The 142,190-nt window shown below is 47.0% G+C and overlaps 4 protein-coding genes across 4 annotated transcripts in view; 1 reads left to right on the plus strand and 3 right to left on the minus strand.

The window, feature by feature from the left end:
• The first annotated feature begins 5,645 nt into the window (after positions 1-5,645).
• On the plus strand, positions 5,646-88,149 carry Sppl3 (signal peptide peptidase like 3). Its single transcript, XM_021163589.3, has 11 exons — positions 5,646-5,928; positions 56,473-56,550; positions 65,938-66,026; positions 74,539-74,658; positions 75,547-75,625; positions 76,585-76,697; positions 79,834-79,940; positions 80,368-80,531; positions 84,971-85,170; positions 85,765-85,874; positions 87,029-88,149. Exons 1-11 carry the CDS (start codon positions 5,906-5,908, stop codon positions 87,098-87,100), a joined length of 1,155 nt encoding a protein of 384 aa, XP_021019248.1. The 5' UTR covers positions 5,646-5,905; the 3' UTR covers positions 87,101-88,149.
• Positions 88,150-95,817: 7,668 nt separating this feature from the next.
• Acads (acyl-CoA dehydrogenase short chain) lies at positions 95,818-103,918 on the minus strand. The gene is made up of 10 exons (XM_021162541.3): positions 103,795-103,918; positions 101,895-102,058; positions 98,552-98,701; positions 98,253-98,364; positions 97,726-97,877; positions 97,373-97,543; positions 97,152-97,289; positions 96,823-96,918; positions 96,605-96,661; positions 95,818-96,516 (listed from the first exon to the last, which is right to left on the minus strand). Exons 1-10 carry the CDS (start codon positions 103,838-103,840, stop codon positions 96,364-96,366), a joined length of 1,239 nt encoding a protein of 412 aa, XP_021018200.1. The 5' UTR covers positions 103,841-103,918; the 3' UTR covers positions 95,818-96,363.
• Positions 103,919-107,265: 3,347 nt separating this feature from the next.
• On the minus strand, positions 107,266-120,023 carry Unc119b (unc-119 lipid binding chaperone B). Its single transcript, XM_021163600.2, has 5 exons — positions 119,750-120,023; positions 115,312-115,425; positions 111,977-112,088; positions 111,686-111,858; positions 107,266-110,219 (listed from the first exon to the last, which is right to left on the minus strand). Exons 1-5 carry the CDS (start codon positions 119,991-119,993, stop codon positions 110,107-110,109), a joined length of 756 nt encoding a protein of 251 aa, XP_021019259.1. The 5' UTR covers positions 119,994-120,023; the 3' UTR covers positions 107,266-110,106.
• Positions 120,024-127,493: 7,470 nt separating this feature from the next.
• The window catches only part of Mlec (malectin), a 15,002-nt gene continuing 305 nt past the window's right edge, over positions 127,494-142,190 (minus strand). The window contains exons 1-5 of the mRNA XM_021162262.2: positions 142,100-142,190; positions 135,290-135,468; positions 134,683-134,859; positions 134,544-134,601; positions 127,494-132,664 (exon numbers count right to left, since the gene is read on the minus strand). The exon at positions 142,100-142,190 is cut by the window's right edge and continues 305 nt beyond it. Of these exons, the coding sequence (XP_021017921.1) occupies positions 132,435-132,664; positions 134,544-134,601; positions 134,683-134,859; positions 135,290-135,468; positions 142,100-142,190 (735 nt within the window). The 3' untranslated portion in view covers positions 127,494-132,434. The remainder of the gene's footprint in view (positions 132,665-134,543; positions 134,602-134,682; positions 134,860-135,289; positions 135,469-142,099) is intronic.

A 142,190-nucleotide genomic window follows, 5' to 3' on the forward strand; every position in this document is an offset into this window, starting at 1 on the left:
AATTAGAAAGATCCAGCAATCAGATATCTGGGAAAGCCATAAGTGTTTGGGAAATTAAACAATATGTTTGCAAAAAAAACCACAAATAAATGGCACATATGCCCAAACAAAGTCTGTATGCGAATGTTTACTGTCATCTTATTCGTAATTCCCAGTGCTAGGAAGCAGCCAAGATCTCCTTTGGCAAAACTGCATAAGGAAGCCTGGGATTCACAGATAGTAGACTTCCACTTGGTGGCCGAAGAGGCTCTGTTGCTGTCCTGTTGACATCATCAGAATGCTTGTGACTTAGGACCCTGACCCAAATTGTGGAGTGCACAGGTTTGGGTTTCCTTTTGAACACTAGTAGGTGCACATGTGGAAGGCAGAGGATGTCTCTCTGGAGGCGGGTCTCTTCCTCTATCTCGTGAGTCCCAGGGACTTGAACACAGGGCAAGTGCCTTTACCTGCTGAGCCGTCCCACAGGCCTTGCTTTGTTTGACCGGGACTCATGTAGCTCAGGCTGGGCTCCAGCTTTCTATGTGTGTGAGGGCAACGTTAAACTACTGATCTTCCTGTCTCCACCTCTCAAACTCGAGGATCATATTGCGGCATTTTAAGGGATAATGGGAATCAAATCCTGGGCTTTGTTCATTCTAGGCAAACACACTTTACCACCAGAGCTAGTCCTACTCTGGATCAGATTAAGACAGATCTGAGACGGGGAGTTGGCTTGGCAGTGACGGGCCCTTGCTGCTTGGTTCAGGCTCAGTTCTCAGCACTGCTGTGGTATTTAACACATGGAAGATGTTGCCATCTTCCATGACACTGGCTCTCAAGCTTCCTAATGCCATACACAGCTTCTGATGTTGTGGTGACCTCCAACCATAACATTATTTTGTTGCTGCTTTATAACTATAACTTTGCTACTGGTTTGAGTTGTAATGTAAATATCTGATATGCAGGATATCTAATGTGACCCTCTTGGGGGTCATGACCCCACAGGTTGCAAACTGCCGCACCGTGGGCTTAGTTACATTCAAGCAAAAACTCTCATACACATAATAGATGTAATTTTTTTTTTAATCTATGAAGAAACCATAACAAGACTTGGAGAGGGCTGGCCCTGTACTGAAGTAGGTTAGCATTTTTGTTTTTGTTTTTTGTTTTTTGATTTTTTTGAGACAGGGTTTCTCTGTGCAGTCCTGGCTGTCCTAGAACTAATTCTGTAGACCAGGCTGGTCTTGAACTCAGAAATCCACCTGCCTCTGCCTCCCAAGTGCTGGGATTACAGGTGTGCTCCACCACTGCCCGGCCTTGGTTAGCATTTTTACGGACCACTTATACAGCTCTGGGTTAGGTCTCCAATACCAAAGGCCCTGGATGTGTTGGCAGGAAGACCCCACTGGGAGGATCAGAAATTTCGTCCTGCCTAGGAGACATGAGACGCAGAGAAAGGCTGCACAGGAGGGCCTAACTGAGGGAGCTATATCATGTGCTGTTCTAATCACGTGACATTCTGGAAAAAATTAAAACTATGGAAACAGTGAAGAGATCACTGCTCCTCAGGGGACTGAGCAGACAGATGAATAGGCACAACTTGGGAATTTTAAAGACAATGCTAGTCCACATGACACCATAATGGTGCGTACGTAGTACATACCACGACATGCTTGCTCAAGTCCAGGGAACTTACAATAGAGAGGGAAATTGTATAGTGTTGCTAGTGGATCTGTTAGGGGAAGCTGTATGTCAGAGAGTGCTTGGTACTTTTCTGTCATTTTTTTTTTCGGTAGCTTGAAGTTATTCTTCCTCTTTCTGTATGTATGTATGCATGTTTGCTTGTTTTTCTTTTGGTACTGGGGATTGGACTCAGGGCCTTGTGTGTGCAAAGCATGTTCTACTGCAGAACTATATGCTGTGGACCTTGACCTGTGTTGGTACCTGAGTCCTGTACCCGGGACCCACGTGTGAGGAAGGAGAGAACTAACTTTAGAAAGTTACAAGAAGGTCGGGTAAGGAAGCTGTCTGGACCTCATCACAGAAAATGGCAGCAAAAGAGAAGACATGGGCACCAGGTGTCTGGGGAAGACCGACTACCCCTGCCTATTGGTGCGGTGTCAGGGAGAAGACACAAGTGAGATACTGGCTCTGAGGATGAGTAGGGCTCAGGCCAGACCTGGGCCTTCGACCCTCGCAGGAGCATGCTTAACCCGGGCCTGGCGATGCCTGCTCCCCGGAGCCTGTGCCTGAGGCAGATGATGGGTCCTGGGAGGCTCTCCAAGGCTCCTTTGAATGTGTTCAGTGGGTAGAACCATCCTATAATTACCATGGGGATAATTAGAGGCGCTTTCATGGTCTCTTTCAACAAATATTACACAAGCTATGGCCCTCTCATCTTGGGGGGTGGGGTGGGGTTGGTGGAGAGCAGAGTGCCCCTCCTGGGGGGGCAGGCAGCCAACACCTGAAGCTTGCCAAACACACCTGACTCCTGGCCAAAGCTCAGAGTGTCGGAGATACACCTGGGGCTGCTCCAGCTTAGAGCTGAGTGTCTCTGGCACGGGCAATTGAAAGTCACTCTTTGACTTCCAACCAACACTAGGGCTCCAGTTCATTCCGGTCTGGCCTTCCCAGAAGACCGAAAGTTTGTGGTGCTCTTGATGGTGACCTGGAGATGCCTCCTGCATCCTGACAGTCTTAGCCTTCGATGCCGGAGCCACCAGGCTCTGGGCTTTGTCTTCATCTCTAGGGACCGTGCACACGGGGTTTCTGGGGCCTGGGAGACCTTCCCAGCCCCACCTAGGGCAATTTGGTTCTTGTCATAGACTCTGTGTGTTTTCCAGAGAATCATTTTGGGAGCTTCTGGTTAGCGTAGAGTCTTCTGTTCTAGGGAGGCTTTGGGTTTGTTATCTCGGTCACTTCAGCTCCACTCTTCTCAGACTAACTTCTCACTTGGCCTAAACTTTGGTGACTCATGGCGACTCAAGCCTAAGAGAATTGCCCAGAGGCGCCTGCTTGTCATTTCTGTTTTGTTAGCTACTTGTCTGGTCTGTTTTGTTCCCAACTCCCTTGAGAAAGTTCTGGCACCTCCCATAGCCACACCTGGTTATGGCTTCAGGCCTTTCCCATGGGATCTGAAACCCCAGTCACTCCGCTTGGAGACTCAGAGTGACTGTGTCACGCTTAAGGTCACAACTGGTTTTTTGCAGAAGAACCTAGAATTGTTAAGGCTTCTGCAAATGTCAAGAATTTGGGCTTCGCCCTGGGCGTGGTGGCGCACACCTTTGATCCCAGCACTCGGGAGGCAGAGGCAGGTGGATTTCTGAGTTCGAGGCCAGCCTGGTCTGCAAAGTGAGTTCCAGGACAGCCAAGGCTACACAAAGAAACCCTGTCTTGAAAAACCAAAAAAAAAAAAAAAAAAGAAAAAAGAAAAAAGAAAAACAGAATTTGGGCTTCGCTGTTTCATCTCCCCAGGATACTAGGGGTTTGGGCTGGGCAGAGGTTTGAAGGCTGATACCTTTCTAGCTAAAAAAAGGTGGTTTTATTGAGACCTTGGGTTAAACCCTCTCTGACACCCTTTCTTGGCCTCTCTGGTGATACTCAGGAAGCAGACACCTAGAACCTGGCTAGTCCCAGCACCTGGCATGGGGGCGGGGAAGGAAGGCGGAAGGTATTCTGGGACAGTGAACTTGGCCTTTTCACGAAAGGCTTCCCCTTGGAGAACAAGCAAATAGCACCTGTATATAGGGCAGTGGCCAACTGACCTCTCTGGAGACAGAGTCAGGGTGTGGCATTCCCTGTAAGCCTGGGTAGGCCTTGGGAAACTAAAACAGAGTCAGAGCCTGGCTTAATGATGGGCGAGCCGGAGAGGATCCTGAATGGGCAGGTACTGGAGACTTGCTCTGCAAAGGGAGAAAGAGATAGGGTTTCTGGGAAGTGTACTGTGTTTGTTAGCCAAGCATGGCCCCCAAACCTCATCTTTCCGTTCACAAGCATAGTGACTGAGCGGGAGGCCTAGGGAGGCCTTCAGAGCCTGGTCTCCGCCCATCATTTTAGTGTCTTTGTCCAACAACCTGTGGCATAAACCGTCCATCCCTGCCTGGTTCCAAGCTCAGCCCAGAAATTCCCATTACTGGGTCTTGCTCTGTGCTGCTCTGTTGGCAAAATGGTAAGCCTCTTGTGGTCTGAGGATGTCTCACTCCTGCTTGAGAAAATGTTCTCCAATGCCTTTGTGGAGGGGGTTCAGTTTATTGTACCATCCTGTCTTTACCTCAGGCCTACGTTCCTGAGGTTGGTCTCTAGTCCACCACAGCTTTCTTTCTTCTTCTTTCTTTCCTCTTTCAAGATTTCATTAGCTCAGGCTGGCTTTAAACTTTGTGTCAAAATCTGTAAGTCAAATTCCCTGCATATCTGAGGATGACCTTGATCTATTGCTCAGTGTACACCCCTCCCCCCACGGCCCACCCGCTACAGTTCTGGGAGTACAGTGTCTTGTGGTCTAGTTTTGTTGCTTTAAAAATCCTCCACGTGTCCCTTCAGCCTGATAACTAGTGAACTTTTTGCTGTTTCCATATTCATTTTTCCAGAATGTCACGTGGTCAGAAACATACACTGTGTAGCTTAGATATGTTTCCTCATCTCTCGCTATATGCTTCTTCACGTTTCTCCCTGTCTTTCATTAACTCGTTATAGAGTCTCTCTCTCTATTCTTGGCTGGCCTGGAACTCACTATGTATACCAGGCTGGCCTCAAACTCATAGAGATCTGCCTGCCTTTGCTGGGATTAAAGGCAAGCACCACTAGGCCTGGATTTTTAAATTTTTTTTCCTAACACATGGTCACACATAACAACTGAGTTATGCCCATTCACCCTATCAAAGTAGCCTGCATCCTTCCTTTAGTCTCTATTAATTGCTCTCCATTATTAATAGCCCCATGATTCTGAAATAATCTTCGTGCTTTAGCCGGCTCGAACCACCTATGTCTCTTCCCTGAGAATATGCATGCAAGGACAAGGGCCTAGGTGAAGGCGATGACGCCTAGCTGGCACCCAACAAGGACCCCACTGATCGCTTCTATGAAGACGAGCATGGTAGCATTTGACTTGGCACCAGGCGCTTGCAGAAACCAAGGAGGGGGACCGCGCAGCGCGGGAACCCGAATGCAGCGCTCTGTCCGCATTTTGACAGTTGACTGGCAGCTGAGGACCCAGGGACAGCCGACGGTAGATGATGGAAGGTTGACAGCTGAGTGGCAGTCAACCGCCACGCACCGGGGAGGACCGCTGCGCGCCCAAGGGGCCTAGTGCGCGGCGGCCACTGCTGCTAACCGTAGCCCCGAGCCGAGCTGGGCTGAGCGCTCTGCGCATGGGCAGCGCGCGTGAGGGGCGGGGCGCCGGGGTCACGTGAGCATGTTTTGGGCACGTGACCAGCGGCCGGGGCTCGCCCCCGCCCGCTCGCTCGCTCCCTCCTCCCTCGGCGGGCGGGTGTGCTTCGAGCGGCCTCGCCTCACCGCCTAGCGCCCCCCTCAGCCGTTGCTGCCGCCGCTGCCGCCGCCGCCGCCGCCGCCGGCCATGTCCCCCGGCCGCCGCCGCCGCCGCCCGAGCGCGGCGCTCCCGCGGCCCGGCGCGCACTGAGCGCGGGCCCGAGCCACCGTTTCGGGGCCCTTGTTCTCCGCGCCGCCGCCGCCGCCATGTTGGGTTTGGAGCCGCAGCGGAGCCGCCGCCGCCGCCGCGGCTGACGAGGCCGAGCGCGGAGCCCGGGGCCCGCGCCCGCTCCCGGGCCCAGGGAGCGGGACCCGTCGGAGTCCGTCGGAGCCCGACTGCCTGTCCTCTGTGCGAGCGAGTGAGCGAGCGAGCCGCCGGGGCCCCCGGCCGCGCCCTCTGCCGCCGGCCGAGCGAGCCGCGGAGCCCCCGAGAGGCAGCACCATGGCGGAACAGACCTATTCGTGGTGAGTGCGGGCTTTTGGGGACGAAGAGGCCGGGCCGGGCCGCAGGTGCTCGCGGGGCCCGGGGTGCGGGCGGCTGGGCGTCCTCCGAGCCCGGGGGAGGGGCGGTCATCCGAGCGGCGCGGCGGAACCGACTGGCGCGGGTGCTGGCGGGCCAGAGGGGATGCTGGAGAAGGGTGGGCAGAGAACAGGCCCGGGCGAAGGTGTACCCCACTCTCGGCGAGAACAGGTGGGAAGAGGCACAACTTGCAAGTAGTGAGGGCGGGAGCGACCGCTTCCGCGGTGGACAGAGGCCCTGCGGTCCCGGGATCGAGCCCTTGGCACGGCGGAGAGGGGGAGTCTTGTTCCAGGATGGCCACATTCTGGAAAGGAAGTCGTCGATAGCAGCGGGGGCATGGGCAGTCTTTGTAAAGGGGTTGGTACGCTGCTCTGGGGATTCGAAGAGTGCTGGCCGGTGTTCTGGGGGTGGGGGGCTCGATCACGGGAGTGTGTGTGTGTGTGTGTGTGTGTGTGCAGGTTGAGTCCCCCTTGCCTGTGGGACTTTTTCAGGAGCGTGTTTAGGGCTGAGGCACACACTTGTGGTTTACGGGGGGGGGTGACATGCGTCCAAGTTTGGGGGGAAAGAGAGGTGAGAAGGGCAGAGGCGTAGAGTTTTTGCCGGGGAAGGAGGTTGGTTGTACCGGGGGCGAGTGGGAATGGTGTAGTTGAGCTGTGGCTTGAGGGTGAGAAAACAGGAGACGGTGGGTTGGTGGTAAGTACCGGGCGGGTGGGGAACCTGGTCGCTGCAGCCTAAGAGATCGGAGATGGTTTCAAGCACTTGTGGCTTGGTACCAGAACTGTCGACTTTTCCGAAGAGTAGGGTTGAAGGTCGGTTTCGTTTTGTAATTGGAAAAATGAGTTAGTTCTTCATTCCTTGACCCTAAACCTTTAAGTACCAGAATCGCCTTTTCCCTAGCCTGTACAGATTGTGTGGCTACTTTCCCAAAGCACGGGGCAAACTGTCAAGTGTTGGGAGCATAAGTGAGCTGTAACTACCATAGGGAGACAGTAAAAGAGCCGGGTTATACGCGAAAACAAGGGATGGTTATGCTAAGTCGGGAGCTCACTGTGTCCTGATGGAGGGTTAGTGATCGAACATGATTTAATAATGCAAACGGCAGCGATGTCTGCACAATCTGAAAAAGAAGGTATCTGGGAAGTTGAGAGGAAATGACTAAAAGAAAAGTTGGGTTTTGGTGGCCCCAGTTGTGGTTTAAAAGGACAGACTAATAGTTGTGAGCAGCAGTGAGGGAGGGGCATCTCAGTGGCAGGTGGGATTCAGTTTCTTACCTGCAGATGAACTAGGAAGGAAAGGTAATGTTGGTGCTGCCATGGGCACTGGCAACACCCAGAGCTTGCTTGTCCTGCCCCACAAGGACTCCGAGGTGAATCCTCATGGCTGCCTTGTTGGTTTGGTTTAGTTTTGAACTGTACTGTAAAAAGAATATGGATTGGTTGAAAAAAAATACCAGTGATGAGGAACTGGGGAAAGTGCTGTGTTCAACACACATTCAAAGCTCAGGTTGGGGCCACAGAGTGATGTCCTGTGTGTAACGTTGAAGGTGAAAGTGCCTCCTGGGTAGGTAGGCCACCTACAGCTTGTGAGGCGCTGTGGACTAGGTAAAGAGACTACTTTGTGGAGGCTGATCCTTTACATGATCAACTCTCGAAACACTCCCTTGGGTCTTGACTTTATTTGATGGAATAAAGGAAGCAATCGAGTGAGTGCCTTGCCACCAGGACCCTCAGCCCCTCCTTTCCAGCTTGTTTTCAGGAGCAGAGTCCATAGTGTCCTGAGGGAGGATGGTGCACAGGGGAGAGGGCTGGGAAGCTTGGCCCCTACCCTGTTTCCTGGTTCTTCCAAGTCAACCAGGGCACAAGAACTAAACACACAGTATTTGGCAGATAGTTCTCACATGTTTCTAAGGAGGGGAAATCATCCGTATTTCAGAGGAGGACACAGGCTCAGGAGGCCAAGTGATGTGTCCTGAGTATGTGGCCCATGATGCTTTGTGAACTCTCTCTCTCTGCTTCACCCATTCTCATAGAAATATCAGAATGCAGGAGCTATTCTGGACATATATGGAAGCTGAAGTTTGGATTTTTTTGGTCGTTCTTCACTTGGGTTTTATAGATATATATAAAAAATGATACTTTAAAAACAGAATCAAGTGTGATTATTTGTATTCTGCATTTAGGAAGAATGTAGTTTTATCTGAGAACAAATCCCAGAAGGGATGTAATATTTAAAAATAGGCTTATGTTATAGCCTCTGACATGTAAGTTACATATAAAACAAGGTTGCTGGTATTGGGCAATACTGTGATGAGCTCACAAGTTTGTTATTTTATTCTGTTGACTTGTACATATTTAACTTTTTTGTAATATTACAAAAATTGAACCCTACCTATAAGATCATATGGTTCTGATTTCTTGTACATGTTCATTTCCTAGAAAATTTAGTCACTCAAGGGTCTAGCGCAAGCTCCATCTATCTGAAGTGTGTTCTGCCCATTCCTGAAGGCAGTCTTGTTATTTTTAGTACTTGTGGTCCTGTCTGCATCACCCCTTCCACTTGTTGTGTAAATACTGAGCCTGCTCACTGTCCTTTGAGAGAGAGGACTGTGGTACACTACCCTTTGGCCTCTTCTAGTGCCTAACACAGTGTCTGGCACACAGCTTTTGCCCAGGAAACCCTGTGTGGTGAGTATGACAGAGGGGCTACTGCAGGATTCTTGTCTACTAGGTTTCTTGATGTCCCATCATATTTACAATATGGTGTCATACTTTGTTTAGTCTTCTGAGACAAGGCCCACTATGGCATCCAAGCTGACCTGGAACACATGATTTCAAGCTGACCTTGTTGTACTCACTAGTATTTACCTGCTTATCTTCTGGATGCTGGGACAAGCCAGCAACACTGCTCCAGCTCTTGAAGTTTGTAAGGATGCCAGGATCTTCTTTTTTCTACTTGTTTTGGTTAGCCTTTGGTTTTTATTTGTTTGTTTTTTTTTTTTGTTTTCGGCTTTTTCTTTTCTTTCTCTCTTTCCATCTTTCTTTCTTTCTCTTTCTCTTTTTTTGGACACAGGTTGCTCCAAGTTTAAGGCTGGCCTGAGAATGGCTTTATACTCCTGATCTTTCTGCCCCTCTTTTTCCGTGCTGGGATTATGGGCAATGCTGCCACATGGGTTCCCCTAGTGCTGGGAGGTCAGACCCAGGGCTTTACTCACTCACTTTATGCAAGTAGTCATCTACTGAATGCATCCCAGCCTCCCGAGAGCCTCATGAATTAACTGTCCTTTTTACTCTGAGGAAGTAAAAGAATGCATGCAAACACACAAACTGAAAGTTGAAGGGAAACACTTGCCCAGTGTGTACTTATGAGTAGTTGTTTCAGTGTAAGTACTGTGAGAAGCCTGAACTTGGCACTTGAAATCAATGCAATCTTTGTGTAGGATTGCACTTGAACCTGCTAATGGTTGTGCTTGGCTTACTGTTTCTGTAGGGAGAAGGCCATCTTCCTGCAACATTCAAGTGAGTCTCATTACCCGAGAACTGGCATAGTAATTTATTTTGTATTTTCCTTGTGTTCATGTTTTGAGAATTGGAAAGTTAAAAAACTAGGGCTCAAAAGACTATTTATTATAAGGTGGGCTGATGAGACTGCTCAGAGGTGAACGAACTGTTTCCCCAGCCTGCTCACCCGAGCTCCACAGAACTGTCCTGTGTTATACTCAGTCATACATGTGTCACACACATGTGCTTGTGTTCCACATACAAACAAAATGGAAAAAATAAAAGACTGTAACTAACTCACCCATGGATACAAACCATATAAGTACTCAGAGTCAAGACTGTGTGACTGTGATATTAACAATTTCAGTAACTCAGGCAAAGGCAGGTGAGCTCTAAGTTGGAGGCTACCCTGGTCTACACAGCCAGGTCCAGGACAGCCAGGGCCACATAGAGACCCTGACTGGAAAAAGAGAAAAAGAAAAGCACGCCTAGCTGTAAACATGGAGCTTAGGGGCTCAGGGAGAAGGCACAGGAGTTTGTGTTTATGTGAGGGATGAAAGGGTTTTGTCAGGCTGTTGTGTTTCTGTCTCTGAGAGATGACAGACAGACAGAATGCCTTACCCAAGGCTGTGTGGAGCTCCTGTCCTGTAGTAGGCAGTTGGTAGAGTCTTATGGAGCAGGTGAGTAAGAATGACTGTTGCCTGTCCTGCTGCTGGTTCTCTGTGGTCATGGACGTTATGTGCAGAGAATGAAGAAGAATACAGGTCTCAGCTAGTGGACGTCAATCCTGATTTAGGTTATTGTTATGTATGTTGTATTTGGTCAGATCAATATGATTTTAACAGCTGCCACTATTTCAGAATGTAGTTTAAAACATGATTAAGGTTATATATAGACTTGACAAGACTTACTCAAACATGCTTGCCTATAGGATAAAAAGTGCTATGATGATATGATTTGAGTCATGTGATATTTAAGCTAAAATTAGCCAATATTAACTCCATAAATTTGTTTTTAAATCATTACTCAGTATTATTATGAGTTTTTGTTTGTTTTTTGTTTTTTTGATACAGGGTTTCTCTGTGTAGCCCTGGCTGTCTTGGAACTCACTCTGTAGACCAGACTGGCCTGGAACTCAGAGATCCGCCTGCCTCTGCCTCCCAAGTCCTGGGACCAAAGGCATGTGCCACATGAAGTTTTTAAAGGCAAAGAAATTGGAGATATTTTTATGTGATCATTCCCTCTACAGATATCAAATGCAGATACAGTGTGAGATGTCACACAGCTATGATTGCAATGTCAGTCTTATCAGTAAATCACCAAGTTTCATTGTTCATCAAACCATGCAAAATGAAAGGATAGTTTTGTGTACCATGCCGGTCTGGAACTCACAAGTTTACCTGCCTCTGCTTCCAGAGTGTGGGCTAGAAGCTTGCATCACTGCTCCTACCCAGGATGGACCGAGTTTTAGTTGGGCATTGGCATCTAGACACTTGAGTAACTTACTTCCCTTACGTGCCTGAGTGCATCTGACCTTTAGAGAGCACTGTAGTTTGTTTTCAAAATGGTTTTTAAGGGGTTTGTTTTGTTTGTTTGTTGTTTCTAGACAGTGTTTCTCTTTGTTCCTTAGCTGTCCTTGTTCTCTGAATCATGCTTGCTTTGAACTCAGATTCGCCTGTCTCTCAAGTGCTAGGGCTTTTCAAGGTGTGTGCCACCACTGCCTGCCTATGTTTTTAGAGTTTAATGGTTCTTTCTTGGAAGTTAAAATGTTATTTTTATGTGATTCTATAAACTGAGAATCTGTAAGCTTTCTAATCTTAAGGAGTTAGTAGTAGAATGCTTAGACTTTTAACCTGTTAGGTGTGTCCCAAGGAACTTCTGAGTGGCCAGGTCAGTTTTATAGGAATATCTACGGGTTGTTCCTGTGACCTTTGGGAAGAACTGTCACCTTTGATATTTTAACAGTCACTGTCACTAGGGCTGTATTTTAAATAAGAAAGTCTCACTGATGGAGCCCTACAAAAAGGTAGCACTAGCTTGCTGGAGACCTGTAGAAAAGTTTTGATTTTTGTTTGCTTTGCTTACAGGATTTCTTCTAACTTGTAGAAAAGTTGTAGATAAACTATTTTTGGAATTTGATTATTAATGGTTGGCCTCCTCCTCCAATCTAGACTACAATTGTGGTTTTCACTTTGTGACTTACACTGAATGTAAGTGACCACATAGATCTCTTACTACATTGAAACTTAAAAACCCAAGACTGAATTCTGTGTTTGCACTGGGAACTTCCTGGTTTAAGAGTGATGTTTTTTCCATCTCTGATTGACTGTAACCTTGCTGTATATATCAGGCCTAGTGTTTAGTCAGACACTGTACCACTGAACAACCCCCAAACCCACCACCACACCACCACCAGTGTTTAACTGCTTCTGCCCTTCCTCTGCAGGCTTCAGAGGTTCTGTGAGATGCTGTGTATAAATGCTTCTGGAATTTCTCAGTGCTCTCTAAAGAGCGGTTGCCTATTTTCTAGTTACTTATTAGATTCTGGTAGGTTCCAGACAGAGTTCTTCAGTATAGGAATGCCTTTTCTTCCTGACAGTCTAACCAACATTGAAACTTTTTGATGTCTTCTTTATCAGGAATGCTAAGTGATACTGTATAAAAAAAGTAGAATAACTTGCAATTTGCTGTTGACTTACAGGTCTGGGTAGGCAGTTCAGGACCTTCCACAGGTTTCATAATTCAGTGAACACTGCAGCTCACATGGAAAAGAAAATGATAAGGTTACATTTTTTTCATACAATAATTATATGGGTCCTTTGAGGGGCAAGTGGACTTTCCCTGGACTTCCCTGTAATGTACAGGAAAGTTTTGCACTCTTTTAAAGGCCAGGGGCAAGGGTTTAGCAATTTCTTATCTATTTCCTTACCCACAGTGAGTCTGACAGGCACACCCACTTCCCTCCATCTAGCAGCCCAGACTGCACTCTTGACCTAAATAGGACATATGGGGAGAAATTGTGTACATTGTTTCTTCAGCCTGCAACACTGACCTTCCAAGAGCCTAATTCTGCCTTCAGAATTTGATTAAATCTTTCCTTTGTTTAAAAGAAAATATTGTGCTGGCATCCACAGCTCCTTTTTTTGATTTAAATACATGTTTAAATCCATTTCTCAGAAATGCTTATAAGAATCTTAGAAGTCTTAGAAGTAAGAATTTATTGTAAAGAATGAATTATCTTGCCCGGCGTGGTGGCGCACGCCTTTAATCCCAGCACTCGGGAGGCAGAGGCAGGCGGATTTCTGAGTTCGAGGCCAGCCTGGTCTACAAAGTGAGTTCCAGGACAGCCAGGGCTACACAGAGAAACCCTGTCTCGAAAAACCAAAAAAAAAAAAAAAAAAAAAAAAAAAAAAGAAGAAGAATGAATTATCTTTATCTTTGCCTTGGCTAGTGCAAACATATTTAGAAATGTTGTCTGGAACCACAAGCCCAGCCAGCTGAAGACTAGGGAGAGAAGACGTCATTAACCGAGTGAGGGCAAAAGTAGGAGAACAGACACTCAGGACACTTGAGAAGTTCACAGTGAGCAAGGGACTGGAGTCAGAGGAGCAGAGACTCACTGTGGCTCCAGTGATTAGGACAGAGTGAGAGGAGGCACATCAGGAGCTCCGGGGCAGTAGTGAAAAAAGAGCAACCAGAAAACAGAAGCCAGGCCATCGGATTTGCCAAGGAAGTCCTTAGTGCAGTAGAGTTTCAAGCAGGTGGAGCCCTGAGGGTCGGGCAGTGAGGGTGGAAAGGCCTCTTGAGCCCACAGAGGAAAGAGGGGAAGGGTGTTTGCCGGCCAGGGGCCAGAGCAGTGGTTTGTTTTCACTTCAGAGGGACGGTGTTTGAAGGCAGATGGAGAAATTGATCTTGGAAAGAGAAAAGGCTTTGTTTTTGTTTTTCTGTAGTATAAGCTTAGAGTTTATTTTTCTGTAAATCATTGTAGCTATTATCCAAGAGTTGTGCTGAAAAATTAATGGGAGATGTTTAGTGTGCATGTCTAACCTTGTCACGTGTCTTAGGTATGTTGCCACTAGAGTTAGTTGTATTGTATTTAGGTAGTAGTCTTTTTTGTTTTTTTTCTTTTTTTTTTGGTTTTTCAAGACAGGGTTTCTCTGTGTAGCCCTGGCTGTCCTGGAACTCACTCTGTAGACCAGGCTGGCCTCGAACTCAGAAATCCGCCTGCCTCTGCCTCCCCAGTGCTGGGATTAAAGGCGAGCTCCACCACGCCCCGCGGCTTGTTTTTTTTCAGTTGATGGAATATAAAATTCAACCTTTTCACATCTGACTTTTGGGCAAATATGACTTTACGATCACATTTTCTTTCTTTCTTTTTTTTTTTTAAAGATTTATTTATTTATTTATTATATGTAAGTACACTGTAGCTGCCTTCAGACACCCCAGAAGAGGGTGCCAGATCTTATTACGGATGGTTGTGAGCCACCATGTGGTTGCTGGGAATTGAACTCAGGACCTTCGTAAGAGCAGTCCATACTCTTAACCACTGAGCCATATCTCCAGTCCTATAATCCCATTTTCTTTGAAGTGTTTGTTGTCAAGTTACAGGGACTTAGTAGGTGGTCCCTGTCCTATCTCTAGATATGTAGGTAGATATGTACACCTGCCCTTTGAGGGTCCATTTGAAATGTTGTCATCTTTAAAATGATCTCAAAATCTCAGCCGGGCTTGGTGTCGCACGCCTTTAATCCCAGCACTTGGGAGGCAGAGGCAGGTGGATTTCTGAGTTCGAGGCCAGCCTGGTCTACAGAGTGAGTTCCAGGACAGCCAGGGCTATACAGAGAAACCCTGTCTCGAAAAACCATTAAAAAAAAAAATCTCAAATCTCACTTTATTTTGCTTACCAGCAAGTGTGCGTGATCTGTGTGGGCAGGTCTACTGTGGGTTTTGTGTGGAGGTCAGAGAACAACTTTTGGGAGCTGGTTCCTGTTGGTCACCTCTGCCTTTACATGGGTCAGAGGTCAGCCAGTATTACCTGATGAGCTACCTCGCTGACCCAAATGTTGGTCTGTTGCTCCAGTTTTTTGTGAAAACTATAGCTGTTTGTTGTGACATTGAATGTATTTACTGTGGTTGTTTCCCACCCTGTGACAGTAAAACTGCAGCAGAGTATAGAGTCAGCTGTTTATTTTGTGGATCTGAATACAGTGGGTGCTCAGAAGTTTATTCTAATTTTTAGTTTTAATTTTTATTTTGTTGTTCGAGACGAGACAGGGTTTCTCCGTGTAACCTTGTTTCTCCAGGAATTCACTCTGTAGACCAGGCTGGCCTCTAACTCAGCAATCTGCCTGCCTGGTCTCCTAAGTGCAGGGATTGAAGATGTGTGGCTGATGCTCAGATTTTTTTTGGTTTTTCGAGACAGGGTTTCTCTGTATAGCCCTGGCTGTCCTGGAACTCACTTTGTAGACCAGGCTGTCCTGGAACTCAGAAATCCGCCTGCCTCTGCCTCCAGAGTGCTGGGATTAAAGGCGTGTGCCACCATGCCCGGCTGATGCTCAGATTTTTAAAAAGTATTTTAGAGATATATAATTTTCTAGACAGTGGATTTTAGAGTATGTTCCTCAGAATCTGATGTCAGAGCACATAGGCATGAGGAATGAATAGTTACAGGACGCTGTTGTCTGAAGCAAACGCAGAAGAAAAGGTAGTGCTGTTGGCCTGACCATGCTCATCACAGGTCTTTTCTTCCTTCTGTCCAGGTAGCACAGAGGACCACAGTGCTTTTCTTTCTCCTCTGCAACTCGACCTGCATTGTCCACTCCCCCCTCCCCCGCTTGGGTTCCTCTTGAACCTCTGATCCATACACCTCCAGTGAGCTAGGCAAACACCAACTGAGGTACATCCCCAGCCCATATACTTAGGTATTCCTTAGGTTTTTTATTTTTTAATTTTTTAATGTGAATGAGTGTTTTGACTATGTGCATGTAAATGTACTACATGAATTTCTGGTGCCTGTGGAGACCAGAAGAGGTTGCTGGATTCCCCTGGATGCAAGAGCAGCAAGTCTTTTTTTTTTTTCCTTCCTTTTTACCCATTATTTAGCTCTGGCTGCCCTGGAACTCCCTATGTAGACCACATAGAGATCCAAGACATCTAGAGGTTTATAGAGGGACCCTGTCACAAGACTGAAGTTGTTTGTTTGTTTGTTTGTTTGTTGTGGAGTGTGTGTGTATGTGTACAGAAACATGCCACAGTGCATGTGTGGAGGTTAAAGGAGAACTCTGTAGAGTGGTTTTCTCTCCATCACATGGGTCCCAAGGACTGAACCCAGATCACTGTATCTGCAGAGCCACCTCAAAGAGTCTGAAGTTTTCTCTCTTAACTCACGCTTCTTTCATGTTTAAGCATCATTTATTCAGAAGGGCAGCTTAAAGCAATACCTTGGCGTGTGTACTTAAACCTTATGTCCTTTGCATTGTCTCAGACTTAGGTCAGAATTACGGCCTGTGGACTTCTCTCTTACCCAGTTCCCCTTTTGTTTTTGTTTTTGTTTTGTTTTTTTGAGACAGGATTTCTCTGTGTAGCACTGGCTGGCTGTCCTGGAACTCACTCTGTAGACCAGGCTGGCCTTAAACTCAGAAATCCTTCTGTCTCTGCCTTTCAAGTGCTTGGATTAAAGGCGTGCACCACCACCACCCAGCATATGCAGTCACTTTAGGTTAAGGTTTAGCCTGCTCTCCCTACCCTCTTCCTCCTCTTGCCTCTTGCAAAAACTGTTTTTGTTTTTGCTCTCCCATAGGATCCTCCTGTCTCAGCCTTCTGTGTGCAGAGGTTACAGGTTTGTATGACCACACCTTGCTCTTGTATTCTCTTTCCGAGGACACAAAATTAAATCCTAAATTGGTGAGGTAGAATGAGTTATGTGCTTCGCTCGATTCAGACTGGAGGTACAGCTATTGGAGGTGGACAAGGAGGGGACAGAAAGAATGGTACTCCCTTCCCCCTAAAGTCTACTGTAGGGGTGACTACAAAGAAATGTGTTTTTCTCCAAAGGTAAACATGTGACTATAATTTTACCTGTCAAATACTAATCTGTAGCATGTAGAGCATGTGACGTGTGAAAGCTCTGCTGCAGCAGGCAGGAATCATTGAGAGTGGAAGGTGATGTGGGCAGGAGCATGAGCACAGGCGCTGTCTTGGTCATGACTGAGCCATCGTGGTTGTTTACTTTAGCTGTACGACAGTGACAGCCGATTAGGAAATGAAAGATTGTCTCTGTAGGGTTATATTGCGTAAATATCGGACAGAAGAGAGAGCAGTCCTAGGAGATGGTGAACAAATGAATGACTAGTAGCCAATTGTATTTCCAGGTCAGGTATCGGTTATGTTAAGACTCGGTCTATGGCTTGGGTGCCTAGCTTTGTTAGGGGAGTTGGGGGCATTGCTTTTTTTGGGGGGGGGTTTTGAGACAGGGCTTCTCTGTGTAGACCAGGCTGGCCTCGAACTCAGAAATCCGCCTGCCTCTGCCTCCCCAGTGCTGGGATTAAAGGCGTGCGCCACCACGCCCGGCGGGGGCATTGCTTTTGGAGTCAGTGTCTTACTGTAGTCTAAGCTGGCCTTAAGTGTGCTATGTAGTTGAGGTGACTTTGAGCACATGATTCTTTTTGTACTTGTTGAGTGTTGGGATTACAGGTGAGCTCTGTGTGGGCAGGCTTTGCTTTTGGTGTTTCATAGGACTAAGTGCTTTAATCCAAGCACTTGAAAGGCAGAGACAGAAGGATTTCTGAGTTTAAGGCCAGCCTGGGTTTTTTTTTTAAAGATTTATTTATTATATGTAAGTACACTGTAGCTGTCTTCAGACACTCCAGAAGAGGGCATCCAATCTCATTACGGATGTAAGCCACCATGTGGTTGCTGGGATTTGAACTCAGGACCTTTTGAAGAGCAGTCATTGTTCTTACCTGCTGAGCTATCTCTCCAGCCCGGGTGATTGGTTTTGAAACAGGATCTTATACTGTAGCTCACAATGGCTGATTTAGAACTCTTGCGTGTCCCAGGGTACCCTTGAAGGAACTCTGTGTGATGTGTGATCTTCTGTCTCATTTATTTATTTATTATATGTAAGTACACTGTAGCTGTCTTCAGACACTCCAGAAGAGGGAGTCAGATCTCATTATGGATGGTTGTGAGCCACCATGTGGTTGCTGGGATTTGAACTTCAGACCTTCGGAAGAGCAGTCGGGTGCTCTTACCCACTGAGCCATCTCACCAGCCCTGTCTCATCCTCTTAAGTGTTGGGATTACAGGTGTGAGCCTTCATGCTCAGCTCCTAGTTTTTATAGAATATTCTTTGGTACTTTGCCCATTTATTTTTCCAACTTTCCAAGCTCTGTAAAGTATTTAATGTTTTATTTGGAAGTTTGTTATACTTGTTATTCCAGATAGTCTTCATGATGAAATACACTCTTTCTCTACAACTATCAAGGTTTTTCTATGTTAGATGGTTGTTGTTTTTGTTTTTCAAGTCAGGGCTTCTCTGTGTAGCCCTGGCTGTCCTGGAACTCTCCTTGTAGACCAGGCTGGCCTCGAACTCAGAAATCCGCCGGCCTCTGCCTACCAAGTGCTGGGATTAAAGGCGTGCGCCACCAAGCCCGGCCTATGTTAGACTTTTAAACAGTTGTATTAAATACATTAATTACCTAGTGCCTCTATACTTTTTGTCTCAATGGAGATATTTCTTCATTCTTTTTTGTAGTGGCTTTTGAATGACTCAATTCTTGTAGCCTATGCTCGTCTTGAACTCAAGACCTTCTTTTGCCTACCCATTGCTGAGATTATAGACTTGTGCCAACATGCGCAGCAGTTCATTTATTGCTTCTCCGTGTCTTTATATTTAAATATTTCTTGTTGTCCGGGTCTTGCTTGTCTGATATGGCAGTCTTTATTCCCTCCTCCCTCAATTTGGTCTTACTAAAACCAAGCGTCTTCTGTCATTGAGCGCAACCTTTATCATCTTTTAGCTGAAGAAGTTAGTCAGCTTATATTTCATGTACTTATATAATATGCTTAGATTTTATATTTTTTTCTTGAAAATTTTGTTATTTTCCCTTTCTTTTTCTATTTTCCCTTTTTCCCTTAGCATGAGTTGAGTATCTTTCTTTTTAGACCTATATTTAACTTTCTCTGTGTGTTTGTGTGTGAGCACGTGTGTGCGTTTGTGTGTGTGTTCATGTGTGCACACCGGTGCCGGGAACCTAACTTGGATCCTTTGGAAGAGTAATATTTGGCTTTAACTTCTGAGTATATCTAGCCTAGAGTTAGTTGTTAGGACTTATATTTGTTACATTCTTCTCTCTGTCTGTCTGTCTGTCTGTCTGTCTGTCTGGAGACAGGGTTTCTCTGTGTAGTCCTGACTGCCCTGGAACTCACTCTGTAGAAAAGGCTGACCTCGAACTCAGAAATCTGCTTGCCTCTGCCTCCCAAGTGCTGGGATTAAAGGTGTGCGTGCGCCACCACTGCATGGCTTGTCTCTCCTTCTCTTCTTTGTTTGTTTCTGTTTTCAAGACAGAAACTGTGTAATATTGGCTGTCTTGGAACCCTGTAGACCAGACTGGTCTTGAACTCAGAGATCTGCCTGCCTCTGCCACTCAAGTGGTGGGATTAATGGTGTGAGCCACTGCTTGCCCAACTATCTTGGTGATTGGTACAGGCTGTACAGAATTCTGTCTGTGGTACTAGAGTTACACCACCTATAATTTAGACTAACTGACCTAACGAGTTGGTGTATTTCACTTTAAAAAAAAATAGCTTGGTCTATATGTTGAACATCAGTTGGTGTAGTGCAGAAAAGTCTCTCTCCAGGATGCCTGTAGCCCCTACTGAAGGGAGCTCAAAGCTAAGGACTGACACTACCTGAAGGTGGTTTTGGATGGTCCTTCATACTTAAAATGCTGTCATTTTGTCGGCCTAGGCTCCTGCCACAGCTCCTTGAAGGTCTATTTATTTGCATAACATGCTTTTTTTTTTTAAGATTTATTTTTAATTCTTACAGTGCATATGCATGTGTGTGTCTAGGAATGTATCCTGTGTATGTGGAGACCAGAAGAGGGTTCTGTGTCCCTGGAGCTGGAGTTAAACAGGGTTATGAGCCCCCAACATGGGTGGCAGAACAGAACTCGGTCCTTTAGTGGGCATCACGTGCTCACTCCCAATCACTGAGCCATCTCTCTGGTCCCCCTCCTTCCACTACTCGTTCATCTTTTCCTGCGCCTTTCAGGCCTAGACACCGGGAGCTTTGTGTTTTCCTGGGTGCTGACTTTTGCTGTCAGATGGCATTATGCTGTGCTTAACTTCTGGATTAGTGTGCTGCTTTGTGTGTATGGTATCCACGGAAATGACTGTGCATGGACTGACGACTGATTTAGCGCCCACTATAAAGGGATCCTTGCAGACATTCTTACAGAGACTTCGGGGCTGGGCTCTATGGTGGTTTCTTCATTCTGACCACAGACTGTTTCTAGCCCTTTGTGAATTCTCTGCCAGGTACTTAGAATTAACTTGAGTCTACTGGGGATCGTGCAGACTGCAGGCTTTCTTCCTCTCCGGTCTCCTCTTTCTCCCACACTCTTGTCTTCCCAGTTCACTGAGAGAGACTTTGGGATTCTGTAGCCTCTTCTTTCTTTTAATTCTTTCTGTTTATTTTTGTATTTATATTTGCTTTTTAAAAAATCAGTACGTTAAAAATGTTTTTTATGGTCTAGTTTAGTCTGTAAAAACTGACTTTTTCTTGTTGTTGTTGTTTTGTTTTTTTTTAGTATGGAATAGTTTATGTAGGGCATGGGGAGGGGAGTTGAGGGAGTAGAGACAGAGAAAGGCAGAGAGAGAGAGAGAGAGAGAGTGAGTGTGTGTGTGTGTCAGAGTCTCAGGTCTTCACGTATTTATTTCTTTAATTAGAAGACCATGCTTTCTCTGTGACAGCTACCAAATGGGAATTTCTTTTTCTCTCACTCTCACGTGCTCTCTCTCCTTCTTTCCTTCCTTCTCTCCATCCTGTACTTTTATTTAGAGTTTGGCTAATATTAGCATTTGGAAGAGCATGTCACATACATGAGTGTCACATGTACAAGTGTCACATGCACAAGTATTCCTCTGGGTATTGTAGTCACAGGTTAACTCAGTTAGGACTTTATAGTTGGTTTTATTTAGTTTTCTGTTTTGAGATGGCTTTTGCTTATAGTTCAGGCTGCTCTGGAGTTGTTTATGGCAGTCTCCTTCAGCCTCCCATCTAACCTGAAGACAGTTTTATACGAGACTTTAAGCAATGTGTTTTTATAAAACAGAAGTTTGTGTTCATTGACACATTAGAAAGTGTCACCCTGTTACCACAGGGGTTCTGTCTGTGGCAGTTTACCAGCCCTGTCGTCCCCCACCCTGAATCTGAATTTATTGGCTACTAATAAGAAATGTTTTTGTGTTTATTTGCACATGAATGCATTAAAATCATGACAGTTGACTGTAAAAATCATGACACATGACTGGAGTGAGTCAGTGATGTGTTTAAGGATGCACTGAGAGAGAGAGAGAGAGAGCAGTGTTGAGTGCATCATCCCAGCTGCCACAGCGCGGCACAGCACAGCACCTGCTCACTGCCACTCTGCAGGGCTGGGAACACTCCCTGTCAGCCTTAGCGCTCCTGTTGGTTTTATTTTGGGTGAGGACAAACACCAGAGGCAGTTTGATGACCATGAAGTGTGTTATATAAGATTTTAGAAGACATTGTGCTGAATTCAATGTGTAATTAACAGCATCTATATTAGAAGACTGGCTTTATGAGTTGTGATGGTTTGTGCCATGTTCTGTTCTGAGTGCGTGTGCTTGATAAGCCCATTACACTTCTCACACTTTTACATTATTAAAAATACCGCCGTCAATCAGGTGTGTGGTATACGCCTTTAATTCCAGCACTTGGGAGGTTAGCAGCAGATGGATTTTTGTGAGTTCAAGGCTGGCCTGATCTACATAGTGAAGTCAAAGACAGCCAGGACTACATAGAGAAACCCTGGCTCAAAAAATAAATAAGCAAATAAATGACTACAAATTTTTAAAATTTTATCATCACTACTGAAGCTCCTTTGTATTTTCTTTTCTTTCTTTCTTTCTTTTTTTTTTTTTTTTTTGGTTTTTGGTTTTTGGTTTTTCGAGACAGGGTTTCTCTATAGCCCTGGCTGTCCTGGAACTCACTTTGTAGACCAGGCTGGCCTCGAACCCTTTTGTATTTTTCTATGACATTAAAAATTATTTAATTTTTTTTGTTACATTGCAAAGTTGCTGCACAGAATGGGGTTTTATTGCACCCCATGTCATGTTCCTGAGAAAGGAGTTAAAAGAAAAAATTCCCCAAACAGAAAAACCCACAGTTCTAGAATTTTAGTGCTAAACTATCAGTAAGTTTGCTTCCTGGATAAGCCACTGCCTTCAAGGACAGCAAAAAGAAAGATCAGAATTTGCAAATTCTTGAGTGTTGACCTGTTCCAAGTTGCCTACCTAGTGCAGCAGTGCCAACACAGTTATAGTCTGAGCTCAGATGGGGATGGGTGCTGAGGTGGGCAAAGGTAGGAAGGTCAGCCTTAAAGCCGCCCCTTCCCCCTCTGAGACTGGCCTCAAATTCTGTGTGTTGTTGAATATGACCTTGTACTTCGGATTCTCACCCTTCCAGCTGGGATTGAGCCACTGTGTTCTGTTTCCTCAGTGTGGAGGTCTGGCCTGGACTTGATGCATGCCAGGCAAACATTGTACCTGTTAAGTCTCATTCTCAGCCAAAGGACATTGTCTTATCATTGGAATTATCTCTTCCTGCCTTTGTAAGTGTTCTTCAAGGAGAGCAGATGGCGTGAACAGTTATGGCTTACCTTGTTCTTCGGTGCAAATACTACTCAAGTCTGCTCAGTATATCTGCAGTATACCCCAAATTTAAGGAAATGATAAAAATTTGATGAGTACTCCATTCAGTCCCAGACCTTCACCATTCCTACACCACTTACCAGGACTTGCACATGACAAAGCAGCCTGCTACCAAAATTTACATTTAAGGTGACAAGACACAAGTATTCTACTATACTGTAAAAATGTTGGATGCTGGCTAAACTTTACCCTTTGTTAGAATTGAAGTAGACCCCACACATCAGCCTAGTCCAGTGGTTACCAGTTGCAGGGGTAGTGTTTTACTCTTTTAAGGGGGAACTGAAACACCTGTGTTGACTTGTGTGTTTGCATTGTAGGGAATGTACAACCAAAGGGAATGTAGAAAGAGAAAATTCAAGGAGTGATGCAGAATTTGGCTACATGTATCGCACACGCGCACGTGCACATGCACATACACATACCCATGCACAGCTCTTTGATTTAAGGCTTGGCTAATTTTGTTTCATTTGACCAGAAGAACTGAGAGTTGTTAAGGAGAATGAGGAAAGATCACTGAGTGGCTGTAACCATCAGATTCAGCACTGGCTGTCACTGTTTCAGTCACTAAGAATACAGCTCCTGCAGGGGCCACTTTGTCCTTCCTTTTGTCAAAGCTGTCTCCTCACTTAGATGTAGCTTTAGCTGTGCTCCTGCCCCTCCGTCCTCAGTCACTCCACAGCACTCTGATTGCCTGCACTGCATTCTGTCTATCCTTCTTTCATGTGTTAACTTGCTTCCTTAGTGTATCTGCTCCAGCATTAAATCCTAAAGTTAGTTACCAGGTCTTGTGTCCTTCCTCTACAGATTAGAAAATTAATTTTCTTAAGGATATTTTTATATGTCTTTTTCTTTTTTTTAAATATAAGCAAGGGCTTGCTAGTTTCTGTTGCCGTGCTGGTGATCAAACCCAGGACCTGTTTCCTGCTGAATAATCACTTTTATTTCCAAAGACTTGTTAGAGGGGAGTACTATTCCAGTCTCTGCTCTACTGCTGTGAGGAGACGCCATGACCAAGGCTGCTTATGAAAGACAGTGTAATTGGGATTGGCTTATAGTTTCAGAAGGTTCATGGCAGGAAGCGTGGTATAGGCAGTGCTGTAGAGAGAGAGCCCACGTCTGATCCACAAGTTTCAGGAAGTGAGGGATTGGAACTCACAGCTCTTCCAACAAGGCCACACCTCTAATCCTTCCTAAATAGTTCAGCAGCTAGGAACTAGCTTCAAATATAGGACTATTTGTATTCAAACCACCACAGAAACCCAAAACCTCTGGCCATTTTCATTCCTTTTTAACTCATTTTATAGACTCTTTGGTTAGCTATCTAGTGATAATATTGAGAACTTCCCCAGAAGCAACAAATATGCATCAGATTAAGAGTCCTCTTCTTCCTGCTTCCTGCAGGCTGCAAATGTCCCTGCTAGCAGAAAAATGCTGTGTGGTGTTTAGAAACTTGAAGTATGTGTGGGTCCTCTTACAATCCAACCCTCATGGAGCGTCTAGATAATCATAAAGTACCTGCTTGGGGCTTGAAGAGAGCAAATGAGTGTGAGCTAAGTGGCACAGTGCAGAATTGGCGGGGCAGCTAAGTCAGAAAGCCTCTAGAGAGAGCCAGGCTAATGCTGCCGGTTAGAACTGCTGACCCATAGCATTGCTGCTGTTTCTGATGTGTAAGAAAAGGCCAGGTTGTTTTCATAGGCCTAGCCTCATTTTGAGATGTAATTCACTTATTTACATAGTTTATAGAATAAATACAGTCTAGGTGTCCTGCCTGCAACCTCTTACTTAGTTTGACCTCAAGTCCAAGGCTTTGTCTATGGCATCAGACAGGCTGGCTTACTCTCGGGTGCCAGGGTAGTCACACTTCTCCAGGAGCAAATGGATTATATTACCCGGCACACAGTGTTTGCTGAATGGATCCTGAGTAAATGGATGGCTGTAGCATCGATATGCACATGGAGCTGGATAAGACAGTCTGGTACAGTTTTGGCTGGCATTCATGAAGATTCCCTTTCACTGTGGAGAGAGTCAGGGCTCAAATGTCTTCTGTTCTAGGTTAATTACAGCACCGTGTTGGACAGACAGACCAAGCATAGGTTGTTTCTGGATCCTTTGGAACTGTGGCTAGTGCCACAGTAAAGCCCCCCCCACCCCCCGAGAGCCCACCAGGCAGAGTCACGCAGACAGTGCTGAAGAAGTAACTCAGCAGTTAAGATAACTGAGTCCCAGCACTCACATCAAGTGACCCACAGCCACCTGTAGCTCCAGCTCCATTGGAGTTCAGAAAGGTGACCTCACCTTCCTAGATCACAGGACTGATCTTTCTGGGGAGCAGGAACGCTGAAGACTCAGCACTCTTGGTCCCTTGGTAAGGGCCTTCTAAATATATCTAGCTATAGGAATGGAAGATATGTTGGGTGTTCTCGTCCATCCTTTTTTTATTTTTTATTTTGTGTCTATGGATGTTTTGCCTGCAGGCATGTCTATGCACCACATGTGTACAGTGCCTGTGGAAGCCAGAAGAGGGTGTCAGGTCCCCTGGGGCAGGGTTCACACACAGCTGTTACAGGCATGTTATTGCACACTATGTAAAATTTACCTCTTATTATTAAAATGCTGATTTATCTATCCCACTATCTAATTTCAATGCTGACCAGGCACTGTAATGCTTTTATGCTAAGAATCTCCAGTTGAGGTTTTTGTCTTTTACTATCTATTGTAAATGCCAATTTAATGTCTATTGGTGTAGCCCCTAAGACCTGGAGTCTGCAGTGACCCTGCCCCCAAATTAATTCTGATTGGTCGATAAAGATGCCAACAGCTGGGCAGAAGAGACATAGGTTGGGGTTTAAGTTTCATGGGCTGAGGGGAGAGGAGGACCAGGAAGAAGAGGAATGTGTTGGAGAAGGTGAAGCAGCTTCAGCTCTTAAGAGTCAAGAGAGCCTGGCCCTGAGGGCTGCCCAGGTGGAGCCAAGAGCATTCAGTAAGTAATAACTCAGGGTTATTGATAGGAAAATAGATTCTAACAACATGGAGGGTAGGCAGCTGCCCAGCTCTTGTGTTGTTAAGGTTTATTAGAAATATAAAGTTTGAATGTGTTTCTTATCCAAGAACTCAATGACCAAGATGGGGTAGAGACCCTGGACCGGTGGGTAAAATACTTTTTACAACACTCTCCTGTCTCAAGTATGTATAAACAATGCTTACCGTTTATTCTGATTTTCTGGATCCTTTGGAACTGTCAATAAAAGCTGGAAAAGCCAATAACTAGGCCATAGAGAATATATAGGGCAGGACTTCTGTCAGCCATGGGAGGAACGGGGGAGGGAAGGACGGTGAGGGAGAGAGGAAGAGAGGGTTTGCCACAAGGAAAGGGTTCAGGGAGATACCATGGGAGAACACACCTGAAGTCGTCTAGAGAGCCAGATCTGAGGGGTCTTGGCTGGAAGGTAGCAGATTAGATTAGAGGATTAGAATGGAATTATAATGCCTAGTTATTGTGCTTTTAAATATAAATCCTAGTCTCTCTGTGTTGTTATTGGGGAGCTAGCTAGGATAAAGAAAAACAGCCGGTGTTTTTAATTTACTTCATACATTTTTAATATTAATTGTTACAGACTATTAATTGCCATGTGGGTTCTGGGATCTGAACCTGGGTCCTCTGAAAGAGCAGTCAGGGCTTCTGACTGCCAAGCCAGCTCTCCAGCCTCCAGTGCTGAGTAATTCTGACCAGTGAAGCATTGCTTCCTCAGCAGCAAATGCTCAAAAATTGGCGCCTTTTCAGCCCTCAGCTGTGCTCATCTTCTTAGGACAGAAAATCCTTTCCACTTTGGCCTTCAGACTTTTCCAGGGCTCCTGGAAAGCCCTTAGAATTGTTCTTTAAAAAGGTAAACAGATTCCTTGTAGAGTCTGTAGCGATCTCTGGCTAAAAAGAACAGTGGTCTGCCCTCCCCACTGACCTATGATCACTGTTCCTTTGAGCTGTGTGAGCCCTGAGTTTCATGGCTATACTAGCAACAGCGTCAGTCCTTCTAATCTGAAAAGAAGTTTAAGGTGACCTTGGGATTCCAGAGTTGACTTAAGATTTAAGGCCCCTGCCAAGGAGAAATTGTAAGGTCTAGATCTTGAACCCCTGTCTTCTACCTCATAAAGCTGGGACTCAAGGGGGAGGGCTGAGCTTTGGAGCCAAGGATGGTACTACAGTATGGGCAAAGTGAAGCCAGAAGGGTTGGGCAACTCAAGGCCCCTGTGGCCAGTAGAAACCAAGCTTTTCCTGAGTAAATGACACCCTGCTGTGTCAGACACTTGCAGAGTGTAGAATAAGATTCTCAGCTCCCAGTCAGTGAGCATGGCAGGTGAGAGCAGAGGTAAAGAACTAGGTGGAAGCGGGGCGGTGGGGGCTCACCTCTAATCCCAGCGATCAGGAAGTAGAACTTTCTCAGCCTTGGTATTGTTAATATCTGGACTAGAAAGTTTTGTTGTTGTTGTAGTTAGTTGTGAACTGACCTGTGCCTCAAAAGGTATTGTCAAATGTACAGTTTGAAGATCTGAATGGTATTATTTGCAGTTATATGGTCACATATACTTCACACAAAATGAGTGTTCCCATGTGCTAAGCAGAGATGTTTGTTAATAGGTCGGAGAGGCTGAAGGAAATAAAATCACAGGGAAAAAAAACAAAACAAATCCATCCTTTCTTTGGAGGGGGTAGTGGGTGACAGGGGACAGCAGCAGAGAGGAGTGGCTGAGGAGCCCTGGACTAGCTTTTTTGTAAAGGCTGAAGCAGAGAGAACTTTGTTTTCATGCCCTTCGAAACTGGCCTGTCGCCTAGGAAAGTCACGTACTTCATTTTCATTTGGTAAGGAGGAACTTATATATGAATGACCCCCATCTTCATTTTCATTCTGGGCTTTTAAGGTCTAATGTAGGAGCTTCATGTGTGTGTATATATGCTCTCTGTGTGTATATATGCTCTGTGGATAGATGCAGCCCAGAGATAGAATGCGGGGAGTCCTACCCTTACATGGTATTTCAGGTAATGGACCCAGTAAGATCATGACTGAAGGAAGGCTATGTGGAGGTGGAGAGAGGTGATGCTTATTCAGTTTGTACTTTCCTCAGTGTATTTACTAAGGCCAGGCTTTGAACAAGTACACGTACAGATGGGCTTGGCAGCTTCCCAAGAGAATTCCCATTCCACATTAGAATGGTTAATCCTGACCGTGGGTCAGCTTGGGTGCCTAGGAGCCTTGGAGGTTGGTAAAGCACACATCTGGGTGTGTCTGGTTGATCTAGAGATCATGGACTCTGACCTGATCCATGGAGCACTCCCTTGGAAGCACTGAGGTGATAAGAGGAACATAAGCTCCTAAGGCAGGATGTTACCTGGGATGTGTCTTACTCCTTCCTGTACTCCTAGGCTCTGCTTCCTGTCTGCCATGAAGTGAGCAGCCTGTCTTGGGAACCCGTACCATCATCACATTGTGCCGAGCACACAGAACCTCGGAACTCTGGACTGAGGTCCCTGAGCCTGTGGGCCAGAGCAGCTTCCTCCTCTCAGTTGTTCTCCTCCGGTGTTTAGCCACATCTTCTGAGCATTTGCTTGGTACAAGGTGTCCGTCTAGGCACTCAAAACATAAAGGAGGGCTGGTGAGATGGCTCAGCAGGTAAGAGCACCCGACTGCTCTTCCAAAGGTCCAGAGTTCAAATCCCAGCAACCACATGGTGGCTCACAACCATCTGTAACAAGATCTGACTCCCTCTTCTGGTGTGTCTGAAGACAGCTACAGTGTACTTACATATAATAAATAAATAAATCTTTAAAAAAAAAACCATAAAGGAGCAAACAACATGGCTCTTCATGGAGGAGTCATTTTTTGGTGGAGGAAGCAGCCATTGAACAAAGGTACACACAGGAAGTGATAAAGCCAGTGGGTGGCAGAGCCCTTTGGAGTCTTATGTGAGTCTGGTTAAGTCATATAGACCTCATTCTGAGATACTGTGGCCTTCAGAGGTTTTATGTGGATGTCCACATGACCAAATAGCCACTGAGCAGGCAAGGGTTCACAGGGCACCACAATGCCAGTGAAGAGGTCCTTAAGGCTTATGCCTCTTAGCTCCTCTATTTTAAACGTGTTTGTTTACAAGCTGCACATGGTAGTACATGCCTGTAATACTAACACTAGGGATATGGGAGGATCAACTTCAGCCACATAGAGTTCAAAGTCAGTGTGGGCAATGGTTCGAGGCCTTGGCTAGAAACCTTAAAACAAATAGATAAACAAGAACACATGTGTTTATAGAGCCTCAGTTGCGAAGAAGGGAGGCAGGGAGGGAGGGATGCATGGAGTTGTTGTTCTCAGTAAGTGTAGGACTCCTGGTACTCCACAGACTTATCATTGTGAATCATAAAGCCAGTGTAAGCCCAGATAGAATTCATGTTTCTTCTGCAGTTTTTGGTACAGTTTCATTTTATTAGCTGGTGCTAAAGCCCCTGTGACCATATTCTGTTTGAGTTTATGTAAATCATCATCCTTCCTGGACGTAGGGTCTTTACCACCAGGTCATAACGTAGAAAGCATTAGCACAGCTAGCGGACCTATTCTCAGACTTGGTGTCTTCCATTGTACCTGGGAACTATTTGTGGGTGCATTACCAGTTTTCTTTCTTGACATCCATGTGTTGTTTTTGTTTTGTTCTTTTTTTTGTTTGTTCTTTTAAAGTTAGTGTCTCCTTATGTAGCCCTATGGGGCCTGAAACTTGATGTGTAAATCAGGCTAGCTTTGAACTTACAGACACCTGCCTCTGCCTTCTCAGTCCTGAGATTAAAGGTGTATGCCACTATGCTCAGCAACAATTATAAAAATAATAAATGTACATGGGAAATAAGAACAATACATAATAAATGTTGACTATACAGAGATGGCTGTTACCATGCCTTAGATCTAGTCGTTTTCTGTGTGTCTGTGTATCTGTAGTCATGAAATCTGTAACTTCATAGATTGCCTATTATTTCTATTATTTTTAAGCTTTCTGCAATGTGAGCTTATAATAGTTTTTAATAGTGCATAAAAGTTTTCCACCCGTTCATTTGTGAAATAATCTCTTGTGTTAAATGTTTACATTTTCCCAGCTTTTCAGTATTATAAGTATTACTTATGGGTATATAATATTCCCTCAAGGATTCAAAGAATCCTTATTTTACTATCCATAATTGCTCATTATATAAAAGCCAAACATTGAGGGAATTTAGAGCCTGAAGGTAGAGATCCTGGTAATCTCACAACTCACAGATAATTGTGAAAATTACTTAATACTTAGTAGAGAGACTCTTACATGTATGCACCCGTGGAGGCCAGAGGTCAATGTTGGGTGTCTTTCTGATCTTACTGTTTGAGACAGTCTCTCACTGAGCCCCGGCATTACTGATCTGCTAGAGTGGCCCACCTCTGATTCCCTAGGGATTCGCCTGTCCCCACCACTGCCCTCCCTACCTTTGATGTGGCTTCTGCTGAGGATCTGAACTCAGGCATGTATGCTTGCATATCGTGCTTTAATAGACTGAGCCATCTTCCAATATACAAAAATGGCTGATGCTAGGTTGTTCTCTCTCCATAATGTGATAAATTACTCCATTCTTTTAGTAATCTTCTGTAAGCACCCCACCCCCACTTTACCTGATCTTTTGCATCAGTTTGCAGCGTCTGCTCCCTTCTAATACAAAAGGTTCGTGCTCTGTCTAGGTCATCACTCTGGTACTGAGTCTGTCTTCTCTTCTGTGATCATCTTTTCTTCCTCTGCTATATTGCCTCAACCACAATGGTTTTGGGATTGAGCTGGCTGAGTCAACAGCAAGACACATATTATAGAAAAGCTGGAATCCAGTGGGCCATGTGCTCTCATGGAGATGCACCAGCAGCTGTGTGTGTGTGTGTGTGTGTATGTGTGTGTGTGTAATCTGAAGGAGAGCACAGGTTAGCTAATCTCGATACAGAGCGGTCCATCGCCTTGTTGAGCATGTGGGAAGAAGAAGCTGTGGTTGATACTTTATGCACCCAGGGGAGGACCTTGACATTGCATGGGTCTGAGGCTATGCTCATGTCATGAATGCTCATCCAAATCTGGGTTTACTTGCTTCCCACACTTTTAGCAATGATTTCTCCTTAATAGCAGATTATTCCCCTACAAAGATGTTAAATACTCTTTCAGATGCTTCTCTTACCTACACATTCTTGGTCCCACACCATCTGAGCTCTGTCAAGAGTTGTCTGTACTCACTGTCATCTTCCGTTCTGTTTCAACCCACTGTACCAAAACAGTGACCACTGTGCTCTAAGCAGAATTGGTCTGTGTATTGCTCTATTTATTCATAGTTGGCTGTTTTTCTTTAAGAAGCTTGTTGGGGGGGCTACAGCTATGGCTTAGTGGTTAAGAACACAGATTGCTCTTCCAGAGGATCCAGGCTCAATTCTAGTACCCATGTGGAAGTTCAGAATTGTCTGTAACTCCAGTTCCAGGGAATCCAATACCCTCATACGGGCACACATGCTGGCCAAAGCAGAAATGAGCATTTAAAGAGAGGTGGGGCGGGGGGAGCAGCAGCAGCAGCTTGTTGGGGGGGGGTCTCTGCTTGGCTTCCAAGATCCCACATTCTTTCCTGTGTCACTGGCTGCATCTCCTCTCTTCCATCTACTGCCTCCTCCAACTCTTCTCTCTAAGCCTGCTGGGCACATCTCTCCTAAATGTCTCCCTGCTGTCTGTTCCCATGGCCATAGTGTCCTTATGCTCACAGCTGCCGTATTTGTGATCTACCCCAGACTTAGCCCTAGGTGCTCATCCTGTACTTCCATCCTAAGTAAAACACTCTGGGCTGATAACCATCTCAGACTTAATCCCCGCCAACCCTACCTCTAGGGAGGCAGAGGCAGGTCAGTCTCTGAGCTGGAGGCTGACTTACTGTACATATCAGGTTTCAGGCCAGCCAGGGCTGCATAGTGAGAGTCTGTTTCAAAAGTTAAAGCTGAATATCTAACATCTAGTGGTGTTTTTGAGCCCCAAGCCTCTGCTGTGTTGGGAGGCGAAGAGAAAGAAGTTCTTTTTACTTGTTTAGCTGATTTGTAAAGAGTCTTTGAAATAAACGGGATCATTTTTGTTTGTTTTTAATTCCACTTCTTAATGTTCCTTGAAGGCACATTATAAAAAGCTTTCCTATAGAGAGATTTTAAAGTATACTCTATAAGAAACAGGTATGGTAAGTGAAATCTGGAAAGGGCAGGCTTTCCCTGCATCTGATTGAGAAGGGAAAGTCTTACTGATACTGCTCCGATTGATACTGCTCTCCTGTCCTGGGCACAGATGGTCGCCATCAGGTGGCCGGCCCTGTGTGCTTTCTCCCCTCTCTGCTGTCCCCTTCCCTTGATGGCTTTTTCCCTTCTCTGCTGTCCCCTCCCCTCAATGAGAAGCAGTGACAGGAGCACACCAGGAAACCTGGCATGCTGTGATTCCTTTTTTTTTTTTTTTTGGTTTTTCGAGACAGGGTTTCTCTGTGTAGCCCAGCTGTCCTGGAACTCACTCTGTAGACCAGGCTGGCCTCGAACTCAGAGATCCGCCTGCCTCTGCCTCCCAAGTGCTGGGATTAAAGGCGTGCGCCACCACGCCCGGCCCATGCTGTGATTCCTATCATCACATTTCTTAAATATATAACTGTAAGATTGTTTTATTGTAGTGATTGCCATTTGAGCTAGCAAAAATCTATTATGCCCAAAAGAAAGTTTTCCTGTCTTAGACACACTGGACGAACACTGTTTTCTAAGAGGACTGACAAAAAGCTCGTTTCCATTCAGTCCTACGGGATGATTGCTGAACTCTGTGGCATCTGTACTTTAGGTAGGTTTAATTTAAAACCATTTTGAATCTTAGAAATAGTTTTAGTATTATTAGACCCTTTTTCTTTTGTCTTATTAAAACATAGGGTTTATCATTTGTTTGACTGTTACAGCTTCATTAACCTCTAAGGCCCTTCCCATTCCTTACTGTTTCATTGGTGGATAAGAGTGTGTTAAAAAGGATAAGCAGCCTGTTAGCATATCCATATGTAATCACACCACATGTACATGATGTATGCAGTATCAGTGTCAGAGGACAGCTTTGTGAACTCTGTTCACTCCTCTTTTACTTGGGTTGAACTTACCAGGCTTGCCCAGTAAGCGCTGTAACCACTGAGCCATCTCGTCAGCTCTTCTCCACATTTTACATCAGTGTATAAATAAGACTGGATTTAATTGCATCCAACTACTGGAATATATAATTTACAAATATTAGCCAACTTTACTGGCTTCTTCAGCATTCTAAAAGAGTTTGGGGGTGGGGAATATACTTAACTCATACCCCATCACTGACTTTTTTCTGCTTTATTTAGATATATTTTATTAGTATGTTTTGAGGATTTCATACCTATACACTGTATTTCTTTCTTTTTTTTTTTTTAAAGATTTATTTATTTATTATGTGAGTACACTGTAGCTGTCTTCAGACACTCCAGAAGAGGGCATCAGGTTTCGTTACGGATGGTTGTGAGCCACCATGTGGTTGCTGGGATTTGAACTCGGGACCTTCGGAAGAGCAGTTTGTGCTCTTAACCACTGAGCCATCTCGCCAGCCCTACACTGTATTTCATATTCACTCCTTATCCCTCCCCCAGCTCCTTGTGGCTCCTTCATCTCCTTACCCTGCCAACTTGTTATCCTCATCCCCCATTTTTACAATACTGCTCATTTACCCATGGTATACTACTGCGTGGTTGACTTATCAGTGGTCACACTTGTAAAGAAAAGTGACTGTCCTTCCCTAGAAACTGTCTATAACCCGTTAGGGGCAGGGACTATGAGCCCCTTCCACCTCCATGCTGGAGTGTTGATTGGCACAGGTCTTTCTTATGCCCTCAGCCATAACGGCTGTGAGTTTGAATGCTGTGGTCCTTTTTTGTTAGAAAGCATTGTTTTATTGTCCTCCCTGACCTTTGACTCTTTCAGTCTTTCTGCTCCTTTTTCTGCGATGGTCCCTGATGCTTCAGGAGAAGAGAGAATATAGATATCCCATTTGGATCCCAGAGCCTCATTGATACTTATTCTCTATACTGGGCTCAGTTAGGAGTGTCTGTGTTAACCAGTGCACTGCACAGAGAAACTTCTGATGGGGTTTGAGAGCCGCACTACTATGAAGACGACACAAGAATATAGAGCACTTTGATGATGTGTGCATTTAGCAGAGTAATGGGGATTTCACCCCAGCCAGGAGGTATGGTACATGTCTTCACTCCCAGCACTTGGGAAGCCAGCCTGGTCTACACAGAGAAACCCTGTCTCAAAGAACAAAACTAAACTAAACTAAACCCCCTCTGTCCTGAGGACTCCCTGATCATGGATTTTTGGCCAGATTTATACTATCAGGCATGCATTTCCTCCTCTGGAGTAGACCTTAATATCCAGTCAGGAAGCAGCTGGCTATCCCACCACACTCATTCTGCTATACACTCTAGTTCTAGACCCAAATCTACCCCTCAGGTTGCCTTAGGGCTGTTTACTGTGATGAGGCTCTTCTGTGAGGTGTCTTGACCGTTATTCTGCTCCTGGTAAACTAGCTGATGGGGCTGGAGACATGGCTCAGTGGTTAAGAGCACTGACTGCTTTTCCAGAGGACCTGAGTTAATTCCCATCAACCACATTGTAGCTCACAACCATCTGTTATGGGATCTGATGCCCTCTTCTGGTGTGTCTGAAGACAGCTACAGTGTATTCATGTACATAAAATAAAAAAATTAAAAAAGTTAAATAAAAAAAGAAACTAGTTGGTGAAAAAAAATGAAATTAGACATTTTAAGTCTTCCTTTGCTTCTTTGACAGGAAACAGGAAGATAGGACTCTCATCAGTCAGAGGTAGAGATTTCTTCTCTCCCTGTAGTATAGAACCTGGCTGTTCTCTCCCCAGGAGGTGAGAATGGTGCTCACACAGCACTCTCATCCCAGGGGTGCTGATGCAAGCAAGATGCGGTTGTTGGGTTTTCCCCATACTTCTTTCTTTCACTGACTTGCTGCTAATAAAAGTTATTCTTTAGCTAGAGGGACAGGATAGCTCAAGGTTTATAGTACCTGCTCTTACAGAGGACCCGAGTTCCGTTTCCAGCACCTGTTATCACTTGACTGATGACTGCTTGTTCTCCAGTTTCAGAGGATCTGATGCCCTCTTTTGATCTCTACAGGCAGCTACACTGCACGTATCCCCTCATATGCATAATTGAAAGTAACAGACATTAAATCTGAAAAAAAAAGTACTACTCTCAAGCCAGTGATTATGCCCATAATTATTATGAACAGAGGCATTTGAGAAGATACCCGAGGGGATTTGTGGTACCCACATACAGGAGGACAGCACTTTGTAGGAGATGTGAAATTCAACATTAGCAGTCATCAGAAGCCAGTGTAGTGGTTCCCTTAAAAGTGAACCTGATATATTTTCCAAAACCCCAGCAAGGTCTTCAAGTGAAGAATTAAGTTAGCCTTTTTCTTCTTTGTTCCCCTCTTCCTTGCTGATAATTTCCTTATGTTTTGTTCTGTGCATAGGGAAGCTTGTGGCTGTTGATGAAAGAATTCAATAACATAAAACTTCATTTAATTGTATTTATTAAGCCAAAATGCTGTTGTACTTCTTGAGCCTGTGGAGGAACCTTGAAAATCCGTTGGACTTTAGGCTTACTGTGCGTACCACTTACTTACTGCCCTGAGCCTAGCTAGAGTTCACTGTCACGGATAGAGGCCGGAAAGAGACTTGTGCACTTCTTCTCAGCCGCTGGCTTTTCTATTCCTGTCCGTGGCCTGGCAATCAAACCACAGATCTGTTCCAAAAGCTTCAGTGAAAGCAGTTGAGAAATTTGGAACATGTGAGTGCTCCAGTAAAGTTCCGAAGTCTGGGGTTTCCATTCCATTTTACCAACTGTATCCACACTGCTAAAAAAGGGTTTTTGTTTTCTTGAAAGCTTTGTCCTTGCCTTTAAAAAAAAAAAACAAAACCTTTTCTGGTTTTTAAAATTCAGATTTTGGGGCTCAGCAGTTAAGAGCACTTGCTGCTCTTGCAGAGGATCTGGGTTTGTTTCTCAGCTCCCAGATTCTGTAATTACAGCTCTAGATGGTCTACTGCCCTCTTTTGGCCCCCTCTGGCTCCTGTATACACATGAAGCAACATGCATTGCTCACTGTCTAGAGCCTCTGACAAGTCTGTAGTATAGACTGTGGCTATACTGTAGATTTGTATACTATATACTATATACCAGTTAGTATAGGATTCTGGGGTAACTGTTTTAAACTGAAATAGTTGCTGTGTAAGCCAGGTACTATGTTTGTTTCATTGTTATAAAGCAGCAGAATTCCATTGCATTTAATACATTTAAAATCTGTGTGAAGGCTGGAGAGGTGCTTCAGAGGTTCTTAACCTGTTGCTTTCAGGATCTGGGTTTAGTTCCCAGCATCAACCTGGTGGTTCACAGTGACCTATATATAACTCCAGTTCCAAGGGATTCGACACTCTCTTCTGATCTCCAGCATCACCAAGCACACACATAGTGTGTATACATACCTAGAGGTAAAACACTGATACACATGTTATAAATCCTTAAAAAACATTTGAGGAGTTTGGCATGCATATTTGACAGCTTGACACTTTTAAACAGGCATCCCTTGTACATGTTCATAATGAATTTGAGAAATTAGAAATGTATAGATTCTCTGGTGTCTCCACAATTCAGTTATCTAATAATTTAGAGTATCAGATTGATGCTGTGCTTCTGGACACTGCCTTAAGTACTCTTCGTACAGCGACATACCAGTCATCGTAACCTTTGCTCTCCTGAAACTTAGCCCATGCTGCAGGGGAGAGACATAGAGGCGTAGGCAGACACAAACAGAATAACTAATGACTCCTCAGAAGATGATGAACAGTGTGATAAAGTGGCTTTGTGGGAAATGATGTCTAGGTAAAAAGAAGGATTGAGAGGAATCGATACTTTACGCAGGAGGAATAGTTCTAATGTAGAATTATGTGATAGTGATAGGAAACATTCTATCAGATTCATTTGGGGTGTCCATAATTGCATTTGAAATGTGCTCTATGTGTATGTCTGTGTATAGAAGGAGTTAATGAAGTTGTTGAGTGACTTGAGTTTTTTTTAAAAAAAAAAGACTCAAAGAAAAGTATAAAGCTGCCAAGCCATGTTTGTTAGGATTGAGGCGAGAAGAAATGAGTCTAGGAATATGGACAAAATTGAGAATAGAGAGATACAGACAAGAGCTTACCTTAGTGGGGTGTTTTTGACATGTAGAAAGATACTTCTGGGCTGGGGAGATGGCTCAGCGGTTAAGAACACTGACTGTTCTTCTGAAGGTCCTGAGTTAAAATCCCACATGGTGGCTCACAACCACCCACAATGAGATCTGACGCCCTCTTCTGGTGTGTCTGAAGTCAGCTACAGTGTACTTACATACAATAATAAACAAATATGGGCCTGAGAGAGTGGGGCTGACCAGAGCGAGCAGAGGTCCTAAGATTCAATGTACTCACATACATAAAATAAATAAATCTTAAAACAAAAAATATTTGTTTTATGTGTGTGAGTGATTTTTATTTGCTTTTTTTTCCCCTTTGAGACAGGGTTTCTCTGTGTAGCCCTGGCTGTCCTGGAACTCACTCTGTAGACCAGGCTGGACTCAAACTCAGAAATCCACCTGCCTCTGCCTTCCAAGTGCTGGGATTAAAGGCGTGAGCCACCACTGCCCGGCTTTTATTTGCTTTTATTTTTTTATTTTTTATGTTTTGAGATCATACCAGTATCCACAGGTGGCTTGCAACCATCTCTGTAACTCTTAAGAGATTTGATGCCTTCGGGCTTCCATGAGCACCAGGCACACACATGATGCACAGACAGACAGGCAAGGCACTCATATACATAGAAAAATAGATCCTCAAAAAACAAAAGTGCTAGTTATATTAATAAAAGTTTTGTCCATAATAGTTTCTGTCAGATTTCTCCTTAAGTGTATGATACATATACAATCAAGTCCGAAACCCAGTAATTGTGATTCAGGCTATTGATTAGTGTTTAAAGTACAAAGCCACATTAAATTGACACAATGTCATTTTGAAGAAAAAGTTAGCTAACTAGTCAGTAATTGAGCCTCTTTGACAAGAGAAAGGCTAATCCATAGCAGAATTTGGATTTATAGGTTGTTTGTTTTTGTTTGTGTGCTTTGTTTTGTTTCCAAGACAGGGTGTCTCTATATATCCTGGGCTGTCCTGGAACTCAGGCATCCACCTACCTTTGCCTTCTGAGTGCTGGAATTAAAGGTGTGTACCACCACTGCCTGGCTTGGATTTTTACTTTCTAACAGAGGGAGGGAGGGAGGGAGGGAGAGAGAGAGAGAGATAGAGAAATGGAGAGAGGGAGGGAGGGAGGGAGGGAGGCAGGCAGGCAGGCAGGCAGGCAGGCAGGCAGGCAGGGATGCAGGCAAGGATGCAGGCAGGCAGGGATGCAGGGATGCAGGCAGGCAGGCCGGCCCTGACCATTCTACCTTAGGATATGAGCTTTCTTAGTTACAGTTTAGGATAAGCTAAAGCAGGTGTATAAAATCCAACTTAACGAGTTGTGAAAGAGGAAGAACTTGTTGGAGAGACTTGAGCAAGTCCCCACCTGAGTTGTGTGGCATGAGAGGGAGTCTATACATGACAACCTACTAGCTTCCTCTAGAGGTGCCCTTTTCTTCTAATCTAAGGTTTTTGAGGAGCCTTTATATGTCGATCCTTTTTATTTAGATATTTATTATATTTGATATTTTATGTAAATTGTGGATATAGCACATGTTATGGTTCATGTGTAAAGGTCAGGAGACAGTTTGTAGGAGTCGGTCCTCTCCTTCCACCTAGAGATCAGATTGCTAGTCATCAGACTTGGCAGCAGGTACTTCACCTGCTGTGTCATGGTGCCTGCCATGTGTGTTGCTCTCTTGCTGGGACAGAAATCACCCCAAGGGAGGAAGGATTTACTTTGGCTCATAGCTTCAGAGGTCTTGATTCGTGACTGAACAGCCTCATTTCTGTTTGGTCTGCAGCACAGCGGAGATACGGTATATAGAGATAACGAGGACACTGCTCAGCACAGGCAGTTGGGAAGCAGAGGGACAGAAGGGATCCAGGATCAGCATATCCCCTAAAGGGCCCCTTGCCAGGTTGCTTTCTGAGCCCCCAACTTAGTGTCCACCTCCTCCCAACAGCGCTGTCAAGTTAGCTGTCAAGTTATGATTCCATTAGTTGTGGTGAGTCTGATCTGCTGTCAGTCTTCATTGTCCGATCACTCCTTAGTCAGTTCACCAGGTGAGGACCAAGCCATTAACACATGGGCCTTGTAGTGGGCTACTTCTTACCAGGCCATTGGGAGCCAACTGGCTGGCTGACCTTATTTTTATGGTCCATGTAGTAGGGAAGAAGGTCATATTTTCTTTTAAGAAGATTTCTCATATGTTCCACCCAGAATTTTTACTGTGCCTTCTTGGTATTGTCAAATTTTAATTGCCTTGCTACTTGTGACTACAGGCAAAATTGGAAAATAAGTTATTTTAAATATCACTTGGACTCAGTGATAGAATCCTTGGCCTGCACAAAGCCCTAGGTTCAATATCCAGGATTCCCTACTCCCCAGTCAAGATTCTGTACCAAGATTCTGGAGAACTGGCAGCCTTGCCAACTCAGCTCCCACCTAGGCAGAGATCCAGGGCTTTGAGTTGGCCCACCCCAGCATCTGCCCCACTGATGAACTGCTGGAGCACACAAAGAGGCCAGCCCTGCAGATCCAAAGCTGCAGGACCTCCATGACACGGGCAACAACAGGGAATTGAGGAGTCCCGATGAGGATCCAGTATTGACAGTGTAGCAGAAGTCAGAGGCCACAAACTAGACCAATGACTCACTGCAGTGAACATTGGCAAGTAAAGATGTGTGGACAAAGGGTGTACTGTGGACACACTGTGACACACTATCACACTGTGACACAGTATGACTCACAGTATACAGTTTCTACTACAGTTTCTACGTTGGAAACAGTGACTACAGTTTTCAGCACCATGAAATTCAAAAATGAGTCAATAAAAAGTTAAGAAAGCAGGGAGAGAATGCAGGTGGGAAGGAGACTTGCTCCCCTGCCAGGTTGGAGCTCTGCTTTCTTTTGTTTTTGCCTTCCCTTTGTTGAGAGAGAGAGAGAGAGAGAGAGGGAGAGAGGGGGGGGAGAGAGAGAGAGGGAGAGAGAGAGGAGAGAGGAGAGAGAGAGTGAGTGAGTGTATTTGTCACAGTGGGCATTCTGGGAATGCTGTGTGGCTGGCTGGTTGCCTGCTAAGTTGCCTTGGCAGAAGTTGCTCTGTTGCCTTGTAGGGATCTCACCTCCTTTTCATAACGGATATACAGTGTTAGGACAGATGTGCTCATTCTCAAGGACTACACAACATACACTGCAAACAATTGTTTAACTTGAAATGCAGCTAATTTGAACTCAGAGTGGTATGAACATCATTTGTTTCAACTAACTGAAAATTGATTTTAAATGAACCATTCTTTGTATGCCACTAAAGAAAAAATATGCCGCCAACTTTAAAATGTACTTCAATGTCAAGGTTGCTAAAATGCAGCGAAAGTATATCTTTGTGTACTGGCTAGTTTTGTGTCAACTTGACACAGGCTGGATTTATCACAGAGAAAGGAGGTTCAGTTGGGGAAGTGCCTCCATGAGATCCAACTGTAAGGCATTTTCTCAATTAGTGATCGAGGGGGAAAGGCCCCTTGTGGGTGGGACCATCTCTGGGCTCGCAGTCTTGAGTTCTGTAAGAGAGCAGGCTGAGCAAGCCAGTAAAGAACATCCCTCCATGGCCTCTGCATCAGCTCCTGCTTTCTGACCTGTTTGAGTTCCAGTCCTGACTTCCTTGGTGATGAACAGCAATGTGGAAGTGTAAGCCAAATAAACCCTTTCCTCCCCAACTTGCTTCTTGGTCATGATGTTTGTGCAGGAATAGAAACCCTGACCAAGACACTTTGTTAATGCTATTTCTTCTGTGTTTGGCGTTTGTCTCCCATTTCTTCTAGCCGGTTGAAGGGAAAATTGTTAATGTGTTATTGAGAACTATATGGTTAAATGCAAACAAACTAAGCAAAAATAATGTACTAAACTAATACTACCACTCTCATTAGCATCAGATGTTCCCAATTAGTCTTTTCTTATAAAGCTAAAGTAACAGATTTCATGAAACTATTACAGCCTGTACCAGTCATCTGTTGCTACTGCCTCAAACTCTGGTCTAACTAACCCCCACCCTGATGCCTAAGCCATGTCAAAGTTAGAGGTTCTCTATCTCTTATTGAAATTTTTACTGGGTTAACTGTATGTAGACTGACTTGCAATTTTAAAAATACATGAATCTCATACTCCCTTTACCTAGAGTCACCCAATGATAACACTTTATAAAACTTTACTGTAAGGTGTTCCGTAACTTAAATGGAGGTAGTGATTATGTTATTATGTGTCAGTCTCAGAAAAGTAGAAAACTTGAAGCAATCCCACTAAAATCAGGGACTAGACAAGGCTGCCCACTTTCTCCCTACCTATTTAATATAGTATATATAAGTGACCCTAAATATTCCACCAGAGAACTCCTAAACCTGATAAACAACTTCAGTGAAGTAGCTGGATATAAAATTAACTCAGACAAATCAGTGGTCTTTCTCTACACACAGGATAAACAGGCTGAGAAAGAAATTAGGGAAACAACCTCCTTCACAATAGTCACAAATAATATAAAATACCTTGGTGTGGGCTGGTGAGATGGCTCAGTGGGTAAGAGCACCCGACTGCTCTTCCGAAGGTCTGGAGTTCAAATCCCAGCAACCACATGGTGGCTCACAACCATCTGTAGCGAGATCTGACTCCCTCTTCTGGAGTGTCTGAAGACAGCTACAGTGTACTTACATATAATAAATAAATAAATCTTTAAAAAAAAAATACCTTGGTGTGACTCTAAGGAAGTGAAAGATCTGTATGATAACAACTTCAAGTCTCTGAAGAAAGAAATCGAAGAAGATCTCAGAAGATGGAAAGATCTCCCATGCTCATGGATTGGCAGGATTAATATAGTCAAAATGACTATCTTGCCAAAAGCAATCTACAGGTTCAATGCAATCCCCATCAAAATTCCAACTCAGTTCTTCATTGAGTTAGAAAGGTCAATTGCAAATTCATCTGGAATAACAAAAAACCTAGGTTAGCAAAAACTATTCTCAACAATAAAAGAACCTCTGGTGGAATCACCATGCCTGACCTCAAGCTATACTACAGAGCAATTGTGATAAAAACTGCATGGTAGCAGGGCGGCTCACACCTTTAATCCCAGCACTTGGGAGGCAGAGGCAGGTGGATTTCTGAGTTTGAGGCCATCCTGGTCTGCAGAGTGAGTTCCAGGACAGCCAGGGCTATACAGAGAAATCCTGTCTCCAAAAACCAAAAACCAAAACAAAACAAAACTTCATGTTACTGGTACAGCAACAGACATAGATCAGTGGAATAGAATAGAAGACCCAGAAATGAACCCACATACCTATGGTCACTTGATCTTTGACAAAGGAGCTAAAACCATCCAGTGGAAAAAAGACAGCATTTTCAACAAATGGTGCTGGCTCAACTGGCGGTTATCATGTAGAAGAATGTGAATTGATCCATTCTTATTTCCTTGTACAAAGCTCAAGTCTAAGTGGATCAAGGAATTCCACATAAATCCAGAGACACTGAAACTTATAGAGGAAGTAGGGAAAAGCCTCGAAGATACAGGCACAGGTGTTGATACAGTGCAGTGGTTTTACTCGGGTTCCTGCAAGTCCCTTAGCACCTGTGTGTGTGTGTGTGTGTGTGTGTGTGTGTGTGTGTGTGTGTGTGTAAGAGGGTGGTGTGCACATTCCCTGTGTGAGAGAGCAGTGTGCACAACTTCCTCCCTGGCCTGCACTGTACACACCCCTGTGTCCCCTTTCCAGCACTCCCCAAAACATTCCGACTCCCAGTGCTGACCTAGGCCTCTCCTCTCACTCTGGTCCCCAACTCCTGGTGACCAGCAATGCTCCTGCCATTTCTAAAGTTTTGTCCTTTTTAAGCCATGTGCACAGTAGTGGTTTTGTGAAGGGCTCACTGGGGGTGACTTGTCTTCGTTCTCCATGATATATATTGAACTCTTCTGGCCTTAGAGATCATATCGGGAGCCTTGAAGTTGGCTTTTTGCCAGGATGGCCTCTCATGTGTCTTCTTCAGTAGGTCTCTTATGTTAACTCTTCCTCTGTCAGTAGAGCCTGAACGTCCTTACCTGTCAGCTCAGGGTTCCAAGTAAACAAAAATGGTAGCTGCCTAGGCTCTGAATGAATATAACCACAAGGAGCACAAAGCGAAGAAGCCCAGGTTCCAAGGGGAAGGAAGACTGTCTGCCTGTTGATGGGAACATTGGGAGCCCAGGTGTGTGGAAGAGCAGACTGTGTCCTTAGTGGCCAACCTTGGAGACAATCTAGGATACATACTGTGTATATGATGGTACAGATGTCTGTCTATATCTGTGATGAGTGTTTGCTTCGTTTTTGAAATGTGAATTAGTTTGAAATCCTATAAAAAGTAAGAAGTAGAACATGATGATTAGCTGCTTTCTGCAATGGCAGCTGCACATAAAGCACTTGTGTTGCAAGGCAGGTTGCCAGAGTTAGAGCATCAGCTATGGTGAGGATTCCCAAGGTATCTGTAGTATTTGTGGAACAAGTGGAAGCCGCCTTCGGGTGACAGGCTGATAGCCCGTGAGGATCATTCACCTCTCTCATTGTCCCAGGCCAGCTGTCTCTGTGCTCTTCAAATAGAGGGGGCTTGTGGACATAGTTTTGGAGTCTCTGGTGCTAATATTGGGCAACCACACAAATTGTGTTGTTTCAAGTAAGACATGTAAGGATACTGTATTCTAGGATATTTTTAGCTTTTCAGAACATATCTTTTAAGAGGTAAAGGAAGGAAAGAGACTTTTAGGCAAGAAATTGAAACTAGAAAAGCATTTTTAAAAAAGACTTATTTATTATATGTAAGTACACTGTAGCTGTCTTCAGACACTCCGGAAGAGGGCACCAGATCTCATTATGTGGTTGCTGGGATTTGAACTCAGGACCTTCGGAAGAGCAGTCACTGCTCTTAACCACTGAGTCATCTCACCAGCCCTCGGAAAGCATTTTCTTAGGATTTTTTTTTTAATGAAGTGTTAAACTTTGCTATGAAAGTGACAGTAGAGTGGGATCAGAGGTTTAGATCTCAGACTTCTTCAATGTGTGTCTGTCTCTGTGTATGTGACTCTGTCTCTCCTGTCTGTCTCTTTGTGTGCCTCTGTTTCTGTGAGTGTGTCTGTCTCTGTGTGGGGTGGGGCCTGAAACAGGTTCTCATGTGTTACATACAGACTGGGCTCAGAAGTGGCTTTGAACTTGAGATCTTTCTGCCCATGTCTCCCACGTGCTGCTGGAATTATAGGTGTTTCCTACCTTGCCTGATTTAGGTAGTACAGGCTAGAGAATCAGAGCTTTGTGTGTGCTAGACACATACTCTACCAATGCCTGGCAGATTCCCATTTGTTTACTTACTTACTTGTTATTGTGTGTATGTGTATGATGTATGTGTGTAAGTGCAGACATACTCCCATCACTGTACACGTGGGGAGGTCAGAGGACAGCTTGGAGCAGTTGGTTCTCTCCTTCTGCCCTGTGAGTAAAGGAGCTCAAACTTAGGTCAGTCTGGATCGGCAGCAGCAGGAGCTTCATCCACTGAGCCATCTTCGTGGCCATGGCACTGCCTTTGTCTCCTTTAACCTGAGTTTAAAGTCATATCTTAGCTGACTGTGATTCTCTTTCCTGCCCCACCCCACCCCACCCCATCCCCCAAGCTCAGGGCTCTGCCATGAGCTAAATCTGCAGCCCTCCCTTTTTTTAAAGACAGGGTTTCTCTGTGTAGCCCTGGCTCTCCTGGGACTCACTGTGTAGACCAGGGTGGCCTCGAACTCAGAAATCCACCTGATTATTAAAGGTGTGTTTTACTGTTCATTTTATTAGATACAAGTGATGCTCCAGCATTTCCATGTACTGTCTTGCTGTTGCAGTCTCTTCTCCAGGAAGAGCATGTTCACAACTTTCACTTATTCTTAAAGTGACATTGTTGGTTTTATATAGAAATGGAAGAGTCACACACTCTGCTCACCAGTGTTTATCTGGTGGAGACATTATAGTATTTTATTCCAGGCTGGCTTTCCATTTGGTCGTTCTTGTGATCTTGAGGACTAACTAGGGACTTCACCTGTGCTAGCCTAGAGCCCTACAACCAAGCTCACTCCCCGACCCTAGAAGGCATAGTTTGATCATGATACTTACTGGTCCCAGCTAAGGTTGAGTTAGTTGGGAGTTGTGGCTGGTTAGAGCATGGCCTCTGGAGCTGGAGCTGGTGGAGCCTCTACCTAACAGAATGTCAAGGAGATGAGGTGAGCCAACTCCAGCACACAGGAGGAGAGGAGCCCCACATTGCTCCCAGCTCCTCAGTTCCCACCCAAGGGGCTGCTACCGCGCCAAACTCATGCTTCAAATCTCACATGGCCTTTATGGTGCACCTCAGGCAAACCCACACTTTGCCGCCATACCTTTTTCTCTTGAACCCAGACGAGTGGCTGCATGAAGGAAAACCGCAACACAGACTTAGTTCAGAAACAATGGTAATTTAATCTCTGGGCACAACAACTAAAATCTAACCTTGTAGCCTTGTTAAAATCTGATTCCTCCAGTGGCGAATCCTTGCGCCATGATACTGGGAAACTCTAGCAGTTACATCTTACCCTCACGCTGTCCCCGTTCCAAAAGGCCATAACTCTCTCCTGCTTCTCTCTTCCTCCTTCTAACCCTGAAGTACAGCCTACTCACCCAGTGATTGGCTCCTTTATTCATTAGGGGATTGGTTCCCAAGAACAGCACCAGGCCCATCCACACCAAGGAAGCTTCAGTGGCTCTTCCTCTGTCTTCCCTGCTCTCCCCTCTCCCTCAGTTGTCCTACTTGATAGCTTGAACAAGCGTGCAGGGTACATAAGGAAAGATGGGATGCTGGCCAGAAGCAATTTTACTAATTGGAGTTTATAGCAGATATTAGTTCCTTTAAGAAGACAGGAGATCTTCTTGGTTTTAGATCTGGTGAGTGAGGAGCTAGAGAAAGTACCCAAGGAGCTAAAGGGATCTGCAGCCCTATAGGTGGAACAACAATATGAACTAACCAGTACCCCGGAGCTCGTGTCTTTAGCTGCATATGTATCAGAAGATGGCCTAGTCGGCGGCCATCAGTGGAAAGAGGCCCATTGGTCGTGCAAACTTTATATGCCTCAGTTATAGGGGAATGCCAGGGCCAAGAAGTGGGAGTGGGTGGGTAGGGGAGAGGGGTGGGGTGGGGTGGGAGGGTATGGGGGACTTTTGGGATAGCACTGGAAATGTAAATGAAGAAAATACCTAATTTAAAAAAAAAAGACATTTGAAGTGGGAGGATCCACCTTTAATGTAGGCAACAACATTTGGCAGCCTCTTGAAATGACATGGAAAAAGGACACTGTAGTTCTGCCTGCCTGCCCTCCTCACTTGGGTGAGTCCATTCCTTCATTGGCACTGGCACCTACTTCTTCAGGATACTGGTGTACACTGAAGGCCAGCTGAGATATCCAGCCTCATAGATTGAACAATTTACTGGTTGCTTGGACTTTTCATTGGTGGACAACCATTGGTGGACTAGCTGGATCACAGCCTGCAAGCCACTCTAATAAATTAACTTTTATATGTGTTACAAATTCATTCTAATAGTTCTATTCCTCTAGAGAACCCTGAATAATACAGATATCTACAAGTTTATAAGATTTTGGTCAAGTTCTAAACTAGTCTTGGATAACGGTAAAAGGCTTCTGTTTTCCCTGTCAGTAAGTCACTGGAGGCGGAGTGTACTATGTAAGCCATGCTCTTCAGTTCGCACTGACTTATCTGAGCTATTCCTTGCCGCACATCTGTTGTAGTCAGTAGAAGACAGTCTTCAGCACAGGTATCACAGCTGTGATCCTGGATATATTCTCAGACCACAATTAAGATGCACATGTTTTTCCAGCTGTAAGACCCAGAGGACCCCAAGGATCACCACAGGAAAGAGTGAGAACATATTGTAACAAGAACCTTTGCGTAGTTTCTGCTCTGCTCTGCACTCATCCTTACCTTCCAAAGCTGTTGATAAAGTAAGTGCTTATGTCAGCCAGTCTAGCTCAGTGCTATTGCCTGGGAGACTGTGCTCTTTTTTATCTGAGTGCTCATCAGTCATTGGTATCTTTCTCCCTGTTAGTCTTGGTACATGTATGTTCTTTCTGTCAGTCATGAAAGAATAATAAAATGCTTGGTACTTAGGAAGGGATGATGATATTTTGATACTTGCCAATCTACCCCCTTGTTGTGGCCTGCCTCTGGGTTGTTGAGGACTTCTGCTAGTGCCCACACACATACTATCTCTGTGAAAGGAAAATCTACCCATCTCTCAGTCGACTACCCTACCCACTAGGACCTGATTCCATTTACCAGATTACACTCCCTGTAAAAAGTCAGTCCATGGGGAGGAAGGGATAGGTTGTCTTTTATCTTACTGGCTGTCTTAGCCTGGTGTTCTTGTTTAGAAAACAAGAAGACACAGGCAATGCCTGCTATTTTTTCTGTAAATGTTCAAATAGTAAATATTCGTGGCTTTGTGAGCCATATGGTGTCTGTCACAAATACTCAGCTGTCAAAGTGCGGAAGAGGCTGCCTAGACAGTACATAAGGAATGGATTTTGCGTGTCTGTTGGAATGTAATGATTGGCTGTAGTTTGCTGACTTCCTGAGCTGTGTAACCCTTCCCATAGCTCCGTATTTCTCCACCACACTGCACTGTGCTGCTTTGTACCCTGTGCCTCACACAGTTGTTCCTCCTGAGGACTCTAACTCAACTTTGTCCCCTTCAATAAGTGATTAATTTGTTCAATTTTTATTTGTCACGATATCGGTTCTTTCAAGCTCAAAATACAATCACACATTGTGCATTCATTTTGAGAAGTGTGTCGCTGAAAGTGTTGTGTGCATACAGTGAACATCTATCCTAAAATTGCCAAATGTCAGTGGCCTGTATTGTTTGGAGTAACCTATCCATTTATTTCTATGTGAGTTGGTATTTTCCCTGCATGTATGTGTATGTGTGTGTGAGGGGGCCAGCTTATTTGGAACTGGAGCTATAGACAGTTGTGGACTTCCATGTGGGTGCTGGGAATTGAACCATTGTCCTTTGGACAGAATAGCCAGTGCTCTTAACCACTGAGCCAACTCTTCAGACCCCCTTCCCCATCAATTCTTAAAGGAAGAAACCAAACCAACCAACCAGCCAAACAAAAAAACAAACATACTGTGGTCCTAGGAACTCTTTAGCACCTGAAAACCCCTCTGTGGTCACGTGAACCCAGTAGCTCCTCACTGCACTACTAACCATGGTGTTTTTCAGTGGGCGTGCAACTTTTGTTTTTGTTTTTAAGGCCAGTTTCACCCTAGAATGTTGTTGATGAAGCAGTAGAGACTCCTTGTCTCAATCCTTGCACACATAGTTTAATGTTCCCACAAGCATCTGTGCACACGTCAGAGTGTCACTGCTTGTCTTAGCCAAGCCCCTGTGCAGCTGTGTGCTACACCAGCTGGAGTTGACATGACCTGTTCTTTTGGGGAAGGTGCCATTTTTACTTGTAAGAATGTGGTGGACAGAGCACAGTTAGTAAAACATAAGTATTGTCAGTTCTTCAAAGCAAAATCAACCTTGTTAATTGTAACATTTGATCAGCCTTCAAATAGAAATTGGAGATTTGGGGATTCTTACTTGCCGTGAGCTTTAGGAATGGCAGTTAATATATGGCAATCTTCAAATGTTGTAAAAGAAAAACTGGAAACTTTTTTGAAGAGCTGTATGAACGTAGTGCACCGGCAGCTTACGTGTTACTTGCATCCTGTTACAGAGCCTTCCATGGATAAAAAGATCACCCAGAGTACAAAATAGGCCATTCGGCTGACATGTAATATAGTCCTGCCAATATTGTTACTCTGTAGACAGGTTTTCAAAATCCCACCTTTTAGAAAGTTACTCTGGTTAAGTATGGTGGCTCATGCCTACAGTCCCAGAGGCTGAGGCAGGAGGATCATTATTTTCAAGGCTAGCCTGGAGTGGATAGAGGGACCCTGTCTCAAAAAATGGAAAAACAAACAAACAAAAAAAAAAACCCAACACCAAAATAACATTACCCCATGAACATTAGAGAAAGCCACTCCTCAGTTATTTGAAAAGGCTTTAAACACCTTCTCTCCTGCAGCTGCATGTCTGGGTTACGGCCGGGTTTCCCCACAGTGCAAGCCTGGCCGCGTGTGGCAGCAGGCAAGGTGTAGATGTGTGCAGAGATGTATGAGAAGGCTCTTCTCCATCGTGTGCTGTTCAGAAAATACCGTTGTCCCTTTAAAGTCTTACGGTAACATACAGTCATTTCACTGTAAGAAAATTAATGGATATTTTAAACTTCTCAATTTCTTGTTTGTTTGCTGTTTTGTTTTGATGATATTATGGAGTCTGTGCTGGTCCTGAGCTTGTCTCCACCTTCTAGGTGCTCTGATTACAGGGTTAGATAATCAAGTTACTAAATCTCTAATACAGTAAATACCATAGCTACAGCTCACACAAATAAAAGCCTAACTTTTAGGAGTCCTCAGTTTTAGGAGTATAAATGGTTGTTCAACTAAAAAGTATGAGACAGGCTGGCCTAAGGCAGCATATCTGCAGAGCTGGACTAGGAGTGCTGGGTTTGTGATGGACATTTTCACTGCCCTGCCACAGATGTGACTGGGGTGTAGGACACATTACTCCATAGTCTGTCTCAGCCTGGTGGGATGCTTTAGTGTCACACACACTTGCTGGTGATGCAGCTCAGAGTGCATCTTAATCGCCTTTCTTCCCGGCTGGCTCTCACAGTCTCAGGACACATGTCTATGTCTGGATATTAGAGGGCTCCTGGAGCTTCCTGGCGTTGACTGTTAAAGATAAGGCCTGGTGAGGCTTAGAGAACCCATGCTTTTCATACTGACTCTCAGATGTTCCAGCTCAGCACCGGACATGCATCAGCATATCACTGGCCAAGTTTCCCTGTCTCTGTAAAGTGTAGTTGGCAGACCTGATTTTGACATGTTTCAATTCATGTATTTAGTTTCTTGTTGCATTTCATAAGAATATGTATATTTCATAAGACAGTATTGTTTTATGTTTATTGTGTATTTAAAGTCATTGGAAACAGACCTGCTGAAGGACTGAGGTACAACACATTTCTGGGGATGCTTTGAAAGTCTGAAGCAGAGGACAGGAAGAAGCTGTAGAGTAAGGTTGCTGAGCAGAATTTCCTACAGTTCCCCAAATATACACCCATTTTATTGACACAGCTATCTACCTTTCCCCCTTCCTGCCTGCCTGCCTAAGTCATTAACCTTTTAAGTAATAACTGTGCCTCCAAAAAGCAAGAATACTGTCTTGTCTTAGGGTTTTATTGCTGTGAAGAGACACCATGACCAAGGCAACTCTTATAAGGGACAACGCTTTTTTTTTTTTTAATTTTATTTTTTATTATTTTTTAAAAGACAGGGTTTCTCTGTGTAGCCCTGGCTGTCCTGGAACTCACTCTGTAGACCAGGCTGGCCTTGAACTCAGATATCTGCCTGCCTCTGCCTCCCAAGCGCTGGGATTAAAGGCGTGCACCACCACTGCCTGGCTGAGGGGCAGCATTTAATTGGGGCTGACTTACTGGTTTAGAGGTTCAGTCCATTATCATCATGGCAGGAAAGCATGGCAGTGTGCAGGCAGACATGGTGCTGGAGAAGGAGCCGAGAGTTCTGCATCTTGATTTGAAGGCAGTCAAGAGGGGACTCTCTTCCAGACAGCTAGGAGAGGATCCCAAAGCCTGTCCCCACAGTGACATACTTCCTTTAGAAAGGCCACACCTAACTCCGTCAAGGCCACACCTCTGGGTGTGGCCACCACAAATATAAAAGCCAAGACATCTCCATTAAGCCACCATCAGGAGGGAAGCCCGGAGGAGAGCTCTTCGTTCTCTCTCTAGTTGGGAAAGAAAACAATTGAAATTGCTTTTCAAAATACCTCCTATGAACGCCATGCAAGCAGCTGCCTAATCTCATTTCTAACAAAATCTAAATTGTAACTACATTAAAAATTCAAGGCTAATGGAAATCATGCTAACATGGTTTTCAAACACAGTGTCCATGGCATAGCTTGAGGATGTAGGAATTTGAATCTATTCCTGATATGAGTGAAAATGCTGTGCTGTCTCTGGAGGCATTTTGGTAGACCTGTCACACTGCATGGGTGGTTCAGTTTCCTGCTTCACCCACCAGAGCTTGACACACACACAGACTCTCAACCTAAAGTCCCGAGTTCAAGAATCCTTAATGCAGAATAGTTTGCTCTAGCAGAATTTTCATAGCATTTGTTTTTATTGTATGTGTGTTTTGTCTGCATGTATGTTTGTATGTGTGCCACCTGTGTGCCTGGCCCCCACAGAGGTCAGAAGAGGGTATCGGATCCCCTGGAACTGCTGCTGCCCTCTGGGTGCTGGGAACCCAACACAGATCCTCCGAAAGAGCTCTTAGCTGCTGAGCCATTTCTCCCATCAGCTAGAATAGATTTTTTTTTGGGGGGGGAAGCAATTCTGGGTTTTGTTGATAAGGGATGGGGTAGGGAGAACAACCAGGCATGAGGGGTGTCCTGGGCTCAGTCCCAACAAGAAAGAAGCGAGAACTAGCAAGAGTAGGACTAGGCTTTTTTGTTCTTAAATGTTACTGTGTGTGTCAGGTCATGTGTGTGGGTGTGTAGGTCAGAGGACAGCTTGCAGGAGTGGGTTCTTTCCTTCAACTTTGGGGGACATAGTGATTGAACTCACACCCTCAGGCTTGGCTGCAAACACTGCTACACACCAATGTCGTCTTCTCAGAACAAAACAAAAGATCTTTAGTATTGAAAATTCAAGACTATAATACAATTCTCTATTCTGTATTTTAGCTTTTTCCCCAGGGTTTGTTGTTGTTGTTGTTGTTGTTGTTTTGTTCTTACTTTGTGTTGTTGTTGTTTTCTTGGAGCACTTTATATTTCAAAGAGTTACTTATCAAAGCCTAGATTTCGGGATGTTAAACACTGTATAATCTGGCAGCCCCATGGAGCACAGTTCAGGAGGCAGGCAGGCAGGCAGGGAGACAGCCAGGTGGACACACTTGGAAATCAGACGCAGGCAGAGCTCTGGAGTCTACTGAGTTCCAGAGCATCCAGGGATACACAGACTTTCTCCCAAAGACAAAGGCATTGTCTTTGAGACATTTTTAAGCCCAAGCTGTCAGTGCTCTAGGTAGCTAAGGATGGCCTTAGCCTTCTGATCTTCCTGCCTCCACTTCAAGTGCTGGATTACAGGCATGAATCACCTCACTTAGTTTAAATATGGTATTTCCAAAAGCAAGACAAAAGAAGGGTTTTCTTTTTGATTGGTTGAAGTTGAAAGTTCCAGTTAGACATTAGTTGGCAGTTTCTGATTGGGTAGTATGCTACCTGGTTTTGATTACTTAAGGTTAGAGCCATCTCAGCCTTGCGAACTTTCAACTAAGTTTTGTTTTACATGTACCCATGAATACTAGATATATTTGTGATAGCTACTGCTCAGAAACTGACTGCAGAGTTGGCTAGATGGCTCAGCAGATAAAAGCACTGACTCCTGATAAATGGTGACTGGTGTACCCTGAGGGTGTCACACACCTGTATGTGCACATACACACAAAGGTAACTAAATAAACGGAATCCTAAAGATAAGCTATGGACCTCAATGAGATTTTATTGTTATGTCTTTAAAATAAGAGTTGGGACATGGCAGTGAGTGGTCTCATGTGGGTCAGACTTCACTCTGTAGCCAAGGATGGTCTTGATCCCCTGGTCTTCCCTCTGCATCTACCCTGTCCTCTTCACTAGGTGACTGCAGTCAGCATACAGCTGCCATTCTGCTCTCCTTTCGTTTTTTTTAAAGATTTATTTATTATATCTAAGTACACTGTAGCTCTCTTCAGACGTACCAGAAGAGGGCATCAGATCTCATTACAGATGATTGTGAGCCACCATGTGGTTGCTGGGATTTGAACTCAGGACCTTCAGAAGAGCAGAAGAGCAGTCAGTGCTCTTAACCGAAGAGCCATCTCTCCAGCCCCCTGCTCTCCTTTCTTTTTTTTTTTTTTTTTTTGGTTTTTCGAGACAGGGTTTCTCTGTGTAGCCCTGGCTGTCCTGGCACTCACTTTGTAGACCAGGCTGGCCTCGAACTCAGAAATCCACCTGCCTCTGCCTCCCAAGTGCTGGGATTAAAGGCGTGCGCCACCACGCCCGGCTCCTGCTCTCCTTTCTTAACAGCAGCCAACTATCACCGTTTTTCTTAACTTGAATTTCTTACCAGTTCCCATTTGATACCCAACAGTCCATTAAGATACTCTCTGCCAGCTAGACCATAGCCACACCTTTAAACCCAGCACTTGGGAGGCTGAGGCAGGCAGATCTCTGAGTTCAAGACCAGCCTGAAGTACAAAGCAAATTCCAGGACAGCCAGGGCTGCACAGGGAAGACCCTGTCTTGAGAAGGGGTTCTGAGGGGGTGTGCAGGGAGGGGTCTTTGCAGAGTTCTCCATTCCATGTGAAGCAAACAACAGTGAGTAAAATGTGCTGATCTCTTTATATTATGTACTCGTTTACCCAGTAACAGCTCTCACAGAGTGTGGCTGTCATCCCCAGGTCACAGATGGAAAGGATGACAGATAAAGAGGTTAGGGGGTCAGCCGAGAGAGATCTCAGATTAAAAGTCAGTACAGCTGACCCTGCGGCTTCATGACATACCTGCCATCCTGGGTCCTTTTCTTTCTCCATTTAGATTTTCTTTCCGGTGTTGCCTCCTACCTGATGTTTAACTCTGGAGGGTTCCCAGCCCCCATCCTTGGCCACTTCCCACTGCTGTGAAGATGCTAACTCACACAGGCCTGTGCTCACACTTACCACAAGGCAGCTGATAAGCTTACAGCACAGAGCAGTTGATGGGCTCTGACCCTCCATACCTCGCTGCTATGTGTTCACAACTGACTCTTCTCCTTTGTTGCTCTCTGTTTTTTTTTTTTTCTCTCATGTAGTTCCTCTTTCTGTGTCTTAATGTATGTCACTCACCAGCTTCTCTAGAAACTGTTTTTAACCCATTCTTAGATGGGGTCTGCCTCCCCCACCCCCACACAGGTCTGTTCTTGTCTTTCTCCTCTGTGCAGCACTTCACAACTACATTCAGTTAGATTGGGGAGTGGGAGAGCAGAGCGGGAGAACGATAGCTTCTTTTAGAAAACTCAATCCCAGCACTCGGGAGGCAGAGGCAGGTGGATTTTTGAGTTCGAGGCCAGCCTGGTTTACAAAGTGAGTTCCAGGACAGTCAGGGCTATACAGAGAAAGCCTGTCTAGAAAAAAACACAAAACAAGCAAACAAAAAAAGAAAAGAAAAAACTTGACAAGGCAGGGACTAAGAAAGCAATTATTTCCATATTCCCAAGTGGCTTTCAGAATACCTGGCACATAAGCCCCACTACTACATATTGTAGAATCAGCGGGCTGGGGAATATATGTAGTTCAGTGATAGCGCATTTTTTTCAAAAGTCCAATCCCCATCTGGTGGTGCATGTTTTTAATCTCAGCACTGGGAAATAGAGGCAGGAGAATCTCTTGAGTCTGAAGCCAGCCTCATCTACAGTAACAAGTTCCCAAACAGCCAGAGCCACATAGAGAGAGACTCTTGTCTCAAACACCAACATTTTCTAAATTAAAAAAAAAAAAAAATTCCTCTCTGCAGAGAGGAGATTGATTCATCCCTTCTTTAGCCCTCCTTGTTCTTAGCTTCTCCAGGCCCATGGAAGGTGGCATGGTTCTCCTTCACTTTATAGCTGATACCGTTTATAAGTCAGTAGGTTCATAGGTCAGGACATAGGATAGCTGTTCCCTCAGCGGACCAGGGGAGGATGAAAGGAGAAATACTAAGAGAGACGACTGGAATTGGGGGTTCATTTCTGGGATGAGCTAGACATCTATAGTGCGATGGCAACCCCCAGAATGCACAAGTGTCACTCTAGGTAAGGCTCCTTGTGGGGGATATGGAGCCTGAACCGGCCAGCTTCTGTAACCAGGCAAGACGACTTCTAGTGGAGAAATTGGGACACCAGCTGAGCCACAAAACCTTTGACCTACAATGTATCCTGCCTACAAGATGTGCTGGGGTTAAAGGGGCACAGAACTTGTGGGAGTGGCCAAGAACTGTATGGTCTAAGTAGAGACTCATGCCACAAGTGGAAGCCCATACCCAAGACTACCTTGAAGGCCAGGAACCAGCTGCTAGATAGCCCCGAGTCCTAGGACAGGACCAAACATACTAGCAGTTAAACAATGATGTCAATGAAGTGATTCCTCATAAACAGAAGCCTAATAAACTTGTCATCAAATGGGCTTTATCCAGCAGTTGTTGGAAACAGACGCGAGATCCACAGCCAAGCATCAGGTGGATCTAGAGAATCCTGTGGAAGGAGAAGGGTGAGGGTCATAGGAGTCAGGGGTCGAGGATTCCACAAGAAAACCCACAGAACCAACTAACCTAGACTCATAGGAGCTCACAGAGACTGAACTGACAACCAAGTAGCCTACATGGGTCTGACTTGGGCCCTCTGCATATGTTATAGTTGTGTAGCTCATTCTTCTTCTGAGAATTCTAACAGTGGGAGCACGGCTATCTCTGACTCTTGCCTGCTTTTGATATCCACGGAGGCCTATTCTCTCTTCTGAAAAGAAACAGGAGGAGTGGATTGGGAGGGAAAACTGCATTCAGGATGTAATGTATGTGAGAAGAATAAACAAAATATTAAATAAAAATAAAATAAGGATACTTGTTTTGCCCGGAACTGGTGATTTGTGCGTTCCTGGAAATGCTTGAGAACAAGATTTTGAGAGTGGGAGCCCAGGCGTTGGTGGGACTGGAGTTGAGGGTGTGGTATTGTAGGACAGCCATTCCTCCAGGTCCAGGCCATAAGAGAGGCAGCTAGCAGGAAGAAGACAGTTTCTTTAGACAATCATGTATAAAAACTAGCTACAAAATAGAAACTAGTTTTAGACTCTCCCTACCACGTACAGTTGGAGATAGTTGATAGACATTAAGAAACAAGAAAAGGAGTGGGTGAGAGAGATGTGGTCTTTACCTCACCATTAAATCAGGCCAACAAAGTACTTTTGATTATTCTTTGTCAGCTCAGAAAAGTTTAAGCACTGAAGTGTGTTTTCACTGGGGTAGGTTCAAGTTGGTAGTGGATGTTACAGGCGTGTGTAGAATGTGATTTTTGTGTGAGTGTATGTAACGGGGGTGACTTTTTTTTTTTTTTTTTTTTTTTTTGGTTTTTCGAGACAGGGTTTCTCTTTATAGCTCTGGCTGTCCTGGAACTCACTTTGTAGACCAGGCTGGCCTCGAACTCAGAAATCCGCCTGCCTCTGCCTCCCGAGTGCTGGGATTAAAGGCGTGCGCCACCACGCCCGGCTACGGGGGTGACTTTTTGCACCATATTTCCATCCTAGGAAGTTAGCTCTCCGTGGAGCTGTCCAAGTATCTTTGATTAATCTAGAATGCCTCATTTTAGGAATGTTATTTTTGCTAATACTGATGTACATCTCAGTTCTTAAAGGCAGGGGCTGTGAATGCCTTGAGAATCTGCTGCCTGTGATTTAATGTCTGTCCTTTTATTTCTCTAGGGCCTATTCCCTGGTGGACTCCAGTCAAGTGTCGACATTTCTGATATCCATTCTTCTTATAGTCTATGGTAGTTTCAGGTAAGACGTTTTTCATGAGATGTGTTCGGTTGCAGATAGAGGAAGCATTGCTCTGTGGAGAGCAATGGGTTTATCAAGAATTGAGTTTGAGAGGGTAATTCTAATATGTGTTCTTTGGTTGACTGCTGCTAAACATGTCTTAATTTTGCTTATGACTTTAGCATATTAATGTAAACAATGTATACAATGTATACAATGGCTGCCTAGATGCAAGAGCAGGGTGTGCTCTTGGCTGCTGAGCTTTCTTTCCAGCCTGCAGCCCTCACTTTTACTGTGTCAGCCACACAATGACCTGAGTCACACAACCTGTCACACACCACAGCTCCTTCACAGACTTAAAGCCTTTTATCCCAATCATTGGAGAAAAAAAGTGTATTGGTATAATATGTACACTGATTAAAATTTTAATCACAAAGATGTCTACAGCAAGCCCAAGGTTGTTTTTCTGGGTTGGCTGTTTGGTTTGGTTTGGTTGTTGTGTCAACACAAGCTAGAGTCCTCTGGGAAAGAAGGAAGCTCTCTTAGGAGGTTCTTCCATCAGATGGTCTATAGGCAAGGCTGTAAGGGCATACTCCTGGTAGATGATTGGTGGGCTAGGGTCCAGCCTTCTAGACCAGTGCCAGCCTGGGCGGGCAGGTGGTCCAGTGGTCCTGGGCTATATAAGAAAAGAGCATAAGCAAGCCAGTAAGCAGTGCTTCCCTGTGTCTGTGCTTCAGAGCCCCGCCCGGCTGTCCCTCAGTGATGGACTGTGATCAGGAGGACAAACCCCACAAACCCTTCCCTTCTCTAGTCACTTTTGGTTGTGGGTTTTTTTCCAACAAAGTAAAATAGGACACAATTGTTATTTATCTTGAGACAGCGTCTCCCTAACATAGCCCTGGGGACTGTCCTGGAACTCACTATGTAGATCAAGCTGGCTTCAAAATTAGTGGAGCTCCTCCTGCCTCTGTTTCCTAAATACTTATATCACCATGCCTAGTTTAGGATACATTTCAAAACCACTTCTAAGAAACTAGGACAGTTAGAGCCTTACCAAAGTGATCAATATTTTGTATTTCTACCCCTAATAGTTTATCTTTTTTCCCACTGATACATTTTTAAAAAGATTTGTAGTTTTTTAAAAAAAAAAAAGCCATTTTTAGAGTTACAACTCATACCACTTTCGTTAGTGGAAACTGCCTTTTGTTACACACACACACACACACACACACACACACACACACACACACACGTTATATACATTTAGAAAGATAGTATCCTTTTTATATACTGATTTTTTTTTCCCCCACCACACAACACCCAATTATTTTCCATAGTCATCCTATTAGGGTTTAGTAATTTTGGGCTTCTTATGCTCTGATTTTGTCAGAGATGTGAGTTGTTAACCTTTTATTTCCTCTCGGATTGAGCTCTCTTAGGGCCAGGAGATAAAAGCCTCTGTTGTACCAGCCTGGAAATGCAGTCAGATCCCTGAAACACGTGTAAAAGTGGAAAGAGAATCATCTATGCAGAATTGTCCTCTGATCTCACACATACAATGACGTTCCCAAATACACATAAACATTCCCTGCCCCCCAATGCCTAGCTATCATCTATCATCCATCCATCAATCCATCTGTCTGTCCGTCCATCTATCTCCCCTGAAATAAATTTGTTTTAAAGATAAACATTACAAGTTGAAATACTTAACTAGTTTCTTTCTACCACATGCTGCCATATTATTTCCAGACAATTGCACCAGTTTAGGTTTGCACAGATTTTAACAGTAACATAGTTACCATATAGTTGGACCCCCTGGTTAACAGTGAGGAGACTGGGGCCCAGCCTCACACACCCACCACACAGCTTGCTGCAGCAGAGTTTGATTGGAGTGGCTAAGCTGCTGCTCCTGCATATGATGTCTTTATACTTGAATGCATTTTTTTTGTTTGTTTTGTTTTGTTTTGTTTTTGTTTTTTTCTTCGAGACAGGCTTTCTCTGTGTAGCCCTGGCTGTCCTGGAACTCACTCTGTAGACCAGGCTGGCCTCGAACTCAGAAATCCACCTGCCTCTGCCTCCCAAATGCTGGGATTAAAGGCGTGCGCCACCACGCCCGGCCTTTGAATGCATTTTCTGTAGGAGGTAAATCATGGTGCCTCTGGTTACACTTTAAGTTGGACGGAGTGGGTAATCTCTTCTCTCTTCTAGGTAAAATGTGTTACTTCTTTATTTACTAAAACTCAGCTTTGAAACTATCTAATACATCTAAGCTTTTCTCTGTGCTGAGAGCTTCTTGTTCTGGCTTAGTTGAAAGTCCTTTTTTTAAAAACTGGAAGGGGCTGGAGAAATGGCTCAGCAGTTATGATCTCTTGCAGAGGTCCTGATTTCAATTCCTAGCAGTCACATGGTGGCTCACAACCATCTCTAATGGTTCTGACTGCATTTCTCTGACTCTAGATGTGCCTGCTCTGACATGGCACATCCCACAGCCATGGGATCTTAGGATGTGACTGTGGCTCACAGCACCCTTGAGTGTAAACTGCTGCAGCACATGCATGGTCGGAGGCCACCTCCCCGTCTGGCTGTTGACCCCTCTTATTCCTGACCTAGGTCTTAGACACAGCATGGTTGTCGACTGAATACAGACTCTGTGTCCTAACTGTTCAGCACATTCTGTCAGACCTAAGGCAGCCTTGGGCAAGCCCGAGCTCTCCTTGTCTACTGCACACAGTGCAGGGTTTGCAAAGCAGCCCTAGGTCTCTGCTCAGGAAATCCTTTGAATCTAAAGAGTAAGTTGAGTTCTGTTCATAGAGTGAGGATGTTTTGAGGCCAGCCTGATCTACGAAGTGGGTTCCAGGACAGCCAGGACTATATAGAGAAACCCTGTCTCAAAAAACCAAAAATAAATAAATAATTAAATAAAATAAAATAGAGTGAGGATGTAGCTGAATTTAGAACCCTTGACTTGCCAACCATGTATAATACCCTGATTTTGAGGGTTTATTAAATTATTAATTTTGGCTTATGTATGTGATGCCTGTGCATGTATGCATAACGGTGACGTCCTCCTCAACAGCCCTCCAAACCTTACTTTGTGAAATGACGTCCCTCACTGAGCCTGGAATTCACTGGGTCAAGTAGGCTGACTGATGTCAGCACTAAGGATCCTCCTGTGTGCAACCAGCACTGGGTTCTACACTGTGCATCTGGCTGTGCTCTGAGCCTCCTGCTTGTGTGCTGTGCTGACTGAGGCATCTTCCCAACCTTAGCTGAATACCATTCTATTCCTTTCTTAGGAATTCTTACCTTACAAGAAGCATAAACCCTAAATAAAGCCTTACTAAGACATTGAGAGTGTGTTGAACTACTTCCTGCTATCGTGTCATGATAGACTCTTGTACATGTACATGGCATGAAGTGTGGTATTTGACACTAATTAGTTGACTTGGACTCCGTCCAGCTCAGCATACCGCCATGGTGTCATGTAAAAGGCTGCTGACTTGATAACCTGTCTGGAGTATGGTAGCATGTGTGCAGCTCATCTATAGCTCATCTAAAGCAGGCATCAGATAAGAGGAGAGGCTGTAGTAGCTGAGCTTATGTGGTGCTCTGAAGGCTATCCTTAGCACACTAGTGCATGAAAAACTGTGTGCGCTGTGTTAGTCCTTCTTTAAAGATGGCTCAGTGGAGCTTGGCGTGGTGGTGCAGGCCTTTAATCCCAGCAGAGGAAGGCAGATTTCTGAGTTCAAGGTCACCTGGGCTACAGAGTGAGTCCCAGGACAGCCAAGGCTACACAAAGAAACCCTGTCTCAAAAAAAAAACAAAAAGAAAAAGATGACTCAGTGGGAAAGACCCCTTGCTATGAAAACAGAAGAGTTCACATCTCCCGCACACATGTAGAACTGCATGTGGCTACAGTAACTCTAGGGTTAGGCGGTGGAAAAAGACAGATTCGGCCAGCTAGCCCAGACAGTCTGGTCCAGTAATAGATCCTGTCTCAAAAACTGCCTCCACAGATGCTCACATGGGTGTATATTCCTGCATACAGTGTACACCCCGCCACACACACACACACACACACACACACACACACACACACGGAGGTAGGTGGGGGGAGGCAGGGAGAGCAGGAACACAGACACATAGTAAATGTATTTATTCATAGAGGATAAAGGTTCTAGGGCCTCTTGCTTTGTATCATCGTCGTCGCCATCATCATCATTTTGCATAATTTGTATTGTGATTACCCCTCAGTTACTTTTCCTTGTTTAGGAGGTAGGTAAAGGTCAGGCATCTGCCGTGAGATGGTGACTCAGCAGCTCTGAGCTGCTTAGACAGCAGAGAACTTTACTTTAAGATGTCAGTAGGATGGGCTTTATCCAGACTCCTCTCCTTGGGCTGTGGGTTTGGTCTTCACATGTAGATGGTGCCTTCACTGGTCCTTCTCTCCTGACCGCACAGATGGAAGGTCCATCTGTCTCTCCCTTTCCCTTGCCCACATCTGCTTATTTATCTCCCTCGATAGCATTTTAGGCTTAGGTGTGGTGGTGCACACCTTCAGTCCTAGCACTTTCGGGGCAGAGGCAGGTGTATCTGGGAGTTCAACACCAGCTTGCTAGAACAGGCTAAAGCCTGCACAGTGATACCCTAAGAAGAGTAGAAGAAAGAACTATCTTACCTATAATACCTCTTTAAAAACTGTTTGCAAATACACTCACATGTTCAGGTCCTGTGGTTAAAACTGCAGATAGGAATTTTGTGAGTATACCATTCAGCCCCACATAGGTAGAGAGTGATATTACTGTCCAGAGCACAATACACTCAATAATTTTGAAGGAATAGGATAAAATAACGAATAAACACATAGAGCGTTGTCCCCCTGTCTATAGGGTTACTCGAAAATCCAAGGAAATCCTGGGCTGGAGAGTTGCACTTTAGTGGTAGAGCATCTGCATAGCACATCTGAAGGCTCGTGTTCCATTCCCACCCAGAAGAAAGCAAAGAAAGTCATGGTGATTATAGCACATGCCAGCCCCATGCCTGACCAGGGTAGAGCAGTTAAGGCTAGCTGCTGTAAACTGAGCACAAGGAGCTGGAGGCAGGAGGCCAGGAGTGGAGGAACAACCAACCAACCCAGTTCTCTACTGTCCTTATTTTTTGGCACTCAGAATATTTCCAGCCACTTAATCAGAAGACCACACTTGCATGCACTGTGATGGGTCTGTTGGTCAAGGACAGGGTTTCTTTGCTATCTAGCCCAGGCTGTCCTCAGACTGGCCATTTCCTGTGTCTTCATCATGAATGCTGACTGTGTGTATCACTGGTTGGATATTCATTCCCCCCCTCCCCCCGGAAGCTTAACCTACTGCTGCTTCTCTTGAGTTATAGTTGGTATCAGTAGAAATGAAAACATTGGTCTAGGTCTTTTTTTAAAGACAGGATCTCACCATATAACCCTGGCTGGTTCACACTTTTGATGCATACTTGGGGAATTCTCTTGCCTCGGCCTCCAGCTGCTGGGATTTTGGATATGTGCTTCTGCCATGTCCAATTCCTTCTTTTTGTTGATCAATTTTTACTTCCGTCTTATTTATGCATTTGTATGTGAGTAATTCTGTTTGTGGCAAATGTGGAAGACCTCTTGGTAGAGTTGATTCTCTCCGTTCATATTTGTGTGGATAAGACTCATAAGCTTTTGACCTGCTAAGCGTTCTCATAGCCCACGTTGCTCATTTAAACATTCATTTCAGTAACCCAAATGTGCTCTTTGTTAAGCAAATATCCAGGGTACGGTTTGAATGGAGTGTGTAGTAATAACATCTTGGTGTAAAGGCATTATATCATGTTGTTGTAGAGCAGAAACAAGATTATGGTGGTGAGACAGGACTGGGGTGATGGTGGGGGTCATCTCTGCAGACAGAATAGATTGTTCAAGGGCTAGCCAAGCACTGGGCTGTCTGCAGGGTTAATAAGTTACCAGGTAAGTTAGGATAAAAGCCCACAATTCACAGCCATCCTGGTACCTAAGACAGAAGTCTTCCCACAAAGGCAGTATTTAAACAGCTAAAGTCTGCTGTCAGCTGTGCAAGTGTACAGGCTGTGACTAGATTCCAACGCAGGCCCAGTGATGGAACAATGTAAAGTTGGAAGATAAGACCTCCCAGCATCAGGAGGCAGAGGCAGGCAGATCTCTGTGAATTTAAGGCCAGGCCTGGTCTATACAGAGGAACCCTGTCTTGGGGCGGGGCATGGGAAGGTGACTGCCTCCATAGCACCTCAGCTAAGATGAAATGTGCTTGCCTTGCTTGGTCACTTTATTTGAAAATATTCTTTAGAGAGAGAGAGAGAGAGAGAGTGAGTGCACACACCCACATGTCTCCAGCAGAGTGGAGAAAAACAGGTCAAATCTCAAGAAGTTGTAGTTACAGGTTGTTACCAGCTACCACACACACACACACACACCACCACCACCACCCCACAATAGACACTAGAAACTGAACACAAGAGCTTCAACTGCTGAGTCATCTCTTTGGCTTTTTGGGGGTTTCTTCCAGAGTTTCTCTGCATAGCCCTGGTTGTCTTGGAACCCAATCTTGAACTCAGAGATCCAACCATCTCCTGAGTGCTGGAATTAAAGGCGTGTGCTAAAAGTAGAGTTTTAATAGCCCTCAGCTAATAATGAATTGGAACAGTTAAATGCTGGCTAGCACTGACCTCAGCACCAGGCTTTTTTCCTCTACCTTCTGAGATACGTCGGCTGTGTGTAACATCCATGCCTCAAGTAAGACCAAAAGACAGCTGGCAGCTTTCCCGCCCAGAGGAAGGGTAGAAGCTAGCCCGGGCAGAGATGTGAGTAAGGGTTCTTCTAAAGTTCCCCAGCTGCCACAAGGTCAGAGAGGCAGCACGGTTGCACAGCTGTACTTACCAACATTATGTTCATTAAGTGGGTCAGAAAACTCAGGTTAGTGCATGTTTTCCCAATGCGTACCCACAGGGAAGAACCAGTCTTTGTGTTCCATTGGCTGCAACACATTCCTAAACACAGCAACCAGTCTAGACCTGTGCCATCAAATGATGAGCTCTGTCATGAGACTAATGAACACTGAGGGGACAGAGGAATGGATAACACACTGAAAATTACCACCACCCCTGTCATGGTAGAGGTGTTAGTTTGAAACCTGGATGCAGGCCTTTTGGTCTCTAGGTGTTTCGTTGTTGTAGACCTAATTGGAAGTGAGAAATGACAATTTGTCCTCTAGGACCAACTACCAAGAGGCAGTTAAGGCAAATCCTGCCGAGCATCCTCCTCTGCAAGATCTAAATAAATATGTGACCCCAAGTGTATGCAAGCAGAGCTGGTGAGAGTTCATTAGAATCAGACAGCTGAAGAGCCTAGGTTTGTTGATGATTATTATTGCGCACATTCGCTCTCTCGCTCGCACACTCTCCCTCTCCCCATCTCTCCCCCTCCCCCTGCTTCTCTCTCTCTCTCTCTCTCTCTCTCTCTCTCTCTGTGTGTGTGTGTGTGTGTGTGTGTGTGTGTGTGTGTGTGTGTGTGTATACAAGTTGGAGGAACCAGTTCTCTTACTCCACCTCATAGGATCCAGGAACTAGGACTTGGCAGCGGTCTCAGCTGCTGAGTCATCTCTCTGGGCCTCTAAGATGCCTGTCATATAATCAAAGATCTTCACATTCCATGAAGCAAAAACTGTAGACAGAGAGGGAAGCAGAGCCCACAAATACAATTTTAAGAGGCAGTGTCCTTCATTCCATAATGGAGCAAAGCAAGCAGAAAGAAAATGAGCGTTATTACAATGGACGTGACTGATGTCCTTGTGGGCTTATGTTGTATGTGCTCCTGCGTGGATAAGCCAGAGGACTGCTGTCTTCCTAGGTCTGTCTCCACTGAACTTTGATTGAGATCCTCAGTTGGGCTAGATTGGCTGACCTAAATGCTGTCCTTTCCCCAAGTACTGAAGTACAGACGTGTGCCATCATACCCTGCTCTTGACATGGTCGCTAGGGATCCACACTCAGGGTTGCACAGCACTATTGACTGAGCGGCCCCCAACAAGCCCCACTTAACCAATCCTCTATCAGTTCAGCCTGTCATTTGTGAAGTGCCTCAACAACAAAACAGGTTCTTTATTTAACATATGTTAAGATATTTGCCAATATTGGACATATCAGAGATATGAAACAAGTTGGAATATATAACACATGATCTGTACTCGGTTAGCTCAGACTACCATATGTTGTAGTATAGTGGGCTTAGACAACAGAAATTTCCTTCTCAGAGTTCTGGAGGCTAAACTCAAAAAGGAAGTGTGTAGTTGAACTGTTTGTTGGACTGAATGACCAACTAGTGTCACCCCCTCAGTGTGTGAGGCTCCCATCCTTGTCCATCCCAACCCTGGATTGTTAGCCGACTTGATTTTCACTGTTCTGTACAATTCTCTCTCACCAGTCACATGATTTGCAGGTATTTTCTTGCATCTCATGAGTGGCCTTTGTTTGTTAGTTTGTAATAACTTTTTTGAAGCACGAGTGTTTTCACCTGCTTTTTGCTGTGTTTTGAGAGAAGCCGTCCCATGCACGTAAAAGATGCAAAGAGGGCTGGCGAGATGGCTCAGCAGGTAAGAGCATGGACTGCTCTTCCAAAAACGCTGAGTTCAAATCCAGCAACCACACGGTGGCTCACAACCATCCATAATGAGATCTGATGCCCTCTTCTGGAGTGTCTGAAGACAGCTACAGTATACTTATATATAATAATAAATAAATCTTTGGGCCAGAGCGAGTGGGGTTGAACGGAGTGAGTAGTCCCAACCGGAGCAAGCAGAGGTCGTAAATATAATTCCCAACAACCACATGAAGGCGCACAACCATCTGTACAGCTACTGTGTACTCACATATAAAGAAAGAAAGAAAACTTTTTTTTTTCCTTTTCTTTTCTTTCTTTCTTTTTTTTTTTTTTCCGAGACAGGGTTTCTCTGTAAAGCCCTGGCTGTCCTGGAACTCACTCTGTAGACCAGGCTGGCCTCGAACTCAGAAATCCCTCTGCCTCTGCCTCCCCAGTGCTAGGGTTAAAGGCGTGCGCCACCCGCCCGGCTAAGAAATAAATCTTTAAAAAAAGAAGTTGCAAAGGTTACTTGTTCTTTACCCAGCATTTCTCTTTGCAGATTTTCAGTCCTAAGAAAGTAATTGAGAATGTGGCAGGTTGAGCTGCACTGGAATGCTTTATTACAGTTGGAAAGCTCTGCAACTACTGGAGGGTCCTAGGCTGTGTCACAGTTGGGAAGAGGCCGTCCTTCCCCTCCCAGGAGCAGCACCTGCAGCCCTGTCTCAGGACTGGCTTTGATAATTCTCTCTCAAGCAGAACTGATTGACTGTTGATTCTTTCCACAGGTCTCTTAATATGGACTTTGAAAACCAAGATAAGGAGAAAGACAGCAACAGTTCTTCTGGCTCTTTCAATGGCAACAGCACCAATAACAGTAAGGCGTGTTACACAGGTCATTTCTTCCTGTGTGCTTCTGATAGCCACACCACACTCCAGGCTCAGGGCTTAGATTTGATAGAACAATGCAGTCCGATCTGTATGCTTCCATCCCTAAGCTTTTATGTTCTAAGTCTAAAGTCACTGATTGCTTAAGTCCAAGAAGCTTGAGCCTGGTGCTTCCTGCTGAGGTCATTCCTTACCTGTGAAGTACAGGTAGTGTCCATCCGCTTGTGACTTGGTAGCTGTTCTGTGAGGTTGCTGATTCTGTACTGATGATGGTTTAATTCTGAGTGCTTGGAGAGTTAAGTGTTAAGAGCATCTCCTGATTGCAAAAATCAGGAGACACTGAGGATTGAACTCAGCAACAAATTGTCATTTATTCATATTTCATAATGAAGTACTTGGGGCCAGGGAGATGGCAGAGTCAGAAAAGTGTCCTGCAAGCGTGGAGTGCTGCACTTGCTCAGGTCGCCAGCACCCATGCAGTATCTTGGGCGTAGTGGCAGTTGCCTGTGACCCCACTGCTGGGGACAGGAATGAAAGCCCCCACCCCCACCTGTTTTGCTGGTAAGTTGGAAAGAGACCGTGGAATGCAGTCTCCTTGTTCTTCATTCCTATATCCTTTATAACCACATTTCACTTGCCTAGTATTTACGTAGGAAGTGGACACAACAAAGACAGTAAAGTGGGACTCGCTTAAATAGGAAGAATCTGAGGCAGGCGGGTCTCTGTGAGGTTGAGACCAGCCTGGTCTAAAAGGGAGTTTCAGGCCAGTCAGCACTACATAGAAAGACTGTCTTTAAAAAATGTCTTTCCATAAATGATATGTTCTTTGTGTGAAATAAAGTCTGCACCAGTAATTTGCTAGGAGCCACATTAAAGCCAGTGTGAACCTGATTTTCAGATTGGTGTGCTACAGAAGTTATCTTCTGTTAGTGTTTCAAGCCAGGCCACACACATGGGAACTTTCTTTCTTTCTTTTTTTTTTTTTGGTTTTTCGAGACAGGGTTTCTCTGTATAGCCCTGGCTGTCCTGGAACTCACTTTATAGACCAGGCTGGCCTCGAACTCAGAAATCCACCTGCCTCTGCCTCCCGAGTGCTGGGATTAAAGGCGTGCGCCACCACGCCCGGCTGCGTGAACTTTATTTCTAAAGCCCTGTATTGTGCAGCATGTTTGCAGATGACATAAGTGAAGTCTGTGGCACACTGCATCACAAAATCAAAGAGAAACATGTAGTGTGTCTAACTGAAATTTCATGGAAGGAAGTACCTACTAATATCAGTTTTATTTCTTGTAATTTATCAGGGTCATACAGGGTCATACACCTCTTATGTCATTTTCTTAAGTCTGCGTCCTGTGTCAGACTATGCATCCTTCCCATAATGCACTGAGACACAGATACCAAGAGGAATGAGAGGTTACTCACCCTACAGTACAGTTAGTTCTCTTTGATGTAGTCTGGAAAATACTAAGAATAATATGCTGAGATAAGAGTCAGCACTAACCCATAGAGCGAGCACCTCATCACTTTAGGTTGAAGGGTAGCCTGGGGAGCAGGCCACACGGTCTTTCTTTTGTGTTTTTTGTTTGTTTTTGTTTTTGTCTTTTGAAATAGGGTTTCTCTGTGTAACCCTGGCTGTCCTGAAACTCACTCTGTAGACCAGGGTGGCCTCGAACTCAGAGATCTGCCTGTCTCTGCCTCCCAAGTGCTTAGTCGAAAGCCATGGGCTGCCACCACACTTTCAAAAATCATAGAATCAATGTCCAGAAAGCCTGAGGGAGGGAGCACGGGCAACTGTGTGAGCACTTAAGAGACTGGGGAAGGCTCTCAGAAGATCTATGCCATGTTAGTGCCAAGATGTTGGCAAGAGGATTTTTGGACCAATTAAAGAAGAAAGTGACCAGATGGAGGTTTGTAAAAGATTACAGTTGCCTTCTTCCAAGATATCCGAGAGTCGAGGAGTAGACTGAAGGAGTGGTGAAGGCCATGTGACCCACAACAGATATCAATGCTTACAATGTGAGCTGTGCTGTGCTCTGCCCAATAGTGAAGGTGCAAGAGTCTCCTGGAGAGTAGAGCACTCAGCTTGTTAGCAATCCGGAAAGCACTGCACAGCCCCCAGAGTGGCTCAAGATGGAACCCTGGTCACACCTAGTGTGATAAAGACAAACGCTTTGGGACCCTCTAGTGTGGCTCTGGGGTGCATGCTTACCTGCACATGTTGCTGTAGGGCTGTAGATGAGAACAAGCCAGTATTAGGGTTAAAGGGTGAGTCAGGAACAATAACAGTTCTGGGAGAAGCAGCAAAGCAGATCTGCCCCTACTGAGGACCCTGTTTCCCCTTCCCTTAGTCCACTGCCTGGGAGCTCTGGGCAGCTAGGCCTTTCCATGCACTCCTGTGTCTGGTGCATCTGTCAGACTGTAGTGAGGATGGCGGGTTAAGAAGACCTCTGCTGCCTGGAGGAAAGGGAGCACAGCTGTGACGGCCAGGGCTGTCCAGAGGCAGCCTCCTGACGGCTGAGCTCACGGCTCTCACTCGGGGGCGCTTCTGCTTTCCCTTTATTGTCTGCACCTAGGGCTAGTATCTGATCAGACATAAATTCTCCGTGAAGAGCACAAGAGCTGCCACTGTTGCCATGGTTGGGACTGGATGAAATTTGGAAGGAATGTCACCCTGTAACACAAAGCTATCATCTCAGTATGTGGAAAACTAAAGAAGGAAAATTACAACTTTGAGGCTGGCTATAGAGCAGCTTCCTGGGTAGGCTTGGCTACAAAGTGATACTCATCTCAAAATAGTAATAATGGTATTAGTGGGCTGGAGAGATAGTTCAGTGAGTAAGAGAGCACTGTCTGCTTTATCAGAGGCCCAAGTTCAGTTCTGAGCATCCACAAGATGGCCAACAGCCGCCTGTCTGTAGATCTAGAACAGACCCTCTCATTGTGGATGATCTGATGCCCTCTTCTGGCCTCGGAGAGCACTGCATGAATGTGTTGGATAGTGACAAACACTGAAATATCCAACAAAGAAGTACAACAAAGCATTATTTGTAATAGGGAAACATTTAGAAAAAACATAAATGTCAGTTATAGGATGGAAACATTTTTCATACAGTGAAGTTGTAGAACAGAGAATAGTTCTTATAAAGTAGTGTCGAGTGAAGGAATCCAGACATACATTATTTAATGTATGTAAAGTTCCAAAACCAGGCACTGCAAAAGCACCTTACGTGTGGGTGAGAGATGTGCAGAGGAAAGCCTATAATCACAGCAACAGCACCTGTCTGGCTGAGCAAGGAGAGTGTCCAGCTCAAAGCCAACCTGCACGTACATAGACTCCGTCTATAAAGAAAAGTCAGAATTCATTCATAAAGAAAATGGTGGGAAAGAAAGTTGTAATAGGCGGCATTTCATCCAGATCATCTCTGACTGCCCAAGTATATTTCTCATTCCTGTGTCTGCCCAAGAGGCAGGTAGATATCCCTCCCTCCCTCCCTCCCTCCCTCCCTCTCTCTCTTTCCTTCCTTCTGACAGGGTTGCACTGTGTAGCCTTGATTGAAGCTCTAGAACTCACTATGTAGACCAGTCTGGCCTAAACTCATTGAAAGCCACCTGCCTTTGTTCTTCTCTGGACTAGGACTAATGTATGTTCCACCAGGTCCCGCCCAGTTCTTCATTTAAATAGATAAAGAAAACAAAATCCGTAAGAATCTCATTGCCTGATTTTAGTCCTTACACTGCTTCCAGGAGCAGACCTGATGGCCACTAAGCAAACAAAGACAGACAGACACACACACATGGAAACAGAATCTGTGTAGCATAGACTGAGGTCTCTGCTGGGGATGGGGGGTGGGGTCGACCTTAGCCCCACCCCAGAGCTTGCCCATTTATTATATAGATGTTGAGCAGAGGTGGGGTTGTTGTATACAGATGAACAAATGAACAAGTAGGTGGGATTTATGGCACACAGCCAGATCAGGGAGGCAGGTTTAGCTAGTGTCAGTGTAGTTAGTAGTGGTCAGTTGGGGAGCAGGCTTCACACCCTAACTATTCCTTCCAGGTGAGTACTGCCTGCTCATGCACGCCCAGGGAAGGAAGGCTTTGCCATTTCATAGCCTCAGCGGGGATCTCATGGGCTTGAAGCACTGGGATCCTTGACATGGCCAGCAAAACCAGTTCTCAGTTTTCTTTCTTTTTTTTTTTATTTTTTAATATTTATTTATTTTATATATGTTAGTATACTGTCACTCTCTTGAGACACACCAGAAGAGGGCATCAGATCCCATTACAGATGGTTGTGAGCCTCTCTGTGGTTGTTGGGAATTGAACTCAGGACCTCTGGAAGAGCAGTCAGTGTTCTTAACCACTGAGCCTTCTCTCCAGCCCCACTCCCCCCCTTTTTTGGCTTTGTTGGGTTTTTTTGGTTTGTTTTTGGTTTTTCAAGACAGGGTTTCTCTGTGTAGCCCTGGCTGTTGGAACTCACTCTGTAGACCAGGCTGACCTCAAACTCAGAAATCTGCCTGCCTCTGCCTCCCAAAGGCTGGGATTAATGATGTGCGCCACCACTGCCTGGCCAAAAAACATTTCTGTTCGGGGTTTTTTCCACTCCCCCAAACTGGACATCTTGAAGCCTTGAACTATGGTCATTGGTGGATCTACACATCTTTAATTGCCCCATTTAGACTGCAGAGACCATAAAAACTAGATATCCCTCCTGTTTTCAGTCTGTGATAATTTGGTGGATATTTAATCAAAAGATACAAAGTAGTGTAACATGTCAGTTTATTCTGACAACATCAGTGTGATTTGCCTATGGCTGCATTAACTGATAATGATGTGAGCTGGACTGAGAGGAAGGGGTATAGGGTAAGGAGTTAGGTCCTGCTTGTAAGTTAGAGGCCAGCCTGGACTATAACAGGCTGAGTTCCAAAGCAAGCAAAAAAAAAAAATTAAAATGATGCTATCGTATATAGGTTTAGATTCCAGGGTGCCTTTTTCTTAGGTTAACTGTGTAAGACTGTGTAAGCCTTTGTGATTATGATTGTTATGTTGAAATGTCTTGTTTTACTTAAGTTTGCTTTTAAATCATTGAAGTTTGTTCAGAATATCTAATTGGCTAGCCCCCTCCCTTGTAGAACCATTGTCTCTGGCACCCAAAAGTGCATCGGCAGCAACTCAAGAGCTCCACTTGCCCACTGATGTCTTCTCTTGCTTTAAAATTACTGATTTCAGAAGAGAAACTGTATTTTAATATTCTCATTGTTCTTGTATTCATTTGTGTTGTAGTTAACATGCTAAGGTAAAGCAAGTTTATTATAAATATATCTTACAGACTTGCTAACGTAATCTTTGTTCTAACAGGTATCTTAATTTTTGTGTTCATATTTTGGTTTGAGTAGACAGGGTTTTGTGTAGGTCAGGATGACCTCAAAGTCACCATATATCAAGTGTTCCCTTGTTCTAATACACGTGCCTCGACTCACTTGGATCACAGATAGGCAGGACATGTAGATCTCTCACACACGCCACACGCCAGTAAGAATGCTTATGGCCTATGAGCTGAGTCAGAAAATAGGAGGTGGGACATCCGGCAGGAATAGAGAGAATTCTGGGAAATAGTCTGAAACTATGGTGAGATTTTCCCAGAAGGCTGGACATACAAAGACAAGGAGATGGACATAAGGAGACAAGGCGAGAGAACCAGCCTTGTCGCTGAACCCAGGTTAGGACAGAAGGGATAATAGATTAAGAGTGAGTTGAAGAACAAACCGAAGCTCATCAATGGCCTAAGCATTTATTAATAAATAGTCTCAGAGTGGTGATTGCTGGGAATTAACCACACCCACAGACAAGCTGACTTTATCTGTAGACTATAGCATGCTTTGTTTTACAGGAGAGGAAAGAATGTGGACATGGTTTAGGTTTTTTTGTTTTGTTTTGTTTTTTGTTTTTTTCTTTTTTTTTTTTTTTTTGGTTTTTCGAGACAGGGTTTCTCTGTGTAGCCCTGGCTGTCCTGGAACTCACTTTGTAGTCCAGGCTGTCCTCGAACTCAGAAATCCACCTGCCTCTGCCTCCCAAGTGCTGGGATTAAAGGCTTGCACCACCACCACCTGGTGGTTTAGGTTTTTAAAAGGGGTTTTGTTCTTACTTTAAAATCATTTATTTTCAAAACTATTGTTTTCTTTTGTGAAATCTGTGAGCTACAGAAGAGTTGAGAACTCTTTAGGGGAAGGGATTTCATACAGCTTTATCCTCTAGGTGCTCACACTAGGGCTCCTCTGTTCCTGTAGCGCAGAGCAGACTGTTTCCTGAGTCAGGCCTTTTTGTTACCTTACTTCAGTCAGTTTTCCCAAGCATGGCTCTAACAGTCCTAAGTAAATTAATTACTACACCCTTCCACCTCACTGCTAAGAAGCAATTTTGGATTAAAAAAATATTTAATGTTGTATTACCCCTAAAGTTCTAAATACCTCTTGGGATAGGCAAATTTAAATTCCTATGAGAAGAGCTTTTTGTTTTCATTTTTTATTTTAAAACAGTCTCATTATATAGCTTAATATAGCTTAGAATGTTCTTGAGCCATAATCTTTATAGGCTTTTGCCTCTGTCCCTGTTTCTGTGTGTTTGTTCTTTTAAAATGTATATTACTTTCTTCTTGCTCAGTGTGCATGTGTGTGGATATGGGAGTCCCCTTTCTTCCACCACACAGGTCCAGGACATCAGGCTTGGCACAAGTGCCTTTGCCAAACAATAAGCTCTGCTGACAGTCCCCAAGCCTAGTGTAAGGTCAGCAGAGGGGTGTGTGTGTGTGTGTGTGTGTGTGTGTGTGTGTGTGTGTGTAAGATTTATTAATTTTAAAGATTATGTGCATGTGTATATGGGAGGGTATGGGCACAAGAGTGTGGGTGCTCACAGAGGCCACAAGAGTGCATCAGATCCCCTGGAGCTTCAGATACACGGGTAGTTGTGACCTGCCTGATGTGGTTACTGTGAACTGAACTCAGGTCCTTTGCAAGAACAGTGTGTGAAATCCTAACCACTGTCAGCTCTCCCCAGTGTTAACAATAGCTTTAAATGTCCCCTTGTCATTTTCTACCCTTGATGCTTAAGTTCCATCTTGAAAGGGTCATTTACTTGCAGCCTTAACACAGATTTCTACTTTAAATATTTATTATAATCGCTTGTGAGACAGTTTTCATATGACATCTCAGGAGGATTAATTAGGTCTATGGCATACAGAACGTGCGGGGTCCCTCATTCAGCCACCATCAGATTCTGATACTCCCTTCTCTGCAGTTACTCTGCTCACAGGTCTCAGCTCCTGATGCAAAATTAACATTTCTGTGTAGAATTTTAGCTAGACCTAACTCCTAGAGATTTAATTATCTAATTAGTATAATGTTTAAAGACGATCTCTTCAGAACTGGCAGGGTGGCTCAGCTGGTAAAGGCGTGGGCTCCTGAGCCTGGGAACCCACATGGGAGAAGGCTACAACCCCACACACTGTCCTCTGACCACCACCCACATACAGACACAGAGAATAAATAATAAGTAAGTAAATAAGTAACTGTAATTCCAAATAATGAAAATCTCTCTCCGTGATTCCAGTGGGCAGCCAAGAATTAAGAAAGAACACTGAGCTGTATCCTGCTCTGTCCCAGGACTTTTCTCTTTGATCTCCTCTTCTGATACCTTAAAATTTCACAGTCAAACCACTACCACCACCACCACCACCACCACCACCACCACCACCACCACCACCCCCTCCCAAGAAGCTGGGCAGTGGCAGTAGGATCCATGCCTTTAATCTCTGCCCTCAGGAGGCAGGGGTGGAGAGGGCAGACAGGTGGGTGGCTGTGTGTTTGGTCACTGTCAGACTGAAGGCACCAAGGACAGCAAGAGCTTATCCTCTCTCGTTGAAAGCCTTAGGGCCCGGAAGCCACACATTAATCCCAGGAACCCTCTATGTTTCATGAGTTACTGTAAAATGCACAGGCATGTTCCTTGAAGGACAAGGATGGCCACTGTAGAACATGGAGTTTGGATAAAGACTGAGGTCATGGCAGGCCTAGAAACTGAGGTCCAATTCCAGTTCACCAAGCAGCTGGGAGGATGGCTCGGCAGTTAAGAGCACTGGCTGTTCTTGCAACGTTTGATTCTCAGCACCCGTGTGCACAGCAGCTAACAGCTGTTTGTAAGTCTAGGTCTAGGGGATCTGGGGCCGTCTTTTGATTTTCTGTGGGTACTGTGTGTACACAGACCTGCATGCGGGCAGTACTCCATACACAGCAAATAAAAGGACAATTTAAAAATGCACTTCAGTGCTTAAACCCTCTGGGGTAGAGTGAATTCCCTTCTGGCCACATATTGAGGCATTTCTCTGATAACCTGTTACCTCAGGCTTAGCCTGTGCAGTAGTCTATGAAGGCGGGGGGTGGGGTGGGGTGGGGGGGTTATGTTGCCATTACGAAGTAAGGGTTAATGTGTCCTGTTTTTCTCTTCAGGCATCCAGACCATTGATTCCACCCAAGCACTGTTCCTCCCGATTGGAGCGTCTGTCTCTCTCCTCGTCATGTTCTTCTTCTTTGATTCAGTTCAAGTCGTTTTCACAATATGTACAGCAGGTAATTTAGCTGCAAGTTTACTAAAAGGAATCAAAATTGTAATGTATGTGCCATGCCATGTGAGTTCATTATCTGTTACCAGAGTCTTCAAGAAAGCCAGGGATTGGAAAACTCAGGAACTTTAGTGATGCCAAGTAGTTGTGACTTGTTTCTGGCAGACAACTCACAGGTCTTGTTAATCACAGTGGCTGTTAGCATCCTCTACTAATGCGTCTGCAGATAGAAATATTGAAAGCCAGGCAGTGGTGGCGCACGCCTTTAATCCTAGCACTTGGAAGGCAGAGGCAGGCGGATTTCTGAGTTCGAGGCCAGCCTGGTCTACAGAGTGAGTTCCAGGACAGCCAGGCTACACAGAGAAACCTTGTCTCAAAACCAAAACAAAACAAAACAAAACAAAAAGGGAGAAATATTGACAGCTAATCACAGCTGCCAGCTTTGCAGTGTTTCCAGGCTAGGCAAGGATGGACATACAGGAACAATATTATCCAAAGATAGGTGACTTTAAGAGTGTGTCTTCTGACTGCTGGGAGTTCCTTCTTCCTGAGTTACAAGAGAATAAGAACAGCATTCCCTGTCCCCATCTATGGCACACTAGGTGCTAGGTTTTTGTTTTTAATGTAGCTAGCTGTTCATGCAATAGTGAAAGACCTCTCCTGGGCACACAGTTCAGTGCCATGTACATATGTAACATACATACATACATACGTTTATACATACGGTCCCTGGGTCCCAGCTTCAGCACAAGCAGACAAATAGGGGAAAGATCATTTAGGTAACTTTTCTACTTGCTAAGAAAAATATATTAGAAAACCATCTTCCATGAGTTATGCCATTTTTCCCTGTAATGAGTAAAGAAAAAAATTAATGAAACATATTTTCTTTTCCTAGTTCTTGCAACAATAGCTTTTGCTTTTCTTCTTCTCCCGATGTGCCAGTATTTAACAAGGCCCTGCTCACCTCAGAACAAGTGAGTACTCAGGACTTTCCCTTTAGGGTAAGAGTAAAGGGTGTTGGCTAGAGACTGGGGAGTGACGTGCATATGTCCTTTTTAAACTTGGAGATAGAATCTCCCTTCCCTTCCTGTGGCATAGGAAATGCAGACACCCTCACACGTGGGATCACTGTCATCTGCTGTCGTCTGCTCCCTGTCAGCTAGAGTAGGAAGGAAGCGGGGAGAGCAGAACAGTGCTTGCATTCAAGACTCTGTGGGTCTCTGGTGGCCTGCAGGTACTGCTGCCTTGGCCCACTGCACTGTTGACATCTTCCCCCAGGAGCCATTGCTCCACAGACATGGATGGAGGTGGCCTTGGATAATAATCATCTGTGGCATCTGGATTTTCAAAAATGAGTGACGGCCAAGTACATTTCCCCATCTTACACGTATTATCTCATCGTTGCTAAATGAATGGAATCTGTTCCTTTCTTGATTTTATTTTTCTCTTAAGAATAAGATTTGCCTTATATTTAACTCCCAGAGACTGATTCTTTTACATTATACGTTTAGACAGCAATGTTGATAACTTAGTATTAAAAAAAATAGTCTTAGTGCAGTGGTTCAGTGGGTAAAAGTGCTTGTCTACTTAATCCTCATGGCCTGAGCTCAATTCTTGGACTACACAGTGGAAGGACAGACTGACTTCACAATGCTCTCTCACCTGACCTCCACTCATACCCCCCACACACACATACACACAGTGATAGTAATGATAAAATATAAACTAAGAAAATGAACTGCATTCCCATGTGGGAGCTGATGGATAATCCCTGAGTATTTCATAGATGACGCCAGCGAGGCTTGGGTCTTCTATGATCCTGGGTTTTAGGTATCGCCCTGCTCTGATCCAGTCAATGTGAACACTGGTCACGGGGTCAGTCAGCCACTGAGTGCCGCTCAGTGCCCCTCAGTCCAGCCAATGTCTTTTCCAGGATTTCCTTCGGTTGCTGTGGTCGTTTCACTGCTGCCGAGCTGCTGTCGTTCTCCCTGTCTGTCATGCTCGTCCTCATCTGGGTTCTCACTGGCCACTGGCTTCTCATGGATGGTGAGTGATGACGTACATAGGCTGTGACTGAACCTCGTGTGGTTTATAGGTCACGGCCTCAACTGTGGGACCAGTGTGGATGTGTAAATTTCAAAAACAATTGTGAACAGCAAAAGTTAATTCAGAATCAAACACACAGTGAAACCACGGCTTTGGCGTGGTGCATGGGTACTGCAGCATCATGTGCCTTCACTGAAAGCCTCTTTCTGACACAGCATGCCCTGACTCAAAGACCTCAGCTCATACTGGTGCATATGTATGCTATAGTTGCACTGTTTGTACTTCAACTCCACATCTTCTCTCTCAGAGAAACACAGTGGTGTAATAGAGCTCAGAGGCTTTTCATATTCTGCTGCCATTTTTGAGCATGTAAATATTGAATTAGCATAGCTCTGGTTGGGTGGGATGGGGTGGGGTGGGGTTACAGTTGCTATTTGAAGCAGACATAGTGGCACATGTGTGTGTTTGTTCCAAAACAAAGTTTCTCTAGGCTGGCTATCCTGGAACGAATTCTGTAGACCATGCTGGCACAAGCTTTTTAGGTCCAGCATTGCAATAGCAGGAGGACCTCTGTGAGTTCAAGGTCAACCTGATCTATAAAGCAAATTACAGGCACCAGGGCACCAGGGCCACACAGTGAAACCCTCTCAAAGAAAAAAAAATGATAATAAAAAAAATTGCTGTTTTGAGTTGCTGGCCTAGATTTTAATTAAAAAAAAAAAATACAAAAAACAATGGAATAAATTTTGGCTTCAAATTAGGATAGAATACTTAAGTTTCCAAAATAGTCATAAGCATACTTCTGACATTTGGTATTGTATACATATGCAAAGCCACATTCTTGGCAGTGACAGCTATCATCTCTATGGAGTAGTGAAAGTATTTCCTAGACAGTATCACTCAGCCAAGACTAGTTCATGTAAAAATGTCTAGCATGGTATTAGTATGCAGTGTTTTTTGTCTCCAGTAGTAAAATTATGTCTTTTAAGTTTATAATCATCAGTGAATGTTTGCTTCGCATACCAATTCTATATGCCTATAATGATTGAGCAGAAGGAAGCTGAGCTGCCAGCAAAGGAGATGCGAGCCTGCTATGGACAGTCCTCACAGACTCAGTCCTGGGCCTTCCCGCCCCTGTGCCTTATGCTACACCAGTGCAGTTTCTCCGTGGCCCTGGCATGTGCCCATGGGCTTTCCTAAGGCAGGCAGCCATAACCACTCACTAGTTCTTCCTTTAGAAGACTGCTCTGTAACCAGTTTTATCGCTCATTCATAGTTATTTCCCCCATTTTGGCTTATAAGACAAGTTTTCAGGTAGATATTTCTTCATATAAGTGGAAATAAATATTACAAATATAATAGATAAAAACAGATACTTGGGTAGAATCTGCTCAGTGGGTAGGAACACTTCCTGCTCTTGGCAGAGGATCTGAGTTCAGTTCTCCGGCACTCCTGTCAGGAAGCTCTCAACAGCCTGTAACTGCAGCTCTGAAGGCTCCCACCCCTTCTGGTTCTGCAGGCATCCGCAGAACCCGTGGTTTTTTGTTTTGTTTTTTCGAGACAGGGTTTCTCTGTGTAGCCCTGGCTGTCCTGGCACTCACTTTGTAGACCAGGCTGGCCTCGAACTCAGAAATCCACCTGCCTCTGCCTCCCAAGTGCTGGGATTAAAGGCGTGCGCCACCACCGCCCGGCAGAACCCATGTATTGAGTGATTCGTTGTGGTGTTCTTCTTCTTTATAGCCATAGTATATGCCAGTATCGTCATAGAAAGAAACATCCGAAATAGCTCTAGAGCATTCTGAAGTACGTGTGTCATTTAACTGTTTCTGTGTCCTTACATTGTCTTTTTAAACACCTAAGATAAACGTGCTAGGTCTACTCCTTGGGATAGATGTGGCATCACTCTGATCCACCTAGGCAAGTGCACTTTTGAGCTGTGTCACAGCATACATGATTTTCTAAAGATAAATTTCCAGGCATGACGTCCCCCCAGTAAAGGTTTTCTATATTTACTGTGTGTGTTCCAAACAGGGTTTCTCTGTGTAGCCCTGGCTGTCCTGGAACTTGCTCTGTAGGCCAGGCTGGCCTTCAGTTCAGAGATCTGCCTCCTTCTGCCTCTGAGCACTGGGATTAAAGGTGTGAACCTCACCACTTGTCTAATTATATTTTATATCTATAGTTCTCTCTCCTTTCAGAATGAGTACCAACACGAACTAAGATTCACTGAATGTGGTAATGTGGCTCAAAGAGTAAAGAAGGTTAACCCAAGTTCAGTCCTGGGGACCACATTAGCCAAAGAGAACTGACTCCCACGAGTTGTCTTTTGACCTAAACATATGCCCTAAGAAATAAATGTAATAAAAGAATTGTAAAATCACTATACATGCTTAAAACCCTGAAACATCATACACACTTAAAACTCTGCACAGTTAAAATGAAAGAATGTATATCCCAGGGCTGGAGAGATGGCTCAGAGGTTAAGAGCACTGACTGCTCTTCTGAAGGTCCTGAGTTCAATTCCCAGCAACCACATGGTGGCTCACAACTATCTGTAATGGGATCCGATGCCCTCTTCTGGTGTGTCTGAAGACAACCACATTGGCAAATATGTCGAGATTAAAATGTTGTAGATATTACATTGATGGACTGATAGGGAAAATATAAATAGAGAAAACAGTGAATTATTGGAATGGTGCCTGATTGAAGGGAGAGGACTCAGGAATAAGTTAGCTTTTTTTTTTTTAAGACAAGGCCTCACTCTGTAGACCATGCTGGCCTTGAACTCAGAGATCTGCCTGCCTCTCCCCTCATGAGTGCTAGGCTTAATGTATGCATCACTCTGGCCAGCTAAATTGGCTTTTTAATAGGGTAATATGCTCTGACCAGAGGAATAGAGTGTCAAGACAGGAGTGCGGACATCTCATATAGCTCAGGATGACACAGACCCCAGTGCAGACCTGCAGGCTGCCCAGCCTTGTATGGCAGAATGCTGTGACCTACCTCACACCCTAGCAGGTCCTGGTGGATGGTCTGCCCAGTAGAAACAATTATCAGAGCACTTGGGGCTGGCCAGTCAAGAGCTTATGGAAAGAGACCTCCATCCACACGCTGATCCCATTCTTCCTCTACACTCTAGCTCTGGCCATGGGTCTCTGTGTTGCCATGATCGCCTTTGTCCGCCTGCCAAGCCTCAAGGTTTCCTGCCTGCTTCTCTCAGGGCTTCTCATCTACGATGTCTTCTGGGTGAGTGTGTACTTCCTGTTCTTTTCTGAATTTAGTTGAAGTGGTTGCTGCTCAAAGCTGTCTGAATCCCCAAAGCCTGGCATGCCGACAGTCTGAGGTGATTGATTCCCTCTGGTGTGGAGCGCAGGTCTTAGTCATGTATGGGCATCCTGGCACTGTTTGTTGGTGGCCACGTGATACAGCAGGCAGTGTCCTGTGACGGGTGAACAGGCAGCGTGCTGGCGAGGGCTCTTGCATAGGAGTGAGCTCTCCTGGATTCCACTGGTCAGGGAGTGGCTGTGAGTGTGGAAAAAGACTGCAGCCTGCAGGCTCCACAAACATAAAGTCAGAGTCTGATGCGTTAGGGTCGAGCCATTAGGGCAGAGATGGCTACTGGCTACTGTGGGTGGCTGGCAGCTCCTGGTACAGCATCTCTTTATCCTGGCAGGTGTTCTTCTCAGCCTACATCTTCAACAGTAATGTCATGGTGAAAGTGGCCACACAGCCAGCTGACAATCCCCTTGACGTTCTGTCCCGGAAGCTCCACCTGGGACCCAATGTGGGGCGTGATGTTCCTCGCCTGTCTTTGCCTGGAAAATTGGTCTTCCCAAGGTAGGACTGGCCTGGGGTCCCCTTTCCACATCACGGAATACACTGCCTTCACCAATATCCTTGCCCCACACTGGGAAGGGCCATCATCTGCGTACCTGTGCTACTGTACCTGGGTGGAGAATTTAAGGTTAGCATGTAGTGTTGTGAATTCGTCACATGCGCTTGCCCTGGCATGTCTGGTTTTTGGGGTTTTGTTGTTGTTTTTACTTTTCCCCTTCATAGGATCTCAAGGTATTAACTCTGGTGAGCCAGTAACTCAGGGATCTGGCAGCTGAGTGCTGAGGGTTAAGCCGAGGTCCACCACACCGGGCCTCTGTTGTCTCCACAGGGACTACTCTGGTGGCATAGAATCACACTGTGCTTTTTTTTTTTAATTATATTTCCTAAAGATGATGACTCTCTTCAAGTGTTTATTAGTCATTTATACCTCTGAGAACTCTGTTCAATTCAGTTCCTATTGGTTACTTTGTTTCAAGTTTTGAGTTCTTTATATATTGTAGTTATTAGTCCCTGGTAACATAAATACAAGCTCTTTCTTCACTTTTGTTTGCTTCATTTGGTTGGAGCCCTAATGCAATCCTGTTTGTCAGTTTTTGGTATTACGTATGCTGTTGAAGCCATTACCAAAAATCTTGTCTGTCTATGGCTAGACATGCAAGGAGCACATAGCTTGAGTTGAGCCTTCTCAGAGTGAGTGAGCCTGACTGTGGGCGTGGTCTTTAGTGTGCTGTTGACTTCAGTTGCAAGAATTTTTATTGACAAGTCTTCTGCCTGCAGCACCAGGGAAGATGGGAGTCCTTACCTGGACTTTGCCTGGTAGGAAAGTTAACCCTGGCTCAGTGTAGTGAGTTTGCCAGTGTCCTTTCTGGTCTGTGTGAAGTAGTTTGACCATGCAGATTGTCTCAGGTCTGCAGGAATGTGTCTGTGCCGTTGTGGGTTTTCCCTTAGTGCTGACTTCATTGCTCACTCTAGATCTGTTGGAGTTATCACAACCTTGATTTAATTTCAGCTGATCGTATATATCTAGGGATTTATCCATTTCACCTTGATCTTCCAATTTGGGGAACATAAAATTTCAAAGAATCCATTGATTGTAAAACCCCCTGCTGCTTCAGTCTGACTCACATTCCCCCACCCCACCTCACCCCTGTCCACTGATTTCCTTTACTTGTGCTGAGAGGCTTTGATGTCTTAAAAGTTTAGTGATAGTTTTAAATGGAAATACTAAAAGCTGTAAAGGTAACATTAGAGCTGTGTCTGTTGTGTCCAGAGAGCTCTGAAATGTTGTAGTTTTTATTTCTTCATTGACCACTGTTACTCAAGACTGTATTGTTCAGTGTTTGTGTAGTGTGTTACCTTCTTGTCCAAGTAACAAAATCCCCACAGAAGCACCTATAAGAGGCTTATCCTGTTCATGATTTAAGGGGATACGGTCCATCCCAGCAAGGGAGGTATGTGTGATGGCTGGGCTTTCGACTCTAGTGGTGGAAACTTGAGACACGGCTTGCTCTGAGCATCAGGTAACAGAGTCCCTCTGTACACTACCACCATCGCCCCAGGGGGACCCCTCCCTCCCTGTAGGCCTCACCTCCTAATGGCTTCAAAATTTTGGAAAACAGAGCCACCAGCTGGGGGCCAAATATTTATACACACAAGCCTATGGGGCATTTCTTACTCAAACCAAGACACAGACAGGCTCTGTAGTCTTCTCACTTACTCAACTCTGCTTCTGATCTCACAACCTGATAAAGTGCAGGACGTTATCTCAGGGATCTTTAAGACTTGCTTTATCACCTGAAATGTGATGTGGTTGTATTTTCTTAAAATTTCACAGACTGCTGAGATGAATGTGTATTCTGTAGCTGTTGGGATATTCTGTAGACATGTACTTTTTTAGTCTAAATAACCTAAATTTAGCTGGGTTGTGCACATCTTTAATCCCAGTACTGGGGAGGCAGAGACAGGCAGATTTCTTGAGTATAGCCAGGGCTACACAGAGAAACCCTGTCTCAAAAAATGTTGTCTACGTTTACTTAGATCTGTGGTTCTCAGCCCCTTGTGGGCATGACACTTTCACGGGGGTCATAAGACCATCAGAAAACATCAATTATGTTATGGTTTATAACAGTAGCAAAATTACTGTTATGAAGTAGCAATAAAAATAGTCTTATAAGGTTGAGGGTCACCACAACATGAACGGTATTAAAGTGTCACAGCATTGAGAAGGCTGAGAACACCTGCTTTAGAGTCTCCCAGTTTGTTCCAGTAGAGAGAGGTCTCTAGTGTTCTGGAAAATGAGGAAACAAAGAGAGTCCTGGGCTAGGTGGTGAGAACCAAGCACAACACTTTGATGTCCCACTCGCCCTGGGATGTGGGGCTGCAGAAATCCAGTGCTCTGTTGGAATATGGGTTATCCTCACCTGAGCAGCAGGACTGCCACCCACTGTGTCCCTACTGTCTGAGCCACCTCAACTCAGCCTAACCAGACTCCAGACCTACCTCATACAGCAGTCCTCAGACTGGGGTGTGGCCATTCCTAGTTAAGCCTTCAGAGCAACTACTTCCCACCTAGAACCACCTCTAGTTCTGAGCCCTCAGAGACACAAGAGGGGCAGGGACGTCTGTTCCTGCTGCTGCCCTGTCATACTCGAGCAGGCACTGGGATGCCAGGCCCAGCACTTAAGGCTTGAGAGCACCTTGTTCTCACCAGACCACTTACTGCCTGGGAGGTGGGACGAGGTTCCCACTGTCACTGCTCGTGCCTTCCAGCTGTGCTGGCATCTGTCTGATGTCAGTTGTGATGCTGCTCCTTATCGCCCTGACTCTTCCTTCACAGTGTGGCTGCAGCTTCTGATTTGTACACTTGACTGAAATGAACAGAATCTGGTTTGGTTTTTTGTTTGTTTGTTTTTCCTTTGAGACATTTGTAAAAGTATTTTCATGGTAACAATCTCAGTGAAGTAATTTTAGCAAAGCTAGTGTGCTCTTCAGTCTGATGTAGAAGAAACACAGAGCGGCAGAGTTGACACTGTAAAGGATTTCCTAGAAGAGTTGCTAAGGAGACATTAAGTCACAAGTGGGGCTTAGCCAAAGCAATGTTACCTCCCAAATACTAGAAGGTAAGTAGTGCGAACGAGGCCTGCTAGGGAGAATTTAGGATGCTAGGGATTCATCCTATTAGACTCCACTCCCATAACCAAGGAGACATCCTGACTTAGAACCAGCAGCTAGGGCCAGTCCTAGAACACAAGACATACATACCTTTAAGGAGCAACATCCGTCCAGTCCCCGAGAGCAGGGTGACTCTCTCTGGGTGACAACTGTTGAGAAAATACCTGTGGACTTGAAATGAAAGTGTGTGGGACCTCCTCTGTGTGACCCCCATTTGCCTAAGTGGCCAGACTGGCCGCCTCCTGTCTGTATAATTTGTTCAGAGTGTACCTTACCTTAGGCCCAGGCTCCAAGAGAGACTGAAGAGTGAGAGCGTATGTGGACTGAACAAGTCTTCCCTGTGTGTAGTTAGTGACATCCTGGCCACAGTCTGCCTCGTGCTATTTTAGTCTTTCAGTAAAGAACTTTCTTCTTATTTTCCCCAGGTGTGGGGAGCGATTTTGCACTGAGGAAGTTTATTTCTTCAACATGGTGATAGGTCTGATTTATACTTCAGGGGTGAAGGTGTCACAGAGGTGACACTCGCATAAGGTGCCTGTGTGTGAATTGCCCAGCAAACACTGAGTGCTCCCACCTTGGAGATTCTGGGATCTTTGCGCATTGAAAAGCTCATGTTGAGCCTGCCATAGTGGCTCATGCCAATAATGCCAGGATTCAGGAGGCTAAGGAAGAGTCTTAACTTTGAGACCAGCCTTGGCCCCATAGCAAGATCCTATCTCAAAACAACAAACAAAAAGCAAATGGGGGCGGGGCGGGGATGGTATCATGGTGGCACACGCCTTCATTCCTGGGATTTGGGAGACAGAAGCAAGTAGCTTTTTATAGTTTCAAGTGGCCTTGTCTGTATAGTTAGTTTCAGGCCGGGCTACAGTGAGACCCTGTCTTAAACCAAAAGAAACAAAGGAATCCTTTTATTGTAAAATGATTTTTATGTAAGCGGAATCAGTGGATTAATACAGCAGCTATATTTCTTTACCTTTGCTAGTCCATAATGTGTTTATCAGCATTTATTGACAAGGCAGAGAATAAATGGTAAGAATTGTTTACACAAAGTTGAGACAGGAGATCCTTGTCCTAAGCACTACAATGCTGTGTCCAGATTGAAACCAGATACGAGAGCAGAGAAATCAGCATTTAACAAACACAAAAATAACCTTTGCCTAGTGCACAAAGACACTGTGCCTGCAATTTATGTCTTTAAACACCTTTAGACAGAAGGCAGAGATGGTAGACTGCAAGTACCCTTAACATGTGCCCTTGTGTTTCAGCTCTACTGGCAGTCACTTCTCTATGCTGGGCATCGGGGACATTGTGATGCCCGGCCTCCTGTTATGCTTTGTTCTTCGCTATGACAACTACAAGAAACAAGCCAGTGGCGACTCGTGTGGGGCCCCTGGCCCAGCCAATATCTCTGGGCGCATGCAGAAGGTCTCCTACTTCCACTGCACCCTCATCGGGTACTTTGTAGGTAAGAAAGGCCAGCAGGAAAGCAGCTGGGCCCTCACTTTCCTCCAGCGCTCACCATCAGTTCATGTCTTCCAGCTGCCAACCAGAAAAGCAGTGACTGCCTGCTGTTTAGATAGCCAGAAGAAATCCTGAGGGGCTGAGTGCCTATATCTGGAATGTGCAGAGCATAGCCAGCACACGTGGGAGGCTGAGGGTTTAGCCACTGGATAAGCTATCCTTTGTTTGCTGCCTCCATGGCTCTGATGCATACATCACCTGTGTCCTCAGATTTTTCCATACTAATGATTCTCCAGCCAATCCACAAACAGGACGTCACAGTTGGACTAGGACAGACATACAGTGCACGCGCGCACACACACAGGAAGTATGAGATAGCAGCTTGCCTTCACTAACTAACCTGCATACACGACACTCGAGTTCCTGCCAGTCTACCACCCAGTGAGGGTCAGCAAGTGCTGTCATCCCAACATGCAGAGAAGGAGGGAGGCTAAGAGGCAGGATGCGGGCTTTCAGAGTCCCCTCACTGGTCTCTTGATTCCTTGATAGTGCTACCTGTTATCTGTGTCAGAGCCACTCATGGATTCCTCTCTCCTAGGTCTGCTCACTGCTACTGTGGCGTCTCGCATCCACCGAGCTGCCCAGCCAGCTCTCCTCTACTTGGTGCCATTTACCCTATTGCCGCTCCTCACCATGGCCTACCTAAAGGTGAGAGCGCAGATGCTAGGGGAAGCACTGACTTGTGACAGGAAGGGCTCCTAGTTACACTGTTGTGGTCATCGTCCTCAGACCACTGAAGGATTAGGGGGTGCCAAGAGGGGTGTGTGCTGTCTGTTAGGCTTCTTGCTTGGATCACAGCAGTGCCCTAGGGCCAAGCCCATTTAGGGCTTGGGCAGGAGAATTTTGAGTTTAGGGCCTGTGTGGGCAACTTAGGAAGCTCCTGTGTGGAAGCAGAAACCTAAAGAACTGGAGCTGAAGCTTGTGAGGCCCTGGGTTCAGTCTCCACCTCCCAGATGCCAGACAAGACAGCCAGGCCCTGGTGCTGCCTGATGGTTCTTTAATACCATTTGTTTGGAATGAACTAAGAAGTGCTTAATATCGGGCCTGCAAATACAGCTCAGTGGTTCAAGTCCTTGCTATTGTTGGTTCACAGTACCCAGTTCCTGGGGACCCAGCACTGCCTTGAGACTTCCATGGGCACCGAGCACACCCATGGTATACACCACATGTGCTATACATACATGCTTGTAGGCAGGCAAAATACTCATACATTGAAATCTAAATAAATATACACTATTAAGGCAGTATATGTCTGCTGTCCCTCAACTCAATATTTTTCTTAAGGAATTTTGTTCTTTTTGAAACATGGTTTCACAGTGTGATTAATGTAGCCCTGGTTAGCTGGAAGCGGCTCTGTGGACCAGATTGGTGCTCTCAGAGACACCCACTGCCTCTGCCTCCCCAGTGTGTATCCACTGTACACATCCTTGAAGTTTGTGTGTACCTTTGTCAGCCCACAGAGGGACTTCTTGTTTGCCAGGGTTTTTTTTTTTTTTTCCAGACAGGGTTTCTCTGTGTAGCCTGGCTGTCCTGGAACTCAGAAATCCGCCTGCCTCCCGAGTGCTGGGATTACAGGCGTGCAACACCACGCCCGGTGCCAGGTTTTTTACAAACAGAGCAGGCCAGAGAGAACTTCCCTCAGGCCTCAGGGCAGGCGTAGAGGGGCCCCACAGACAGGTCAGGGCATCTGCAGTGAGCAAGGCTGATGCGCTGGCATCCTGATAGGAAGGAAGGAAAGGAGGATGGACAGACTGCTGCCTCTTGTTTGACCCTGGACCTCTACTGTGTCCCTCCTGTCCCAGGGTGACTTACGGAGGATGTGGTCTGAGCCCTTCCACTCCAAGTCCAGCAGCTCCCGGTTCCTGGAAGTATGATGACGCGGGAGAGGTGACCAGAGCGCCATCCTCACCTTCCTCTCTCACCGCACAGTTTTGTTCCCTCTACAAGCTGGCCTGACTCAGGCATGCCTGCTCATGGAACTGCAGTGTGACTGGAGTGTATGTCTGAGGGGAGCGTTCGCAGAGGGCACTGGAGCCCTGCACAGCCCTTCTCTTCTCCGCTCTGGGAGAGTGGACCCTTCCAGAAGGGGCAGACCGGCCCTTCGCCTGGTGCTCCTTCTTCCTCGTGTTTTTATGGATCTGCACCAGACTGTTAACTTGTGGGGAGATGGAGAAGTTGACTTATTTAAAAACTACAAACAACAAGTTGTTGTTCTAGAACTTTGAACACTAAACGGACGAAAATGAATTAGCAGACCGAAGTCTCTTCAGTGAACCCTCCAAAACTTTGGGACCAGTTTCCTCTGGGGGACTCCATTTCAGAGACCTAGGGCAGAACTTCTGTCCTCCTATTTTTTTTCTTTTTTCTTTTGGATTTATTAAATATTTTCTGTGGTGTGAAGTGACTTATTAAATCCACAGACATTGAATGACTTCTTACAACATACACATAAGAATTTGTTGTAATGACTGTGTCCAGCCGTGTTGGCAGTGAGCAGGACACGGTTGGTTTATACATACGTACATATATATATACGTGCACATAGATATCTATGAGTAAACAGCGACTAAGCCTGCTAAGGTCACGCCATACAGCCGCCGGGGGCTTGCTGTCATGTGAGCATGTAGATCAGTTTACCGTGGCTTCCTCGCACACGCTGCTGTCTCCCGTGAGAGTTGCGTGCGGTTGTAAGCTGTGGATGCGCTGAACTGATAAGACTCGTGGGCCATGGGGACTCCTTTTGATCAGTGTAGCAAATTAGGGATGAAAAGTTTGAACTTTTTGACCCTTTTCTTTTTACAGGCTTTTCCCTCGCAGTTTTTAGTAACCGCCTCTTGAACCAGTGCATGTATTATAGCAGCCGGTGTCTTTGTGCTTTCTGATCATAGTTATGTACTACCTGTAAATACATTTTTCTATTTTATATTTTTTTGTATTTTTTTTGACATTTCGTTTCATTGGTGCGCTGTATTTTCCATGCCCTCAGTCCCTTAGAAAAGACAAAACGGAAAAAAGCAACGCAACCCTGTCCTTGCTGTGGTGATCACAGCCTCAGTTTACCTGTGGTGACAGCGGGCTGTGGGGACAAATGTCAGTTGCCTCTGCAAATGGAGCTGAAGTCCAGGAGCTGGAGACAGAGCAGGCTGCTGCTGTGACTTCAAAACCTGGCCCCACGCTGTTGTTGTCCGTGGGCTGCAGAGAGTCTGGCATCACCATCACCTCACACTTGGTTAGCTGCTGCCTGGGTGCGAGGCGGCAGGCCCTGGAGTCTGTTCCTTCCTGGGGCTGCTGGCATCGTGGCCTGCCTGTCCCCATTCCTGCAGACATTGTGCATAGTGCACAGCCCGTCGTGTCGATGGAGCAGCGTGCCACCAAGCTGTTGGTTCCTCTGTCATCTTCAGACTCTGTCGAGGGGTTTGAAGGGTTGGTTTTGTCTCTAATAAATGACTCCTTTTTCTAGCTTTGGTCCTGACTTCACTTCTGGTGGTTGGTACAGAGCTGAGCTCCTGTTAACCTTTCCCTGCCAGCCACCGTTGGGCTACTCTGTCCCCAGAGCTGTCGCTTGCAGCTCTGGTTCTGTCGTGTCTTGGGACTCATGGTGTAGAGGCTCCTGCAGAGCTCTAGCTGCATGCAGCACTGGCAAAGACTGGAAATGGGCTCCTCGCTCAGTGCTGAGGGGAGCCTCTTCCTCAGCCCCAAGGATGCTGTGTCCAGGAACGGGTCCACAGAGCTGCAGGGATGCTGAGAGGGGAGGTGGGGAAGGGAGAGCCGAGCTTAGCCTCAGGGATGCTAGGGAGACGGGGGTGACTCCAAGGGCTAGGTGTGCCTGGAAGTTGTCATTTCAGTTCTGGGCAAAGTTAGTCTGAGTTTGTGGGAGAGAAATCCTGCACAGCACTTTTGGATTCAAGCTCAGGCCCACCTGTTCATGGCTGAGCTGATAATGAACATTTCAGCCCCAAGTGTGATGTGTTCCGTTCAAGCTGCCATAATGGGGGGCACCCTCTGAACAAAATGGCCATGTATCACCCTGTGTGGGACAGCGGGCTGCTAGCTGAAGTTCCTCTACAGCAGGCCAGCACAGGCGTCCACTACCCAGGTGAGTAACTGAACCCACAAGAAAAAATGGTGGTGGGGAAGGGAGTGTGGCCATGCTACTAGTGTTCAGAATAGAGCCTTGTGAGTCTGTGGAATGCTCTGCTTATAAGCTCACCAGGCCCAGTGTGGCAACGCTGCTGCTTGTCAGATCGATCCGGGAGTTAATACGGGAGTTTCCATTCTTCTCTGTTTTGGGGGGGGGGGGGTGTTTGTGTGTCTTAAGGGTACCACGTGCATGTCTAATGTCAAATCCTCTGGAACTGGAGTCAGAGATGGTTGTGAACGATCATGTAGGTGCCAGGAACCAAGTCTGGGTCCTCTGGAAGTACCCCTTTAAAAGAAAATTGGGTTTTTTTTTCCCTCCATGTATGTATTCACAATACATGTGTGTGTGTGTGCCTAGTGTCCATGGAGGCCATCCAGTTCCCCTGGAGCTGGAACTAGGGGTGCTTTCTAGTTGCCATGTAGGTGCTAAAATTCAAAGCCAGATCCTACGCAAGAACAACTGCTCTCAACCACGGAGCCCTCGCCAGCCTCTTGAAGGAGTTTTGAGTGTTCGTGAAACATGAACGAATGGCCTTCGGCCCTGCTTCCCATGGGAGCCAGCAGCGTGCACCCAGTCGGCCACTTCCCTTTTCAGTAGACCCTGTGAAGCCCAGTCCTGGTCACAGCAGCAGAGGCGTTGTGCATTCCAGTCCATGAGCCTCAGCTTTCCTGAGTCCCTCGTGGAGACCAAAAGACAGGAGGAGGCTGGTGGACAGCGCCAACCAGTGCACAGGGGCTCTGTGCCCGTAAGAAGTGAAGGAAGTGGGTGTCCGCAGGGCAGAGCAGGACGGCTGCCTGCCAGCAGACCAGGCCATAGGTGCCAGTCCCTCTGCCCATGTGGGAGACTAAGGGTGGCTCAGGACCACACGGCTAGAGTGGGCCTGAAGCTAGGTCTGCCCTGAGGCCCTCAGGACAAAGGGTGGGAGGGAGGAGGCTATGATCAAGCTGGACAACTCCCAGAGTCCTTTGTAGGAGTTGTACACAGAGGACTAGCCACACCACCAGGGTCACAACTGGAGTCAGGGCCTGTGTCCTCCGCCTTCATACAGCCTGCCCATCACCATATTATAAAGCCCTCTACCCACCAAGCTATGGAGAAGTCTTTAAATATTCTCACCTCGGCCATCACAACTCCAGCTCCAGGGGATGCCACGCCTCTGGCTTTGCACCCGCATGCACGTGCACATACACACACACACACACACTCCACAAAGCTTAATCTCTAGTTCTGGTGAGATGGCTCAGCAGTTAGAACACTGACTGTTCTTCCTGAGTTCAATTCCTAGCACCCACCTGGTTGCTCATGACCTTCTATAAAGAGATCAGATGCCTTCTTCTAACATTCAAGTGTACATACAGACAGTGTACTCCTGTGTTTAAAAAATACATAAATACATTTTTTTTAAATCTCTAAAACTGCTATATGGATAAACACATAGTAGAACTGAAGGACATAAACTGGGATCTGGCAATGTATCGTAGGTGCAAGGACAGAAAATAAATGATGGACTGGTCTTATCTATACAAGATGTCAAAACTAATAATACACAAAGCAGATGATTTTGTCTCGATAAAAACATGCTAATTTGTGCCATAAAATATATATATTACCTTAGGGCTGGAGAGATACCTCAGTGGTTAAGATCACATCGCCTCTCTTCCAGAGATCCTGAGTTCAATTCCCTGCAACCACATGGTGACTCACAACCATCTGTAATGGGGTCTGATGCCCCCATTCTGGTGTATCTGAAGAGAGTGACACGGTACTCACATACAAATAATAAATTTTAAAAATATTGCTTTAAACTTATAATGAACTTATGGAGCTAATAACATAATGAATGTTAGGTAAAAGCTTAATGGGAAGACATGTAAACAATTCCACTGTAACTCAAGTCACAACCATCTGTAAGTTCAGTGTCCTCTTCTGGTCTCTGTAGACACTGCATGCAAATCACACACAGACAGGCTTTCAGGCAAAACACACAATAAGCAAATCCAAGTTGGACAAGGCTGCACATGCATTTAATCCCAGCACTAGGGAGACAGAGGCATACAGATCTCTGGGCTAGCCTAGTCTACAGAGTGAGTTTCAGGATAGCCAGGTCTACACAGAGATCCTGTCTTGAAAAAAAAACAAAACTAAGTAACTACAGTCACAAGAGAATCAAATTGGCCAGTCCTGGTGTTTAAGTGGTGTCCAGAGCCCATCAAGAGTTTTCAAGAGCCGGGCGTGGTGGCGCACGCCTTTAATCCCAGCACTCGGGAGGCAGAGGCAGGCGGATTTCTGAGTTCGAGGCCAGCCTGGTCTACAAAGTGAGTTCCAGGACAGCCAGGGCTACACAGAGAAACCCTGTCTCGAAAAACAAAAAACAAAAAAAAAAAAAAAAGAGTTTTCAAAAACCCTGCCCACTAACATGACTCAATTTCTACTCGTAATGTTCACTCAAGAGGCAGGGTGGTCTGTACAGTGAGTTCTAATGCAGTCTTGACTACACAGCAAGACCCTGTCAGAAATTGTTCTCAAAGTTTCACCTTAAAAATAAATAAAAGGAGCCTGGAGAGATGTCTCAGCAGTTAAGAGCACTGACTGCTCTTCCAGAGGTCCTAAGTTCAATTCCCAGCAACCACACGGTGGCTCACAACCATCTGTAATGGGATCCGGTGCCCTCTTCTGGTGTGTCTGAAGACAGCTACAGTGTACTCATATACATAAAATAAAAAAGAATGAAGAAACTCCCCAGAGCACAGAGGATGCAGCACCCCCATTTAGACCCCATGAAGAGAACCCAATACCACGTGGCCACAGGCCCCCTGACGGCCTGGTGTATGGAGTGAGCAGTAGCCAGAGGTCTCCTAGGCATCCCAGGGGCTGCAGCTCGACTGGAGTCCCACTGCCCATGTGGCCAGCATGAACTGCCCTGCTCCATCCATCACCTGGACCCATCCTGCACTTCTCCAAATGCCCTCCACCCTGATGAAGCCTTGCCACGTCACTCAAAGTCTCTCCAGCTGGGTTTGCTGGCACTTCATCATTATGACAGTGACTTTAGGAAAAAGAGACAAGAAGCCCAGTCCCGGGAGATGAGAAAAAAATCATCTCATACTTGGAAAATGGTGGCAGGAGGATCACTGATGGTTCAAGACCAATCTGGGCTACAGGGTAAGACCCTGTCTCCAAAAGTGCGTGTGTGTGCGTGTGTGTGCGTGTGTGTGCGTGTGTGTGTGTGTGTGTGTGTGTGCGCGCGTGTGCGTGCGTGTGTGCCTGTGTGTGTGCGTGTGTGTGCGCGTGTGTGTGTGTAAGATCTCATATATGACCAGTATATAATGGACTATGTTACACAGAGACATTTATATATAAATATGCATTCCATTTATATATATGTATATATGTATGTGCATATATGGGGAAAGGAAGAAAACCACACTTAAGTACTTCATAAATGTAGACCCCAAAAATAGAAAACCTGAAAAGCAGCAGCAGGCGGGCTGAGCAGATAGATGGCTGAGAACTTGCCACACGAGGGCCTGGGAGCCCAGCACTGGGAAGGAATGGAGATGGGAGGATCTCGGGGGCTTCCTAGCTCCAGGTTCACTAACAGACCCTATATTCAAGGGACTCACCTACAGCCACCTGATTCCACACAGGTCCTCGAAAGTACACTGGATGGGGCTGGAGAGATGGCTCAGTGGTGAAGAACATTTGCTGGTCCCAGCACACCCACAGTGGTGACTCACAACCACCTGTAACCTAACTCCAGCTCCTGAGGACCCCCTCTGCCCCCTTCTGGCCTCCATGGGTACTGCATGCAGGTGCCTGTCTACATACACAACCAAAACCTAAAAAAAAAAGGCACCTTTAAAAACAGATGTGCGGAGCTGGTGAGATGGCTCAGCAGGTAAGAGCACCCGACTGCTCTTCCAGAGGTCCTTAGTTCAAATCCTAGCAACCACATGGTGGCTCACAACCATCTGTAACAAGATCTGACTCCCTCTTCTGGTGTGTCTGAAGACAGCTACAGTGTACTTACATATAATAAATAAATAAATCTTTAAAAAAAATAAAATAAAATAAAAACAGATGTGCGCTGGGCGGTGGTGGTGTACACCTTTAATCCCAGCACTTGGGAGGCAGAGGCAGGTGGATTTCTGAGTTCGAGGCCAGCCTGGTCTACAGAGTGAGTTCCAGGACAGCAAGAGCTATACAGAGAAACCCTGTCTCGGAAAAATAACAAAAACAAAACAGGGGCTGGTGAGATGGCTCAGTGGGTAAGAGCACCCGACTGCTCTTACAAAGGTCCTTAGTTCAAATCCCAGCAACCACATGGTGGCTCACAACCATCTGTAACAAGATCTGACTCCCTCTTCTGGTGTGTCTGAAGACAGCTACAGTGTACTTACATATAATAAATAAATAAATCTTTAAAAAAAAAAAAACAGATGTACAAATAAATCAGTAACTACACAAAAAGGCACATGTCCTCATCCACTGGGGGACTGCAGATACAATCCGCAGTGGGTTCACACCTCACCCCAGTCAGAGTGGCTCACAGCAAGAAAATCAACAACAGCTGGACAAAGTCGGTCATGCCTGGCTCTTTAGAAAGATGTCATCAGTAAAAGGAGCAGACAACTCAGAAGATGAGGCATCTGAATCATGGAGCTACACAGCACAGCACACCGGAGCTGACTCACGGCGAGCCCATCAGACTAATTGAGAGATTGAGAGGCCGTCCACTAAGCCACCAGCCTGAACTCTTCAAAAAACATCTCTGGAGCAAAGTAAATTGCAGGCTGATGTGCTGTCCTGTATGACTTTCAGCCAAACTCAGTGCCTAATCCCTGGCCAACAGCACCATGTAACACTGAGGAAACCAGCCCAACAGTGGTGGCACACGCCTTTAATCCCAGCAGTCGGGAGGCAGAGGCAGCCAGATTTGAGTTTGAGGCCAGCCTGGTCTACAGAGTGAGTTCCAGGACAGCCAGGACTACACAGAGAAAGCCTGTCTTGAAAAACCAAAAAACAAAACACTGAGGAAACCAGCCAATTTGAATGGAGTTGCAGGTACCTGGTGGTTTCCCGATTTAGGCAACTGTCTTCATCTTGCACCTGTCTTTAGGACGTGCACCTGTAAAGGATCCGAACTGACTTCTTAACAATTCAGGTTCAAGTGCATCCAAGGTTAGGGTTCAGAACAAACATGGCCTTTCAAAAGCCCAGTGGCAGACTGAGCTCAGCCTTTTCAAACACCCACATGTGCAGACCAGAGCTTGGCTTAACTCGCCAAAGTTACTTCACGTAGAAAGGAACACTCCTGAGCTGCCTGGAGGTTGTACACTACTCCTGAGATGCAGAAACCCATGCAAGGGGGTGGGGAGATGGCTCAGTGGGTGCGAGCACTGGCTGCTCTTCCAGAGGTCCTGAGTTCAAATCCCAGCAACCACATGGTGGCTCACAACCATCTGTTATGGGAGATGTTGCCCTCTTCTAGATTTGTCTGAAAACGGCTACAGTGTATTCATAGAAAATAAAAAAAAAAGAAAGGAAGGAAGGAAGGAAGGAAGGAAGGAAGGAAGGAAGGAACCCATGCAAGGGAGCATGGCTACAGCTGACCCATTTCCCTGCTGGGTACATACAGCTCATCGAATCACAAGGCTGTGACAATCTTTAGAATGGACGTGGGAGGGTGACAACCGGGTCCCAGTCAGGCGCAGACTCAGTTTAGGTTCCCCTCGCTCTCCTAGTCACACACACGAGTCCCTCCTGCACCACCTTGACAGGAGCCAGTGCTACAAAGCTAGAGGGGCCATGGGGCCCTCTGAATACTAGTACCCATAGTTCCTGACTCACAAGGTCCCCACCTGATATGTGACGCACAGTGGCAGCCACCTGCTTGTCACGTAGGGTGAGCTAAGGGACCCACTGCACTCTATCTCTGGCTTCCACTTGAGCCCACAGAACAGCCAGATCAGGGAACCCAGACACAGTGGACAAGAAAACCCCCAGCACTCACCTGGAATCAGTACGAAGGCGAGCTGCTTTTGCAAGCTGCGGAGGCCTCCCTCTGCCCTCGAGAGCATTGGAAGGGGTGGGTGCCTGCCACACCCAACCCCCCCCCCCCGGGGAGCCACCGGAGCAGCGGGTGACACGATTAGAATCTTTTAAACTCCCAGGATGAAGCTCACACTGTCCCTTAAGGGTTAGGAAGGACAGAGCAGTTCACACCAGACAGCTCCTGTCCCCCTCTCCCCTGCCCACCTGCTCGCTGGGAGACTGGGACAAGCCCTCCGGCCCCAGTCTGAGGACCCCTGGCCTCCCTGATGGCTGTTCCTCCACTCACCCAGGTAACAGACCCAGCTTTCCCACACAAGGATGCCAGCCTCCCAACACCACACGCACGCACGCACTGCTGGGTGCGGGCTCTGGCCTGAAGACAGACACAGGCACAGGTCGGGGCACAGGTGAGCTTTATTGGCCGCAGGCAGTTCTACAGCAAAGCACGCACCCTCGCGCACTTGACCTCCAGCGAGGGCCCTATGACCCAGCCCCCAGCCGTCCCACGCAACCCTGGGGACTCAAACACTGAAACTCTGTGCCATCTGGGCCACCCCCTCCCCCTCCTGACCCCTGTCCTGTCCCTTGTGTTCTTGCCTCCGAGGGCTCATGGGAACGGCACTGAGAGGGCCAGGGTCATTCAGCTCTCCAAGGGCGGCTCAAATGAAGAAAGAGGCACTGTTGGTGGGGGGTAAAGAGGCAGCCAAGCTCAGCTCTGAGCTGACAACTGATTTCTTCTCGGTTGCAGGTCACAGCAGCTGGCCTCCCCTCTCCCTGAGATAGACTTCCCCCCAGTCTGACTAGGGGTCTACAGTGAGGGGCAGAGCAGAACAGGCAGAGCGAGAGGCAAGTCCCTTTCTGGTCTGACCAGGCCTCAAAGTTAAGCCATGAGGCTCTGCCCTCTGCCTCGGTCTGCAGGCAGGCAAGTCCCTGAGGAGGGGCTCAGCTCCGGTAGCTCCGGAGCAGATGCCCAGCGATCACCAGTCTCTGGATTTCACTGGTCCCTTCGTAGATCTCAGTGATGCGGGCATCTCGGTAGTACCGCTCGGCCGGCATCTCTGTCACATACCCCATGCCGCCCAGGATCTGGATGGCCTGAGAGGGAAAACAGGCACTAGGAGGGAGAAGCCCCCCACATCCACACTGGGGAAAGGGCTGCAGCGCCCAGGGGCTCGGTGCTCACCTGGTGGCTGATGGCGGTTGCAGCCTCCGATGCAGCCAGTTTGGCCATGGCGGACTCCTACCCGCCCCAAGAATGGCAAAGTCAACGCCTTCACTTTCAGAGAGACCCCCAGGCTAAACAGCCTCCGTAAGCAGCATGCACAGCCTTCCCTTCAAAGTCCTGTGCTGCCCACTCCCCCACCTCAGAGCCAGCCTTGGGAGCCCCCTCCCCACAGGCACCTTGGTGAAAGGTTTCTTGTTGTCTTTCAACATGGCAGCGCGCCAGGTCAGCAGGCGGGCACTCTCCAGGGCCAGGGCCATGTCTGCCAGCTTGAACTGCAACAATCCAGCCCCACCTGTCAACCGATGCTCTCCCACCCCAATGGTCAGGGATGGGGTAGGAGTGGGGGTGGGAGTGGGGGTGGGAGTGGGGGTGGGAGTGGGGGTGGGAGTGGGAGGTGGGGTGGAGGAGGTAAGGTGTGGTAGGGGTGAGATAAGCAAGCCAAAGCCAGGTTTCCTACCAAGACTCCAGTGCCCAGCTTCTGAAACCCCATCCTCCAAGCCCCTACCTGGATATTTTGGAGCTTGGTGAGCGGTGCCCCAAAGGCATTGCGGTTCTCGGCATACTTCACAGCACAATCCAGGGAGGCCTGGGCGATGCCCAGGGCCTGGGAGGCGATGCCAATGCGACCCATGTCCAGGGTTTGCTGTAGAGACCGCCCAGTCAGTAGCTGTAGGCTGGGCCCAGGGCCCGGCCCCGGGGTGCTTGCTGCCCTGTCGCCAGGCTCACCATGGCTATTTTGAAGCCCATCCCAGGCTCCCCGAGCAGGTTCTCCTTGGGGATCCGGCAGTCCTCAAAGATGAGGTTAGCTGTGGAGGAGGCCCGGATGCCCAGCTTGTCTTCCTTCTTGCCCAGCGTGAGCCCAGGAGTTGGCATGGGAACCAGGAAGGCACTGATACCCTGGAAGGTCCCAAAAGCTAGGATGAGTCTGCAGAGCCGCTGCTAGAGCCACAGGCATGCACGCTCCAAGCTCCAGCTTGGAGTGCAAACTCCATTGGGGAAAGAAAGACTGCTCATTAGCAGGAGCAGCTCCAGCAGGACCAAGAAATTGCAGGGACCACCCCAGGGGTCTGCTGGCCCACCTTGTTCTGCCGGGACCTGTCTGTGCTGGCAAACACCACCGTGGCGGAAGCCTCCCAGGAGTTGGTGATCCAAGCTTTGGTGCCGTTGAGGACCCATGAGTCACCCTCTTCCCGGGCAGTGGTGGAAGCGGCTCCAGCATCACTGCCATTGCCTGTCAGAAACAACAGACTCAGGACCTATCCCTCAAGGTACAGGGCATCCAGCTTAGAGCCCTGGCTGCCAAGCATAAAGTCCCTGTGACTTGGGTTCTAAAGCTGGGACCTTGGACCAAACCTTCAAGGACTCGTCCACAAGGACAGGGGGATCAGAACAGGCCCACATGGGACAGGAGACATTTCAAGCCAAACCTCCCTCTCCCCATGCGTGGGCAGCCCAGCCCAACAAGCCACCCCAAGGCCTGCTCCAGTGGTTCAAGACTCCAGGACAACAGGTCCGAAGCCTGCCACTTTGTCTGAGGACATGTAGCTTCTGCCTGTCACCCTGATTCTGAGGTAAGGAGACAGGGGACCCCTGCACCGTGCAGTACCTGGCTCACTGAGGGCAAAACAGCCGATTTTGTCACCATTGGTGAAGGGGGTGATCCACTGTTGCTTCTGCTGTGCGGATCCAAACTTCAGGATGGGTCCCAAGTAGAGAGACTGATGGGACAGCGGAGAGCAGTTTGAGGCCACCCCAGGTCTTTACTCTCTCCAGAGGCCCTCCCTGGGGACCATAAGGAGACAAGTCCAGGAGCCGGGGCTGGCCGTGCTTGGCTGCAGAGATACATGGCCAAGGTCCACACAGAGCTGCTCCCCCGACTGTTTCCCGTGACCCACAGAGACTCACATTGTTGACGCTCATGATAACTCCCGTGGAGGCGCAGGCACGGCTGATCTCCTCCAGGGCGATGGAGTAGGCCAGGTAATCCAAGCCTGCACCACTCAGCTCTTCTGGCACATCCATGGCCAGCAGCCCGAGCTCACCCATCTTCTTAACCTGGCCCCAGGGGGAGAGGTCACATCAGAGACAGCCGCTCCCAGCCTACTCTCCGCAGCTCCTGAGGCAGAACCTGCAGGCTCCGGCCGGCCACAGACCCTAATCATCCACACAGATCATACTCCCCCAGCGGGGTCCACACCAGCCACGCTGCGTCCATGCTTGACAAAGCTTGCATCTCAGCCTGCAGCTGCTGAAGGCAACAGGCAGAGGGTGCCTGCTGGGGAACTTCAAGGTAAGAAGCAGAAAGCTTTCTGCCACGCTGACTTTTCTTCAGTTCCTATGTGCATGTGCACACGCACTCATGAGTGCACACACGGGACCTCCTTCTTACAGCTTGTCTACTAACACGCTAGTTTTGTTTTTGTTTTTGTTTGTTTGTTTGTTTGTTTGTTTGTTTGTTTTGTGAGGCAGGGTTTCTCTATCCTGGAACTCACTCTGTAGATCAGGCTGGCCTGGAACTCAGAAATCCGCCTGCCTCTGCCTCCCAAGTGCTGGGATTAAAAGCATGCGCCACCACACCCAGCCTAACATGCTAGTTTGACTACTGTCTTTTTCCCTGACCAAGAGGGCAGACACCTTGTGGAGTTTTATTTTTGTTTCCCCTTCCTGTTGTATACCCAGGGCCAGGGAGCGAAAGAATGCATGACAAGCGCTTTGTAGTGCGTGAGTGGTAAAGGGCATAAGTGGTCGGGACTGAGTGGAACAAAGAGAGTTTTGCTTGTTTTGTTTTTTGTTTGTTTGTTTGTTTTTTAGATGAAAACTACTTTAGTTATGAACTTTAAGGTGATAATATATTCTCAGGTATAGCAGAATATATTATCACCTTAAAGTTCATAACAGAAGAGACACTACACAAATTATGACCAAAAGTTATGATAGAAAAGAGCTTTTGACTGAAGTAGAATAAACCTCATCTCCAAACCAGGGAAGAACGATGGAAGAGACATGAGCAAGAACGAAAGGAGAAGAAAGAAAAGCTTTTGGAAGCTCGAAGAAACCTGGGTGTGACTAAAGCCCAGTGACCCTGTCTGTTCCTTTACTCTAACTTGTTTTCCTTTTGTATGTTTGTTTTTTGTTTTTCAAGACAGGGTTTCTCTGTATAGCCCTGGCTGTCCTGAAACTCACTCTATAGACCAGGCTGGCCTCGAACTCAGAAATTCGCCTGCCTCGGCCTCCCAAGTGCTGGGATTAAAGGCGTGCGCCACCACTGCCAGGCTTTTTCCAATCACTCTGCATTAATAGTTTATTTAAAAACTGTTTTACATGGCTGGAGAGATGGCTCAGTGGTTAAGAGCACTGACTGCTCTTCCAAAGGTCCTGAGTTCAATTCCCAGCAACCACATGGTAGTTTACAACCATCTGCAATGGGGTCTGATGCCCTCTTCTGGTGTGTCTGAAGAGAGCAGTGGTGAATAAATAAAATGTAAAAAACAAACAAACAAAAAAACCTATTTTACTGTATTCTTAATAAAGATTTATTTATTATATGTAAGTACACTGTAGCTGTCTTCAGACACACCAGAAGAGGGCATCAGATCTCATTACAGATGGTTGTGAGCTACCATGTGGTTGCTGGGATTTGAACTCAGGACCACCGGAAGAGCTGTCTCCAGCCCCTAAAAAACTATTTTAAAACATTTTTTTCCTTCACTGAGAAGGAGCTGAGAGTGCCAGCCCCCGCAAGGCCTAGGACTGTAAACCTAGCACTGCCTCCACCCCAAAGAAAATTACCATTTCAAGGTTAAGGGCTCTGAAGCTGGCTGTAAACTCTGGTACTGTAAACTCATTTCTTTCTTCCCTTTGTTAGTTTAGGAGTAAAAAGACTGAAGTCCAGTTTGGTTGTGAAACAGCCAAAAGGCAGACATTGGTGCCTGCCTTCTTCCCGAGTCTGACACACGTTGCTCACAGCGGCCGCCCCTCGGCCCTTCTGTAGATCGGCTGTTATGATCCTGCGAGGATAAAAGCATTCCTTAGCGAGAGCTTAGGAATCTAAGCTTTGGGATTTGCTGAGGTGGCTTGGAAGTCTGTCCCTGAGAATTCTGTCTCACAGAATCTTACCATTCCGTTCATGCAAACCCCACTGGAGTGCACGAACATCAGCTGCATGGGCTGTTGTTGTTATTTTGCCTTTGCTTCTACTGATTTGGGGACTTTGTGGGGGGGTTGACTGTTTTTTTTGTTTTTGTTTAAGATTTATTTATTTATTATATGTAAGTACACTGTAGCTGTCTTCAGACACTCCAGAAGAGGGCATCAGATTTCATTATGGATGGTTGTAAGCCACCATGTGGTTGCTGGGATTTGAACTCAGGACCTTTTGGAAGAGCAGTCGGCGCTCTTAACCACTGAGCCATCTCTCCAGCCCCTTGACTGTTTTTTTACCTCACTATATAGCTCAGGCTGACCTTGAACTTGGGATCTTCAGGACAGCCTGGTATACAGAGTGAGTTCCAGGACATCCAGGGCTACACAGAGAAACCCTGTTTCAAAAAACAAACAAACAAAAACAAAAAAACGACCTCGGTATTTGTAAATACCATAGTGCCAGGTGTGGTATGGGGTGCCTTTATCAAAACACAAGAGGCAGGCTGGAGAGATGGCTCAGCGGTTAAGAGCATTGACTGCTCTTCCAGAGGTCCTGAGTTCAAATCCCAGCAACCACATGGTGGCTCACAACCATCTGTAATGAGATCTGATGCCATCTTCTTGGTGTGTCTGAAGACAGCTACAATGTACTTATATATAACAAATAAATCTTTAGAAACACACACACAAGAGGCAAGGGCAGGGAGAGTTCGGTGTGTCTGAGGCCGGTCAGGGTTGTACACTCAGAGCCTGTCTCAGGAAAACTGGAGAGACAGCTCGGAGGTTAAGCGCACTTGCTGCTTTTGCAGAGGACCCGGGTTCAGTTCCTCGCACCCAGAACTGCTTGTAACTCCAGTTTCAGGACATATGGTGACAGGCCAGACATGCACATAAAATCCAGACAGACAAACAGGCACACATAGATGCACTTAGTTAATAAATGCATCTTCTTAAAAAGTTGGCACATCTTGGCTAGGGGCCAGATGCTGAACATTCAGAGTATGTTCTGAGCTTCCTACCAGAGGTCGTGACGCCCCTGGCTGCCTCCTCTGGACACTGTGAGCCACTCTGAGCCACACACTCACAGTGAGGCTGCTGTACTCACCTGAGCTGTGGGGAAGAGATGCTCCCTGTCGAGCTGGGCCGCAATGGGGACCAGCTCCTTCTCGGCAAAGTCACGGCATGTCTGACGCAACATCTGGTGTGTCTCAGGCAGCTCCACAGACTGGTAAACAGTGTGTAACCTTCGCCAGTCCCGAACACCGAGAGCTATCGGAGAATGATCCGAGTTAGGGAAGGACAGTGCGAAAGAGCTTAACACTCCTTTCTCTTTATGTGTCTGTGAGTCTGTGTTTATGTATGTACACATACATGCAGCTACCTACAGAGGCCAAAAGAGGGCGTCAGATCGCCTGGACCTGGAGTTACAGGGGATTAGGAGCTGCCCAGCATGGGCGCTGGGATCTGAACTCAGATCTTCTGTAAGAAGAACAAACGCTGAGGTAGCCTGGAGTTCAGGCTAGCCTATGCAATATGTCAAGATTTCATTCATCCCAGGGTCTGGAGGGATGGTTCAGCAGTTAAGAGCACTTGTTGCTCTTTCAGAGGAACCAGGCTACAGAGTGGCTTACAATTGTCTGTAACTAAAGGTCCAGAGGATCCAACACACTCTTCTGGCCTCTGTGGGACATGGCACACTTATGCAGGTACACATGCGGGCAAAGCACTCATACAAATAAAATAAAAATAAACTTTTAAGAAAATAAAAAAAAAGCCGGGCAGTGGTGGCGCATGCCTTTAATCCCAGCACTTGGGACGCAGAGGCAGGAGGATTTCTGAGTTCAAGGCCAGCCTGGTCTACAAAGTGAGTGCCAGGACAGCCAGGGCTACACAGAGAAACCCTGTCTCGAAAAAACCAAAAAAAAAAAAAAATAATAAATTAAAAAAAAAAAAAAAAAAAAAAAGAGCACCACTCCCCACCCTCACACCCCCCCCTCTCAATAGGAAAACAAAACAAAACTTTATTGATACAATGTCAACAGAGTGTTACAGAAAAGCCCAGGCTAACTGAATGCTTAACTGCTCCCTAAACACTTCAATCCTCAATATAATCCCATTTACAACACCTCGGAAATGGGTTTTAAGTTTCACTGGGTCTGGGAGTTCTATAAAATGTGGACAAGAACAGAACTCAGCTCCCGGCAGTGAAAGAATTAAAGAAGTACTTAATGGCTGATTTAACACCGACCTAATTGTTAATGTGACTCTGGATTTGCCAAAGGAAGCGGTGGCCATAGTGTCAGGGCTGCTACAGAGGAGACAAAACACTATTAAAAATAATTATTAAAAATAAGTATGCCGGGCGTGGTGGCTCACGCCTTTAATCCCAGCACTCAGGAGGCACAGGCAGGCAGATTTCTGAGTTCCAGGCCAGCCTGGTCTACAAAGTGATTTCCAGGACAGCCAGGGCTATACAGAGAAACCCTGTCTCGAAAAAACAAAACAAAAACAAACAAACAAACAAAGTAAATGCTAACGTTAAGAAAACACGTTAGATGCCAACCACGATGCATCCTGTGATTTAATAGAGCTCTGAGGATGGAAACAGTTGACACTTGGACCACTTGATGCAGAGAGGTTGAGAGTTATGTCCAAGGTCATAGGTCGGAGTTCAATGCCAAGGGCGCCCCCCCCCACCCACCCCACCCCCGCCATGGAGGACCAGCTCACTCAGAACCTCAGCTGGGACTGAAATGGCGTTAGGGGTGTGGATAGGGCCGCGTAAGGGGAGCTGGTGATGAGGGACCCGCAGGAAAAGCGCGGAGCAGGAGCCTGGATCCCTGCAGAGCCTGGGCCTTGCACAGGCCAGAGGCTACCGAACTAGGACAAAGGCCACGCGCAGCCACTGGGTGCTGCTGTACACTCGTCTGCCCGGGGCCACAGCAGGACCGGCCGCCAGGATCTCCGCCCTGTGACCCGCCCTGGGGCTCCGCGGGCGCACTCACCTCTGCGGAGAGGGCCACGGGCCCGGGCGAGCAAGGCGGCAGCCATGGGCACAGACCTCCGGGACCTCCTGCAGCAGCTCTGGAGTTCCGGACGGCAGGGGCGGGGCTTGGGCCACGCCCACTTGGCTGCAGGGGCGGGGCCGGCCCCGAGCCTGAGCCACGCCCACTGCTCGGGAGAGGCGGGGCCGGCGCCGAGCCCGGGCCACGCCCACCGGTCCGCAGGGGCGGGCCTGAGACAGGATCGCGACCTAGGGTCGGGGCCTCACGCAGGAAGTCAACTGGTGCCAATCCTTAGACTGCAAGGTTTGTCAGCTCCTCCTCCTGCTCTCATCTCTAGAAAGGCTGCTGACAACGGAGAGGCGTAAAAATAAAAGTAAACAAGCAATCATCCTCGGGTTAAAACCCTCGGTCCGCGAATGCATCCCCTAAAACACACACACACAGCCTAAACGAATAATTCCAGCGACTTCTGAGCCTGAGGCAGGAGGATTGCAGGTTCTCCCTGTATTACGGAGTAAATTCAAGCCCAGCTTGGGCAACGTTGCAATATCTTTAAAATGAAAGTTTAAAGAGGGCGTGAGGATATAGCTCAGCGGTAGAGGCCCTTCCTGCCTAGCAGACATAAGGCGCTGGGTTCAGTTTTAGGGAGAGAAGAGAAGAGCTAGCACCTATCCCTGCCCACCCACTTCTGCATCCTGTCAGCTGTCAGCGTAATCCCTGGCTCCCTGACCATCTTTGCTCGGCCACACAAGGCAGGCAGCTTTTGCCCTCTTGCCTGGATTTCATGCTACCATTCCTAGCCCACAGTTTTACATCCAGCCTTTTATTTACCACATCACCCTGGGATTTTATTTATTTATTTATTTATTTACTATTCATCTCTCCCACTAGTCTGTGGATTCCACTTGACCTTAGCCAAAAGGCCGAGAAGCGATTAGTCTGTGGATTCCAAAAGGACTGGAAAGCTCAGTATCTAGCCCACTGCATGGGGATGCTGGGCAGGAAGATCCCTCCAGCCTTCAGATGTGAATGTGAAACAGAGCTACTGACTTCTGCACCTCGTAGTTGGGGGTGGGGTGGGGGACATAGCCCTGCTGGGAGTAGGGGTACTGCCCATTAACTCCAAAGGTTGAGTCCTAGCACCCTCAGAACAACTTCACTCGGTCCCAGAGACTGTCAGTGTCATTAGCTCACAGGACTTTCATGCCCTCCTGGTTTACATGCGCCCCACATACCTGCTCACTGAACTTCACAGCCCACCACTACCTAGAAAACAATACGCTGAACAAAGGGTGTGGTAGTTTAGACTGCAAATGATCCCATCTGTCCATTTCTCCCCCACCCCCAAAGTCTGGAACTGCCTTTAAATGGGGACGGGGGGGGGGGCTTTCAAATAATGTGCTAACTGACTCTTTGCCCAAAACTCTAGTCATCTATCAGTCTTCCCTGCCTGGTCACCAGAACCGGATGGAAGATGAAAGAGAGACACTAGAGCCTGAGAGGTGGTGCACAGGGTAGACTTCACATGCGGGCATGACCTGAATTGGAACCCCAGCATCCATTTGACCTGGGTGCAGGAGTCCATCCGATGGGGACTGCAGACAGAGGATTCTGGGAGCTCACTGACATCCAGTCTAAAAGTGCCAGTGAGCTCCTGGTTCAGTAAGAAAAACCCATCTTCAAAAATGAGACAGCCGCCAGGCTGTGATGGTGACATGACTTTAATCCCAGACCTGGAGGCAGAGGTGACTGGGTCTCTGTGAGTTCCAGGCCAGCCTGGTCTACAGAGTAAGTTCCAAAATAGCCAGGGCTACACAGAGAAATCATCTCGCAAAAAACAAAAACAAACAAACAAACAAACAAAAAACAATAGATGACCAGGCCAGGTGGCCCACAGGGCCTGGCTAGCCTGGAACTTGCCATTAAAGATTAGAGACAAGCCTTAAACTCACAGAGTTGAATGTGGGGATTACAGGCAGGTGCCACCACTGGAACCCATATCTTTGTTTGTTTTTTTTTAAAGGGCCTGGAAAATGGCTCAGTGAACAAATGTACTTGCTGCCAAGGCTGATGACCTCAGTTCTATAGTTCTATCTCCAGAAGCTGCCTGGGGCTGTCTGCAGCCTTTGACATGGTGGCCAGCTCTGACTGGCAGTCAGGCTGCCCCTTTATTTTTACAGGTTTCACAGAACAAAGACCGGCTAGCAATTACCCAAGAAGGACAGATTATGTGTTTGATTTTTTTCATTATATGTCGAGGGTTACAAGTGCAGTCACAATTAGAAAGTACAAATAGAAGGGGCTGGAGAAATGGCTCAGCGGTTAAGAGCACTGACTGCTCTTTCAGAAGTCCTGAGTTCAAATCCCAGCAACCACATGGTGGCTCACAACCACTCATAATGAGATCTGATGCCCTCTTCTGGTGTGTCTGAAGACAGCTACAGTGTACTTATTTATAATAATAAATCTTTGGGCCAGAGCGAACAGGGGCTGAGAGAGCAGAGGTCCTAAATTCAATTCTCCACAACCATGAAGGCTCACAACCATCCTCACAGCTACAGTGAGTGTACTCATATGCATAAAATAAATGTTTAAAAATAAATCTAAAAAAAAAAAAAAAAAAAGCTACCCCATCTTAGGCTTGCAGCTTGTTAATAAAAACCCAGGTCTCTGTGCCTTTATTCAGGCATTAACACGGCCGAGTGGGCACATGAGTCCTGCAGTTATCTGGAAGCAAAAGGGGTAAATGCATCCCACACACACCCAAAAGTCTGCAATGACCAAGCCGCCACTGCCTGGCTTGTTTTGTTTTGGGAGACAGGGTCTCACTATGTGACCTTGCCTGTCCTGGAATAGTAAACCAGGCTGGCCTCAGAGACTGGCCTGCCTCTGCCTCCCAAGTCCTAAATTAAGGTGTGGCACCGTGCATGCTCAGCTCAGACCTGTACAGATAATCAAGGTCATTTTGTTATCACACGCACGCACACACATGTGCACACGCACACACACATACGCTGGTAAGCCTGTCTTTTTTTTTTTTTTTTTTTTTTTTTGGTTTTTGAGACAGGGTTTCTCTGTGTAGCCCTGGCTGTCCTGTCACTTTGTAGACCAGGCTGGCCTCGAACTCAGAAATCCGCCTGCCTCTGCCTCCCGAGTGCTGGGATTAAAGGCGTGCGCCACCACGCCCGGCTGGTAAGCCTGTCTTAAGGGCTGGGGCAGTGGGGCGTATGCTGCTGAAACAGAAGAGCCGCCACCCTTTCTCCATCCATAAATGTTTAACTCTTAGTCCCTGAGGAAAACCTACAACAGAAAAACTTAAAGAAACAGGTGACTCTCAGCTGTTCCTCAGTTATAAACCAGTGACACCCAAGTCAACAGAAACAGAAATGCCACAGCCAAGCTAAGGGACTGGGACCCCGCCCACCTCCCAAGCCCTCAAAGGCCCAATCAGGAGGCAAGACAGAGTGAACATATTGTGAAAAATCTTTATTACTGTTTCTTGTGGTAAAATAATCTTATACAAATAGAATCACCTGATTTGTTTTGGACTGAGGATTTTAAGGACAGAGATGTTTCCTATTTCTGTGAAAAATAGATTTACAGGGAAAATGGACTTTCACAACTTGAGTGACAGCATCGTAAAGGCCATGATCCCTCACGAACAAGAATGCGCCCACCTCGTCCAGACTCCCTGTGGCTATGGTGCTTTGGACATGGAATGTGGATGTTTTCAGAATCTGAGTCTATGGCCCACCCTAGACATGGCAAAATGCTGTCCCTAAGGACTGGAAATCAGATGCCCGGGGCCAGGAGAAGCTTCAGAAGGCTCCTATGAGCCAGCGATGGGCTAACCTGAGATAAGAGCTTATGTCAGCCCAAGTACTGGCCGTCTTTATTCCTGTTTTTACGGTTTAGAAGGGCAGCTCAGCCCCTAACATGGGGCAAGGATGGAGATGGAGCAGAACTTTGCCTCATACCAGGAAGGGTTCAGCCCAAGGTGGGGACGAGGTCCCCAGGGGCTGCCATCCTCTCAGATTACTGTTCTGGGCATGGGGCATGCCTGACCCCCAAGCAAGCACTGATTCCCTCTTCCGGTGCATCACAGGAAGCCACTGTAGCCACTGGTGTTCTTGGACAGTTTGACTTCTGACTCGGCTTCTGCTTGTTCCGTTATTTACAAAGTATGACTTCCAGTTTACACAAGTCAGGCACAAAGGTTGGAATTTCAAACTCTCTAGCAAGCAGCAAGCTGCTTCCCTAAGCAGCCAGACACGGACCACTGGCCCTTCAGAAGCTAAAGACTGCTCCATCCTACCAGGATGACTGAGCACCCGGCCTCAGTGTGCTCTGAGAACAGGCTGAAGGGAAAGGGGATGCAGCCCTTCTCCAGCCAGTAGTGTGGCCAGCTCCTCCATGAGGGCTCTCCAAGCAAAGCCAGCATGACAGGCAGGAGACAGCGTGCCAGAAAACAGGAGCGTCCCAGGGTGCGTGCTACTGAGCTAAGACCACGCAGCTCTCGGAAGCACACGCTAGGCAGTATTTACTGATACACCGGGTACCAAACACTTCCCAGACTCTGGAATACAGCAAACACTGTGAGGCTTGTCAAGAGCATGGAAAGCTCACCAGACGAGCCACGTGAGGAAAGGCAGAGAGACACTCATGTCTGTATGCAGGTGAGGGAGATTGGCCCCGCAGCTCCCAGCAGCACATGGGGCAGAGCCACACTTAAGGCACCTAGAGTTGGAATGGACTCCAGTTCTGAGATCCACTGGAATGGTCAGGAGGTGCCCACCATAGGGCACCTGGGCCCCCCATCTATCTCAGTGGGTAAATGCAGTGCAGCATGAAGGATAACTAGGCTTCCCCGTCCCGAAGCCCCCGGAGCACAGCATCACAGCACTGTCAGGTGCTGGCCCGGTACAGGGCATGGGTCCAAACCCAGGACCACTAACACCCTAGAAGACAACAGCGACACTGGCCAAAGCACATCCTTTCTCTCAAGTACTCTGGGGCCCTGGTCTCATCACAGGTGACATTACAGGTAACACGGTGCCTCAGAGACACTTCATGTACACCCGCCCTTCCAGCACTTCATTCAATGACAAATGAACCCCAGCCACAGCATCCTAGAACTGCCCACAGGGACAACCTAGGGAGCCAGAGAGGTGGGAGTCAGTCAGTGGGGATCTGAGGACCCCTGAGGCACATCTAAGGACTGCTCTGACAGACAACCTCAGCCTATGCTGCCCTTCCCAAACACTCACACATGCAGCAGTCTGGGGCAGGACCATGTGACTTCAGCAGAAAGGCAAACAGACAGGAAAGCACTCCTCAACATCAGATTGCTCTAGAGGCAATCCCCACCCAGAGCCTCTCTTCCAGGCTCTCTGGATACAGAGTCAGCTCTCTCTAAAGCCCCAACTGTGCCTCTCCCACGAGCCACATTAGCCTGGGAGCCAACCAGTCCTATCACAATCTATCAGCATCCTGGGTTCTAAATACTGACGTTGTAAAAATCCCCAAAGAAGTCTGAGAAGGAAGAGCGCAAAGCACAGAGTGCACACTAAACTCAAGAGAGACACCATGTTCTGTGAACAGAACTGCCCAGGGCCACGGCAGGACATGGTAAAAGTCATAGCCAGGGGAGCAGGAGGGAGGCTCATGGTTTCTAGAGCAAGAACAGAAGGTGCCACCAGGCTGAGACCGTGGTCCCTCCTAGGCCTGGCTGTGGCTTCTCAAAGGCAGTAAGAAGCCTCCTCAAAACCTTATCTTTGACTCTGGTGCTACCTCCCAACCCAGTGGCTTAGCCCGGGCTCTGCCTACCCCAGTCACTCTTCAAGTTTCTTCCAGTTGGCCTAACTGCATAGGCAAGGACAGACTGTGCCAATGGCACGGGATGAGAGAGAAGTGAGCTGCTCTCCGCTGCCCAAAGCACCCAGGAACCTGCAGGGGCTGGGAACCTGTAGCCCAGCCCAGCACAAGCCTTCTGGCGGACAAAGCTGTGCCTGGACAGTCAGGCTTGTCGGGATAAGCAGTGCACAGCTAAGACTATAGAGAAATAATCTTTTATCTGGATCCCGGGAACCTTACCCTAATCTTTTACTTCACTATAATACCTCTGTGACCTAGGGGGCAGGGAACAAACACTGGGAAGAGAAACTGCTGGCTGGCACTTCCTTGGAGCACAAAACCCCACCAGCTGCAGCTTCCTGGACCAGGTTCGAGGTGGGTGTTGACGGGCGGCAGCTGCGATTCCTGCTCGGTGCTCATGGTGGCGGCAGAGGACCTCCCTGTCCACTCCCGCAGCGGTTACTGGCCTCCGTTATAGGCATAGTCCGCCTTGTTGTGCATCACCAGCTTGTTGTCAACAAAGTAGAAGCTGTCAGAGCGCGTCTCATAGGGATTTTCAATCATCAGACGAACTGTGAGGAAAGAGCAAACTCTGTGAGTCTGCCCCACAGCCAGGCAGAAGCCACTCGGCAGCCCTCCAAAGACAGAGCAGCGCACTGCAAAGCTTGACTGCAAAAGAATCCAGGGAGCCTGGAGGGCACCAGATGGACCGTGACGTCCAGTTCTACACCAGGATGCAATCAACTCTTTAGTCATCCCTAGCCTCATCTGTCTTGCGGTTTCCTAGGAAACAAACTTCTCCTCAGTCACGCCCACTTCTTTCCTCCATGCTCCTGGCCAGCCCAGCAGTGAGCCCTGCTTTTGGCCTGCTGCGACCTCTGGATATTCCAGTAGAAACCCAGAGTAGCATGATGCGCCTCTGTACCTGCCTCTTTGGGTTGTCTGGTTTGTGAAGAAAGGATCTCACTGTACCCCTCTGGCTGGCTTTGAACTCAGAGATTTGCTGGCTTCTGCTTCCCAAGAGCCAGGGGGCACCACCATAACCAACTCACTTGTTAATTTTTTAAAAATTACTTATTTTATGTGTACAAGGTTTTTGTTTTGTTTTGTTTTGTTTTTTGGCTGCCTGTAGATATCTGTACACTACATGTGTGCTACTCTCAGAGGCCAGAAGTGAGGTTAAAGCCCTGTGAGCAGCTCCGGTGTAGGGACTGGGAATGGAGCCCAGGTCCTCTGGGAGAAGAACCACGCTCTTCCCCACATCTCCATCCTCCTACTGCTATTGGCCTGCAAGCCAAAAGAACCTTAGGTGCCCAGTCAGAGGAACAGAGGGGAAGCCACTCTCTAGAGAGGCCCATTTGCCTAGGGAACTTCTGGCTGTCTGTCTAAGCCCTCACCCTCCCCTTTCCACACTGGAAGAAGGTGAATACAATTCCAGTTCCCTCTGCTTAGCTCTGATTTAAGAGCCCAGGGCCATCTCCCAGCCACAGGGAAAGGCATCTCAGGTGTAAGAAGTGTCAGCCATGCTCAGTTCTCTGTGCTCAGCCGGGCCACAGCAATACAGTTTACACTCCAACTCAACTCCACACCCTTGGACGGTTTGCTTTCACCAGTTGATCTAACCCTGCAAGCATCTGCACCTCCAGGTCAGCTCGGCCAGAATGAGATACTGTCAGGACAGCTCGCAGGCACCCCACGTGGGTGCTGCTGTCACAAGAGTGGAGCACCCACTCCAGAGCATGCAATCGTCAGGGACCTGAGACTGAGAGAACACACGCCATACTGCAGTAAGCAGGGCGAAGTGGGGCTGTGTGCGACAGTGAGAGGCCTTAGTGACTCAGCCTGGGTCCTCAGAGACAGAAGACAGGAATCTGAGGTCACATGACCTGACACACAGCAAGCCACACTTCGCTCTTGTGCAGAGTGAGGCCACTGGAGCAGGTGGTGGTCAGAATCTAGCTCAGAGAGAGGGAGGGAGGCACGGAGGTAGGTGTGTGTGTGTGTGTGTGTGTGTGTGTGTGTGCACGTGCGTACGTACTGACGTCCTCGGAGAGCTGCGGGAACTCGTAGATGTGCTCACACGTGTTTCTGCTGCTAGGGATGCAGAAGCCGAAATCAAAGTCAAAGGTCTTCAGCAGCCGCTCCCGGAAGTAATGCCGCTCGATCATCCGGAAGCCTGTCACCGGCCTGTCACCCACAGTGAACTCTACCCTGTAAGACAATCTCTCTGAGATTCTTCATCTCCTCACCGCCAGCCTCAGCCCCACAGAGCACATTCTTCCCTACGATAAGCCAAATGTTCTGCCCTCAGAAAAATAATAGCACTCACGTGGCGCCAACAGTCCGGAGGCGGAGAAACGCCGGTGTGAACTGATACCGAACGAAACGGCCCACACTGATATCCACGTCGACGCTCTCCTCCTCCGCATCCTGGTCTTGGTCTGCAAGAGCACAGAGCTGAGCCGTGAGCACCCACGAACCCACACAGCACACCACCGACTGACAGATCACACTAGTTACAACCCTACAGCCCTGCTTCCTGGGCACAGACTGGCAACAGGCTGTACCAGGCTTCAGGCAGCCCCGTAGGGAGGAGCCGCTCCTTCTGATTTCACAGATGGTTTCACAGAGGAGGGCACTGAAGTTCAAAATGCTAAGTCATGCCCAAGCCCAAAGTTCCCAAACAGGTAAGGGATTGAGCAAAGTTCTGAATGCAGGTCCAGCTGACCAAAGTTAAAACATTATGCGATTTGCCTTATATGATTTGGGGGGATGGGCATGTCCTGGGGTGAAATAATAAGACACAGGCTGAACACAGGCTATGACTTGTGTGACTCTGATCCCACAGCAAAGCCCATGCTGACTGAATCAGAGCACCAAACTCTAAGCAGGATGGGAGGTCAGAGAGGGCTGAGCATGAAAGAGGCATCCTGGGAGCACCGTCTGATTTCCAATAACGACCCTGACTGACCAAACACAGGACGCTCGTGTCTACTGCAGGCCACCCTGACCCACTTCTCTGACCACCTGGAACCAGCACGTGGACTGGCATGTGCTCCGTGCCATCCCCTGGTCCAGCTTACTGCTGATTCCACATAAAAGATCTACAATGGTCACAGTATTGAACGTGGAGGGGAATTCTCTACACATCTGAGCACCCAGCATCTCTGCCTGTGATGTCCCAGGGGTACTGGCGCGCTGGCCTGGTTTGGGGCTTCTACCTACAGGGTAAGGGCCCAAATCCACTGATGTGATTCAAGCCCATCAGAGCAACCCATACAGGAGGGCACTCTGGTGTGAGCAAGCGCTCACGGACTAGGAGGGATGAAGACCACACACCTACAGCCTTTCTGGAGGCTTCTGTGCCTTGAACAGGGCCAGAAGATGACAGGGGAAACACAAGGCCCGCTGAGCCAGGCTGGTGATCAAATTGGGCTAACACTTTCCTAGCAAGTCTGCCTGTGTGTTTTAGTGTTTTAAGCCATTTAAGTGCTCCGTTCATGAGAGAGCCGCAGCTCGGAACTGCCTTTTATTTCTCTGAGATGCTAATACCTCCCTTCTCAAAGAATCGCTGCCTCATTCTGAGCCACAGATCCAATGAGAAGAACTTTGCAAATTAAGTTTTATTAGGGGCTGGAAAGATGGCTCAGTGCTTAGGAACACCGGCTGTTCTTCCGGTGGACCTGGGTTCAATTCCCACCACCCACATGGCAGCTCACAACTGTCTGTAACTCCAGGTCCAGGAGACTCAATACACTCACTCAGACATACATGCAGGGAAAACACCAATTCACATAAAATAAAAATGAATAAATAATTTTAAAAAAAGAGTAAGTTTCATTAGAGATCCCAGTTGAAAGGCCCGTGGATGGCTACCCTGTAAAGGTCGTCAGAGACCGGAGCTCCCTCCTCATTACCCACACACAGGGAGGAGAGAACCAATACCCACAAGCTATCCCCACCTCCTTTCTGCCCCAGCACGCAGGCACACATGCACCCCATACTCACATAACTACAATAAAACTTACACCAGCCCAGAAGCTCCCTGCAGCTCCGCTTACACAGCAAACGTGAGGCTAGCTCGAGCCACACGCGATTGTCTCCAAATGAGAAAATCAAGCAAACAGAGGGAGGTAAAAGAATCAGTTCTCGCCGGGCGTGGTGGCGCACGCCTTTAGTCCCAGCACTCGGGAGGCAGAGGCAGGCGGATTTCTGAGTTCGAGGCCAGCCTGGTCTACAAAGTGAGTGCCAGGACAGCCAGGGCTACACAGAGAAACCCTGTCTCGAAAAACCAAAAAAAAAAAAAAAAAGAATCAGTTCTCCTTGTATCAGAGGGTAGATGGTCAGAGTCCCCAGGCTCATCTTTGTCACATAGAGTCACAGAAATGTTCTCACGGAGTCTGTCGTACACTTAAGAATAATCTTTCTTTTTTTTTTTTAAAGATTTATTTATTTTTATTTTATGTATGTGAGTGCACTGTAGCTGTCTTCAGACACTCCAGAAGAGGGCATTAGATCACATTACAGATGGTTGTGAGCCACCATGTGGCTGCTGGGATTTGAACTCAGGACCTCTGGAAGAGCAGTCAGTGCTCTTAACCGCTGAGACATCTCTCCAGCCCAAGAATAATCTTTTACTTAGAAAGAAAAGAGACCGACAGAGAAACAGGCAGACCATGGGGCTGGAACACTTAGTGTTCTTACAGAGGACTGTCAGGCAGCCGAGGGATCCAACACCCTCTTCTGGCCTCTAGCGGCTACTGTACTCATTGCACAAACCCCGGAGGGACACACTGGGGCACACACAGTTTTGGGTTTTTTGGTTTTGTTTTTGTTTTTAAATCTTTGGAAACAAACAAAACAAAAAAGACAAACCATTAAAGCAGGGCTTGGAAAGAAACCGAAAGCACTGCTTACAGACAGCAAGCAGTTGGGGACACTGCCTTGCCGCCCAAGGCAAGGGCTCAGGGCGGGCAGGGCACGATTTCTTCCTACAGTTCAGTCCAGCTGCAGCGGGGTCAGTAGACACTACAGACAGCGTGCAGCACTGAACAAGCACAGGGGCTTAGGGGATGGTCCCGTGGGAATTCTGGGGCTCAGCTCCCTCTCAGTAAAAAGTGACTGAGCCACTCACAGGGACAAGATGACATAAGGCAATTCACTAAGGAGCCTGGACGGTGTCACAACACAAGAAATGTCAACTTCCTGTGCTGGCTGCGGTGACTGTACCTGTAGCACATGGTAGAAGGCGCATGTCATAGCTCAGGGACATCCTCAGCTACATGGCAAGTTCTGGGCCAGCATGGGCTACATAAGAACCCAGCCAGTATCGCTTCTCGGCCTTTGGCTAAGATCAAGTGTAAGAACCCGGCCAGTGAGATAGCTCAGTGCACAGAGGTACCTGCCACATACTCTTCTAGAAACAGAGAACCAACTCCACAAAATTGTCCCCTGGCCTCCACCTGGTACACTCAAACACACACACACACACACACACACACACAGTCACACACCAGCCTTTTAATAAAGTCCTAAACTGGTATGCAACTGGCAGGCAAGCTGACAGGAAGTGATCATAAAAGTGGCACACACTGGTGTCCCACAAACTCTGGGCTTCCCAAGGTCCTTTCTTCCCCAGCTTGTGACCACAATACCCAGGCCCACCTGAGATGCACGGCTTGGCAATCTCAAAGAGAACTGTCCCCGTCTCCAGATCTCGAATCTTGAAGCGGGTAAAGTCGATACTGTAGACATTGTCTTCTGGTTTACACAGGTAGTCTGAAAGGGAGAGACCAGTGTCATTAAGTAATCCTCCAGAGTCACCCTCTATTTCATTCACTGGCTTTAAACAAATGTGCTCTTCTATGCAATTCACTGAAAATGTTCCCCAAACACCCCCTTGTTGTTTTTTTTTTTTTTTTTTTTTTGGTTTTTCGAGACAGGGTTTCTCTGTGTAGTCCTGGCTATCCTGGAACTCACTCTGTAGACCAGGCTGGCCTCGAACTCAGAAATCCGCCTGCCTCTGCCTCCCGAGTGCTGGGATTAAAGGCGTGCGCCACCATGCCCGGCCCCCTTGTTGTTTTTAAGGTTTATTTACTTCATATGTATGGGTGCTTTGCCTGCATGTGAGCACCACACTCATGCAGTGTCTGAAGAGGTCAGAAGGGAGTCAGGTCCTCCGTGTCAATTACTGTTGGTTGTAGATGCCATTTGGGAGCTGGAACTAAACCAAGTCCCCTGAAAGAGCAGCCAGTGCTCTCAACCAATAAGCCATCTCTCAAGGCCCAAATGTTTTCTTTAAAATTTATTTAACACTAATTTTATGTTATGCATGTCTTAGTCACAGTTCTACTGCAGTGAAGAGACACCACGACCAAGGCAACCCTTAGGAAAGTATTAACTGGGAGATGGGTTAGTTTCAGAGGGCTAGCCTGCCTATTATGGCTGAGAGAGAACATGGCAGCACACAGAGGTAGAGTGGTGGTCCTTCCCTTCCTAAGGTTAAAGGACCTTTAACACAGTCCTCATGGCCTGCTGACCCTAACCAAAATATTGTTTTTGCTACTCCATTACTGTATCTCTGCTACTGTTATGAATCATAATGTAAATACCTGCTTTCTGGTGGCCTTAGGTGATCCCTTTGAAAGGGTCATTAGATACACACACCCCCAAAGGAGTCTTGACCCACAGGTTGAGAATCACTGCGCCAGTGCAACAGCTGAGAGTCACATGCTGCCTTCTGTGAACTGTTGGAAATCTCCAAGCCAACCCCAGCCACACACTCCCTCCAACAAGGCCACACCACCCAATCCTTTCAAATAGTTCCACCCCTGGTGACCAAACTTTTAAATATATGAGCCCATGGGGGAGTCTTATTCAAAGCACCCCAATGTGCATGTCTGCCTCTATCACACGGGTACACTGTCTGCAAGGAGGCCAGAAGAGGAGGCCACATCCCCTACGACAGTTATGAGCCACCATGTGATGCTGGGAATTGAACCCAGGTCCTCTGGGAGAGCAGCCAGTGCTCTTAACCATTAAGCCACCTCCGCAGGCCCCAAACATCCTCTTGTATTATCAAAATTAGGAAGAAAGGGCGAAAGGACAGAGAGCTAGTTCAGAGATAACATTACATATGTATCGAATTGACAAAGAATAATTTTTGTTGTTGTTGTTACTGAAGATAAGGCTTCCCTGTGTGTAGCCCTGTCAGACCAGGCTGGTCTCAACTCACAGAGCTCCACCTGCCTCTGCCTCCTAAGTGCTAGGATTAAAGGTGTGCACAATCACTGTATGACATAGTTGGGGTTTTTTGTTTGTTTGTTTTAGTTTTTTTTTCCTTAAACTTGTTTATAACTTGTTTACTTGTATTTCATGTACAATGGTGTTTTGCCTACACATGTGTCTATCTGAGGGTGTTGGATGCCCTGGAACTGCAGTTACGGACAGCTGTGAGCTATCATAGCTGCTGGTATAGACAGGTTCTGGGAAGTGAACCTGGGTCCTCAGGAAGAGCAGTGCTCTTAACCTCTGACCCATGTCTCCAGCCTGAAATTTTATTTTATTTTATTTTATTATTATTATTATTTTGGTTTTTGAGACAGGGTTTCTCTGACTGTCCTGAAACTCGCTTTGTAGACCAGGCTGACCTCGAACTCAGAAATCCACCTGCCTCTGCCTCCCAAGTGCTGGGATTAAAGGTGTGTGCCACCAACGCCTGGCTCCAGCCTGAAATTTTAAAAAATATTTAAACACATACTGACTAAGAAATAATATAGGGGCTGTTTGCCAACTGTATTAAAAAACTGATCAACCTCTTCTGGAAAAAGCCAGGTTACAAGTAACTCGGCTCTCGCAGCCGTACAGCGTATGACGTGAGTACTCCACTCTCACTGTACCCAAAGGGCTACGGACAGGAAATAAGCAACAGAACTGTCAGTGCGCACAGTTGGATAATCACATGTAACAAGGGTTTAACACCTACTTCAACCACTTAAAAGGTTAAACCCATTCTTAGTTTTTCCGCCTGCACAAAAGCATGCATACATTAGCAAGGCCGAAGCAGTGCCTCCACCAACCCAAGGAACCCTAGTCAAACCAAGTCACAAAGCTGCCGCTGCCTGGGCTGCTGGTCCCCACAGCATCTCTCCCAGCCCCTCTGCACCACCTTAGCTTGCTCTGCTGTGTCGGCTGCTTCCTGTTCCACAGGCAGGTTGGTCTCCAGTGAGGTGGTACATGGCAGAGCTACTATAACCCCAAAAGCCTGTGGCAGAGGCTCGGTGTCTATGGGAAGTGCTCAAAAAACAACTTATAGAAGAGAATGTTAGCATTCTGTCTATATGCCACTCCACAGTTACCTGGCAACAGCCAGGTAGGCCTGACCCACTATAAAAGGGGCTGCTTGCCCCCTCCTCCCTCTCTTGCTCTCTTGCTTCTCTCTTGCTCTAGCTCTCCCCTTCCCCATTCCCTTCCCTCCCACCTCTCTCCACGTGCTCATGGCCATGGCCAGCCTCTACTTCTTTACTTACTCTCTCTCTCTCTCTCTCTCTCTCTCTCTCTCTCTGCCTTTCTCTGCCTCTACCACCCTCTTAACTCCCCTCCCTATGCCCTGAATAAACTATGTTCTATACTATACCATTGTGTGGCTGGTCCCTCAGGGGGAAGGGATGCCTTGGCATGGGCCCGCTGAGACATCCCCTTCCCCCATACCTCACTACACCCTCAAAGGACCTATTCTATACCTCTTTATCTTTTTATAAACACATCACAGAAGAACTTAAGAATGATAAAATCCAAAGGCCACTAAGCTCTGGCTGTGGCTTCCTCTAAGAACTCGAAGAGATGGGAAAGGGACATACATCAGGGGAGACCTGAAGTGTCCTTAGCATATCTGTAGGGCCAGGCATTTGACAATCCAAGACACCAGTGAAGCTCACAGGATGTTAGTGGTCAGGTACTAGCCATTTCTATACTTTCAAATCCCCCATGAAAACAGAGAACTGAAGCAGCTTTTTCACTGTTCCGGGACGGCAGAGCATGACTATCTACAGTTGTTTTGGGGCAGAGGAAAGAGTGTCCCCACCCCAAACAGTGTTCGGAAACTGGGTCACCAAACATCCCAAATCAAATTGAAACTATTTTAGGAGATGGAGGCTTCCTTTTGCACAGGCTGAGCCAGTTAATAGCCACTTTCCCTCAAACTCCATTTCCATGAGCAACCTGAACTACACCTCACAGCCCCGGGGGCCCCAGTGAAGCAATCCAGCGGACACTCTGACATCCTTCAGGGAAGCAGGGTTAGAAGTCTCCAGGGCAGGGAGGTGAAGAGGGCAAGCCAAGGCTAACCAGGTGACTGCAAACTCCTGGGGTGGGGGTGGGTGAGGAAAGGGTGTCAAGTCAGGTCAGGGCTGGACTGGGCAGCTTCCAAAAGGCAGAGGTAGATCATCAGAGAGCAGACACGGCTCTCTTCCCACCATCCCTTACACCAGTCAAAAAAGACTTAAAAGATGTAAAAAATCGTACTCCTGAAACCCTGACCAACTGTAAATTCACTAGAAAAATTTTTTTCAAGAGCAAGAAGATCCCCGTATCGGTTTCTACAAACGCTCAAACTTTTAAACTTTTTCTTGGGGGGGAGGGGGATGTGAAAAAAAAAAATGCAACCAAGTTTAAGTCTGCAAGGAACGCAACAGCCACGTGTTTGACGGAAGCACAAGCTACCTGGACACAAAGGGTCCCCGACCCCAGAGGGGACCGAAAGCAAAGGTCGAGCGGGGAAGGGGCTGTCAGGAGCCGGGGTCCGCAGGTAGGGGCTCTATCTGGCTGCGGGAAGCTGGGGTTGGTTAGATCAGCAGGATGGATGGGCAGGAACCCGGCTAAGGGCTGGGGTCGCAGGTACAGGGGTCCCGCCGTGGGCAGGGTCGGTCGGACCAGGCCCAGAGACGCTCGCCGGGTCTGGGAAGCGGGGCCCTCAGCAGCACGGCCCGAGCAGACCCCGGCGTCGCCAGCACCCGACCCGGCCCTGCCCGCCGAGCGCTGCCAGGCCCGGTGCCCAGGGAGGGCGCGGCTCGCCCGCCCGCCCGCCCGCCCGCTCGCCACTCACTCTCGGTGACCCGGTTGAGGCGTAGGACGTGCTCGGGGCGGATCGTGTCCAGGGCGAGCAGCTCCTGCTCCGTGACGGCGGCCCCGGGGCCGTCGTCGGGCGTGTGTGGGGGCCCCTGGCGCCGCGCCTTGAGCCGGTTCAGGACGCCGCCGCCCGCCTTCTTCTTCTCCTCCTTGCCAGCCACCAGCCCGCCGGGCCCAGCCTGCGAACCCGCAGTCGCAGCCTTCGGGTTCGACCCGCTCATCGCTCCACCGCCAAGATGGCCGCCACCTCAGGGGCGCCGTAACTATGGAGAGCGGGGGCGGGACCCTGGCGCCCGGGGCGGGGCCTGTGGAGGAGCCGCCTCCTGGGAGGTGCGAGAGTGCTGACCTGAGGATCTTCACACTCCAGTCAGTCTGGATATTTAAAACACATGCTTTTATTATTATTATTAGATATTTTCTTTATATACATTTCAAATGCTATCCCGAAAGTTCTCAATACCCTCCCTCCGCCCTGCTCCCCTACCCACCCACTCCCGTTTCTTGGCTCTGGCATTCCCCTGTACTGGGGCATATAAAGTTTGCTAGACCAAGGGTCCTCTCTTCCCAATGATGGCAGAGTAGGCCATCTTCTGCTACATATGCAGCTAGAGACACAAGCTCTGGGGGGTACTGGTTAGTTCATATTGTTATTCCACCTATAGGGTTGCAGACCCCTTCAAGCTCCTTGGGTACTTTCTCTAGCTTCTCCATTGGGGACCCTGTGTTCCATCTTATAGATGACTGTGAGCATCCACTTCTGTATTTGCCAGGAACTGACATAGCCTCATGCGAGACAGCTATAACAGGGTCCCTTCAGAAAAAAAAAAATTTAAGATTTATTTAGTAGCCGGGCGTGGTGGCGCACGCCTTTAATCCCAGCACTCGGGAGGCAGAGGCAGGTGGATTTCTGAGTTCGAGGCCAGCCTGGTCTACAAAGTGAGTTCCAGGACAGCCAGGGCTATACAGAGAAACCATGTCTCGAAAAACCAAAAAAAAAAAAAAAAAAAAAAAAGATTTATTTAGTAAACTGTAGCTGTCTTCAGACACACCAGAAGAGGGCATCAGATCCTGTTACAGATGGTTGTGAGCCACCATGTGGTTGCTGGGATTTGAACTCAGGACCTCTGGAAGAGCAGTGCTCTTAACCGCTAAGCCATCTTTCCAGCCCAGGCCTCCTCCTCTTCCTCCTCCTCCTTCTTCTTTTCAATCAATTCATTATTTGAACATCCTACCTGCTCCCCAAAAGAGATTTCTGGAATATTCCAAAGCTACATGGTCCGTGATTGGTGAACACAGTTTTCATGGTTTTGTGTAGGGATAGCATGTGTTGTTCTAGTAATTCCTGAAAGCTCTGTATGGGGCTTGGAGTGATGATGTCATATATGTGAATGATAAGGCTCACACATGGGACCTGCTTCCCAGCTGACAGAACTGTTTGGAAAGAACTAGGAGGTGTGGTCTCAGAGGAGGAGGTGTGTCACTGGGAGTGGGTTTCAAGGTAGCAAAAGCCCACATCAGGCCCTGTTAACCCTCTCTGCATCTGGTTTAGTGTCAAGATGTGAACTCTCAGCTGCTGCTCCAGTGTGGACTGCCTGCCTGCTTGCCTGCTGCCATGTTCCCTGTCACAATGGTCATCAACTCCAACCCTCTAAAATTGTAAATCCCATTTTAACCCCTGCTTCTATAAGTTACCTTGGTCATGGGGTCTTGTAACAGCAAGAGAAAGGTAAGAGAGTTGTCAGAAAAAAACACTTGGTGCATATGGGTGTGCAGTCTAGCAATTTGTACTGGCAAAAAAATGGGCTCTCAAGGTTCACAGTTAAATGGAGGTTAGGTAAAACACACAGCAATCTCATAGCTACTGGGCAGCCCTTCAAATGGAAGGCCTATATGATTAGTATCTGTCTCTACAAACAGACTAAGAAATGTTTAAAGGAAAACAAAACAAAACAACCCCAAGATGCAGAATGCTGTGCGTAGAATATCTACATTTATGTATGAATATGTTATGTTAGGCTTGCAAGATGGCTCAGTGGGTAAAGCCACTTGCCAAATCTGAGCACCTGACTTTAATACCTAGGACCAACATGGTAGGAAGAAAAAGCCATCTCCTGTAAATTGTCCTCTGACTACTGCATACATGCATGCTATGGCTGGTGTGTATGTATGAACGCTCATGTACATGTGTGTGCGTGCACACACACAATACATGCACACTAAGTGTAATCAAAAATTAAAAATACTATCTGTATACAATTACAAATACATAACAGGTAAGAGATGCTAATGAATCCGTCACCTGTGCTGTCCTGTAGCCATTAAGAGGGATGGACATAAATAGTGTTTGCTGGGGGTCAGGTGTTGAAGATACAGCAGTAGTAAACACGTTGTGTGTTTACTCATATGTGTGAGGTCTAATCACTAGTACCAATAAATAGATGAAAGAAAGAAAGAAAGAAAGAAAGAAAGAAAGAAAGAAAGAAAGAAAGAAAGAAAGACAGAAAGAAAGAAAGACAGAAAGAAAGAAAGCAAGCTTGAAGCCAGGTAGGTATCTGAAGTGGAAACTTAAGGGTTCTTTGGAAAGTGTTGGATGCTGTGCACAAGCAAAAGGATGATTTTTTCTAAAGCAAGCACGTGAAGGCACTCGTGATGGAGGAGTCTTCGCTAAGGTCATGCAGGTATTGGTCCACATTACATTGTGTACTTGAGCTGCATTTGTTGGGAGTCCATAGAGAGTCTTGCTTCCTCGGACTATGGGCTGATTGGCAGAGTGATGTCAGCTGAGACAGACTCAGACTCACTGGAGTTTTCCTAAGTCAGACTCATGTGCTACGGCAAGACCCGTGGAGGAGATGTGATGTTTGGAGGAAGTGTAAGTAGGACTCAATGGGCCCTGAAGGAGCTGTGGTTGGCTTGCTTACATAGCTAAACACTTCTCGGTCTCACATCTTCACTGATCTTCCCTTTGCTGAGAGAGGCACAGCTGAGAACTTCCCCTGGCATCCCTCCATCCCTCCGAGTACCTCCTGCGGACTTGTGTGCGGAGGCTGAGGCCTGGCTGTCTTGCTGTCTCTGCTAAGTAGTGCCGCTGCTGCTGACTTTTGTCTGCGACACTACTGAACTGGACTGCTGGTGTATCCATAAAGTGTTTGCAAGTGGACCGAGCTGCTGCTGCTGACCTGTGAACTGAACTGCTGATTTCTAGACAACACAGACGGGAGTTGCTCCAAAGAACCTTTCTAAACAGGTCCACTTACCCCGTAACCTTTCGTTGCCACTACTTCAGGTGGATGGTGGGCTAGAAGAAAGGTTAGAGTGTTTAAGAACCATCGTTAAAAGTGGGTTTTGAAAAAAATTAAAGTTACAGGTATCTTCTTCGATCTTGCTTCAGTTTTTCTGAGATGGGTCTTCCACTGAGCCTAGCCATTTCAGCCTGACTGGCTGGCCAGCTCCTCTGGGACCCACCTGCCTGCAGCATGAGCACTGACATTCCAGATGTGCACAGGAAACACATTACCCACTGAGCCTTTCCCCCAGGCCCATATTTTGTAGTCTTATATCACTTTGTCTTAAAAGGTTAAGTTCTTTTACATTTTTACATTTGGCTTACATGTGTGGGTGTTTGCCTACATGTATGTTTGGGTACCAGATCCTGTGGAATTGGAGTTACATATGGCTGTGAACTGCCAAATAGGTGCTGGAAACCAAACTTGTGCCCTCCAGAAGAGCAGCAGGTGCTTTAAACCTCTGAGCCATCTCCTGGCCAAGCTTACTCTTTAGTGGTATCTTAGTTAGGGTTCCTATTGCTGTGAAGGGGCATGACCAAGGCAACTTTTTTTTTTTTTAAGATTTATTTATTTATTATATATGAGTACACTGTAGCTGTCTTCAGACACACCAGAAGAGGGCATCAGATTCCATTACAGATGGTTGTGAGCCACCATGTGGTTGCTCGGAATTGAACTCAGGACCTCCGAAAGAGCAGTGCTTTTAACCACTGAGGCAACTCTCCATCCAGCTCTCGCTACAAACACACACACACACACACACACACACACACACACACACACACACACACGTTACTCCGGCCCCTCTCGCTGTAGCTGTCTTCAGACACCCCAGAAGAGGGCATCAGCTTTCATTCCAGATGTTTGTGAGCATAGCACCTCAAAGCCTACCTCCACAGTGATACAACCTCCTAATAGTGTCACTTCCAAGCCTTTTCACTACATTAGGTGAGAAAGAAAATATTTAGGAGGCTGAGGCAGGATTGCTGAGAATTTGAGGCTAGTAAGCACAGACACACAAACATGTAACCAGTTTGTTTAAAGTGTGTGTGTATATGTGTACTTCTCACAGCATGCACAAAGAGATCAAAACAAAACTAGGGGAAAATTGCTTCTCTCCTCTCATGTGGCTCCCAGGGAAGGTTTTCAGACTTGGAGGCCGGCACTTCATCATGACATTTAAAGTACAAGCTTGGGGTGGGCATGGTGTTAACACACCTATATAACCTAGCACTTGGGAGGTGAAGGCAGGACTACCACAAGTTCAAAGTTAGTCTGCTACACAGTTACATTTCTGTCTTAAGAAATTAACAAGTTCAGCTCCCAAGTTCACTTGGCCAGTTAGCAGCTGTGGGAATTTGGGGTAGGCCATTCCTCCCCCTGAATGTGAGTCCCTGGATATGTCATAAAGTAACAAAACAGTGCTGTGTGGACTCCAGGGAGGATCCTGAGAATGGTCCTATGTCAGCATTCATGAGAGGGCCTTCCCCAGGGGCCTCGGGAAGATGGAGCTGCACAGGAGAACACAAGTACCCCCATCAGTTAGAGGTAGGCCAGTTACTGGGACCAGGTGGGGCTTTGAAAACACAGCAGCTATGACTGGAAGCAATAAAGCTCACTCAGGAATGCATCAGTTCTTTGTCTTGATTTCTTTAAAAAAAAAAAAAAAACCACTCAGCAGGGCAGTGGTGGCACATACCTTTAATCCCAGCACTGGGGAGGCAGAGGCAAGCGATTTCTGAGTTCGAGGCCAGCGTGGTCTACAGAGTGAGTTCCAGGACAGCCAGGGCTACATAGAGAAACCCTGTCTTGAAAAAAAAAAAAAACAAAAACAAAATAAATAAATAATAATGTATTTATTGAGGTCTCAATCACATAGCCCTATTTGGCCTAGAACTTGCTATGCAGACCAGGCTGGCCTCAAACCTGGAACTTGCAGAGATCCATCCATTTGCCTCTACCCCCTAGGTGCTGGAATCAAAGCCATCACACAGCCTCTAACATTTTTTTTTTTAACTTTTTTTTAGTACAAGGTCTGAGCCAAAGAGGAAGCAGGTTTGCTTTTTACTAGTCTAGGTGCCTAAGAACAAAGAAAACTAAGACCCTTGGGATTACCAACTCCAGAGCCTCCATGCTCCGCCCCTTTTGCCTTGACCCCCTCACCTTTGCTCCAAGCAGCTTTCCAGTAAATGTGAGAATATCACCTCTCCCCCTCTATGGAGGATAGGGCGGGGATGGAGGGGGTGTTAAGTATGGAAGAAGATCTGGCACGCAGGCTCCAGCCAACTGGGAGCCTGATTTCCTAAGTAAGATTAATATCTAGACCCACAGAGTGGTCCAACCCAACAGCTGTGCTTGGCCCATCCTCTTCTGTCAGACAATTTCCCTCCCTGTAAGTCCCTAGAGCAGTGCCTTTTCAGGTCCCGTCCCCATTTGGCCGGTCCTGCTGCTCTGCTAAATAATAGTAACACCTATCTCTATATTAGTAAAGAATTTTACCTTGGAGAGGGCTCAGCCAGAGTCTCTATGGGTCCTGAGAGCAGACTCCATCAACACTGGGCTTTATTCTTTTTTTGTTGTTGTTTTTTTGTTTTTGTTTTTTGAGACAGGGTTTCTCTGTGTAGCCCTGGCTGTCCTGGAACTCACTTTGTAGACCAGGCTGGCCTCGAACTCAGAAATCCACCTGCCTCTGCCTCCCGAGGGCTGGGATTAAAGGCGTGAGCCACCACACCCGGCCTGGCTTTATTCTTTTTTTTTTTGGGGGGGGGGGTTGAGTGGGCTTTATTCTTAAGAGTTAAGCGCTCGCCGGGCAGGGCACTCGGGAGGCAGAGGCAGGCAGATTTCTGAGTTCAAGGCTAGCCTGGTCTACAAAGTGAGTTCCGGGACAGCCAGGGCTACACAGAGAAACCCTGTAGCCAAAAAGAAAAAGGAAAAGGAAAAAAAAAAAAAAGAGTTAAATGCTCAATTCTGGCATTGATAGGGTAACCCAGCAGGCAGGGCAAACATCCTTCATCACACAAAGCCAGAAACTTCCACTGCTATAACAGTGGGTATGTTCTGGGGACATGGCACAACATTCTGGTGGCCATAACTTTTAATCCCAGCATTCAGGAGGTGGAGACAGGCAGAGAGCACCAGGGGTTGGAGACCAGCCTGATCTATGTAGTGAGTTCCAGGCCAACCAGGTGACCAGTGAGACCCTGATACTAAAGTAGATGAATAAACCAAGAATCCAGTTTGTTGAGGTTTTTTTCTTGCTATGTGGCCATGGGAAAACACAGTGACATCTGTAAAGTGCTTGGTGTTGTGGCCAGCCCATTTCAAAGGTTCACTTGAGGATAGCTAGAGTTAGTCTAGCTGGAGGAAGTGTTTGGATACCGATGGCAGAAAAGACTGGCTCTAAGTCATGGCTTGACTATTAGTAAATATACTAACCAGCCCGAGGCAAATAACTGATATCTTGAGCTCCTTGTACCACAGCTTTAAAACAGGGTTGATACATTTTAAGGAGGGGGGAAAATTCCTTCCTGCATTCTGGCCTCCCACCTGCCATGGAAGGGGAAGGCAAGAGAAATATTATTATTATTTGGTTTTTCGAGACAGGGTTTCTCTGTATAGCCCCGGCTGTCCTGGAACTCACTTTGTAGACCAGGCTGGCCTCGAACTCAGAAATCCACCTGCCTCTGCCTCCCGAGTGCTGGGATTAAAGGCGTGCGCCACCACGCCCGGCAAGAGAAATATTCTATGGCTTCGCTTGCAGGTCGCCTCTCAGTAGAGGGTAGAGGACACAAAGACATAGCTGGAGGCCTAGTGTGCCTCTGAACAGAGTCAAGGCTGGGCATTCCAATCATATCCAAATAACACACAGACTTGATTATTTCTGGAGTGCTGGCTGAAGTGGTCAGGCCAAGATTGAGGAGGAAGTGTGTACCCGTTTGTGACTGGACAACAGGTGACAACCATTCCTGTGGGAACGCTGGTTCTCTCCTTCCCCTTAGCTTGGTAGCAAGGACCTTTACACGTTGAGCCATCTTGCCAGCCCCAAGGGAGACAAGAATGTCATGTCATTAGTCCTCCATGGCCTCTCTTCCCTCCCCTTCTCCTACATTGGTGTCTACTATTATTGGGGGGGGGGTAGGGTGGGGACACATTTACTTATCTGTTGGGGAGGGGAGGTGCCACAGCATGTGTCAGCACTTTCTCCACGCTCTGGGGGTCAAGCTCAGGCTTTGATCAGTTTTGGTGGCAGCTGAGCCACCTCCCTGGTCTTTCTTAGTGGTGGGGGTGGGGAGTCCAGACTGACAGTTTAACTGAGTACTTAATTGGATGTGGTCTTCAATTCCTGATCCTCCCAACCGTTGGAATGACAAGTGAGTGCCACTGCAGCCAGCTCACCATCTCTCTCTGTGGGTTCAATTCACTCTCAACACGGAGTATCACTGCAAATTGTTTATTAAAACACAAAGCAATGGACAGTGAAAAACATCCTCATTTTTTACTTTTTGGTGGGAGTGGGGTGGGGCATGAAAGGGGTAGAGATGGATGGAGACAGCCCAGAAGGAACAACAGCTCTACCTACTCCTGCTGCTGCCTTGGCCAGCCAGGTTCAAGGTCCCTCCTACACCTTGCCACACTGCTGTAAAAGCACGGTGTGGCCTTGCAGGGAAAGATAAGAGCTACAGAGGCTAAGGACTTGATGTCTGTTCTCCAGTACTGGATGCCACAAGCAGCCAAGTTCAATACTGAGAGACAGGGTTGGTTTCCTCACAAGCCGGGCTGGGCCAACCATGGTTGAAGAGGCTGCCCTGAGCTTAGGATGGACAGCCATTCTATCCCTGGGAACTCTGTGAAAAGGCAATGCTCCTCACCGCCAACCAAGGAACTAATCCAGGGTCAAATTTCTTTTCATTCCCTGGACCATGGCACACCAGGAAAGAGAAGAGCCAAGAATGTCTCTTTTCCTAGGTTTGCCACGACATCTCTCCTTGCCAAGTCTCCCCTCCCACCTGGCACCTCAACTGTTTCCTGACAGTCGTCCTCTGAAAGGAGGACGGAAAGCACACTTCGGTTTGTTGTTGTTTTCCCTCATACTGAAAGAAAGCACTGAGCTCAAAATAGAGGTGAGGATGGAGTTCTGCTTCTCCCGATGCTATGTGCTCCCATCACGCACGACTGCCTGGATGCGAGCGTGCCAAGGCCTCCTCTGCCAACTTCCGCAGGCACTACTGTCTCCCTGGCTGCCAGCACAATCCTGGCCCCTTGCTTTTACACTCCCGAGAGAAGCCCATCCCAAGAGATGCACTCTGTTCTTTTCCTGCCAATCTGATCAGTCCCCAGATCTGCTCTTATCAAGACGATCTGGCCACCTAGGACAACGACACAAAAGCAGCCCGAGAAAGACAGAGTGGATCGGCAGCAGCCATCTGCATCCAGAGAAAGCGACCTCCCTGGGCAGCTGACCACCAGTGCCATGCCAATCGTCTATCCTTGCCCCTCTCCTGTGTCGGGGAAGCCCAACACAGATAGTTTTAGATAAAGCTGGAAGATAAAGCTGCCCTGAGCTCTCTGGTGTAAGCAGTAAGGCTTCTTTGCAATTTTCTTAGCACTCTTTGATCCATAATTACATCTTCCCTATAAGAGAGGCCGAGCTCTTCTGCAATCTCTGAGCAGATCCTGCGTGTCTGCGGTTTGTCGGTGTAGCCTCTGTCAGTCTTACCTCAAGAGTCACCTTCCTCAGAGGCCACAGCAGGAGGCCTAAAGTCACCTCCCTAGTTTTGCCTTTTTAACAGCAGGAGCATCAGTTGGTCTCTCGTTTGAGAGTGCTCACATGCTCTGCTAGGTCTTTATAGTCACGGAGAAGAGTCACATGTGGTGGCCACAATGCCATTAAGGTTCCTCTAGGCAAGAAGACACTTGTATTATGTCAGAGTAGGCCAGCAAGGAGCGGGGTGGATAGGGAAACAGCCCACAGTGAGGACCATCAGACCCCTGCCCAGACCTGGATCTAGAGGGGACGCCCACCTGACTCAGAGCAGGAGAAAAAAAGGCACTGTGCTGCCGGGGTGGGTTGGTCCCCAGTTCCCAGGGAGGAGAGAGAACCTGCCGACTCCCTGCTGACTCCTCCCTCGACTCCGAAAGCTGAGCAGTCTCTAAGAGAGAGGGCTCTGTGCGCGAAGAGAAGGGGGCACTGTGGCTGATTCTCAGCTCCTTAGCTAAGACTCTAGACCAGGGCCAGGCCCTTCCCAGGAGAGGCAGGAATGAGACGAGGAGGAGAAATTCCCTAAAACAGAAGCTTCTCAACAAAACCAAAGTCAAACCAGAGCCGGGACCTGCTCCAGGCACAGAGCGGTCAGCGCTGCCCGCTCACCGAGGCGAGGTGCGTGCGGGGTACCCTGGGATCTCCCACTCAGCAAGAGCAGGAGAAAAGGTCACACGCTTCATCAACAGGCATCTGAAGGCTGCCTTTCAAAGGGCCTGATCTGTGGGTGTCCAGTGAGCAGCCCCTCCTCAGGACTGCAGACTTTCCAAACAATAGATTTAATGGTTTCGGGACATGAATCCCACAGATCGTTTCTTGGCACAATGTTTATGAGAGTTTGAATAAGACCTAAAGCAATGCAGTCAGAGGCCAGCTGGCCCCTGCCTGACCTAAACCACACTGGACCTGCAGACTCGACCCAGCTGTCCTTGCTTGCTCCTCCCAAAACATCAACAGAAGCACACTCTGCTCTGCTCTTGTACCTTTCTCTCTAGCAGCTGGACCCGTGGGCTCTAACATCCTGGGTCAGGGTACAGCTCAAACAGAAAACCCGGCCTCTCCTGGCCCACTCCCTGACTGGCACCACCCACAGCTCCCAATCCCAGGCAACTCCTTGTTCTAGCTCAAAACACAGCGGGGAACAAACAGTGCAAAAAGCAACACGAACAATGGAGTGATTCTTGACATACACAATACAAAAATAAAAATAAAGCATGCCCCACCCAGCCCCTTTAACCCAAACCTCACGTACCTACATCATCTTGGAGGGAGGGGAAAGCTTTCAGGTTCAACGTCAAACAGCTCATTAGCTGGGCAGGCTTGGCTTAGGGAATCCACCCCAGCCTCCGCCACACTCCTTCCCTTCTGCTTCCTCTTCCCTTTTAGTTTTTATTAGCTACAGAAAGATGTTCCTTCCGCTCAGACACAACTAGAGAGGAAAGCACCCGTCCCTATCCCTCCGGGAAGGGGTGGGCTTGGAAACAGAGGCAGAAGCTGAGCCGCTTGGCTTACAGTACCATTAGGAAATGGCCCAGGAGTCAGGGTTTCCTTCTGAGAAGGACTGAGTCACCAAAGGGGTGAGCTGGGTGAGAAAGCAGAACCCCTCCTTCCTCAGAGACCCAGGCAGACAAGGTGACATGGAGGCAGCTACTCTCCCTCACCTCGTTTAATGTGCTGACAGTGGCCCATAGCTTTGTAAATAGGAATGGACCGGGAACCAGAAGCCGGATTAGTCAGGATGTCTGCTGCCCTAGGCAGGCGGTTCCCGAGACCAGGGTAGTAAGTACCTCAGCGTCCTGTAGAAGCAGGACCTTTGCAAGTGCAACTTCAGGCCACAGCCATGCAGCTGCCACCTCAGTACCCTAGGGCTAGCCTAAGTCACAGAGAACACAGAAGACAGTTCTCAAATGACCAAGTGCTGGCCTGGAGTCACCATTAGGAGCCAGTCAAGACATGGCCCAAGAGCTACTTACTGTGTCACACAGCTCAGATATCTGATAAGGCAAACTTAAAATTCAAACACATTCAGAAATAAGGGCCTGGCCTGAGACTCACACGGCTCCAACTCAAGCTGAAGCAAAGCTGCTGCTTCTGACATAGAAAATCCCTTTTATTGCAGCTGGGCTGCCCCTCACTGTGTCTTAACTGACACACAGATGAAGGTGACCAAAAGGAAGATGGGGGACACGGAAACTTCATCCCCCTACAGAGGTGTTTACTGGGAATCTGAGACAGACACTTTGATGCTAAAGTTAGACATTCAGAGCCTCCAGAACTACGGCTGACTAGGAGTCTTTGAGTCCCATGTATTTGGATGGAACTTAACTGCTACTTGGATAGGGGAGGGAGGGCAGTAGAGCCTACTATTATCATCAATGAGAAACACAGCTGGGCTGCTGCAGCCAGTCTCAGTTCTTTGGGGTGACTCTAGGCATAAGCCTAAACTAGCTGAAAGAGGACAGAAGACACAGGGACAGATGGACATCAGATTCTGGACATTCTAAACAGTGGTCAGTCACTTAGCAGGGCTCAAGTCTCTGAGGTTGCTAACATAAGCCTTTTCTAATCCAAAGACCAGAAGAGACTTTTAAGGTCAAGTGTTCTGTTGCTGCAGGCTGGAAAGCATCCCTGTCCCCTGGCAGCAAGACCCTATGGAGGGGCCAGTAAGAGTTGCTGGCTCAGGAATTCAGGGAGGGAGGTACCAACAAGGTGAGGTGGTAGAGGGTCAGACACCCCAGCAGAGACCACTCCAATCTCCTGTCTCCTACCCAGTTTTGACAATAACTTAGCTCTATGGTTAAGAAGTAAGAAATTTCAAATGAACCAGATTAAGAGAAAAATCAAGAAGAAATCAAGTCCTCAACAGGCACTAAAATCAAAACAATTTGTTGTAGTAACAAGCTGTTGGTGATTTGAGGACCTGACATACACTAGTCGTCTTGGATACCAGACAGTCCTCTAACTGGCACACATCAGGATGAGAGATGACAATGAAGATACATCAACAGATTAACCCAGACAGGCTTCCCAGGAAGGAAGCGCTGACTTTCTCTTCCACGCCTTTGTCTTTACCGTCCCACTTATCTACCTGCACACACACACTTGGAATACCATGACTGCTGGAATCACATCTGGACAGAAACTCAGAACCCACCCAACCCCAGGGTGGTCTTTCCAGGTTACGTGACGTTTTCCTGCTGTTTGTTAACGTCTAACCTAAAACCCAGGAACTGTGACTGCTCTGAGTTCAGAGTCCTCCCTACTAGGTATATAATGAGGATCCTCGGAGAGGAAGGATCCTCTCCCTAAGTACCCCAGAGAAAAGAGAGCTGGGTGGGGCCAGCTAGGCAGAGCAGGACTGAGCACTCTGCAACCAGTATTGGTGGGGTGACCCCACTCACTCTGCTGTTCTTATCTCTTTCTGTGTGTATGTGTGTCTGTGTGTCTGTGTGAGCACGTGTGTGTGTGTGTGTGTGTGTGTGTGTGTGTGTGTGTGTGTGTGCGTGCACTGTTTGATTTGTTTTCTCTTTTCCTAAACACTGTAAAGAATACAGAAACCAACGTGTCTGGTTTCTCGAGCACTCCCTCCACCCTGCTGAGGATGGCCATTTGTCCTCTCACAAGCGGCAGAGGCAGAAGAGGGTTGGAATGAACACTCCGAAGGCCACCAGGATAGGGAACATGAGGCTGCTGTTGTCCGAGGCATAGGGGTTAGGTGTGCGGGGGCCTGACTGCACCCTGTTCTTGTTGGTCTGTCTTTTGAGATTAGACCCCTCATCATATTCTTCCTCCTCCTCCTCCTCTTCTTTCTTTTCCAATCCTGGATGAGGCTGCAGCTTTGGTACATCTAATAGAAAAAAAGAAAAACCCTTTAAGTACACTAAGACCCAGAGTATTTACATGAGAACATTCAGAGCCGTAAATGGGCCACACTAGAGAGACCTCTGTCATCTGGCCAAGTCCATAGGGAGGGGTAGAAATGATCTCTAACCTAAACAGCAGGACACAGGAACAGTAGTCAGATTCAGGTTTTACCTAAAAAGTAATACAGGGCCTTCCCCAAAGGAAGGTTATCTCTCCTTCCTGACTCACTTCTTCAAAGCTCCGAGAGGCCCACAATAGGCAGGGACAGCGATCTGACAGTTAAAACTTATTTCAAGCCGGGCGTGGTGGCGCACGCCTTTAATCCCAGCACTCGGGAGGCAGAGGCAGGCGGATTTCTGAGTTCGAGGCCAGCCTGGTCTACAAAGTGAGTGCCAGGACAGCCAGGGCTACACAGAGAAACCCTGTCTCGAAAAACCAAAAAAAAAAAAAAAAAAAAAAAAAAAAAAAACTTATTTCAAAGTCTTCGTCTTCCTTCTGATACAGATACTGAAGGCTGCCCTACCAGGCTCTGGTTCCCAGCCTCACCACACCTCTGTCCCAACTCCTAAGGAACCCAAGCAGAGCCTGGTGTACAATGTCACCTTCCTAGAAGATCCATGTCAGCACTGGGCGGGAGGGAAGGTGTTAGGACAAGAGGATGGGCAGAAGGTATAGCCCCATGCTTGAGAGCACTGGCTGCTCTTCCTCTTGGAAGACCTAGGCTTGATCCCCAGCACCGACCCGGTGGCTTACAGCCACCATGGCATAACCGCAGTTCCAGTTTCTCTTCTGAGTTCTGAGAACACTACACATGTGGTGCATACACAACCCACACACTAACACACTTGCACAAGTACATGCATACAGACAAAATACTTATACACATAAAATAAGTCTAAAAAAATTAAAGATATGACTTTCTATGTATTCAAGACAAGATGGGAAATAGCACAGAGAGAAGATGGAGGAGAAAACCCAGTAGGATACCAAGTTTTCCCTGCAAAAATCAGCTGGGAGGCTGCAGCGGAGCAATCTAAACCCTGAGCAATCGATGACCGCGGCTGAACTCCAAGGTCAAGGAGCTGCACCTGCCCAAACCCACAGGGACTCTTAGTTTTGTCTTTTTCTCCAAAGGACTAGAGCCCAAACCACAAATGGAACTTAAGACATATTTCAGGTAATTCTAGTACACTTACTGTGCATGCGTGTGTGCGTACGTGTGTGCCCATGCATGCACACAAGCATGGTGGAGGTCAGAGGACAAGTTGTGGGATCAGTTCTCTCTGTCTATCATGTGGTTCCTGGGGTCATATTCAGGTCATCGGTCTTAGCAGCAGAGGTGACTTTCCTGCCAGTCCTCAGGTAATTCTAACTGAGTGAGATAACAGGGAAGGAACCCCAAAAGGAGCCATCACTAATCCCAACTCATAGAGCAGTTTCCACTTTGTCCCAGAGGCAGGGTGTGGGGGTGCACACCTTTACTGCCCGCACTAGGGAGACTGAGGCAGGAGAATCTCTGTGAGTCAAGGACAACAGCTTGGTCTACACAGTGAGTTCCAGGACAGCCAGGACTAGAGACACTCGATCTCAAGAGGAGAAAAAAACAAAAAACAAAAAACAGATTTTGTCAAAGACTGACTGCTGATTAAACAGTAACAGGCAGGGATGAACACAGAGCTGACTTTAACCCTTTGTGGCCAGCACCATGTGACACTTTGTCCCTGTATGTTTGACTGGGAGTTCCCTATGATGTGGCTTTAAATATTTCCCAAACAATGACCAGCTGGATTATCTATAGCAAGCACTCCGCAAGCTTAGCCTTCAGCACAAGTCACGGAGCAGAAGGTAAAATCCCAACTCACCGTCTACTGTCCCGGCCAGGATGTAGAGCGCACAGACTTTGGGATTGTCATAGTACCCCTAGAAAAGGGAAGGCACAGTCAGGCCGCGGGCAGCACATCTTCTCCTCCCTCCCACGGGAGGAGGCCCAGCCACTGTTACCTTGACAAACTCGATGTAGAGCTTCCCTGTGAAGGTGGACACCTCCCCCTGCACACTCAACTTCCCCTTCCTGATGCTCATCGGGATGATTTCATCGTGGGCTGTGCTGTGCCCGACACGGTCAAAGATGTCCAAGTCCTTCACCACCACATGGCCATTCAACCGGACATCAAACACCTTCCCAGAGTAAAAGACAAGACACTGTTAACTCCACCAGCTTCAGATCCCTCAAGACATCAGACATGTACCTGCTGGGGCTTCATAACTTAAGTTATGGCTCTGGACATATTCCAAGGTGACTGTAGTCCTCCACCAGAGCCAACACAGCCACGGCCCTTGGCTGCCAAGGTTTCATACTGGCCTTACAGGGAGAAAGCAGACAGACTGAACTAGGGACGCCAGCGCAGGGGACAAGCTGCTGAGAGTCGGGGAAGGAAGTGAACAGGAGGTTCCTAAAAGGACTCAAGACAGGTACAGCCAATGGGCAGGGGAAGGACGCTTCTCCAGGGTGGGAGGATCCTCATGGTTTCTACACTGGCTTCAGAGTACTGAACTGTTCAAAAGAACAGTGTGCTACTGGCCAACCAGGAACCTCAACACCCCTCACCTTCTGCTGAGACTGTGCAAAGTAGACCTCAGCAAACTTCAACACCAGCACATAGTCGCCCTCCTCCTTGACAGGTACTTCGTAGCCAAAGGTTTCTTCATTGTACCGCTCTGTCTGATACAAGATCTGGTCCTCCGGGGTGGAGCGCAGGATCGGCAGTTTCATGCCATAATCTGAGGCTAAGGAAAACACAAAGAGAAGGCACATCAGAGGCAGGATGAGGAAGAGTGGAGACCAGGCAGAGGCATTGCCAGGGCAACGCTCTAGTAACTCTCCCAGCAGAAGGGGCCACTCCCTCTGCATCTGGTTCTAAAGAGAGTTCACACAAAGACAAGAATCAGATAGCTGCTGACATGGAAGAGAAACATCAAAGAAACCCAACAGGAGTCACGTCAGCAGAACTTTACATTTAGTTCCTGGGCATGCTGGGAAAGGTTGGGAGGGAGTGAGGAGTCTAGTCCTTGACCTAACGGGAATGAGGTGCTGCAGAGCTCATCAAGGAGAGCCGCAGGGAAAACCTCCTGAGACCAGGGACCACCAGCAACTCTCCTCAGTTCTAATGGGTTTTCTGTCTAAAGCGACCTGGCTATCTGTCAGGGAAGCGCTCTTACTCTTACGTTTACTACATTACTCACGACAAAGAATAAACTGGCTGGACCTTTTTGTTGTTTTTCAAAAATTTTATTCAAAAAGTTCCCAAGCTGGCAAAGAAAAACAGGCTCGTAAAAGAGGGGACGGTGTTCTCCAACTTCCTCCAGCTGCAACTATCTTACATGACTGAGTTCACCTCCGCTGCCCTTTTCACCACCGCCTCACTCGATTAAACCAACCGGAGAAATGTTCTACCCAGGCTCCGCTCAGTAGCCACTCGGTGCAGCTCCTACTGACACAAGACGAAAGCACTGCACAGTGGCGGGGACAGCGTGAGGAGCACAGCACCCTGCATAAGAATCCGCCTTCATTAGACCAACTGGCTTAAGAGCACCCTCTGCTCTTCCAGACATCCTGAGTTCAATTCCCAGCAACCGTATGATGGCTCACAACCATCTGTAATGAGATCTAACGCCCTCTTCTGGTGTGTCTGACAGCTACAGTGTACTCACACACATAAAATAAATAAATCTTAAAAAAACAAAAACAAAAAAAAAAACAGAGAAATCCTCTACAGCCCCCAGTCTTCTTGGTAACAAGCTGTAAATGTGCCCCCCCCCCCAAAAAAACCAAACAAACACTAAACTCCGGTCTTTCCAAAGATATACCACCCTCCAGTCCCAGGCAATGAATACTCATGCGTCCTGACAAAAACTATTGGGCTCTCTTAGCACACACATAATGAGGCTTAAAATCTCCCCTTCCCCCAACTGCTTTCTCAACTCGAACTGAAGATTTTAAGCCTCCCTTCCCCCTGAAGATACCTGACACCTGGATCCTGTGGCAGACGGGCAGATCAGCCATGACCACACCACCCTGAACATGTCTGAGCTCATCTGACTCACTCCCAAGAACACAGCCCTAGAGCTCTGTCCTCCAGATCACCATTATTTCAAAGAAAAGGACCCGACAAAAGGTGAAAGATGAACTAAAAGTTCCAGTGGCTAAGGTCAAGCCCTCAGAAAAATAAACATAACTGTTAACAGTTCCTGTAAGTGACATTAGCCTTGTGATCAGTTGCACAGAGGAGACAATGGGGCAGGAAACTCACTGTAGTTTTGTCTTCAGACTCTCCTCCCTGTTATCTCCTCAGGAAATCAAAGACACATGGCTTCCAAAGGATGTGGGGCTGACACGCTCTCGCTCCTTCCCAAACTCAAAGGCTGCTCAGGACACACACACCTATGCAACCTGAAAGGCTATTTCTCCTCCAACTGAGTGCTAAGAATTCCCTTCTCCCAGGAGGGCAGAGACGCGCAAATCTGGAACATTAGCTAGATGTCGTTTATTGTTCGATCCACAGAAAATGTTGTGCGTGTGTGGACCCCACCCCCATCCCCTCACTGAGAAGAAAACTTGAGAAACCAGAAGCAGTGTTGTCTGCAGCAGCCTCAGCCCCACAGTTCAGAAAACTGCCAAGTGAGCGAGACTTAAACAATCTGGGATTCACTTTAAGCCCAAGTGGCTGTCCTAAGAGACCTGCCACAAAGTCCCAGGAGACGGAGTAGCAAAAAGGATTTTCCTTCCCTCACTAGCCTTTACACACAAACAGCTAAGCAGGTTTCTTTAACATAGAATGAGTGGACAGTCAGCGCACTGCTGAAGCCGGCACAGCACAGCTCACTTAACCAGAAGGAAGGAGGCCACAGGGCCTACATTCTATCTCCTCCTAGGGCAGCCAGGCTCACTGGAAAATTCAACCCAGCTCGGAGTAAGACAGGCCTGGATTCGAATCCTGACCCTGTCATCTACTAAGTAAGTGATGCTGAATAACTAGTTGTTTCTTTTAGGTCCTCAACTGCAGTATGGGGTCATCACCCATCCACAGAACTGCAGAGGCGGTGAGCCACCTGGAAAAATCTTAGCAGATCGTCCCACATGGAGACAGACAAAAGATAAACATGTAGAAATGCCCACTGGGCAGAGACACAGGCAGTAAGCACTAAAGAAAATACCTCTGCTCTGGGAGTTAGAAACTGGGTAGCCGTGCCAGCAACAGCAGGCAGGCAGGGCAGACAGAGTGCTAGGAGCTGCAAGTCAGCCTGCACTACAGAGCTAGCTTCAGGCAAGCAGGGCTGCACAGTGAGTTCCTGTCTAAATACATACATACATACATACATACATACATACATACATATGAAAACAGATTAAAAGGAGGCAAGGAAATGAATTAGAAAGCTGTAGCTGAAGAGAAAATCTGGAACCAGCAGGAACACGTGGGTAGGACCCACCATAAAGTGCCAAGTACACCTGTGATCCCAGCACTCAGGAGGCTGAGGCAGGAGGGTTCCACAAATTCAAGGCCAGTCTGGACTAGAATGAAGCCTGCTTAAAAACAAATAAATGAATTGCTTCCTCTAGGCCCTCTGACCACTAGATTTTTTTTTTTTCTCAATCATTTTGTTAGTTTGTTTGTTTTCGAGTCAGGGTTTCTCTGTGTAGCCCTGGGTGTCCTGGAACTCACTCTGTAGACCAGGCTGGCCTCGAACTCAGAAATCCGCCTGCCTCTGCCTCCCAAGTGCTGGGATTAAAGGTGTGTGCCACCACTGTCCAGCTTCTCAATCATTTCTTTTTCAAGAGAGGTTAGTTTCTAATAAATTATAATGAACAATGGGGTCAAGGAACCTATGACCTAAATCATCTACCAGTACTTGGGAGGGCTCTCAGAAGAAGCGTTGCCACTAATAGGAAACAACACAGGAATAGAACTCTACACAAACCTCCAGGCCATAAGCAAACCATGGCTCTCCCACCCCCCCTTCTCCCTCACTCTCTCTACCAGGCTCTTAGCTCCTCAAGGCTAAATTCTTCCTTAGCCAAATGGCAGCCTCCAATGGGGTCCACTTTAGGGCTAAACAGTAAGTCACTTGACCGGCTCAGGTCTCCAGACAACACCTCTCCCCTCTGGACACACACTCTGACCTACTTTTAATTTCATGTAAAAGGCCATCAAGCAGGGAAGAAAAAAAAAAAAAAGACAAGGCCCTCATGCCATAAATTCTAGAGTGAATCTCCTTAGGAAAGGAAGGAGTGTCCCCCAAAGCCAAGCCAAGTCCTCTGTGACCCTGACATATAACATATAAAATGGCAGGGTCAGGTCACGTCACCACAGGGACCAAGTCAAGAACCTGGAAAGCCAGGCCCGGCCCAAGCCTGTGATCCCAGCACTTGGGAGGTGAAGGCAGGATAATCAAGAGTTTAAGGTCATCCTAAAGCTACATGGTAAGTTTGGGGCTAACCTGGGCAACCTGAAACCTTGTCTCAAAACAAACCAGCAAGAGCAAAGCCACACACACCCAGAACTCATGCTGGGCCACAGCACTTTCCACAGCAGTACATCTGTCTGTTGAACTGAGGCACACAGATATAAAATGCCTTTTCCAGGCTGTGACCATTAGCGATCCCAAGGCAGAAACGGAGTCAATACACATGTTATCAAGTGTTGTTAGAAGCATAAGCCACTGGGTACCCCAGGCCACTCAGTCACAAGAATGCTGAACTTACAAAGAAGGCAGAGAAATGGCAGGCAAGTTCAGAATCAGGCCAAACCCTTAGAAAATGTCCTCAGCACACATGCTGCAAACAGTATCACAGCCATGTGGGAAAAGAAATGAAGCACAGCCCTCCAGCAATCAGCATAAATAGCTGCATGAGACAAGGGTCTCCAAATAAGGGGCACACCCTGATCCCGAGAAGGCAAGGCAGCCTGAACAGCTGCTCTTCCCTGGGCAGGGCCGACGCCTCAGCACAGAACAAACTAGAAAGCTGACTGCTCAGTGGACGCTTAAACGTATCTGGGGCCCAGACCCAATGCCAGGGAGCACTACCTCAGGGACTTAGTAAGTACCAACATCCGCCGGCCCACGCCGCAGCACTATATACCCAACTCTTCTTTCTCTCCATGCCTTCGTGCCGGCCACACCCAGACAAGCAGACAGTCTGGGGCAGGGGACCTTCCTTTCTACGTTGCCCCAAATACTAGTGTCCAAAATCGGATTCCACGATGAAAGAGTCTGGCAGATCTCACACACTGTGTATTTGCTACAATTACCCAGCCCAACCCCAACCCCTGACACACACACACACACACACACACGAGTGTTCTGGCCCCTAGGAAACTACAATCCAAGGACGAGAGAGCCTAGCTGGCTACCGACCAGGCCAAAACTAAACCACCTGCACCAGCAACCTAAAAGCAGAGTATGGGAATAAGAGGACTAAAGATGGCAGTCTTAGTTTCATCCTCTGTACTGGGGACCTAAAAGGAGGACAATGGAACCAGTGTATAGCTGGGTATCTGAATGAAGAAACCAGCTGTACACTGCCCTCACCACCATTATCTCAAGAGACAAAGTCCACCAACTGTGCGGTTTCCTCAGGAGCTCCTTCCTCTCTGCCCACAAGCATGAAGAAAGAGGAACACCAGCAACAGAGGCAGTAACGACCTGCTGTTACAAAGTCTGGCTTTGGCTGCCACGACCTGGAGCCCTGACTCAGCGGAATCCAGATTCCTGGGACCTGCATGCCAGGTCTAAATGCATTCCAGGACACAGAACTTCAGAGAACAGCCCCATGTGCCAAGACCCTTACATGTATAAAAGCAAAGAATTCTGGTTTCTTTTGTGAAACAAGCTCTCACAATGTAGCCCTGGATCTCCTTAGATAAACCAGACTGGCTTTCATCAATCAGGGATCCTCCTGCCTCTGCCTTGACGGTGCTGAGATTATAGGTGTGTGCCACAACATCCAGATAAGACACACACAATATAACTATCGCAACACAGAAACTGGAAGTTGAAACCTTCAGTAAAGTTAAAAGAACCACACACAAACACTGAAAAAAAGATTTCCTGTTGTCTACAAAGGCAGCCTCTGCACAGAGCATATAGCATCAATCTTCCAGAACATGAAACAAGAAAAACCTTTTCAAAAAAACTTTTCAAACAGTTTTGTGTAGTGTTCTGCCTGCATGTATGTCTCTCTGTGCACACGTGTGCCTGGTGACTATGGATGTCAGAAAGCAGTGCTGGATCCCTGGGAAATGGAGTTATGGACAATCCTGAGCTATCATCTGGGTGCTGGGAATCAAACTTGGGTTCTCTGAGAACAATTGGCACTCTTAACCGCCGAGCCAGCTCTTCAGTCCCCGACTTTCCTTCTAAACCTGTTTTTCAATCCTACTTATAGAAGAATCTAGAGCAGTTTTCTCCAAAGAATGGATTGGGGGGTGTGGGGAGGTAACCTATAACAGAAGTGCCTAGGGCAGAGACCCGAGTCCCAGCTAGTTAAGTAAAAGAAAAAAGTTTGTCTACTGTGTCTAGAGACCGCCCAGGAACCTGTATTTTTAACCATCTGTTCTCAAAAATTCTCATTTGGCCGTTGTGAACCTGTATTTTTAACCATCTGCCCTCAAAATTCTCATTTGGCCGTTGTGAACTGTGAAACTCTGTAAAACCCACTTTCCTCCTAAGCTGGGATCATATGTCTTACGATCACCCGGGGGTCACACTCAAACCTTACACAGGTTGACCTGATGGGCAGGATGGGCTGCGATATACCGACACCCGTCGGGTGACTTTGACTTTTAAGCATACAAATTCCAAAGGAGGGGAGGGGAGGGGTGCCACAGTCAAACTTTCCCGGACTATTCCCCCTTCGAAGATTCCCTGCCAGTCTGGCGAAGAATCAAGCCTCAGTCCCGGGCTTGGAAGGGGCACGGAAAACGGCGGGTGATCTGTAGGGTGGGCAAAGCATCTCCTGGAAACCGTCGCGATGGATGGCAGAGCAGCGGAGTCGATGACCTCCAACCTGCGAGGCCTCCAGGCGCCAGGCAAAAGGCCACCCTTGCCTTTTACATTCCCAGCTTGGGTGGGATGAGGGGCTGGGGCAACGTAAAATGAGAAAGGGTCTAAATATAAACTTCTCGCCAACTCTATGCCTCGATGGCTCTTGGTAGCTTCCAGTCAGGGCTAGGCCCTGGGTCCTGGCCAGGTCCCTGAAGGGTGGGGGGTTGGGGGGCTGGGGGTGGGTTCACTGCAGAGAGAAACTTCGCTCCAAGGCTGTGGTCTCCCGGCTGGAGAGGAAGGGGTTCGAGGCCCGCAGCTGCGCCCTGCTCCCAGGCCGCGGATCCCCCCAAGGCTCGGCCGGAGGGGCTCTCACCTCGGCCCACCCGGCCTTCCAGAGGGTCCTTGCGGAAATGGATCCCGTGCACGTCCACATGCGCCTCGCCGCCCGCGTTCACTGCCCAGAT

The sequence above is a fragment of the Mus caroli genome, unplaced genomic scaffold (assembly GCF_978045245.1).
Source record: "Mus caroli unplaced genomic scaffold, Mus_caroli_1 scaffold_4, whole genome shotgun sequence".
Lineage (NCBI taxonomy): Eukaryota > Metazoa > Chordata > Mammalia > Rodentia > Muridae > Mus > Mus caroli.

Excerpts from the sequence above, each read along its gene's own strand:
- Sppl3 (XM_021163589.3), top strand. The coding sequence starts at position 5,906 with ATGGCGGAACAGACCTATTCGTG. Across the intron at positions 74,659-75,546 it reads TTTCACAATATGTACAGCAG|TTCTTGCAACAATAGCTTTT; the intron begins GTAATTTAGCTG and ends TTCTTTTCCTAG. Across the intron at positions 85,875-87,028 it reads TCACCATGGCCTACCTAAAG|GGTGACTTACGGAGGATGTG; the intron begins GTGAGAGCGCAG and ends CTCCTGTCCCAG.
- Acads (XM_021162541.3), bottom strand. The coding sequence starts at position 103,840 with ATGGCTGCCGCCTTGCTCGCCCGGGCCCGTGGCCCTCTCCGCAGAG. Across the intron at positions 98,702-101,894 it reads ATCTCTTCCCCACAGCTCAG|GTTAAGAAGATGGGTGAGCT; the intron begins GTGAGTACAGCA and ends CCCTGGGGCCAG. Across the intron at positions 96,919-97,151 it reads CCAAGCTCCAAAATATCCAG|TTCAAGCTGGCAGACATGGC; the intron begins GTAGGGGCTTGG and ends GGATTGTTGCAG.
- Unc119b (XM_021163600.2), bottom strand. The coding sequence starts at position 119,993 with ATGAGCGGGTCGAACCCGAAGGCTGCGACTGCGGGTTCGCAGGCTGGG. Across the intron at positions 112,089-115,311 it reads TGCCAAGCCGTGCATCTCAG|ACCAAGACCAGGATGCGGAG; the intron begins GTGGGCCTGGGT and ends GTGCTCTTGCAG. Across the intron at positions 111,859-111,976 it reads CTCCGGACTGTTGGCGCCAC|GGTAGAGTTCACTGTGGGTG; the intron begins GTGAGTGCTATT and ends ATTGTCTTACAG.